The sequence below is a fragment of the Acomys minous genome, assembly GCF_964271855.1.
Source record: "Acomys minous genome assembly, chromosome: 10".
NCBI classification, from domain to species: domain Eukaryota; kingdom Metazoa; phylum Chordata; class Mammalia; order Rodentia; family Muridae; genus Acomys; species Acomys minous.
In genome coordinates this window covers 113634374-113778552 of record NC_140491.1, presented here as the reverse complement: position 1 = coordinate 113778552, position 144179 = coordinate 113634374, and the positions used below count along the sequence as shown (strand labels likewise).

At 40.7% G+C, this 144179-nt stretch overlaps 2 long non-coding RNA genes across 2 annotated transcripts; one reads left to right on the top strand and one right to left on the bottom strand.

The window, feature by feature from the left end:
- The first annotated feature begins 84474 nt into the window (after positions 1 to 84474).
- LOC311606256 lies at positions 84475 to 142750 on the top strand. The gene is made up of 3 exons (XR_014782274.1): positions 84475 to 84862; positions 104484 to 104589; positions 142616 to 142750. It is a non-coding gene; the product is annotated as an uncharacterized lncRNA (long non-coding RNA).
- On the bottom strand, positions 104584 to 142807 carry LOC311606255. Its single transcript, XR_014782273.1, has 4 exons — positions 142743 to 142807; positions 115970 to 116065; positions 107139 to 108356; positions 104584 to 105022 (listed from the first exon to the last, which is right to left on the bottom strand). It is a non-coding gene; the product is annotated as an uncharacterized lncRNA (long non-coding RNA).
- Between the last annotated feature and the right edge of the window lie 1372 nt (positions 142808 to 144179).

Below are 144179 nucleotides of genomic sequence, written 5' to 3'. Positions count from 1 at the left end.
CTCTATTACCGGGCCAGGTTTAGGAAACACTATCTTTTCCATCCATCTCCTTGCCATGAGGCACAGTGACATTAAACATTCAACGTCTGCAGATGGTTGGTTGTGGCAGAAGGAGACCATAACCTCAGGCTTACCCACTCCACACCTATGAGAACTTCCTCCAATATTTCCTATAGACCTCTTATATCCCTGTTTATCAAAAAGCAAAATAAGATCACTAAAAATATATTTCAAAAAAAAAAAAAAAAAACGATTGCGGGACACATTGCTACCATCCACTTGGTTCAAGGGCTGAATACTTTCAGGCTTCTGACATTGCGATCTCCCCCAAAATGCCAGCTGAGTTAGTGTCACCACAAAACTCCACAGCTAAGGTAGAAATATTAGCAAAGCATTCCAGAATTGCCTAAATAGGTTGATGTGAACAGTGTAACCTCCCCCACCACTGGATCTTATTTGCTCTTGTAACAGAAAAACCACAGCAGTCAGATAAGGGCACTATGAGGCACAGGAGAACAGACTATTACATTACACCCTGTAACTACCTGTAAGGTCAGTATCTAATTATGCCACTTCAAAGATAAGACATTGAGACCGAGTGACTGCATACACCTGTATCCCCAGCACTCAGACACGCAGCAAGTTTGAGGCCGGCAACATGAAAAACATGAAAACCCATCTCAAAAAAAAAAAAAATCCAAAAACCAAAAACAAAAGGAGGAAGTGGGTGGGGAAGAATTGTTGTACTAAAATTTAAATGATTTCCTCAAGTTGAGTCCTCAAAATTTAAGTAATTTTACCTGGCTAGGAACAGTCAGTCAGATGGTCTTCTACTAATAATATTTTAAGCTTAGTTTTAAATCATAAGATGAAAATGTCAATTAAGAGTTGGTGATTACACTTTCTCTGGATGAACTAATCCTTGTGAACATTTTTGTTTGGTTTTGAAAATGGGGTATGTGTCTGTAGCCCTCCTGCTGCCCTCTTACTCATGTGGCTGGGCTGCCCTCAAACCCCCAGCTATCCTGCTTTTGCTTCTAGAATGCTGAGATTATAGGTGTGCGCCACCGCACCTGGCTACGGGGATGTTAGGTCATCTTGCACCCGTTCTCATGGATGTCTTACAAGCTGTATTGGCCTCATCACTTTTCTGGAATAGTCAGTTCCCTCATAAGGTAAGAGGTGGCCAAGACTAACTTGGCACCTTTGTGAGTCAATCGATAGACAGTGCTACATTTCTGTCCCGTGTTGTGTTCCATCTGAAGACCCATTTCATGGCCCTGCCATGTATTGCATATGATCAGACCTGCCTGGAAACTACTACAAAACTGAGACCACACAGCCAAAACCAAAGGCTGGTCTATGCAGACCACACTGGAATTCATGGGTGCATTAGGAAACAACATAATCGTGGCAAACCTCCCACGAGACCTCCTTGTGCATCCTCCTGTCTTTATCCACACAGTTCATGTTTACTGAGTTGCAGTAAAGGATGCTTGGACTATTTTTATTCCGATTTGGGCCGAAACACCAGCCAAGCAGAAGGAACCAGCCATGACCAGAATGCAATGGCCCTGGTTATCTTCCAGCTCACTCTAAATGACTTGCACAGTGCTGCCAGATGGTGTTTTCCCTCACCCCTTGCCTTGTACTTATTTAATTATTTTTAACATAGCGTTTGTTCTGCTGTCTTGATGCCTAACAGGCAGATACAGTTAAGCGTTGGTTTCTTCTACTAACACTGAGCAGTGCATTTAGAAAGTTCTCCGGCTCCTACTTCTCCAGCCAGTGAGGACACAGGACAATGATGACAGACATTTGTCACCATTATGCCTCAGATGTGGGTCCCATAAAGTGCTCCAATAATGAGCCAATGAACCCCCATGCATTCTCCACTTAATCATTCAAGTCACAAATAAGGAGGCTGATGACTTCAGAGATTAAGAAATCTACCCTGGGCTAAAGAGCTCTGAGAGATTTGAGAGGTAGAGGCAAAGAAGCTGAGAGAAGCCACTGTTGTTTATCATTATGCAATGGTCGTGTGGTGGAAGTTATACGTTCAATAAGCAGGGTTCATAAAGTACAAAGAGACCCACAGAGTGAGTGGCTAATCTCCTGAAAAGAGATCCGGTAGATGTATAGACATTAGGAGTGGTAAGACACCTGGTAGATATGGAAAGATCTACCCTCTCCCCCTGTGAGATACAGGAAGCTCAGAGACTTCCTGAACCCTCTGGTTCAGCCACCTTGATCACGCCTCGCCCTTCCTGGGGAAGTCTGCATCCTATACTCAGGACATGTGTAGGTATAAAAGCCAGCCCCATGCATTTCAACAGTGTGAGGAAAAATGTCCTATTTTTTGTTTTGTTTTTCCAAAATAATGTTTTATTGAATATTTGGGAATCTCATGCACTCCTATCACCCCTGATTACCACTCCTCCCAGGTCCACCCTCCAACCATTGTGACTCTGCCCCAAATACACACACACACAAATACATCAACTACAGTGCAGAAGTACAGCTCTTCACAGTTGATGACTTCCTGCAGGGGGATGGGAGGGGATTTGGTTGCCTTTGGGAGGCTGGGCCACTGGGAGTCTAACCACAGTCCAGTTGTACTTGAATAATACTCTTACTGGGTGGGTCGAGACTTTAAAAACATTTTTAGCTCAATTTTACTCTTTCTTTCCTTGATACTGTTTTTGTCTTCTGTCTCCAATTCCATCCTCACATTCAGAGACCTGAGGACAGCCAAGCTGTCTTCAGTGTCTTTCAGTGAAAATAAACTCATGGCTGGTACCTTAGGGAGTTTTTGAGTGTTGAGAGTCCACACACATAGATGCACTGGATAATATGTTTTTGATACTAGCCATGTAGCCTCCACATGATTAGAGGAGTGAAGGTGATTGAAGACAACTACCCAACCACCTACCAAATCTTCCTTGGACTGAACTAATCAAGTTATTGATGGGGAAAAAAAGGACATCTGCTTTCAGTATAAGACAGGACAATAATCAACAGGCCCGTGTAATCTCACAAATGAAGGCCCCTAAAAGCCACCACATCTGCAAAGTCTACAGTGATCCATCTTCATTGCATTTCACTCTTTCTAACTGCAGTGTTTTTTTTTTACCTTACGGAAAAGTAACAAACCCTAAACCATATTAAGATAATTTTCATTTAAAAAATAGGATTTTGGAACCAAGAAAAATTTGTAGACCTCAAGGAACAAAGCAATCCTAGTGGAAATGAAGAATATGTGTTCATATTTGGGGACATTAAAACTTCCTGGTGCTCTAGGCTTCCACATCTAGCAGCTCACGCCTGCCTGTAACTCCAGCTCCAATAGATCTGACATCCCCTCTGCCCTGTGAGAGCATGCACATTTTTCGCATACACTAATCCACACGCACACATACACATGTAAATAAACATAATAAGATAATGTTTAAAAATAGTCACAAATCATAGATATACTTGAGCAATAAGAATAAAAGAAATTCTTACTTGACACTGGCATGATTTGTTTCCTTTAAACACAAATCTTTCACACATGTTAAATCATGCCAATTCTTCTTCAGAGAAAGAGCCCCATTTAGCTTAATTTTCCTTCTACTGCCAACTTAAATAACAAAGTGATTTCAGAAGGCAACAATTTAAGTGACTCCTGCACAACGCAGGCTCCTTTAAAGGTGCATGCTGTAACAAAATCGTTGTATGTTGCCTGACTAAAGGGAATGTCAGTAAAACCCTGTTTGGGTCCTAGGTGCTCCTAGGAAGAAGAAAAGCTAAGTGCGGACTGCCTGCAGCGCTCCACGGGGGGCCCTCGTAAGAACTGAGCAGGCCTCCTGCGCTTCAGCCACATCTGTCCGCAGTTCCTGCTACCTCTGCTCATGGCAAGGGCGGTGGCAGTCACTCTCGGGCTCTCTTCACCTCTGGGCACCAACAAGAAGTTAGCTTCAATAATTTATGACAGAATATGGTGTTTAAAGATGTTTACTTCAAGTTTGACAAATACAAACAGCCAAAACTCTATGAATGTAATGTTTATATCACTCATGATTGTGTCATGGTTCTTCCTGCTGTGTGTAGTTTATTTTGTTCATGTGTAATGATATAAGTGTATATGCTAAAAAAGAAACATAATAAAATATTTTTTTAAAAAAAGAATAAAAATAAAAATCAGGAAAAAAATAATTCACGAAGACATAAGACAGGCTGCAGTTTCTCACTACCCCTATTATGAGGGTAGATGATGCTGAAAATCTGAAATTTTTCAGCTCCAAACTTATTTTTGTACTTTTTTGCTCATTTTGTTTATTATTTTCAACTTTCATTTTATTATTTTAAGACTGTATTACAGTTCTCTTTCCTCCCTTAAAATCTCCCATATACCCTTTTTTGTTAAAAATTTTTTTTATTTTCTTACATATACATTTATATTATTACACATATATATATATATATATAATAAACTACCTACAGCAAGAAGAATCATGACACAATCAGGAATTACATAAATGTTACATTCATAGTGTTTTGGCAGCCTTGAAGAAAACATCTTTCCTATCTTGGTGTGTTCAAAATTCTGAATGTAAATCAATATCTATCATATCTTGTCATTATCAACTTAAAACATCTATCTAGACCTAAAAACATCTTAATACCTCAACAACTCAGCTTAATTGTAAAACTAAACTATCTGGTCTTCAACCCCATCAGAGATTTGAGAAGGAATAAAATTAGTTTCCTGAGTGGACAGGAAGTACAGGTTAGCAGCTTCCAAAATAAGAACATGACAGAGACAGTTTGCTGCCTGAACAGTCACCCAAAACTCTCTATAATGTTGGAGCATCATTTTCAGCCTTCTGGGCCAATATGTCATAATTTTAATAAAGGGCCTATGCTGGTCATTGGGCAGGTACGATATCTCATTCTCACCTATAGGTAGGTTAGTAGTTGAGATGCATATCAAAATAGCAGATTAATAAAAGAAAAACAAACAAATGTACTATTCTAAGTTTTACATGACGTGGATATTTTTATAAAAAATTAAGACACTCCCCCAAAAAGCCAAAGATGCCTTTATATTTTAATGCTTTATTTTGATGAAGAGTAGACAGTCATTTGGAAACATCATTGGACAAGCAGTGTGATCTGATGATGATGGAGATGAGCCAGGAGGGCCATTGACTAGCACAACCTGTATGTTCAGACTCATTCTCAGTCCATATGTTTTTAGAAAAAAGGACATTTCATCTGGGAATAGGAAAGGTAGGTGAATGTGCCCTTCCTGCCTTTGGTTTTTTTAAGATGCTTAAGTCTCATATTTGAGGTTGTTTGTCCTGAACTCCACCATTACTGGAATCAAATCTGATAAGGTGAAACCTCAAATTCCATTTCTCAGATTCAATGTTTAAAAGAGAGATATAAAATTTAAGAGTATACCAATACACATTTCCAGAGCTTAGTGTAGTGTAATCACATTTACTAAGTGATACTATAGGTGCAAAACACAAGTTCTTTTCTAAGTACAAGTATGAAGAAAAATTCGGGAAAGCCAGTGCAAGGTCAGCAGAAATAATCCTATGTAAAATCTGTTACCTCACTCACCTACATCATCCTGACCACTCCACTGCCATCCCTCTGGGGGAAGTTCTGATCAGAAAAATGCCCAGCATAACCATGGAAGAGTCCAACAGACCCTCCCTCATACTCTAATGTAGTCTGAGGCTCACTTTGGGTTAATTTAATATATAAAATCTTACCTTTGGAAATTCTGGGAGTTAGTACTAAATTCACTCTCAAGCAATTTACTGACCCCACCTGTTAGATCTAAACTAATAGAAAAAAATATTTTCTCCTTACTTTCTATGACATAAAGTGAGAAAAAAGAAGGAGGAGGAGGAGGAAGAGGAGGAGGAGGAGGAGGAGGAGGAGGAGGAGGAGGAAGAAGAAGAAGAAGAAGAAGAAGAAGAAGAAGAAGAAGAAGAAGAAGAAGAAGAAGAAGAAGAAATCTTCCATCCCACAGGCAACTTATGATATATTTGAAGCCAGATTTTAAAAGTATGTTAATAATTATACCCATCTTTGATGATGTTTTGTAATTTGGAGAGTTTGCCAATTCATAGCTGAATCTGTTGCTACCACCATCTATTTTAAGTCCAAAGCACCATCTTTTCCTAATCTAGCTTTTTAATCATTCAGGATGTAAAAATAGATTTTATTTAAACAAAAATATCTATGGCTAGCATCTTTTCCACAATTGTGTCTAAGATAAAATACTTTAAACCCTGTAAGAGCTGTGCCATGGGATGGAGACACCTTATTCCAAACAGACTACACTCAGATCACAGCATGAAGGCTTTCAGAAGAACAGAAAACAATCTTGGTTTCACACAGTCATATCTGAAGAGTCCTATACAAATTACAGAGGTCATCGCACCTGGAACAGTGACATGTTCCCATGGTAACTGATCTACTTTACAAAGAAACAGGAATGTTAAGGGAGGGGAAAATAAAATAAAAACTGGAAGTAATTACTCTGAAAATATGACAACAGCAGACAAAAACCTTCACGACACATCAAGAGTGTGCAGCCACATAGAAGGTATATATGAGCTGGAGAGATGGCTCAGTGGTTAAGAGCACTGTCTGCTCTTTCAAAGGACTGAGGTTCAATTCCCAGCACCCACATGGCAGCTCACAACTGTCTGTAATTCCAGTTCCAATGGCTCTGACACCCTCACACCAATGCACATAAAATAAAAAAAAAAAAGAATAAGGTATGTGATAAAATAATTGAGAAAGAACAATGGATGGAGGGAGAGAATGGAGGAAAGGCAGCAAAAAAGAGAGGAAGACATCCAAGGAAGCAAAGCTCACTCCCATCACATCCACCATCAGGAATGTAACAGAGAGAAACGTCAGGGATTGCTTCACCGCTGTCTCTCAGACATGATGGCCAACTGTGAATGCCAAAGAAGGAAATGTCCCTGGTTAAAACTGTCCATTGCGTGGTGGAGCATTTTCTGGGTATATTCCAAGGAGTGGATTAGCTGGGTCTTGAGGAAATCTTATTCCCAATTTTCTGAGAAAGCACCAGATAGATTTCCAAAGTGGTTTTGCAAGTTTGCATTCCCACCAGCAATGAAGGAATATTCCTCTTTCTCCACAGCCTTGCCAGCATGTGGTATCACTTGAATTTTTGATCTTAGCCATTCTAATGGGTGTAAGATGGAATCTCAGAGTCATTTTGGTTTGCATTTCTCTGATGACTAAAGACATTGAGCATTTCTTTAAGTGATTCTCAGCCATTCAATATTCCTCTGTTGAGAATTCCCTGTTTAGTTCTGAGCCCCATTTCTCAATTGGGTTATTTGGTTTGGTGGTGTTTCATTTCTTGAGTTCTTTATATATGCTCAACCATGTTCATAACAGTCTTATTATAATAGCCAGAACCTGGAAACATTCTAAATGCCCCTCAGTTGAAGAATGGATAAAGAAACTGTAGTACATTTACACTATGGAATACAACTTAGTTATTAAAAAACAAGGAAATCCTGAAATTTATGGACAAATTGATGGGACTAGAAATGATCATAATGAGTGAGTTAACCCAGAAGCAGAAAGACTCACATGGTATATACTCACTTATAATTGGGCACTAGCCCAAAAGGCACGTCCCACTCAAGTCTTCACTTACCAGGAGATTGGGATAGATGTGAAGACATCCTACTGAGACTCTAGGTAAGAGAAATATAGGAGATGGGGAAATAGAAAGACCCAAAGGGTCCTAGAAAAGTACAAGAAGAACATTGTGATGGGTGGATCGGGGCCCAGGGTGTCTGCTCAAACTACTGCACTAACCAAGGACAATAGGATAGTAAACATCGAACCCCTACTCTGATCTAGCCATTGGACAGGACATTCTCCACAGTTATGTGGAGAGTGGGGACTGACTTCAACATGAACTCTGGTGCTCCATATTTGACCACATCCCCTTGGTGGGGAGGCCTGGTGGCACTCAAAGAAAGAATGAGCAGGCTACCAAGATGAGACTTGATAGCCTATGACCATATAGTGGGGGAGGAGGTCCCCCTTGGTCATAGATCTGGGGGGGTAAATAGGGTGAAAGTGGGAAGAAGGGAGGAATGGGAAGGTACAAGTGATGGGATGGCAGTTGAGTTGTAATCTGAATAAATTAATAAAATTAAAATAAAAAAACACTCTCCACTGAATGTGTTCACAAAGGTCCTCCCTGATTCTAGCTTACACTGATAAAAAGTGTTCGTCCTAAAGGTGAATTATTGCAGAAGTTTGAGTTTAATTCATTTAGTCAGCTTTGCATTTTGAGAACAGAAAAACCTATCATTCATTCCCTGGTGACGTTTTCCCACTCTCATCAATGTCAAAAGTAACTGTCCAGTAAATGAAAACCAGGGTTTTGAAGCACTCATAGACAGTCACTAGCACAGTTCTAGGTGTTTCCTGTTAGAGCCTCTGATGTGCGCCTTAACTATTACACTTTCTCATCAGAGTTTTGACCTATTCCCAAGTCTACAATAGCAATTTACAACGAACTTGATCATCTTCACCAAAATTTGTTCACTACACTTGATTGTCGCCAAATTATCACCAAGAAATAATGTCTACTTTATAATATCCAAGTCTCAGATGGGAATAAATTCATAATTCAGGCTGTATCTCAGAGAACTTTGCCTTGTAACCCATCGCCTAGTGACACATCTGGAATTCCCATGCTGGTAAAATGGGAAAGAACCTCTGGGCTCAGGCCCTCGTGTGTGTACACACAGGCTTCATTCGGCTCACTGAGTCTACACTGAGGCCTAGCACTTCAGAGGCCCCACACTGAGTGTACTGTTGGCTGTTGGTGGGGTCACCCCACTTTAAGTAGCAAAGCTTTGGAGAATGACCATCTTTTGTTAAATGTTTTCCACTTTCTTTCTGATGTGTGAGTGATTCCTTTTACACTTTTTACATGGAGGCTAATGAAGGCTTCCAGCCCTTTCTGCCACTTGATAGCTAAAAAAGGACAGCACAAACAGAATTCTCTTAGACATTAGTAAGGACTGCTCCCTTACAAAAACATCTGTCTGCTTGCTTTCCTGTCTGCTTTTGGTAGCAATGCATAGCTTTAATTGTCTGGAGTTTAGTTCTTATGACAAATGTTACTGTATTTATAAAACACACTGATATAAAAACATAAAAACGTAGTCATAGATTCAAAACACAGTCCTGGGCAGCAATGATGTTTTTGGCAACACATAGAGAAACAGGAAATTGTAATGAGTTTCTTTTAGTCCCCAACAAAGAAACCACAAACTACATTTCAGACTCTTATTAGAACAACAGAATCAACATTCTCCATACAGACCAGCTACACAGACACTGTTAAAATGTGGCCATGAATTGCAAAGCAGGACAGGTGAATAGCACAATGGTCCAAGCAGGACTCCGCAGGAAACCAATGAACCTCCAGGGGGGGGTCACTGATGGCTTCCAGTACACTAAAAGTCAAGCAGATAGATGCAGCAGTGGTCCCTCCTGCCTGCAAGCTCTAATTTTACACTCACTATGATGCAAAGAAGAAAAATCCTCATCACCAATTTCTGAAGCTCTGCAGTCATTCTTTACAACCCTGACGCATCAGAAAATAAATAACCCTATGTATGTGGTTCTTCAGCTGTTGGTAAGAATCAGATAAATAGGAATTGACATGTCTGGGTTCTTTCTCCTCCCTCTTTGTCCACAAGCTTTTAGGGAAAAATAACCCCATTCTATTCACCTTGTTAACGTCATACCTTTTTTTTCATGAACTATAGTTAATCAGTGATAATTTTGTAGAACAAAGACAATAAAATATCAGTGTACTTTTTTCTAGCTTTCCTTTTGCTCATTTAGAGCTCAGGCTAACATACAGGTCTGGCTGGGCGGTGGTGGCGCACTCGGAGGCAGAGGCAGGCAGATCACTGTGAGTTTGAGGCCAGCCTGGTCTACAAAGTGAGTCCAGGACAGCCAAAGCTACACACAGGAACCCTGTCTAGAAAAATAAAAACAAACAAACAAACAAACAAAAACCATACAGGTCTGGCAGCAGTTAGAAATTGCAAGTGGTTTTTAAGTCCAGCCACTTCAAGTGCAGACATACTTGTATAAAAATCAAAAAGAAACAACAGTCACTGGGGGCTAAGGGAGTAGAGCAGAGATATCAGCTAGAAGTTCTGAAATCTTAGTTACACTGAACAATTTTTGGAGTTTATCTGTATAGTCATAGTGACTATGTTACTCTTAATATGTAATATATATCAAAATTGTTGAGTGGGCTCTTAGATGTCTTTGATAAAAACACCAATTAAACGTGTGAAGTGATATATTAGTCTGCTTGGTTTAGTCACTGCACAATGCATAAATAAATAAAAGCATCACATTTCAACTGTATATACGGACAAGTTAATAGGTAAGTCACTGAGATGTATTTAATCCTTTTCAAAATATCAGTTCAGATACATTGAACTCAGCAAATACTACAACAAATTATTATAAATTAGAAGTAAAATATGAATAGCTTTAATATATTACAAAATTGTGTGTGTGTGTGTGTGTGTGTGTGTGTGTGTGTGTGTGTGTGTGAATGACTAGATCACAATGGCTTAGAATCAGAGTGTCTCATTCAAGCAGTTATTAGGGAAGTCACAATCCCCCAACCGAGACAAGCATCACAGTTTCAACTTGATGTTGAAAGCTAAATTAGTTTCTTTTATTTTCTTTGGAGCCAAAGGTAAAAGCAGAAATCTCTAATCCATAAGGTTAAACAACCTCTGCCTCAATATGCCAACTACACAATTGGGAGGAAGGTGTTTTTTCACATTTATTCACAGTATTTTATGTTCTCACACCCTTATGGGAAAACCACACCCTAATCAGTAAAGCACTTTGCTACATTCAAAATGGAACTGTGAATTTTTAACAGCTTAGAGCATAGCCTATGCAGGACAACACTTTCAGTTTTGCCTGACGCATTTGCACTTACAGAACTCTGACCATATACTGAAAGCATTCTCAAGAATAATGGTGTTTCACATATTTTCCTATCATGTAAATAACAAGGAATGTGTTTACTGAATTTTGTGCCCCTTTTATGCATGAAGTGAGTCAATTTTCATGAATTATAAGGTGTATACATGTGTGTGTGTGTGTGTGTGTGTTTATATAATCACATGTCATATATAAATATAAAAAATCCACTGACTAGTCCACAGTGACATCTTATTCTTCCCCATTAGTGCACACTGTTACTAGACACTACTTTTATAACTGCCTCACACCTCAGTGTTTCCTTGGCAGGTTCCTCTTTCTCTATCCAGGAGATTGCAGCCGGGTCCAGATCCCACTCAAAGGAGAGAAGGGCCTGAAGAATGGGCTTTGTTCTGGCTGTTCAGTGTTTAGAAGAAGGCCTTTGTAATTTGGTATTCTGTGAATATGTTTTCATTTTTTTTTTTGAAATTTTACATCTTGCCACTTACCCAGTTTCTTCTTTATCTGCAGTTTTATTATCTCAGCCCCTGTGATCATTTCTCTTGTCTATATGTTCTTTATCCTTAGCTTAATATCACTGTCTGTAACACACACACACACACACACACACACACACACGCGTGCATCCACTGTGGCATCCCTAGATGCAAGGAAAATGATCCTTCTGCTTCCTATACACCTATATATGCCTTTTCCACTTTATTGGACAATTAGCCTCACTTCTCAATGCCAGGGAATACTCAACAGAAACCAACTTGGACAGCATCTTAGCAACTCTTGTGCCCCTGGGCATCCTGGACCACTGCCTCCTGATCTGTATGCTGTTCAGCTGTGGGTCTGAGCTGCCCCTCAACACTATCTTGTTCTGCTGCATGAAAAGCTCAAATCTTCTTATATCCCTCTCCTCATTCTCTTCAACTCTCAGACAATGGGATTTTCTATTAAATGAGCAAGCGTGGCTCTTGGAGGGAGAAAATCGGGTGTGTGTTCTCCTTCTTCTGTCCACTATAATACAAAGCCTTACTCCTCCTCCCGGGAGAGCAGGAGGCTGGCTGGCAGTCAGTTTGACAGAAGGAGGGCAGTGCAGCGGAAAATTGGATAACAGGATAAAAATCTATGGGGCCACAGGAATCCCATCAAAACTGGCTCCTCCTGTCAGAACCAAGACAGGAGACAAGGACGAATATAGAATGTTATTTATATTTAAATATTTCTAATGATATCATAATTACTCTGCTGCTTCTGCTAGGCAGCCATTTTCCTGTGAGCCACAATTCTGCAAACCAAATGTTGTATGTTGGAGAAAATCTACATAAGAATCAGACAGCTTCAATCAGACATCTGGAAACCCCTATAAACTCCTCAAATAGCTATTTCTAAAGGACAGGGCATAACAGCTTTTTTTTCCCAGAGACATTTTCCTTAGAGCACAATAGTCAAGTTAAGAACTGCAGGGTTACTCCCGAATCTTAAGGATGAGGAAACCAACCTATCAAGCAGGTAGCTAAAATATAGAGTCCACTTCAAATTAAATTTGGCCCTTTGAAAAATACCCTATTTACTTTTTCACAATACATTATACTGGGTTATTCTACACTCCAAATTACTTACTGACTGATTCTTTTTATGTACTAAACTTAATGCTAACTTCCCCCCAAAATGGCATTTAAATTGCTTGAGGATAAAAACTTTCTTATTTATGAACGTGGACCAAAGTTTTGAGATAAATAATCTAAATCAATATTATAATCAATGTATTATAATTAATTCTGCAATTGAAACCTGGCATTACAGAGTATTTTCTTCAGAGAGTATGCTGTGAGTAATGTCAGCAACTTTACCATAGTAAAAGACAGAAATGGATAGTCTGAGAATGTATAGTGTTAATCAAGATGATACAATCTAAGAAAGCCAAAATAAATTGTGTGTTCTTTCTTATACGTGTAATCTAGCCAATAACTGATGTATATATGTGGACAAGTGTGCACACAGGTACAGTGGAAGGTGAAAAAAAGCAAGAGAGGCTAAATATTAGGGGATGAGGAAGGACTGGATGCAGGTGATAGATGTGTTATGAAAGGGGATTTAAAGATAAAGGGAGTTGTTCCTCTAGTTCTCAATCTCATGGATTTTTTTTTTTTTTTTAGTTTTGGTGATAGAAAACTGCATGAAATATAGTCAATAGTAAAATCCAACGTAAAGCCACACAGTTTCCATTCCAAGTGAGTATTCTGCCTACAAGCTCGCTGAGATCTGTACACTATAGGTATGGTTAATTTTGGTGTGAGATTTTTGCAAGGTTTTTGAAATAAAGATTATATACATATTTCTAAAAGAAAAAATATCTAGTTATAAAGTATGTTTTATCTTGCACTTCCTTGGATTTTAATCCTATTGTTCCTGAGGATTTACTGGCTATTTTTCTTTAGCATGCACATGTTCTTATTTATAGAGGAATGGCTACACACAAACCTGCACATCAGAAAATAAAAGAGAACGCTATCAAGAGAGGATTGACCTAAGACCATTAATTCACATAAGGGTCAATACAGTCATTGCTTACAGTATTCAAGACATTATGACAACAGTTCAGGTAAAAAAAAAACCTCACACCTACAGGCACTTCACAACAATACGACACTCAAAACTTATGCTTGAGCACATGCACAGAGGGCAAAACAAATGAGGATTCTCCGCTGTCAAAACACCTTTGGCTCACAGGGCTTCTGGCCATCTGAACCCATTTTATGGTACAAATTTAATCTCCTGTCGCTGCCAGCTTTGCTCCAGCTACCTGGCTCAGGAGCCTCGCTCTTGCTCACACGTGCCATTCTCTCTCCCTCCTGCTCACTATCTGCCTGAAAAGCTTCTAGCCTGTCCCTGTTTTATCCAAAGCCTAACCCAGCAACATCCCGCGGAAGCATCACCTCTCCTTGGAGCTTTTGTTTCTATGTTTTATTTTCTTAAAACAAAACAAAACAACAACAAAACCACAAAATCTGAAACAAGGTCTCATATAGCTGGGCCTAGTACAATTATGAAGCCAAGGGTGACCTTGAAATACTAATCCTCCTGTCTCTACCCCCTAAGTGCTCAGATTAGAAGGGAGCTACCACAGAGCCCAGTTCATGGGGTGCAAAGGATTGAACCCACTACGTCATGAATGCTAAGCATGTACTTTCCTGCCTCCTTCTCCTCCACCCTTGAAACCTTTTGCAGACAAAAATCAATGGATTAGTTATTTTGTATGAGGCAATATCCTAAATTATTAACCATATGACCTTTCTTCATTTTTATAAAATCAGTAATAGGTTATAATGAAGAAAAAGCCTAGAGCAATTAAAAACAAAAGATGTCATATACTTTCAAAATAGCGGAGTCCAGATTCCAGCCTCTTCTGGGTGAACTGAAAGTCTATTCACACTCTTACTCATCATTTTTATTTTGCTAACCTTCGCCCACTGAATCCAGTCTAATCTAGAAGCTGCTGTATAATTTTTGTGTGTGTTCTGGTGTTTATGTGCACTAGTCTAGATGCTCCCATTGGACTAGAACTATGTGGGCTTTTATTGCTCTTGGTCCCAATCGGATACCGACATACATGAGCAGTCCACAACAGTTTAACAAAACCAGAAAGAAGTTAAGACCGAGAAGAGACCTGATACCCTATGAGCATATACAGGGGGAGGAGGTCCCCCTCAGGAACAGTCATAAGGGAAGGGAGTAAGGGGGAAATGGGAGGGAGGGAGGAATGGGAAGATACAAGGGATGGGATAACCATTGAGATGTAACAAGAATAAATTAGTAATAATAATAATAAAAAGATTCTTGGGTTCCTGTTAGCTCCCAGCCGAAGGCATCCACAGTTCTATGAACTCTGTGCAGCTATTTTCCTTTCGTGCACTGTAAAAGAGTTCACAAAAGGCATTTGAGTTTTCACTCATTAAGTCTCGGTTATATGAATATCACTTTCCCAGGCAAATGAAAACAATTAAAGTGGTCTAAACACAACTCCTCCTTCTGATGACTGCATTGGCTTGTTTTGGAGAGGTTTCAGATACATGAAATCACATGTAACACTAACCATATGTTATACAAATATGCAAAACCACAAGTTTGTGTGGAAAATATATTTTGTGCAATTTCTAGCACATGTTAAGAGCTTAATAAATAAAAATATTCCAAAGATCTAATGGAGCTCATGACAATAATAACATTGTATGGCATCCTAGAAATTTCCTACAAGTAAAGCTCAGCTACTCTTGCCATGCATTTCAAACTAATATTAATGTGAGATAGATATGTTAATTGTCTTGAACGTAGTGGTCATTTCACTATGAATATGTATATAAAATCACATTGTACAGCATGAACAAAAATAACCCTTACAGTCAGTCATTGCCTCTCAGCACCAAACTGGGGATTTGTGATGGCCTATTACTACAGTTTCAATCTCCTACTAAAAGCGTCTTCAGTAAATGATCATTGTGTATCTATCCTCTGCACTCTGGAGATTGCACACTAGCAAAGGCCAGGTTGAGAAGGAACTACAGAACTAGATACTGGATTTTTCTTTAGTTTGTATCTCTATGTGTCTGCGGACATTATTACCATCGTCTGTATCATCACCTGTGCACGCAGCACACAGGACAGCTTGGGTTCAGTTCCCTACTCGCACCTTAGGTGACACAGGATCTCTCATTCATTGCTGCCTATGCCAGGGGGCTGCCCCACAAGCTTCTGGAATTCTCCGGGCTCCGATTCACATCTAGCTGTGGAAGTGGTGAAATGACAGGGCCACGTTACCTCGTCTGGCTTTCTGTGGGTGCTGGAGAACTGAACTCAGGTCTCATGCTATGCAGGAAGCACATGGCCCACTTAGACCTCTCACAAGCTTTTTTGGTTTTTTCTTAAGGTGGGCTCTTCTGAAAAACACCAGGTGGAACCAAGTGTCTGGAGTGAGGTCCCTTCATCCACTCTTTTTTCTTTTGGGGGGGGAACTAAAGGATTTTTGAACATATCTAGCTTAGATCAATTCTGGCTATCATTTGTATTTTGCTACTAATATAAATATATAAATGCTCTCTGTCGTGTTTGTTTTTCGTACATGATTTTGGACACATTAGCCTAGGGTTAAGTAAATTAAGTGAGAGATATCCCCCATAGTTCCAGTATCAAAACAAAGTGCGACTCCTTGATTCTGTGACTCATTTAATAGATCACAATCAGACATCAACTAAAGGCTTGTAATTTAAATTATGAGCAGAGGGGTTCAGGGCTGTAGCTAATTCATTACCCACACAGCTCTAGTTGGAGTAGCAATTTAGAGTCATGTGTGTCACATTAATTGTAATCTTGTTTCCAAATGACAAGATAAATATCTTGAGAAACATAATATATTATGGTCATAGGTCAAGCCAAATGAATGTCTAAAACAGATTAGCACTAAATGTATGCAATATGTCCCATTTATAAAGATATAAAAGGGTAAATTGTATTAACATTTAGCAGACTGTTCATTGTACACCATCAATGTTTAGCTTTAAGCAAATTAATACTCTACTTAGTTAGAGCATTCTCTGAAAATACCGCACACAGAGAAACAAACAAAAAAAAATTCTCTGACTCAAAACCTTATACTTGAGCTTAAATAGACAATAATAAATTTTACCCTTCCCACTAAGAATGTGCTGCATTGATTCACATGCATGTAAAATATATGTGCTTGGCTGACAGTGGCTCAACTGAAAGAAAACAGTACAATTAACAAAATATAAATTATCACAATGCAGGTCCTACCAATGTATGCTAGCTAGTCTCTGCTGTTACATCTCTCTCTCTCTCTCTCTCTCTCTCTCTCTCTCTCTCTCTCTCTCTCTCTCTCTCTCTCTCTCTCTGATCTGGGACTTTATCAAAACTCTTCTGTAGCCCTAGAACAGAAAATTAAGTTGCCCCTAAACACGTGGTCCCTACATAAGTACAGGATAAGGATTCAGGCTGTCCTCATAACTGAAGTTCATATCTGAGCTAAAGTGAGCTGATGTGCAGTGTGCATGTCTGCAGGCTCTGAGATGGTGGGGGAAATGTCAACCAACCCTTTGTTTCACCCTGTCTCCATATCATTGTATGCTGCTACTTTCTCAGGCCGGAATTCTCACTTCGTATTTACTGGATGGATTTTCTGTTTTAGGTTTTTATTCATTCCTCTGACAAAAAGAAAAAAGAAAAAAAAAAAAAAACAGAAGCAAAGGTTTACTGTGGCTCACAGTTTAAGGAGAGCCCATCAAGGTGGGGCACACATGGCCGCAGGAACAGGAAACAGAAGACCACATTGCATCCACAGGCAGGAAGCAGATGACAATAAATGTTTGTGCCTACTCGCTCTTTCCTTTTTATCCAGTCCATGAATTCATCTCATGGAACTGTTTCACTCACATTTTGGAAGAGTTCTCCCACATTAATTAATCTAATCTAAAACCACTCACAGAGATGCCCGAAAGTTTATCTTCATAGTGATTATAAATCCCATCAATTAGACAAAAAGAGTAATCATCAAAAAGCGTGTTGACGATCCTCTTGGTGCACAGCAATGGGCAGTGAGGAAAGATTTCGTTCCATTTAATTTTATTCCAACTCGCAAAAATGGGTTGCTGAGCTCTCACATGAGGGCTTTGCGTGACTGTTTACATTTTCATTGATGTTTTCATGTCTTCTTGTAGTTCGACAGCTTGTTCTGATCCAGACTTAACCACTCAAGGCCCAAAGCTGCACCAATATTCCCTGAAGAAAATGGGGCATCCTCAGGGTTTCTTTGTAGTCAGTGGGGAATGTCACAGAGTAGCACTTCTCTGAAGATGGAACCTGTGTTTTGCTAAGTGAAGTTTGTGTGAAGAGGAACTGATTAGGGCAGCCAAGGGGGTTTCTTAGGGTCTATGTAACCAGAGACTCTTTTTTAAAATAGCTTTTTGGGTTAACAAAAGAGAAACTTTGCAGATGAACAAGAAATTTTTTTTTGTATAATATATTTTATTAATTTATTCATATTACATCTCAATGGTTATCCCATCCCTTGTATCCTCACATTCCTCCCTCCCTCCCATTTTCCCCTTACTCTCCTCCCCTATGACTATGACTGAGGGGAACCTCCTCCCCCTGTATATGCTCATAGGGTATCAAATCTCTTCTTGGTAGCCTGCTATCCTTCCTCTGAGTGCCACCAGGTCTCCCCATCCAGGGGACGTGGTCAAATATGGGACATCAAAGTTCTCAAGAAACTCTTTACTGGGACATTCTCATAAGCTTCTGAGGGCTGTGTATGATGAGCATCCTCTACCCACTATTTTACTGGGACATATGCACTACAAAGCTGCAGTGTTCTGGAGAGCTGAGCCAGAGTCAGGACCAGCTTTGACCTCATCTGGATGGCACTGGCACAGAGGAGGAAATCCGTTTACTGAAGACATTTTCTACTCTGTGTAAGGTATATATTGGGAGTTGTGTCCCACATGGCTAAGGATGCTCACTGCACTTGAGTGGCAGCTAGGAACTAGGATCAGGCAATCTGATGTTCATGACAGTAACAAAGAATGGCTGAGAGACACTGAGATTTTACAGCTTGGTCCTTCCTGGGCAAACATTGCTGTAGTTCTAGTGGGAAAACTGTCAACATTCCGGGCAATTCAGAATGGATCCCTAAGTCAGTCTGTTCCACTGAGGATCAAAACAACTTTTGTGACTTTGCTGGAAGCTCATTTAGGAGAAGCTATGCCAACAATTGTAATTTACACAGGATCGAACGTTCTCAAGGCAAGAGCAGCCTTAGAATCTCCCTGCCAGGATCCAGTGAGCTATCACCTGGCAGATACATTAGAGAATTTCAATCCCAATTATCTTCTCTGAAGCTACACAAAATTAACACTCTTCTGCCTCGATTTCTTTATCTACATGCACAGGTATCCAAGACCAGGTGGAGGTGATTATCATAATGAATACCAGGGGCCACCCGATAACCAGAGCAGCATGACCCCTGCCTACCTATGGTGGTGGCTAGAATTAGTCACCCAAGGCTGTCATAACAAAGTGCCACAGGCTGAGCAGCCTAATAACAGAAATTTATTTTTCCATAATCCTAGAGACCAGAAGCCAAAGATCACATTCTTGGCACATCTGGTTTCTCTCGAGGCCTCTCACACTCTGGCTGGCAGATGGCTGTCTTCTTGCTGTGTCTTAATGTGGTCTTTTTTCCTACATGCATACATCTCAGACTTCTCTCTCTCTCTCTCTCTCTCTCTCTCTCTCTCTCTCTCTCTCTCTCTCTCTCTCTCTCTCTCTCTCCTTAGTGGGAAGTTGGCCTTACCGGATTAAGACCCAGACTTGATAATGTTTAACTTTAAGTGTACATCAAAGGACCTGTCTTCAAATGTAGTCACACTAGCCTTAGGCCCTCAACATATGCATTTGGTGATACCACAAGTTGATAATAGACACTAATTGTTCCTATGAGGACTTGTTAAGTGTTGAGAACAATGGATAGTGTGAAGTACCACTCTGCAAATATTTGTTAATGGGTTTTGAAAACTAATCTTACAAAATCTTTGAAGGCTAGGGAGATGTCTCTGTGGGTAAGCCCATGTAAAGATCTGAGTCTACAAAAGTTGTCCTCAAATTACTACATGCATGCTGTGGTATGCACACATACATACAAATACAAACATATATACACACACAAACACACACACATAAAAACAACAATAATAAATAAAATAATTTTTTAAAAAATTAGACAGAGACTCACTATGTAACCCTGGCTGTCAATAAACCCACACTCTTCCACTCTCCCAGTAGAGGGATGGGATAAGTTATCCTTACTTAGTTTACTCTGGATTAAATTAATGGACTTCCTCTTTCTGACAAGCAGGAATCAGGCCCTAGAATTTATTATTTCTGCACAACAATTTATCTTAAAACTTAGGGAATGACTATTCAAGTCAACTTAAATGGACCGAGAGATGCCTAGATGCCTAGATGAGTACAGCACACTACAGCATATCCAGAGAGCATTAGATCATGAGGACTCTGGTCTAATCAATGATGTATGCAGTTGATAGATAATGGATAGACTATGGGCAAGTGTAGGAACCGCAAGGCGGGAGGCTGCCTAAGGAAGTCAGTCACTGGGAGTACGTGTCTTAGAAAGGTGTATCCTGGCCTGGCTCCTCCTGTCTTCAGTCTGCTTCCAGGTCACCCTAAGCCACAGCCACTGCCTCACCACACCCTCCTCACTGTGATAGATAGAAATCTAGGAAACCATGAGCTGAGACAGATATCCCACATCCACTGTTCTCTCAGGTCATGCAGTAAAGCCTGCCAAGCATACCCAGTACTTAAAAATACATTGAATGTTGTTGTTTAATACATGGTCTAGGTCTTTGATCCAGGCATATCCAGAGGCAGATAGAGGGAGGAGCTGTGTTATACCCCCCCCCCCACTGCCCAATCTCATAAACAACATCTTAAAATCAGAATGGGTAGTTGAATCAGCATAAATTAAGATATCAATAATGGGCACATGGAAACACTCTGCAAAGCTCTGAGTCTAAAAAAAAAAAAAAATACCTGGCCTATAGATGGAGTATGGCATAGCCTTTTTGGAATATTCTGGCATAATCCCTCATAGGTGGCAAGACAACAATGGGAGAATTGACTGAGCTGATAATACACTTCCAAGATGACAAGTTGTTAGTCTTTGGAGACAGCCTCGTTTGCTCACTATGTGTACTTCCTCAAAGTGCTGATCAAACGCCCTTAAAATCTGGCAACTGACTTCCTTGAGAGGAAGTGATCTAAGAGAAATGAAGGCAGAAGTGACAACGTCTCTTATGAGCTGGACTCAGAAGACACCAGTCATGACTGCTACATTCTGGTGGTGGAGCAGATCAGCTCTGTTGGAGGGCTCTCCAAAAGGAGACTGCAAACAAACACAGCAAACATCACAGGAGCTATCAATTGAGCAGCTACCATATCTGACCAGTCAGATATTCCTGGCAGGACTGGAAGGCATGTGGGGTGATTTAACAACATGCTAACAACAAAATATTGCTGAGAGCTCAGCACAAATATTAAGTTGGGACAGCAGCAGTGATCACATCTCAGACACATAAAGGCATTTGGGTGATCTGAGCTGCCCTTCACTTTGTTTTGCAATTTAAAAAATTCTTTTCATTCCCCGCTGTTCCTTTCAATTTCTTAGTTCTGGGGTGATACCCCTTATTCTTTCACTAGTTGTTTGTTTGTTTTGTTTTGTGGTTAGACCCTTAGCTTCCATTGTTTGAAGCCAAGAGCTTTAAATGATACGGTCCTTAACCTTTCCCATCTTTCCTTTGCTATAATTCATTTCCCTTCTTCTCCTAGACTGCCTGCCCCAGGACCAAGCTATGCCCTGTGGAAAGCCTTCCTTGACCCCTCTATGTAGGGCAGACGTCACACTCAGTGTTTCAGCTGTTTCTCATTCTCATCTCTGCTAATAAAATATTATCCAACAATTACTTACCCATCATTACAGCACAATTTTGCTTCCGACAATAAGAATAAAACTGCAGACACCATGAAAGATTTGTTCATCTCTTAAATTCCCAGGATTAGGTCTTCTCAGGAGTCAATAAAAATAAAACATTTTTTGTTTTGTTTTGTTTTTAAGTTTTCATATTTTTGACACCCTTTAATACCAGCTTTAGCCAGAAGAATGTGTCTTCATCGTCCATGTTTTATGCTTCCCTATGTATTTTTGCTGGGAATTTTAAACCGACATTTTTCAAAGATCTTGGATGTTGTTACCCTTGGACAAAATGGATTTCCTCTAGATATATTCTTCTTTCAGTGACTTCTTTCCCAATGGAATAACTGAAATATAATTAGAAGTTTGCTTTATTAGCATCACATTGTAAGAAGGGAGTCGTTGTTTGATTTGACTGTTCAGGACCATCCGCTGAAGAGGCATGTCTGAGAATTGAGTAATGGGGCCTCAAGCCAGCTTTCCCTCTGTAAATGTGACCTCCCTCCACCAATTGGCTCATTTGCTTTTTTGGTATGCTGTCCTTTCCAAATCCACATGTGATGATCTGAGGACAACTTGCTTTAAAGATAATTCATCACTGATCAGATTTGAAGATTATAGAGGTAAGAGAAAGAAGCCAGCATTTAAAAAAAAAAAAAAAGACTCCAAGGCTTGAGTTTTAAAAAATCAAGTGCTTAAAAGAAAAACAAGACCTGTATCACCATCATGAGATGTTATTAAGTTCACACATCTCTATAATATTTCAATTAATTATTTAATCTCAAAGCTGAACATAAAAGAAATTCAGAGGCAACCTCCTGAACCCCACCTTTCCTGAGTGAAACAAAAAAAAAATTCATGGAACTGTACACAGGGTGAGGGGGTTGCTTGGATTTCTCCTTTAGCCATATTTAGCAAAGCTAAAGCTGGAAGGACTAGGACAGAATGGGAGGCGGGCACAGGAACCTCGGACCAGCACAGCTCTGGCTTCAACGGCTAGGTCTGCTGCCCCTGCCATCCACAGCCAATGCACATCACTGACCCTCTTCAGAGCATTCCTTGAGTCTTTTGTCCTGCTTCGTCTGGCACACACAACAGAGAGTACCATGACTTCCACAGCTACTGTGACTGCACTGTTTCCTACTAGGCCACTGTCCCATTAGACATGTGTTATGGCAGGAGGCTTTCCAGGTAGTCCAATGACCCGTCCTTCATGATGTCCCATCCTGTAATTTAAGAGTCAACACCTGCTTCTACCCAGTTCATGGGCTCCTTTAGATAAAAATCATTTAAAACCATTTTAACCAATTTGATGCTCGGGGCAGGGAGAAATGTAGTAGCGGAGAGATTCTATTCTCTCCTAGAGACTCCTGATACAGCACATTTACTTGTGTAAAACTTACATGGGGAAAACAACCGAATCACAGAATATCATGACACTTACTACCCCGCATCTCCATGGGCATGATAGTGATGATGACCTTCAAACTCTCTTTCTTTCTAAACTATGAAAATCTACTCCAGAAGGGATTCACTAACTGGAAAAGCAGGAAGAAAGAATTTTCCATTCCCTTTCTTCTGGAGCTATGCAAAGGTTATACAAGCCCATAGCTGTTAAGATATTGGGAAGAGAAAGGAAGAAAGAAAGAAAGAAAGAAAGAAAGAAAGAAAGAAAGAAAGAAAGAAAGAAGAGTGGAAGTGATCTGAAAGGCACAATACAGTAGACAACCAAGCCAGTTACCATAGACTGAACAGCGAGCCAAGTGGCTCAAGCAGCAGCACTTCTCAGATGCAGCCTGTGTGTACAGGAGAGACTCGGAACTCAGGCATTTAGAGGCATGTATCTGAGACCTTATCCTGGCCCATCTCTGCACACATAGCAATTGGTTCTGTCTGCATGGGCCCCTGACTCAATGTCAGCTCTGAGAAGCAAGAATTTTCTCTAACCTTGAAGGGCAGAGTGTTTCTCTCCTGTTAGTTGAGCTGCACAACCACTAAACAGCCTGCTTTAAAGTGGAATCAGCAGAGAGGAAGTAAAACTAGCAATAAATCCTGGGCCTGTGAGAGACAGAGCTCTCCACGAAACACTCAACTTCCCTTTGGGCTGAGTTATTTTGGAGGGTGATTTTTGTTACTTTCCACCAAGAGGTTTTTATGATGCACGCTAACTGGTTGTTTACTAGAAGGCTTAATCAGTGTGGTAGTGCGTAGAAGGGAAGCACATTTGGTTTAAACCCATGCCTACTGTCACCACCCTAATAACAGGAAGTAGAGTTTAATTGGAAATAGGCGGCATAGCTCTAAGAATAATCACCCAAGGCTAACTGCCTGAGTGGCTTGGATGTCAGATAAATTGGCTCCCTTGTTATAAAGTGCATCTCTCCTGATTAGTACTTGATGAAACAACAACAACAAAAATAACCTCTTCAAGCTGAAATACCAACAGCCTTCTGGGTTCCACTTTCTTCCACAAGATAATGAGCATAGCACATTGCCTAGCATGTTTTAATTGGATGAATATTTGGTACACAATGGTTTTTCTATCACCTCCTGAGCTAAAGGTTCCATTACCACATGAAGAGTTTTCCTGTTTTTTCCATTCCTACATAGAGAGACAGTTGCTACACCTTGACAGTTTATGTATTTAAGTTTTCTTTTAATGCATCCATTTGCATTCATATAGCAAGGGTTGAAAGGCTCTCTGCTTTTAACCATAATTTCTTCTTTCCAAAATAAAATGTTTAAGAGTTAAAACTGAAGTGGATTTTTGTTGCACCATCAAGATCTAAGCTGTTTGGTCTGTGGAACAATAAAATAAAAGAAAGAACCAGAAGGCATGATCCTGGCCCTGCAAATTTTGAACAATAGCTCAAGTTAACAAAATCCTGGAGTCAGTTATGCAGCAAACTATAAATCAATAGAAAAAGAATCATAAGCGGGAAGAACATAATTGATTGAGAGGGTCTTAGAAACCATGATTTGACTCATCAGACAGAAATAGGCCAATCAAAGAAAGGTGTGTCAAACTCACATAGCCACATGATACTCTAAAATGAATAAATTGTATTTATTCATTTGTTCTAAGCTTCTTAAAATGTTTCCACTTTTGTGATCTCTTTTTGTCTGAGAAACATTTACCTGAGCCTGGGCATATACAATAGGCAAACAATCAAACATTTACTGATATTAGATCATGGGAAGATATAGCAGAGAATAGTTTCTGTAAATATAAAATTTCATAACTTACCACACCCAGAAGTAAATTAACATACTGATGAATTAGATATCCTTGTTCACTTTTACGTAAAAGAAATATTGGCTGACTACGTGACATTTCAGGACACAGAGCATCTTCGATGTGTCTCAGAGTTACTATTTTGATCTGATAATCATTAATACTGAGAAAATCACTTTGCAAAAATACATATTAAAATATGGCAGAAGTATGTCAAAGGCGCTTCTGGAAACTTAGGATGTACAGCATCTCTACACATCTCCTGGTTACATGTGTTTAATTCTCTACTCTTTGGCTCCTTGGCTCCTTGGCTCCTTGTGATACCTGTGGATCGATCACTGGTTCTCAAGCTCCTGGTGCTGCAGCTCTTTACTAGCTCTAGATCACTGGTTTCAACCTTCTAATTCTTTAGTCCGGTTCCTCGTGTTGTGGTGCTACCAACCATAAAATCATTTCTGCTGCTACTTCACAACTCTAATTTTATTACTGTCATGAGTCTGTCATGTGTCTGTATTTTCTGATGGTCTTAAATGACCCCTGTGAAAATTTGATGCCAAGTGATCAGGACACACATTTTGAGAATCACTGCTTTAGATTCTATGGGCTGGCTCAATGCATGATTCTAGCCAAATTGATGAGACACAGAAGATCACAAAAAGAGTTCAAAACTTCTGCTAAACTTTCCTTATTGATATACCATGACAGCAACCTGACACTGGGCATTAGAGAAAATCTTAACCTTTTATGGCATAGGTCAGTTTGCATCAGATTTCTCAGTACCTCACATCAACACCAGAGCTCCAAGAATTCCAATAACACCAAGGACAGAAAAATCAGGAAAGGAAAGTTCTTGTCACGTAGAATGATTGAGCAATCCAAGGTCAGGTCTCCAGGCTGGATGGTGCACAAGTTCATGGCCTGCAGACCAGCTGGGCATCAGAACACAAACTCTTCAGATCAGATAGAAGCCTCTCCTGCCAGCCTCAGCAGAATTATCTTATAATTCAGGATTATAGAAAACACTACAAACAAAAGCAGAATTATAATGTTCATGGAAAGCAAAAGGAGAAGAAATATTTGTGTCAGGCACATGGCTGACCACTAGTGAAAGTAATTGAATTTAATTCTTAAATTTCCATATGTGGAATCTGGACAGAAAATGGCAGAACACAAAACTTGGTTAACAGAGAATCAGATGGATCCTTGCTAACAATGAGAGCAAATGAAAACAAAATCAAAATTAGCAAGTGTTTTAAACGATTTCAAAAGGTGTAAAGTTTACAAGAATCCCCACTTTTTTTTTTAAAGATTGTAAGGTCTTTTCTCTGTAATGAAAGCAAGAAATTGCAAAGGTTTTACCTTTACAAGCTTCCAAAGTAGGCATGAGAGATGTCAGAAATCTCAAATATAATGGCTTTTGTTTATAAACATAAGTTCTAGCGTAGTTCCTTCCTCAGCCTTGCTATGTACTTACATAGTTGTTAAAATGTGCCCTAGGCCAGCAGGCAAATGCAAGCAAAGAGATGTAGGCAGTCTCCACAAGCTTACAAAGGTCTGGTCTACACTAACACATCTAGAAATCTTATCTCCTAAGCTCTATTGCCACATCTAGGTAGGCATATTTCTACTGTTGTCATGATAAGTGAGCTGAGGGAAGGTAAATTTTCAATATTTTTCATAGACTGGAGGTTTCTATGTTTTAAGAAGAACTTGATAGAACGTGTCACGTGGTCCCTTGCTTTAATCTATGTGTGTGTAAAGAACAGGCTGGAAGCTTATGGCACCAGTCACAAGGATGGCAACTATCTCACCCTTCTGTGTCTGTAGTCTACTAAACCTTCCCAGATGTCACAATCAACACGCATGCTTGTTAAATTGGAGAAACTCTCAAACCACAGCAAACAGATGCTAAAACAGAAGGAAATTTTCTTTTGGGGCTGAAAGAAAGAAATTTCCAATTAAGAAATGCCTGGGCTCACTCATCTCCTGTCTAGTTGATTGAACTTTGAGATTTCCTTATGTCACACCTCAGAATTTTTAAAAAACCTATTTCTTTTTAACTATTTTTTTTATATACATACAAGCATTAATGTAAAATAAGCTCACTTTGTGTCCTTTTAAAATTACTTTGGCACTTTCAAAAAATGTAAAGGAATGTTTTCACGTAGCGGTTGTAGTTACTACTTTTTTTTTTCCTTTATTAATTTATTCTTGTTACATCTCAATGGTTATCCCATCCCTTGTATCCTCCCATTCTTCCCTCCCTCCCATTTTCCCCTTATTCCCCTCCCCTATGACTGTTCCTGAGGGGGATTACCTCCCCCTCTATATGATCATAGGGTATCAAGTCTCTTCTTGGTAACCTGCTGTCCTTCCTCTGAGTGCCACCAGGTCTCCCCCTCCAGGGGACATGGTCAAAGGTGAAGCACCAGAGTATGTGAGAAAGTAATATCCCACTCTCCACTCTACTGTGGAGAGTGTTCTGTCCATTGGCTAGATCTGGGTAGGGGTTTAAGGTTTACCGCCTGTATTGTCCTTGGCTGGTGCCTTAGTTTGAGCGGGACCCCTGGGCCCAAATCTGCCTATCATAATGTTCTACTTGTAGGCTTCTAGGACCCTCTGGATCCTTCTACTTTGCCATTCTCCCATGCTTCTCTCATCTAGAGTCCCACTAGAATGTCCTCCCCTCTGTCTCAGTTTCCTGGTAAGTGAAGGCTTTCGTGGGACATGCCCCTTGGGCTAATATGCAGATATAAGTGAGTATATACCATTTGAGTCTTTCTGCTTCCCTCAATAGAAGAATGGATAAAGAAACTGTGATACATATACACTATGGAATACTATTCAGCTATTAAAAACAAGGAATTCCCGAAATTTGTGGACAAATGGATTGAGCCAGAAATGATCATAATGAGTGAGTTAACCCAGAAGCAGAAAGACTCAAATGTAGTTACTACTTTTATCTTTATCCATCTGGTGTCAACTTTGCCTCTTAGCTTTCTCTCCATCAGTTGTCAACTTATACAGTACCTATCATCTGGCCAACTCGCCAGTGCACCACCATCCATCTATTCAGATACAATCACTACAAAATGCAAAGTAGATATAACCTTTGTGCAAGTACAGAACAGGTGTCACAACTTCAGTATCTGCCCTCCACCTGTGATCAAGTGCAATCCGAATCAGCTGAACTCTGTGGCGTCTTTCTAGGAAGATAGGACCATCTACCTGGCAGCAGATTCTGTGATAATTGTCCTCACTATTCCCCAAATGTTCCTTACATGCCTCACCACTCTACAAAGCTTTACATGCTGTTTATTCTCCCCAAATTACCACTAGCTAGAGGAGACACAGAGCAGGCTTTATCAGAGGCCAAAGTAACTGGTCCATGTGGACTCAAAAGCTAGCACACATCTCTCTATCTTAAGTTACTACTTTTGTTCTCTAAAGGCCCACAGCCATTTTTCACATAGACTATTTATTTCCTTAGATCAGGTTTAGAGACTTCTATTAGCTCCATGTCTCCATATGCACACGACTTCCTCCATAATCACCCTCCTGCAGCAAAGTGGCAAGTTATCCAAACAATGACTCAGCCCTTCCACCCAACGCTCCCTGTTTACATGTGAGCTGCTTCATTCTATGAGTTTTGATGAACGTACATGCCATGGCTCTATCATAGCATGATGCAGTGTCGTTCCCCTGCCTTCAAATTTCTTGTGCTCACCACTCTCTTTTGTTTATTTCTCCTTGTAGTCATTAATCACTGGTATTTTTGTTGTCTATGATTATGCCGTTTCCATATTGTTCTACAACTGTGTGGCACTCCAAAGAAGACAAAGTCCTAGATGATACCTAACTCGTCACACTGGTATATTCCAGTGAACCCTGGTTGATTTATCCACTCACTTGCTAAGTATCCTGATCGCTTCCAAGTTGGGTCAATAATGGATAATGCAGGTATCAGTTTTCATATGCAGATTCTTGTGTGGACACAAATTATAACTCATTTGGATAAATACCAAGGAACATGATTATTGGGTTTTATAATGAGAGTACAGTTCATTTTTTCAAAAACTGTTGAACTCTTTCACAAAATGCTGGCCCACTCCTGTTCCTCACTTCTCCCTAGCATTTACTGTCAGTGTTTTGGTTGCTGACCATCCTAACAAATGTGCCAATATCACCTCATTGTTTTAACTTCCAGTCATTCGTGGTGTGGTAGTCAACATCTTTTATGGGAGAAAAGAAAGGCATGACTTGACCGCCAGTCTACATATTGTGCTTCTAAATAAGAAGCCTGGCACACCATGTTCCTGAAATCACAACACTGAATTCTCAAGTAGCATGAGTAGCTGGCAGCTAGCTTGCAGACGAGTCTGCACTCTCCATCTTGCCTTTAAGGTGCCTTTTTGTAACTACATGGAGACTGTTATAATACAAGTGCTCACATCCAGGGTAATGTCATAACCAATCACAATGGATAGGCTTCTGCTATATAAGTGGTAGATCACATGCTAAATAAAGTGCATGTTATTTCCTGAAATTGTCTCCAGTGTTCTCTCTCTCTCTCTCTCTCTCTCTCTCTCTCTCTCTCTCTCTCTCTCTCTCTCTCTCTCTCTCTCTTCACCCTTTACAGACTCATGGGCATTGTGTCACAATGACAATCTTTCTATACACTCTTTTGCTATCTTTCTATACTATTCAGGAAGGTCTGTTCAGGCATCTTCCACATTCTTAACCATCTTATTCTTTTGCCTATCTTCAGATTTTATACATTCTTTATATCCTGCAGATAATGGTTCGTTATCTGACTGAGGCTGGTTGGAAGTTTTCTCTCAACCTGCCCTTGTGTTCTCATTGATTCTTAATTCAAAGATCATAGAGATTCTCTTCACCTTCACCCATCCACTCTCTCAATTCTTCTTTTGCGAATGGTGACTTTGGTGTTGCACCCAAAGGTCCTCCCCACAATCAAGATCTGTTAGCTGATCTCCTAACCTATTTTCTAGGACTTTCCTAGTTTTGTGGTGTACATTCACACCAGTGATCCATTTTGAGCTAATTTCTGTGAATGGTTTAAGGTTTGTATTAAGATTGCTTCTTATTTTCTGTTTGGCACCCGAAGCTATTTTTTTTTCTAGTAGCTGGGATTCTACCAATGCTGAACTCTCAAAATTCCTGATTTTTTTTCAATGTGAAATATCTTTCCTATCTTTGTCTCATGAAGTCATCTCTACTTTTCAAGAGGACATTGCTATAATAACCAAATTCACTGGTTACATCATACGTAAATATTTAAGAAGCCACAGCTGCTTGTCCTTTACTAGAGCATAATAGCGCGCATCTCAGGAAATGAGTGGTCAACACCCTGAATACCATCAAGGGTGAAAAAATAAGTCATTATGCTTGCCATATTTCTGGGTTGTATGTTGTATTTTTCCACTTCTAATCTGTCTTTCTCTTTTTTCAATGTTTTGTGAAAGGTGAGCATCAAAAAAAGGCTTACTGATTAAATTATGCCTGAAGAATTTCATAAAAGGGATTTGTTGTGTCACATATGGTTTGCAGGCTTTACATTTAAAATATATTTGTCAATATATACTCTATGAAAAGTTCAAATGCTTGCTCTCCTGTCTTTCTTTGCACTTCTTTAGGAATGCATGGTACACAAATAGGTCAGGGGAAAAAGCTCTTTTTGGTAACCATTTCCAACCACTTCCAACATGAAGAGGCCATGTGAAGAACAACTATTTCATTTCCAATACTACTAAAATTAAAGGGAGCAATTGCTAGGATTTGTAAGATGAAACAAAACCATTTCTTGTTTAAAGGTTTATTTAAAGGTGTGTGTGCGTGCGCGCGAGCATGCACACATGTCCCATGTGTCTGTGTGCAGCTATGTGGGGAAGCCAGATGAGGGTATCATATCCTTTGGAGCTGGAATTGCAGCTATTTCTGAGCGGCCTGGAATGGCTACCTGGATCTGAGCTCCAGTTATGATTGAATAAGTGCTCTTGGCTGCCTGTGGAGATAGATACCTGACCAACCCTAGAAAAGCTTCTTAAGAAATTAATTATAACCCCTATTATTGATGAAGACATAAAATCATGAGAAAAGATAAAATATAAGGAGAAAGTAAGAAATGGCTATTGGGATATAATTGAACCCTGAGAAGTGTAAAGAGGATGTTAAACTAAAAAGACCATGTAATTGGAGAACTGAGTGTTAGACCATGGACTTCATTTCTAGAAATTCCCAGTGACATCCGGGCCCATTAGTTTTGAATAAACAAAGTTCCACTGATGTTCCTCAGAGTCTTGAGTTTTAAGCTTCAATAAAAATATACCTTAATTGATTTTTGAAGATTTAGGAATATTTTTTTCAGACACTAACTTCAAATGCAACAAGGAGTAAGCATCATCATCCATTTGTTCCAGCACCAACTGCTCAGGCTCCCAGCAATGGTATCCAGTGGTTTTTATAAATACGTATAAGGCACTTCCTTTGCCCTTGATGCTAGTTAGGTGTTTTCTTACCATCTATAAAGGGAAGTACACAAAGTTATGGATCCTCAAATGGGTTTTTACAGAAGACTGAAAATGCAATGACCATCAGTGTGACTTCTCTTTCCTGTCAATGGTCTTCTTTGTCTAATCTTCTAACACATAAGTGTTTCCCAATGAAGAAAAGAAGAGTAACATACAAACACCAGCACATTGTTTCTTCTGACAAGTAAGACTGGTCTATCTTGAGATTTGGTACCAATATAAATGACTAACTAATACACATGATCTCAACCTCATTACAGAGTGGGGCTCCAGTTACACTTTTGTCCCCTTTAAAATTCTATTTAATTCCAAGTCTAGTACAAATATTTTTGCTATTCAATAATGCCTTTTTTTGTTTTACCTAGAAAAAAAAAAGAAATGATGATCCCATAGTTCTTGCTAAGAAAATGCTTAAGAGCAAAACTGCCATTTCTTTGTTATGTTCACCCATTGCTCTCTGTTTAAAAAAAAAAAAGTCTGCAGGCTAACTGTTTCCATTACAAGCCAAAAAAATACGATCACATCTGAAACTTCTGCCCAGACCTCCATTTGAGTCTGCTTTTCAAGAGTAAGATTACATTTTCATACCATCGAAGCAATAAATTTCTCCTCCAAATGACTTTGTATTCCAACAGCCATGGGGATGTTGTAGTTAGTAGGAAACCACAATGGCTGCTGATTCGGGGAGGGGACAACAGATTCAGAACTCTCGCTGCTTTTACATGAAATGAAGTCTTTTCCGTATCCTTTTATTCTCTGTGAACAAAGAGCCTTGATCTTTTTAATAGCAGTGACAAGAAACAATGAGACTGGTGAGGAGCCTCCAAAGACATGAGCAGAGCAGAGGACAGGGCTACTCACGGTGGAACTGAAGAAACAGTACAAGCAGTCAAGAATGCTGTAAGAACCATTCGCCACAGATGAGTGGAGAGTCAGGTCTGATTTTCACATGAACTCTGGTGCCCCATATTTGACCACGTCCCCTGGATGGGGAGGCCTGGAGGCACTCAGAGGAAAGATAGCAGGCTACCAAGAAGAGACTTGATAACCTATGAGCATATACAGGGGGAGGAGGTCCCCCTCAGTCACAGTCATAGGGGAGAGGAGTAAGGGGAAAATGGGAGGGAGGGAGGAATGGGAGGATACAAGAGATGGGATAACAATTTAGATATAATATGAATAAATTAATAAAATAATTTTTAAAAAGAACCATTGGGAGTGACGCAGCACTGTTTTCAACAGGCCCCTCAGGAACTCCTGCACAGAATGGTGTCCACACAGCTGTGGGTTACTGGAAAGAAACCTGAAATGAACAAGGGGCCCTCTGTAGGGTCACGTGCTGTTTAAACAACATTTACTAAAAACCTCCCGGTAGTGAAGCAACCTGGTGCGGAACAATACGTCACCATACTTTGAGGCTGATGTAAACTATCGGGAGCTTGTTCTCTTCTCTGCATAGTGAGAAAATAATTTTACAGTGATCTTCTAAGACTAAGAAGTGTGGCTCATTTATCTGGCTTGTAAAGCTATTGAGATCTTAACCTTACTAAGCAGATTTTTGCTTGAATTATACCCAAAATATATTTTTAAATGAATGTAAAGAGTCTCTGAATTGTTTTTGAAAACATCATGGGAATTATCAAATACAATTATAAGTCACAAGAAACATTATATTTTGTAATGATAGTTTGAGTAAATAAGATTCCATTTCTCTCTGTATCATCCATCTCTCTGTCTCTCTCTGTCTCTCTCTGTCTCTCTCTGTCTCTCTCTGTCTCTCTCTGTCTCTCTGTCTCTGTCTCTGTCTGTCTGTCTGTCTGTCTCTCTCTCTCTCTCTCTCTCTCTCTCTCTCTCTCTCTCTCTCTCTCTCTCTCTCTCTCTCACACACACACACACACACACACACACACACACACACATTACATATGTAGATGTATCATCCCCAAATTATTTTAATATTGATAATAGTAGATTTAAAATATATTATTTATCAGTAAAACTAAATCATTATATAAAACACCATGATTAAAGATAAATGCAACCTTACACTGTCATTTTGCAATAGAGGAGCCTGTTTAGTTTTTATTTTTCCTTTTGAATTTCAAGAAGGCCAGTATTTAGAAAAGTGTTGTAATAAAATAAGGATTAATAGTTATAGGGCAGCCTAGAAATAGTTGATGAGTATTGCTCCTTCAACAAGCCAGCACTTAGTACACACCTGTTGTGGACAACAGGCTGAGACTTCCAATGATTCCAGTGATTTAAGAGCTCCTTGTTTGAGGGGTGTGACTATACAGGCATGGAAGGAAGAGGCATGAGGACTGTAAATTCCACACCCGCCCACGCTACAGGGCAAGAAACAAACAAGTACCAGGCATCTGTCTACCCTGAGACGGCAACGCTCCTGTGACTACTTGAGAGGAAATGGAAAGTGCCTGTATGTTTCCACAAGTTTAAAAAAAAAAAAAGAAAAAAGAACACCCTTAAAAAACAGAATCTATAATCCCAGCACTCGGGAGGCAGAGGCAGGTGGATCTCTGTGAGTTCGGGGCCAGCCTGGTCTACAAAGCTAGTCTAGGACAGCCAAGGCTACACAGAGAAACCCTGTCTCAAAAAAACAAAAAAACAAAAAACAATGTCAAAACAACAACAACAACAACAACAACAAAAAACACCAGAATCTGTCCAGGATTTAAAAATAATAAAATCCTTGAACGATTTCATTCTCTATCCGATGTAGAGCTAGACAGCCACACACCTTGGGCTTGGCCTCCATGCAAACAGCAGCCCCTCCTATTTTCATGTGCTCCTTTGACGGTTTGTGTACGGATTCACAGGACTGTTGCAGGAATATCTGCTCCGCACTTCACCAGTCTTAGTACTTTACAACAGCTCAGAAAGGCTGAGTTATGATATTATACTAGAGGGTGCTGCCAGGTTTATATTATTCATGTTTTTTATGTGCATAAGTGTTTTGCATGTATGTATATTCACTACTTACATGTTTGGTACTCATGAGGGCCAGCAGAGAATATTGGATTCCCTGGACATGGAGTTACAGAAGGTTGGTAGCCATACGTATGTGCTGAGAATCAAACCTGAGTCCTCTGGAAGAGCAGTCGGTGCTCTTAAGCACTGAGGCATCACTCTAGCACCTGGGTCTCTACATTTTAAATTCACTATTATTCACATTCTTGTAGATGTGTAGGAAATAAATATAAAGATACATAATGTGTCCAGAGAAGATACACACTCACGGTGTCCAACGTGTAACATTTGGGTTTGAGGTGATGAAATCAGTTGGTTCTTTAAAACCAGAACTTAGTTTAGAATAAATAAATGTAGAATATAATGATTATTCAATACTAAGCTGCAACTTTTCTTTCAAGAAATTTTAATGGGGCTGGAGTGGTGACTCACATTTGGAGTGTATACTATTCTTGAAGAGGACCAACCTTTTGACACACCCATATCAGGTGGCCCAGGACTAGCTGTAATTCAAGCTGCAAAGGAGTTGACACCCCTGATCTCTGTAAGCACTTCCACTCACTGCACATACCCTACACAGACACAGACATATACACATAATTTAAAATAATAAAACAAGCCATTTAAAAACTATTTCTCTTGCAATTAATTCCCTTATCCCATATATAACTTGTTTTTAGATTCACGATTTAGAATTATAAATAAGAATAATATTTTAAAGCTATATATAATTACAAGAATAGAGATATAGGCTAAATATAATCTTTTCACATATTTGTCTATAAGGCACATTAACTCACAAAAGAAGACACTAATGGAGCCAGGGAGAAGGGTCTGTCATTAAGTGCTTGCCACACAAGTATGATCCCTGTTCAGAGCCCAAGAACTCATGTAGACAGCCAGGCATGGTGATGCATATACAACCCTAAAGGGGAGGGGTAGAGGCAAGAGGATTCCTGAAGCTCACTGGCTGGTTTTGTCAAGTAGGTGACCTCTGGGCTCTGTGACAGACTTTGTCTCAAAAACTAAGGTGGCAAGTGGTACGGAAAGACACTTGATGTCTACCTCTGACCTCCAAATAGAGGAGCATATGTGTGCCCCTGCGTGCACACACTCACACACACACACACACACACACACACACCACCACCACCACCACCACTACCAAGAAAAAGGAAGATGTTGATAAACTGACCACATTAAAACTGAGCCACATCATAAAGAGAATAGAAAATATCCTCTCAGCCTCAGCAGCCATTTTCCAATAATTTTCTACAGAGCAAGTTCCAGGACAGCCAAAGCTGCTACACAGAGAAATCCTGTCTTGAAAAACAAACAAACAGAAAAAGAAAGAAAGAAAGAAAGAAACAAAAAAGTATTTTCTAAAAGGACAAGCACAAAGGGAAAGAGGAGAGGTGCCTGATGTACATTCTCTCAGTCTTTAGGGAAGTTCCTGTGACCACATGTATGCAAATGTACAGGACATGTGATATGGTAGGCATCAGGCAAATGGGTACTGTTAAAAACGGAATGGCTCATAACCGTTACCATGGAGAAACTGATAGAGTCCACAACATCACTGAGCATAGCGTGGGCATCATTGTAAACAAGCAAGTTAAGGCTAAGATCATTAGCAAGAGACTTAATGTGTGCACTGAGCCTATTAGACACTCTTAGGAGCAGAGAGAGCCTCCTGGAGCACATGAAGGAAAACAACCAGGAAAAAGAAGCCAAAGAGAAGTATGTGGGTTGAACTAAAGCTCCAGCCCACTGCACCCGGAGAAGCACAGTTAGTGAGAACTGAGGGAAGGTCTGGGAGCTGCTGGAACCCACCCCCTGTGATTTCATGGATTATTGTACAAGAACGCATTTACAACAGTAAAAGTGTTTCCTTTAAAGAGAAAGAAAAGAGCAAAGCCAACCTCAAAGCAATGAACATTTATAACATATTTACTAGAGACATGGGTAAATCATAAAAATGGATAATGGAAACCAATAGAATATAAAAAAATATTTTACACACAAAAAATACATCTGGCCAGTAACTGAACTGAATTGATAAATCTCTTAAAAAATGGCATCATATTGTGATTGGGATATCATCTATATGTTACTGGAATTACAGAAATCTAGGAATACAAATGAGCTCCTTTTACATGTTTGTGAAATTGAAACCACTTTTGAAAATAATTTCTTAGGTTATAAACGTGAAGGAGTCACTTGGTTGCACAGCCTGTGGCTGAGCACTCTCCTTCTGTCTGCACACAGGTGAGCATTTGTATACACCAAGAACACACACGGACACACGGACACACACACACACACACACACACACACACACACACACACACACACACGGTGAGCCTTTTCATCACAGTCTAAAATGAAGAGCACACTGAACATTGCAAATGCCCGCTAACTGAAAACCACCAAACACACACAGTACACATCCAGCAATGAGATGGAGCAGAAGGAAACCCACTGTCCACTTTTGAAAGATAAATGTGTATTTCTGTTTGAAATGAGAGAGAACATACATGGTGCAAATTTTTTTCTTGGGCCTTGGAGGTGGGGAAGCGCCTCAAACCTATTGATAGTCTAAGGTATTACTGTTCTGAAAGAGCACAGACTTGGACATCTCAAGTGTTGTGTGTAGGTCATGCAGAAATTGCACAATGAATGCAGAATTTATGCCAGGCATTGAGGGAGAACAGACTGGCTGATCTGAACTTGAGTCATGAGGTAAACTCAACTGGATGAGGCTGGTAGTGAGAGGAAGGAAGGTAAAAGGTTTCTCGCCATGCTCCTTGCATCACTGTAAAATCCGGTGCTGGCTTGGACACAGAACCCTTAACCAGCATTCTATTTAGCTGGTGCCCACAGGGGCTATGGGAAAGGGTATTTAGATATTGTTCCAACTAGAAATGCAGATGTACTTTCATACATTCATATATATGTACCTAATTATATATAATCCACTAATCCATATCTAATCACTGTAACTCATAACAAGAAAACATTTTACAGAAGCCTTTTGGCTATTAGATGACAGGGAAATTATTAAATATAGTTGGTTTGGTTTTTTTGTCTCTTTTTGGAGTATAATCATTGCATGATACAAAGTTATAACTTCAGAACTGTATTTGGACTTTTTCAGTTCAAAACTGATGATAGAGTATAAATGACCTTCCTTTGGACAGCACAGAAGTGAGCCATGCCTTGGTAGACCCTTGAAACAATTTAGAATGGTGATTCTGCAAATTACAATCACCTGGAGGACTCCCAGGCCTCATTGCAGAGCTCTTGAAATGACAAGGTCCAGAGATGAGACACAGGCGGGGGCAGGTCTCTGTGTGCTTCAAGTGGCTTCTGCATACAGACAAGTTTGGGAACCAGCGGTCTAGAACAGGAACACAAAAGTGAACTGAAACTGCTCACTGTGTGCCAGGGCTGCTCTAACTTAGAGGCCACAAATATCAGGTGTGCAAGAAATAGCTTCAGTCCTCGGCAGAAGTTAGTAATCTCCTCGGTTCCATAGCATGGGAGAAATTTTTTTCTGGGCCCACCCAGGTCTTGTCTCTCTTCTCCCCTGTACCATTTCCTAAATGCAGCTGGCACAGCCCATCCAGTGAGAGTCATGAAGCGTCAGGGGAGAAGAGAGCTTAGCAGGGACCAACAGCCATAGGCTCTCTCCACCTGGGATCAACCCATGTTGCCTGTGCTGCCTCCCTGAACACTTGGCTTCTCTGTCGGTTTCTGAGGTCCCTATTACATCTACCTCACCCCATCCCCACGGGTGTCTGTGGTCCCTAGGCTTTCTGTTCACATCCTCACTGCTCGTAGCATCCCGGGCAGCAACAGACTTTCCGCTACTTGTTATTTTGCATGAACTTCAAGGGGTGGAGGAGACTTGAAATAACAGTATAAAAAGGAATTGTCGAGAATGAGAAGGTACCACTTGATAATGTATCAAAACACGCACTGTAACACCTCTTCAGATTACACGGCTGACCATGAAAAGGAATTTTCATGTTGGTTAAAGTGTTTGGCATGTACTTTTAGCATTCTCTTAATTAATTTCATGAGCTCTTCTTAAGCTGCTTGTCCATTTTGTGAAAGTATTTGTTCTTATTTAAAAACACATAATCTGCCAACTTTCCTAAAACTGAACACAGAAAGCTGCAATGAGGCGGCATGGAAGATGGTCCTCTCCTTGGAGACCATGCAGCATTCACGCAGAAAAGCAGTTGAACCAGGCACGACTCAAGTACGGCTTGGAGGACAGCAGTGTACATTCTCTCGTGAGTTATCAAACCATTCAAGAATGGGTCAGTGTACTGGGGATATGGTTCTGTCAGTACAGAACACAACTGTTACTTTAGAAAAGTTTTCCTACATCTGAAAGTTCATGAGTGAACTACCTCGGTGAACTAATATTCAAGGAACAGCATGTGGCGTGTGTACGTTGAAGCATTCACCAGGCTGAACGCTTTCAGATAAAAATAACTCAATTCCAGCACGCTCAGTCATTTTGGGATTCAGCAGCCTGCTGGTGGACTGTTATCCGAACAACAGCTCAGTACTTCACATGGTCTAACAGAACAAGTACAGGCTCTGAACACAATTGTGCACTTTGAGTGAGGTGACATCGTGTGTGGATGATGCCACAAATGGGCAATAAATGAGAACATGAATATGAAAATATGCACATTTATTGTCTTTACCGGGGAAAGAATGGTATTCTGCCCTGACTCATTAACTTCCTACTGTTTCACTTTATTTATTTATTCGATATTTTAAAAAGCATTTGGCCATGGTAGAATTACTGTCCTGCTAGTCACCATGTAGTCCAGGTTAGTATTCTGTCTGTGGCTGAATGCTTTCTGCCTCAGCCTCCCCATTACTTAGTTGGACCAGCTTCTATACGGCAACGGACATATTGTACCATGATGATTTTCTTGTTTGCAGTAAACAGGTGACATTTGACATACTGTAACATGAGAGAGTTCTTCCAGACCAAGTGGAAACATCACTGGGCTCTGAGGAGGAAGACAGTCCAAAGACACACTCATCTACTTTGATAAGAATCAGAAGAGGGGGGATTTTCTAAATAAAACAAAAAAAAATGCCCAAATACAGATCCTTTTCCTTCTCCCGGCTGCAAAGTCTATCGGGTGTTAAACTGTTGGTCCTCAGGTGCACTTGGGGACTACTTAAAAAGGCAAGAGTTCCCAGAGATAGTTTTACCTTAGAAAATATTGTGCAAGTAAGATCTTATAAAGAATTAGTGTGAGAGGCAGAGCTAAGGAATGGGCCATAAAAGAGATGACTCAATGTCTGTAAGAAGATGTGATGTCTCACCGAGAGCTTTATGGGGTACATGGTTTTGAGGAGATGGGAATTAAAGTACAATTCCAATAGGCTGAGTGTGATAAGATTTTCCTGAGGGTAATTAGGCCAAGAGCCAAGGCAAGAGATCATGGTGGGAGAAGGCTAGGTCATGCATGAAGCAGAGAGACATTACCACAGAGAGAGAAACTGACAGGCAGCCTGTGAACTGAGCTAAGCAAACTGATGACTTGTTTGGCCTGCCCAATGTTTAGCTTTCTAACTGCAGAAACAGCTTTATTTGAATTAGCAGCCAGTACTTAAACATTGGGAGGCTGCCCGCACAATTTCTAAAGGGTTGGCTTCCCTTGAAAAATCCAAAGTTCTGATCATAATGCTGGGCTCATAGTCCCATGTCAGCAATCGCTGGTGATCATTAGAAGCAGACCACCAGGACAGGGCACAAGCTCTGTCAACAACATGGTACCCAGCTCTTCGTTTTGCCTCTGTGAATGTCAGTTGCCATGTATCACTATGGCTACACTGAATATATTACTGTTGTTGTGTTCTAGTGCAGAATCATGTTTTTTAAAATACCACAGTTCACATACTTCTCAGTTATCTGCTCTCTGTATATATTTGAGATTTTGTTTTGTTTTGTTTGTTTTTTGGGTTTTTTGTTTTTGTTTTGTTTTGTTTTTGTTTTTGTTTTTTGAGACAGGGTTTCTTTGTGTAGCCGTGGCCATCCTGGACTCACTTTGTAGACCAGGCTGGCCTCGAACTCACAGTCATCCGCCTGCCTCTGCCTCCCGAGTGCTGGGACTAAAGGCGTGGGCCACCACAGCCAGCCATATTTGAGATTTTGATCTCCATCTTCCATAAGGAAAGATCATAGAACACTCAACCTCAGCTGGGATTCATTTGTTCATCAGATGGTGGACAATCACAGAGCTTTGGAGTATTAGGGACCTCAGCAGCTGGCTAGAGATGTGCTTGTAAAAACCTAACACAGTAAAGGGAAGTAAAATTAATCAAAGGAGAAGGGAGATGTAGAAAAAGCAACTGGAAATTCCCTCACTATTCAAGTAAGAGGAAGAGGGTGGCAGCTAAGCTGGCGTAATGGGAATAGAGAGAATCCTACCCATGATGCTACATGAGCAGAAGCTTCTAGAGCTCAAAGGATGGAAAGCCAAGTGACTGAAATGACTAAAACCTTAAAGCATGGCAATCCGTTCCCTTAGAAGAAACGGAAGCAACTAAAGTCTGGGAGAAGTGCCGATTTTCTTAGGAAGGTGTTACATTAAAAATGTATCGGTTAGGCCTAAGTTTGCTAGTAAAAGACACGGAGTCTGAAGCATACTTCAAGGCTGCCAGCACAACAGTGGGCAGAATCTAAACTAGTACAACTCTTCTCCTAAACTATGGTGAGAAAATTACTGTAAACTGATATATAACACATATACCCCAAGCATTTGCCACTAAGATGCTCCTCCAGCCAGTCTCCCCTTCTTCCTCCTACACAGTCAACCATCTCTCTCCTCCCAACTGACAATCCACCTTGCTCTCCTCCAGGAGGTCTGGCCTTCCACTCCCTGTCCTTCTGCCCAGCTGAGTGGCTAAACAGCGCTTTATTGACAGTTGTTACATCCACTCAGCATTTTATCCCTTTCCTTGGGGCATCTCACTTCCTTAACACAGGCATGGAGAAATCCATCAAGAGGCAAAGGTATTCCTATAGGTCAGTACAGCCTGGGCTAAAAGGTAAGTGCATAGGCTGTGGGAGTAGGCAGAGCTAAGATCACTCATGTACCTAGTAGGAGAACAGTAGGTCCTACTTCCCTTGAGAAAAATGCATGGTGAGTGTTCAATACAAAATAAAAAGGCTTATTAGAAACACATAAAAATTCATGGAAACCACAGGTGGAGAAAATAACAATGAAATAGATTGCAAAAAAAAATCCAACATGAGTCAAAAGTAATTAGAAACTGAGTAACAATTGGCCTTTTGGTGGTTCTAGGTTCAAAAGAGTATAGCAGGCATTGAATTCAGAACTGAGGACTGAGGTGGCTTAGTGGTTAAGATCACTGGCTGTTCTTCTAGAGGTCCAGAGTTCAATTCCCAGCAACCACGTCCTGGGCCATAACCACCAATTGGATGTGATCCCCTCTTCTGGCACGCAGGAATATATGTATATGATGTGCATGTGGGACTGTATGTGCACTCATATACATAAATAAATAAATCTTTTAAAGAACTGAGGACTAATGGACCCAGAGACGCCATATACCTGCTCTAAACCCCCTGGTGGTCTCCCCCTACGGTAGCCTGTGGCCTCCATTCCAGTATAAGTGTTGACACCCTTACCTCTGGTGAGACTGACAGACCTCAAGACAAGTCACTCCAGGTAAAACTTGCCAAATTAGAGAGGTATCAGTGTCTTAATGAACACTCTAAATGAATACACACAATATATTTTCTAGTCCTGTCTAAAGTTAAAAACGATGGTGTGTAAATATCTTGTATAGTAGCAGGTTAATTAATTTAGAAATACAGCATACTTCTGACATTATTAAATTTGACATTTGTATTTTGGTGTCTCAAAAAAAAATCCCACAATACTCAGATAAGAGAGAATATTAGCTGGTGAGTGATGCCACATGTCAGGATTTATATAGAAATATGTCTCTCTTAGGTTAAAGAAAAACTCACTTCAATCTTAACCTCCTTCCCCAACATGTTCAACCTCAGAGCTGGAACTAGAAGAGGCTAAAGAGAGCAGAGGCTGCTGGGAAGATTACAGCGCCCCCTTCAGGGGAAACTTAGAACAAGAGGAACACTTAGTGCACAAGCAAGTAACTGCAGGTGATGCAGCACTCTGGTCCAGCCACAGTGAAGTCATCCACTTGGCCATGCAGAGCACTTTCTTAAAAGTTGAAAAAGATCATTAAAAGGTACCGACTTGCACAAATACTCTGCAGTGATTTAGAAATTGAGAATCTCTCATATGTCAAGAGTCTGGGTTGGTTACTGGGCTATATTTTCTACTGCACTTATCTATCTATCTATCTACTTTTATCTGGGTGTGTAGCTCTGTGTGTGCACGTGCTCATACCAGTGCCAAGGTATATGTCTGGAGATCAGAGGACAGCTTGCGGCAGTGGGTTCTCTCTGTCCACCATGTGAGTCGCAGGAATCAAACCCAGCCTTAGCCACGGAAGCATCTACCCACTGAGACATCTTATCAGGCCGTGGCTAGGTTTTCATAGAACCCTTTCTTAGGGGGAAAAAAAGGACTGATCGTTCAACAGAGAAATGAACATTTGCGTGTGATGACTTTTTAGCCTATCACTCCTGTACTTTTGTCATTTTAATAAGTGTTTCTGTACCGAATCACCTGAGTCCCCAGTTTATTTAACACATAAAAAATTAGGTGACTAATCTGAACTAACTTATGAAGTTTAGAAAACTTTTCATCTTTGAACATTTTTGCCTTCTCCACTCCACAATAAATACTATATTAATACCCTGTTCTTCTTCTTTGCAATCCCTCTGGGGACCAGGAGGGGATGAGGGAGGGAGATACAATCTGGATGTGAAGAATTTAAACTGCAGAACAAGCAGGTAACTTATATTGCTAATCCCACCACACGGGAAAAGCTCTGAGACTGGCTGAGACATGAATGCCTAGGCATAGACAATGCTTCTTGTTAGCTACAGAATCCCTGTGAATTATTATTAGGCACCATTCTTCATATGGCATGAATGCAGCTTTACAGATGTCTTTTTCCTGCTCATACAAAGAACATAGAACCAGCCTTAATTGTTCTGTACATAACACACACCTTATACATTTATAATTTTAATACTGTGTAACACTTATGAGAAATTATATGTTTTCAGAACAAAAGAACTGGACACAGACATTGGGTCAGACTCGACAGGATTCATTCTTCTCAGCATGATGGACACTGACATCCTGCATCCTTCATGTTCCAGCACCGAGTGCTTCAGTTGCTGTTCCTCATCAGAACAAGACAGCTCCCTAGACAGATTTGAAGAAAGCTTCCAATCCCAATTGGTCCAGCATTTCAGACTGTCCCATACAGGACACTAAATAAGCCTGGAACTTCTCAACATTTAGAAACTGGACCACAAATGCTATTCCTAGCTTGTTTAGCCATTTCCCCAATTTTATTTGAGCCCCTACAAATGTATTATTCATCCTAAATCCAGCCAAAAGATACCTTAAGAGAATGACACCCCATTTCCTTTAAGGGGGTTCAGGTAGGTTTTCGGTTGCTTTCTTGGCCTATAGAGGGTTATTTTCAATGGGAGTTGGTTATAAGCTATTATTGGTCTTATTTAGAGTGAAAATAAGGTTGAACACAGTGATGTCTCCCTTTTCCTTTTTCCTTTATCTTCTTTTCTTAGGTTTGGAAATAGGGGTTGAAAAGAAAGAAGGGGGAATATAGAAATACATAGGGAAGGTAGAACAAAAAGTGGATTAGTGAATCTACTCCTCAGTTTAATGCCTCAATTGTTACTCAGAAGATTATTTTTAATTCACTGGCATAGAATTTTGTATATAGATGCAAACTAAGTTTAATTTTAGATATAGTGGTATAGAATTCAAAATTAAGATTATTCTTCACACACTATATATATATATATATATTCTAATATGCAGTATTGTACCCACATAACTCAATTATAATACAAGGTTTACTTCTAATACTTTGAAAGTGCTATTGTAGGCTATTTAGTGTAATTAAGTAATACAAGTTAATTGTTAGTTGATCAAATCATGGTCATATCAATTACTAGTCAATTTCTTATCAAAAGAATATACATCTTAGATGCAAGAGATAGATATGATTCTATAGAAAGATAAAATAAAGAATCATTAGAATAATAAAAACATTTTTAAATGCCATATTCTGTAGGTCTCTGAGGTTTTTGAAGACCTTATTTAATTGTTTTATCTCATATAGCTATAGAATCATATCTATCTATTAGACCTAGAATATATATTCTTGTGATAAAATTAGACTAGTTTTTGACATGAGCATGATTTGTATCAATATACAAAATTCATTACCATTGAGTTAAAAAATAACCTTATTTGTGAGTAACAGCTAAGGCCTTGAGATAAGGAGTAGTTTCAATCATCTACCTTTTGTTCTATCCTCCCTCTATATTTCTATATCTCCCTTTCTTTCTTTTCAGCTCCTATCTCCTTTCCTACAAAAGAAAGATAAAGGAAAAGAGATACTTCCCTGAGTCAAACATAGTTTCCTCTCTGTAAAAGACCAATAATACTTATAATCAACTCCCAATGAAAATAAGCATCTGTAGACCAAAAGAGTAAACAGAAACCTATCCAACCCCCCCTTAGAGGAAATGGGACATCATTCTCTTAAGGTTTCTTCAGGCTGATTTAGGACGATTCTTTGACAACAAACAAGTTAACTCCTGGCAACATCCAGCCTGCCTCAAAGAAGAAGATGAGCATCAAAGAACCTCCTTATGGAGTTGGCTTCAAATGTGGCAAACCAGCCACTGGGCAAAATGCCCTTGTGTCTGCCATAAACAGAATTCTGCCTAAAAATGGGCAAGTTTAGATGCAGGCAGAGTCGACAGCCAAACTCAGCCAAGACAGGGTAAGCAAGTCCTCAATAGTTCTGCCTCTCAAATATGTCTGTCAGATATATTGGGCCAGAAGTCTAAAGATGATGCTCCAACATTATAGAGAGTGTTGGGTGACTGTTCAGGCAGTAAACTGTCTCAGTCATTTCTTTCATTTTGGAAGCTGCTAACCTGCACTCTGACTTCACTTGGGTATTTAAGCTTTATCTCTTCTCAAGTCTCTTATGGGCTTGAAGACCAGATAGTTTAGTCTCTCAATTAAGCTTAGTAGGTTAGGGGTTAAGATGTTTTTAGATCAATATAGATGTTTTAAGTTAATAGAGATAAGATATGATAGATATTGATTTACATTCAGAATTTTAGACCCAACAAGATAGGAAAGATGTTTACTTCAAGTTTGCCAAATACAAATAGCCAAATCACTATGAATATAACATTTATATAACTCCTGATCGTCTCGTGGTTCTTCCTGTTGAATGTAGTTTATTTTACTCATGAATAATAATACAAATGTGTATGTTAAAAAAGAAACATAATAAAAATATTTTTAAAAAGAAAAAAAGAAAGATAAGGTAAAATAGTTAGATAAGGTCTTCAAAAACCTTACCAACATACAGAATATAACATTTAAAAATGTTTTATTATTTTAAAGATTCACTGACAATGAGACAGTTAACTCCTGGCAATACCCAGCCTACCTCTAAAAGGATGAGGAACATCAAAAAACCTCATGGAGATGGCTTCAATGTGACAAACAAGCCACTGGACAAAATGTCATCATTTCTACCACAGACAGAATTCTGCCTGAAGAGGGACAAGTTTGGATGCAGGCAGAGTTTATGGTCAAACCCTGTCAAGACAGGGAAGCAAGTCCTCAATAGTTCCTGGCTCACAAACACGTCTGTCAGATATACTGGGCCAGAAGGTTGGAGAAGATGCTCTAATGTGATAGAGTTTTGGGTGACTGTTCAGGCAGTAAACTGTCTCAGTCATCTTCTCATTTGGGAAGCTGCTAACCTGTACTTCCTGTTTACTCAGGTAATTCATTTTATTTCTTCTCAGGTCTCTGATGGAGTTGAAGACCAGATAATTTAGCTTTACAATTAAGCTTAGTTGTTTAAGGGTTAAAATGTTTTTATGTCTAGATAGATGTTTTAAGTTGATAATGATGAGATATGATAGATATTGATTTACATTCAGAATTTTAGATGTACCAAGAGAGGAAAGATGTTCTCTTCAAGGCAGCCAAATACAAATAACCAAAACACTAAGAATGTAACATTTATATAATTCCTGATTATTTCATGGTTCTTCTTTCTGTAGGTAGTTTATTTTACATATGCATAATAATGTAAATGTATATGTAAAAATTTAATAAAATAAAAAAGATGTTTTTAGGTCTAGATAGGTGTTTTAAGTTGATAGAGATGAGATATGATAGATATTGATTTACATTCAGAATTTAGCCTCTCCAAGATAGGAAAGATGTTTTCTTCAAGGTTGCCAAATATAAATAGCCAAAACACTATGAATGTAATATTTATATAATTCCTGATCACTTCATGGTTCTTCTTGCTGTATATAGTTTAGTTTATTTATGTTTAATAATATAAATATATGTAAAAAAGAAATATAATAAAAATAAATTAATAAAAAGAACAATAAACAAAATAAATCCCTCTAAGTTGTATGTAAAAATCTCTCTATTTATATGTAATAAAAGCACCCGTGATGCTTTCACAGGTGACCTCGCTTCTTCTTAATTTTCCCCAGCACTGAGTTTCAGAATAAGTGAAGCCATCAACATGAAACTTACCATTATAATAACGACTGGTCTGGCAAGATATTCCCACAGTAGTGGCATGCATGGTATAGAAATTAAAAACCACTTGCTAGTTGGATTTAAGTCCCGCTCCACAAGATGGAACTTAGGTCTGTCACCACTATCGGAGTCAAGAACCTGTAGCTGGATGGGACATATGCTCTAGGGGAGAGCCTACTATTATATTCTGCTTATTGGATATGCTTTAAACAGACTCCTAATGACTTATCACTATATCCATGAATTAATGCAGTTCTCTCAACTCAGCAGAGAAGTATCTTTTTGGAGTAGATGGTAATTAACAACACAGCACCCATAGCTAGTCAATTTACAGAGAATAAGAGAGAGCATCATGCTCTGCCCCAAAGGGACATCCAGGTCACACCCTCCTTCTAAGGATCATCATAGAAGAGGAGGAAGAAAGATTGTAAGAGCCAGAGTCAGTGGGTGATCACAATGACCAGTGTTTTCTGGATGTAACAGGGTAGTTATGGATGTGACCTCACAGCTGCTGTGAGGGTACTGCACAGGACCGATGTGAGATCAAGTCAGACAAAGTCCTAGCATGGATGGCAGAGTTGGGCATGAAGTCCCACCCCTAGCTGAAGAGCTACTAGTAACTGACCGCTGCTAAAAGAACAGTTTATATTCTCTTGAGAGTGTGGCCTGGGAGTGATGAGACACGCCTTTAATTCCACAACTCGCTAGGCAGAGGCTGGTGGATCACTGTGAATTCAAGGCAGCTTGGTTTACAAAGTGAGTCCAGGCCAGCCAAGGATACACAGAGAAACCCTGTCTCAAAAAGCAAAAAACAAAACAAAACAAAAGAGTGTTGCCCTGGATGCTAGAGATATTGCTTGGTGGTTAGAAGCACACGTTCTTACAGTAGCACTGTGTTTGATTCCCAGTACCCACATGGTGGCTCACAATCATTTGTAATTCCAGTCCCAGTGTGTCTCATAACCTCTTCCGACCTCTACAGGCACCAGGCATGCACAGAGTGCATACACATGTATGTAGGCTAAACACTCAGACACATAAAGTAAAATAAATAATCCCCTCCACCAAGATGAAATATTGCCACTGGTAAGTCAATAATATGCCAGGGATCCATAACCATCAGTATCTGGATGCATTAGTATCCATCAGTATCAAATTGAATTCGATAGCTTGTTTTTAAAAACATGGAGACAATTTTCTAAGGTATCATCTCATTAGCATGAGGCTAGAGACCAACTCTCAAGAACAACACATATACATAAATTAACTAGCCAGGTAAACCACAGAGGAGCCTTTGTGGGCTTCGTACTTAGGCTCTGGGGGGCCTTTCCTCTCCTGCCAGTTCCTCAGCAGAACCAGCCCCAAGCTAGGTTGCAATGTTTGTCAAAACCCTCTCATTTAAACAAGAGATAATGGAGAAAACACTGCAATCTCACAAATAAGAAGGCTTAGCTTGGCTTCCTGGGCTCACTGTGGCCTCGCCACTCCCTAGCTGAGGCAGACTATATTGTAGACCCAGTGTTTGATTCCTAGCTGAAGTAACACCAGGTTTAAAAAATGTATTGTTCAAAAAAATAATTGTTCAAACATAATTCCCCCCCCCAAAGATACATCTATTGTTCTTCTCTGGGTAAATTCTGGTCACCTGGAGATTCTGAAAAACAACTTGTAATAAGGGAGAGAAAGATGCTTCCTTCAGCAGTACCTTAATTTTATCATTTTAAACATCAGTGATTTGAAATGTATCTTGAATGACTTGGCCTGGCTTAAACTATGATGTATTTCTGTAAGGTAAAGGTCCTTTTTGACTTACACTCTGAAAATGTTCACAATTCTCTAAGCTCCAGATTGGCATCATTCAGTTTTAGAGCCAGAAGTCTGTTCTGCTGGCTGGATATGACTGTGAGCAAGGAAATATGTTTGAAACAAAAACTACTTAATGGACTCAGGATGGGCAGGATCCCCTTGGAGACAAGGCGTACCGAATTGATTTGGGGCAGTTAGAATCTACCAGTAAGAGGCATATTCAGAGTATTAAGACTTCACAAGGAGACATTATTTTTGACAAATGTATGGCATGTACCTGTCACGCTCTCTAATGATTCCCTCTTGAATACAGTTTTCACAATAAAATTGGGTAATCAGAATTATTCTTAGTGTCTTTGCCTGGGCCCCATAGTACATACCTGAACTCTTGGAGTAGCATTGGAAAATAGTAATCTTATTAAATATTCCCTTTATGATAGTCTTTAAATGTAAAATCCTAGTCACACAAAATTGTTTGGAAGCTCCGAGCTTTCTCTTGCATTTGCAGCTTATTCTATTCATCACCTCACTTCAGTGAGGTTCTGGATGACTTGTTTCTAGGTAGCATTTGTGTAAGCGTGGTTTAATCATACTAATGACTGCTGGCCCGGCATACCCATCCCCGTGGCCATGTAACTTTTATAAAGTTAAATCCCTTTTAAAGTGTGCTAACCCTGAGAAGGCATGTGCTGTTCACATGGGAGTTTTTGACATGTTAAAGATTATTTCTTCTTTGTTATTATTATCATCTTCTTCTCAGAAGATGGCAAACAGTGCATGCATAGCATATTGCTAAGAGAAGAAATCTCTAGAAAGTGCTTAATGATCCAACTGAAAAATGTTCTAACAATATGGTCGTCCCTGATTTTTCTATTTACTACAGGGGTTAAATCCCTGACAAACCCAGGACACTGAGCAGATTGAATCACTTTTTTTCACAATTTGAATCTTGAATGAATTCCAAAGCTCTTAGAGTCAAGCTGGTTTTCCATTTATTTAATATTTTAAGTTAAACCATTTTCTTTGAAAGTTGGCCCATAGTACTTGTACATTATGGAACTTGGGAAACCACATTCTTTATCAAATAAGTATTTAGGCACTGGAACTACACCAATATTTTGTTTTTGTTTTTGTTTTTCAAGACAAGGTTTCTTTGTGTAGCTTTGACTGTCCTGGACTCACTTTATAGACCAGGCTTGCTCAAATCCTCAGAGATTCACCAGCCTCTGCCTCCCCGAGGGCTGGTATTACAGGTGTGTCCCACCCCAACCAGAAACTGATCATTTTAATCGATATTGCCATAGATGTGAGAGCAGGAACTGTGTCTTCTGTATGTTGGCACTCCCTGAAAGAGATACAGTTCCAATATTTCAGAAATTAAACATGATTGAGATGTTTTGCTCAGTAAGGGTTATAATGGCGCAAAAGTAGAAGGCTGTCAACCCTGGATATACTAAGGGTGTTTTGGGAATAGTTTTCAATGAAATATGCTATAATTGCATTTCACACCAAACAATTTTAAGCTAAAATTTCCAACAATTAAAAAATCAAGGGGAAGCTATGCAGGGGATTTTAAAAGATAGTTTATGTTCTATAAAATCAAAAAGCAAGCCATGAATGGTGGCTTACAAAAACAACAATAAAACTTAGAAAGCTGAGGTAGGAGGACTGTCATGAGTTCAAGGCTATCCTAGACTGTGCTGGTGGGCTCTTGTCTCCAGAATACAAAGAAATGATAACACACATAACAAAAACAACAAAAGCCTTGTCCACCTAGCACACCAGCTATAGTGAAAATTGATTTTAATATATCTAAAATGACTTCCCTCTTCTCACTGACCTAAATGGGTAGTTTCTTGGAAGAGAGAACTATATTGCCAATTCTGGATGCAGAAGAAGTAAGTGGTAGCAAGGATGCTCAGATGTATCACCGCTAGAGGAGAAGAAACTCCTTATGTTCATCATGGAACATCAAAGCCCCTTTAGTTGAGCCGTCCCCGTTCCATGATATTTGCCGGGAACACTGTCATAATCACTGAAGTCAATGAACATTCCAGAAATGGAATTGTGAGGTGAAGTGAGCCCAGATTTTGCCCTCACTATTGGGGGGTAAGTCATAGATGAGCTGACATTCATTCACAATGAATATGAGCTATTTGGGGCAGGGGAAGAAATACATCATAAGGATCATTTGTAGTAACATTTGCTTCGGAATTTGAGCTTTTTAAACAATTCAAAATTGGCACCTGTGTTGTACAAAATGCACAGCTACCTAAGAAAGTCTAATTTTATTGAGGGGGGTAGACAATAAAAAACTTCTGTTTTCCCAGTTGCACTGTTTGAAAGTCAATCTGTGTGCCAGAAGGTTGTTCAGGATTATGAAACTTAATGCTTTTTATCACAAGCAAATATAAACACTGTCAAGGAAGGCACAAGGCAGGAGGCAGGGGGACCATATGTTTCTAATGCTCTTGGTGTCACAACAGCATCGCTCTCCAGGAAGGAGCCGCGGGTTGTGCTGAACTGTTTTGCCAGCCAGCTTCTAAAAGTTGGTTGGAAGAAAGTGCCGCATACTCCATGTACCATGCAATGGATGAAAATAGATTTCCCCAGACCAAACTTATTACATTCATGAGTTATTTTATAGGCCATAATACTTTATAATATTTCTGATTTTTATTGCTCTTAGGTTAGTAGCAAAGGTAAAAATGAGATAAGAGAGAATAAAGGTTTACTTTTCTGGAAAATTTTTTAACAAGCTGTAGAAACTCCTTTTACTTAAACTGGTTTTTTTGGCTACATAAACAAAGCAGGGTATTTTCCCTTCCCAGGGATTGAGATTTCTCTCTCCTTTCTTCTGGTAAGAGTCTTTAAACAATCACAGTTTCTCTCTCCCCACACTTCTCCCTGTCTCTGACACAGAAGAGTTGCAACTGAGAAAGTCACCACAAAGCTAAGGTAACCTAAGCTCTTAGCTCTGACATGCTCCAGGCTTGCCCTTGACATTTGGGGCCACACTGTGTATACAACTACATGCTGCACAGCCATTTGGTTTGTTGTTTGGACAATAGTCCTTCTCAAATTGGTCTTTCTTTTTTCATTTTTGTATTAAATAATTTTTAATACACATTTTTATTATTACACATACATAGAGTAAACTACCTACAGCAAGAAGAACCATGAAACAATCAAGAATTTATATATATATTCACATATATATACACATATAGTGTGTCTGTGTGTGTGTGTGTGTGTGTGTGTGTGTGTGTGTGTGTGTGTTACATTCATGGTGTTTTGGCTGTTTGTCTTTGGCAGCCTTGAAGAAAACATTTTTTCTATCTTGGTGAGTCTAAAATTCTGAGTTAAATCAATATCTTTCATATCTCATCATTATCAACTTAAAACATTTATCTAGTCCTAAAAACACCTTAACCTCTAAACAACTAAGCTTAATTGTAAAACTAATGAATCTACTTTGCAACTTAAGGCCTTAATTGTCACTCACAGGTTATTTTTAATTCACTGGTATAGAATTTTGTATATAGATGCAAAATAAGTTTAATTTTATACACATTGGTATAGAATTCAAATTTAAGATTTTATATATATTTATTTATTTATATATATATTTATTTATATAATATTTATATATATTTCTACTCTAACATGCAGTACTATACCCATACAACTCAATTATAATACAAGGTTTTCTTCCAATACTTTGAAAGTGCTATTGCAAGCTATTTAGGATAAGTAAGTTATACAAGTTCATTGTTAGTTTATCAAATCATGGTCATATCAATTACTAGTCTATTTTTAATCACAAGAATATACATTTTAGGTGCAACAGATAGATATGAATCTATAGAAAGTTAAGATAAAATAGTTAGAGAAGGTCTTCAAAAACCTCAGAGACATGCAGAATGTGGCATTTAAAGATGCTTTTATTATTTCAGAGATTCATTTACAATGAGACAGGTTAACTCCTGGCAATACCCAGTCTACGTTTGATGATGAGCATCAAAGAACCTCCTTATGGAGGTGACTTCAAATGTGGCAAACAGGCCACTGGGCAAAATGTCCTCATTTCTACCACAGACAGAATTCTGCCTAAAAATGGGCATCAAACCATCTCTGTCATCTTTTCATTTGGGAAGCTTCTAACATGGACTCCCTGTGTACTCAGTAATTAATTTTATTCCTTCTCAAGTCTCTGATGGAGTTGAAGACCAGATAGTTTAGTCAAACTGGTCTTTCAAAAGGCCTCTTAAACCACTAACAAGGGATGAACAACAAGATGGAACAATTCTTCTCTAGTTTCTGGTAGAATTATTTGGCCTTACCAGAATTTTCTTCTGAATTATTTTCTATTCTGATGGCCTATAATGTACTTCCTATATATAATGTACTTCCTATATATGTATATTCTCTCTCTCTCTCTCTCTCTCTCTCTCTCTCTCTCTCTCTCTGTGTGTGTGTGTGTGTGTGTGTGTGCGTGCGTGTGTGTGTGCGTGTTTGTGTGTGTCTGTCTGTCTGTCTCTCTGTAGTTCTCTGACTTGGTCTCTCTTTGTGTCTGTCTACCTCTGACCCTCTCTCTCTTTGCAACTATCAATCACTGTGTGTCTCTGTCTCTCCCTAACCCCTCCCTCCCTACTGGAAGTTTATTGTGTATTTGATAGTCCCTTAACTAAGTACATAATGTGTTCTTTCAGGAACTAAATGAATATCCTGACACAGAACAGTCTAAAGAATTTTCAAATCTCAATGAAACATATAATAGGAATCCTTGGTCCAAAATGCAAGCTACACATACCACTTCCACTAAAAAAAATCTCTAGAATATAAAGCATTCCCTTGTCTTGCCCAGTTTCTCTCCCAGAATGCTCTTTACTGGGTAGGAATTTAAGCTGTGCTCCCTTAGGCTGCTGTGGCCTGGCCTCAAAAAGTGATCAGTGAGTTCACTATATGACAACATACCATGCTCTGGTTAAGGGCAGCACATTGAAGCAGACTTCGTTCCTTCCTGTGAGGCCTACCCAAATGCAGGTGAAATGCATTAAATTGAACCTTCCTTTTGGCGTGAATTGACAGCTTCTCTAACCTGTGCAATGTTGTAGGGTTTTTTTGTTTGTTTGTTTGTTTGTTTGTTTATGGGTTTTTTCCCTTCATCAAAGACACCACAGGATCAGCAGGATGTGAAGATACAGCCTATGGACCAAATCTCTACTAGTTGTCTTGAGGAGACCTGCAGGATCTTACTGGATCACACAGGCGAGATACCCACACCCTAATTACCTGCCTATAAGTTCAACTGGAACACAACCAGAAGAAGAGAGCTATAGGCTACAGAAGGAGACTCAGTGCCAGCCCATGACCTAGGGCTCTTCACACACTCCTGAGAAACCCAGCAGGCTCTAGGAAGAACCTGCCAATGCCAGGGCCAACCAGATGGCTGAAGAACACAATAAACAAAAACTAGTGTATTATGGCAACAAGCTCTGGATATACTAACATGGCCAAAACATAGGGAAAAACTGTAAAATTATGCTTATGAAGATGGTAGAGGCATTTAAAAAGGAAACAAAGAAATCCCTCAAAAAATACAGGAAAATACAATCAAACAAATAGAAGGCTTTAAAGAGGAAAGAACCAAATCATTTAAAGAAATACAGGAAAAACACAATCAGACAGGTGAAGAAATAAATAAAACAGAAGAAGACCTGAAAGTGGAAGTAGAATCGATAAAGAAAACAAAAACCAACAAAATCCTGGAGATGAAAGACTTAAGGAAGAGAACAGGAACCACAGATGTAAGCATCAACAAAAGAATACAAGTGATGGAGGAAAGACTCTCAGGCATAGAAGATACAATTGAAGAAATCAATATATCTGTCAAAGAAAATATTAAATTTCTGACAGAAAGCATTCAAGAAATCAAGGACACCATGGAAACATGAAACAAAAGAATAATAGGAATAGAAGAAAGAGAAAAGTCTTGGCTCCAAGTATCAGAAAATATTTTTAAGAAAATCATAGAACATTTCTCTAACCTAAAGAATGAAATGCCTTTAAACATACAAGAGGCTTACAGAACACCAAATAGACTAGACCAGAAAAGAAATTCCTCTTGCCACATAATAATCAAAACACTAAACCTACAGAAGAAATAAAAAATATTAAAAAGTGGCAAGGGAAAAAGGCCAAGTAACATATAAAGGCAGACTCATCAGAATTGCACCTGACTTCTCAACAGAGACCATGAAAGCCAGAAAGGCCTAGAAATATGTCATGCAGATCCTAAAAGACCACACATGTCAGCCCAGACTACTATACCCAGCAAAGCTTTCAATCATCACAGATAAAGAAAAGAAGATATTCTATTTACAAAACCAAATTTAAACAATATTTATGCACAAAAACCATACTTATAGAAGATATTAAAAGGAAAACTCCAACATAAGGTCAACTATACCTAAGAAAACACAGGATGCAGATAACTTCACAGCAGTAAAACCAAAAGAAGACAAGCACACAAATGCACTCCCATGACCAACATCATAATAAAAGCAACTAACAATCAGTGGTCAACAATATCTCCCAATATTAATGGACTCAACACTTCAATAAAAAGACAAAGATTAACAGAATGGATTAATAAATAGGATCCAACATTCTGCTGCATACAAGAAGCACACTGCAGGCACAAAGATAGGCATTATCTGATAGTAAAGGACTGGAAAATGATTTTCTAAGAAAACAGACCCAAGTCCTCCTAATATCTAATAGACTTTCAACCAAAACTAATTAAAAGAGATGAGGAAGGACACTTCATTCTGATCAAAGGAAAAATCTAACAAAAGGACATCTCAATCCTAAGGAACTATGCCCCCAAATACAAGGGCATGCACATTTGTGAAACAAACATTATTATGCTTAAATTACACATTGATCCACTCTCACCAATGTATACATCATCAAGATAGAAAGCAAATAGACAACTATTTAAACACATGTCATGAATCAAAATGACGTAGATGCCTACAGAAATTTTTACCTAAACACAAAAGAATATGCATTCTTCTCAGCACCACAGAGAACTTTCTCTAAAATTGACCATATAGTTATCACAAAGCAAATCTCGACTGATACAAAAAAATTTCATTAACCCATTGTACTTTATCAGATCACCATGGATTAAAGCTGGACTTCAACAATAGCAGAAATAACAAAAAGCCTACACACTCATGGAAATTGAATAACTCCCTACTTAAGGACCACTGGGTCAGGGAAGAAATAAGAAAGAAATTAAAGAATTCCTAAAAGTCAATGAAAATGAAGGCACATCATACCTAAACTTAAAGGAAACAATGAAAGAAGTGTTGAGGGGAAAGTTCATGGCATTGAGTACCTATATAAGGAAATTAGAGAGATCCCATACTAGCAACTTAACAGCTCGCCTGAAAGCTTTAGAAAAAAAGAATCAAACACACCCAAGAGGAGTATACAGCAGGAAATAATCAACTCAGAACAGAAATCAATAGAAACAAAAAGAACAATACAGAGAATTAATAAAACCAAGAGCTGGTTCTTTTAGAAAATCAATAAGATAGACAAACCCTTAGCAAAGCTAACTAAAAGGCAGAGATACAGTATCCAAATTAACAAAGACATAACAATAGACACAGAATCTGAAGAATCATCAGGTCTTACTTCAAAAGCCTGTGCTCCACAAAATTGAAAAATCCAAATGAAATGGACAATTTTCTTGATAGAGTTCACATACCAAAGTTAAATCAGTATCAGGTAAACAAGTTAAATAAGAAAAAAGAAGCAGTCATTAAAAGTCTTCCATCAAAAAAAATATATATAATAATAAGCCCAGGAGCAGATGGTTTCAATGCAGAATTCTACCAGATTTTCAAAGAAGAGCTAATATCAATATTTCTCAAACTGTTCCACAAAATAGAAACAGAAGTACCATTACTAAACCCATTCTATGAACCCACAGTCACTCTGATAAGTCAACCACACAAAATCATCCCCCCCCAAAAAAAGAATTTCAGACCAATTCTCTTATGAACACTGATACAAAAGTACTCAGCAAAATACCCGCAAACTGAATCCAAGAACACATCAAAAATATCAACCATCGTGATCAAGTAGGAGTCTTCCTAGGCTTGGAAAGGTTCAATATAGAAAATTCCACCACCTTAACATACCATGTCATCAAAAAATTAAATATCAACAACCAAATAATCCAATTTTAAAATGGGGTACCGAGCTAAACAGAGAATTCTCAACTGAGGAATCACAAATGGGCTAGCCAAGAAGCATTTAAAGAAATGCTCAACATATTAGTCATCAGAGAAATACAAATCTAAAGAACTCTGAGATTTCATCTTACACCCATCACAATGGCTAAGATCAAAAATTCAAGTCACAGCACATAATGGCAAGGATGTTGAGAAAGGGGGACACTCTTCCATTGCTGGTGGGAGTGCAAATTTGTACAACCACTTTGGAAATCAACCAGGAAGTTGCTTAGAAAATTGGGAATAGTAATACCTCAAAACCCAGCTATACCACTTCTGGGCATATACCCAAAAGATGCTTCATCATACAACAAGGACATTTGCTCTACTGTGTTCATAGCAGCTTTATTCATAATAGCCAGAAACTGGAAACAACCCAGATGCCCCTCAATTGAAGAATGGATAAAGAAATTATGGTACATTTACACAATGGAATAGTACTCGGCTATTAAAAACAAGGACATCATAAAATTTGCAGGCAAATGGATGGAACTGGAAGCGTACACCCTGAGTGAGGCAACCCAGATCCAGAAGGACAGGTATGGTATATACTCACTTATAAGTGGATATTAGCCATATAGAACGGGACAGCCACACTACAATTCACAGAGCAAAAGAAGCTAAATAACAAGGAGGGCCCAAGGGAGGATGCATGACTCTCACTGAGAAGGGGAAATAGAGTACAGGAACAGCTTGAAGAGAAGGAACAGGATAGGAGAAGGAGTGCAGAGGGAAATAGAGGTGGGGAGAGTGGAGGGGATGGACAGGAGGACAGAGGGCTTGCAGCAAGAAGAAAAATGTGGCCTGGGCCATCTCTGAGACAGGCTGGAGACGGATGACAGGGCAGGCTGGCTCGTGGGAGGATATGGGGGTGACTCTAGCTGAGACCTCTACTAGCTGCAGAGATGGAGAATGAAAAGGCCACGCTCTAGCCAGACAGAACTCTTAGTAGAGGCGTGGGAACACCACCACACCCACAAAAACTTAAAAACTTCGACCCAAAACTTACCCTGACTACAAGGTGTGCAAAAATAAAGAAAGAGCAGAGATCAAGGGAATGTCGGACTAATGCCTGGCCACACCAAGAGAGCCAACCTCTGGCACTATTAATAACACTCTGCTATACTTGAAGATGGGAGCCTAGCATAGCTGTCCTCTGAGAGCCCCCCCAACAATAGATTAAAACAGATGCTGAGACTTACAGGCAAACATTGGGCAGAACATGGAGAGCCTTGTGGAAGAGTGGGAGGAAAGACAGAAGGACCCAATGGGAACAGTAGTACATTTACACAATGGAATAGTACTCGGCTATTAAAAACAAGGACATCATAAAATTTGCAAGAAGACCAACAGAGCCATCTAACTGGGGCCCAGGGGGGATTGCAGAGGCTGAAACACCAACTAAGGACCATGTATGGACTATACCTAGGCCCCCTATACATATGTACCCAATGGGCAGCTTGATTTTCATGCAGATCCTCTAAGGGGAGCGGGGGCTGTCTCTGACAAGGACTTTCTTGAATGCTTTTCAATCACTTCCTCCTGGCAAGGCTCCCTTGCCAGGCCACTCTGGTGGAGGATGCACTCAGTCCTGATTCCACTTGAAGTGCTGGGATGGTTAGATGGGGAGGGAGGTCCTCTTTTCTGAAGGGGAGGATAGGGGGGATACTGTGGAAAGGGGGGGTGGGACCAAGAGGAGAGAAGGGAAGGGGCCATGATTGGGATGTGAAGTGAACAAATATATTTTTAAAAAAGAATTATCTAGTCATCTTATTTTCACAATAGCCTTGAAATGCATTAAGTTCAATTTCAATTTTCTTGAAATGGACATGTATCTTAATGTATAGTAACATGTTTTAGGTAAATTTTGTTTATTCTTTGACACTAATCAATACAGAATGTAATCATGTTATTAAAAATTGGACTATAAGGGGAAATTAACATATCAATTATAATTTTACCATACTGATACAGCTGCAGTGTTTTCCTTTTAATTTAATTAGATATTAATAATATGCAATCACACTATAATTGGTTTGTTTAAAATATAGAAGAAGAGACTCCATACATAATTTCATTATTTTGTTAAGTCAGAGATATGGACTAGAGTTCTTTCAAAGTTTTCATCCAGTAAGAACTAAAGTTACAGCTGCTTAATTTGAAAGAAATCAAACAGGAAAAAATTTAAATCTTCTAAAACTCACAGAAACATTTTCTCCCTGCTTCTACCATTGAATTGCATAGACTATATTAAAATAGTCTTAAAATTTAGAATCTATCTAAATTTTTGTATCAAAAAAATCTCTAAATGTCTTTAGGTATTTGGGAATATATGTAAATTGCTATAAAAAATATAAACCATATTAAATATGGCGACCTGAAAATTTATACATACAACAATTTATAACCTACATCTGGTATTAAAATTAACTCATAGTTTAGGGCTGTGGATATAGTTCAGTGGTTGACTGTTTGCCTAGCATGTACAAAGTCCTGGGTTCCATCCTTAGCACTGCAAAGGAACAAATGTATATGGTGATGGGAACATTATTTGATGTCTGATAGCCATTCTGTTTTATGTGATTTGATTTCTTTATTTATTTACTTTACATCCAGATCATAGACCCCTCCCTCTTCTCCCAGTCCCACTCTCCCACCCTCTTCACTATCTCCCCTCCCCTGCTCGTCAGAAAAGCTCACCAGAGTGCATCAAGTCACCTGAGGACTGAACACATCCTCTTCCCCTGTGGCCTGGCAAGGCAGCCCTGCTAGGAAGAAGTGATCAAAAAGCAGGCAACAGAGTCCCTGTCAGAGACAGCCCCTGCTCCCCTTACTAGGGGACCCACATGAAGATAGATCCGTCATTTGGCTACATATGTGTTGGGGCCCTAGATCCAGTCCATACATGGTCCTTGGTTGATGCTTCAGTCTCTATAAGGGCCCCTGGGCCTTGGTTAGTAGGCTCTGTTGGTCTTCTTGAGGAGGCCCTGTCACCTCCCTTTTATCCTTCCCCTGACTCTTCCACAACTCTCTCTGTGCCCTGCCCAATCGTTGGCTATGAGTTTTAGCTTCTGTTTTGATCTGCTGCTAGGTGGAGCATCTCAGGGGACAGCTATGCTAAGGTCCTATCTGCAAGCATAGCAGAATATCATTAATGGTGTCAGAGGTTGGCTTTTTCCCATGAGGTGGGTCTCAGGTTGGGCCAGGCATTTGGATATTCCCTCAATTTCTGCTCTATTTTTATTCCTGCATATCTTGTAGGCAGGGTATATTTTGGATCGAAGTTTTTGTGCATGGGTTGTTCTCCTCCTGGCTCCACTAGGAGTCCTGTCTAGTTAGAGGGTGGACATATATATATGCCAAGTTGTTTGATTTTACCATTAAAGACTCAGGAGCCAGATGTTGGGGTGAAAACTTGTTAACTCAGAGAGACAGAGAAAACACCCAGCTGACCTTCCTCTTCAGCTCATGTCCTACAAGGTAAAGGCCCTTTTCACCCAACTCACATCCCAGAAGGAAAAAGCCAAAGGCTAAAGAGCCTGCTTGCTCAGCTGACAGGCCAGGAGGAAAAGGCCTGCTAGCTCACCTGATAGCCAAGGAGGAAAAAGCCAAAAATGGAAAGCAAAAGAGCTAAAGAGCTCCTTCTTCTTCTCCAAGCTGTCTTAAATGCCTTCTCTCCAACTCCCTCCTATCTACTTAATCCTTGTCACTGTTTTTTTTTCTCCACCTCTTGGCCTAGGGTTAACTTTATTAAATCTTATATACAGAAAGCTCTTGGATTAAAGATGTGTGCTAGGGCTGAGCTACACCAAACAAACAGGTTTTTTACAGTTCACAATCCCAGGGTTCACAACAGGATCAAATATCCTGCATCATGGCCTCTGGAGTCTTCATGGCCCCTGCTACTAGGATTCTCAGCTAGAGTCACCTCCATATCCTCCATGGAGCCTGGCCTGTGTGGGTCTCCAGCTTCTCACAGAGATGCCCCTCCCACGGTTTCTCTTCTTTTTCTGCAAGCCCTCTGTCCTCCTGTCCCTGCTCTCCCCAGGTCTGCTCTCTACCCTCATTTCTCCCAGGGCTCCTTCTCCTACCCTGTTGCCTCTCTTAAACCACGTCTGCTGTCATCTTAATAAGCAATAATAGTTTAGAGTTTCTATCCTTATTAAGATTTATATGGTCAGGCTAGAAAATTACATTGGTCAGACTGCAATATCTAGGAGTCCTTTTAGAACCCATCATCAATGGGGTTTCCTTTTGTATGTTGGTTTGGTGTTTGTTTGTTTGTTTGTTTGCCTGTTTGTTTGTTTTGAGACAAAGTCTCACTCTGTAGTTGTAACTGGCCTGAATGTTGCCCTGTAGAGCAGGCTGACTTTGAACTTAGAGCAGTTCTCCTGTCTCTTTGTCCTGAGTGCTGGAATCACAGGCCTAATGTGGATTTGTTAGTCATCCCAAAATATCTCTAGACTTTGATGTGTTCTTTCCTGGTAAAATCTAGGGCAGACTCTATGTATTACATTGAAATACCCAAGCCAAGTTCCCTAAATTAACTGTAAAACATTGAAGAAAATCACAATACAGTCCATTTCTGCTATATTCCTTATCAGTATCTTAATCAAAATATGCCTTTTAATGTTTGTTATGCAAATTTTGACCTCAGCTTACTCTGAGCTGTCTCACAGTAGTATGAAGTTCATATTGATCAATACAAACTCTCATATAGTCTTTTTTAGAGACCAGTATTTGAGAAGACAGGCCAAGTTCAATATGTGAGCACTGTCAAAACAATTAATGAGATTCATTAATACCTAAAACATGAAGTTGTTACCTGGGAAACCAGGGTTTTCTTTTTGAGTTCCCAGTCTTATTAGTAAAATAATTCAAAGTCAGACAGAGAAGAGAGCTCAAGGACAACTTAATTGGAGTTTGGAATCTGCAAATCTTGGCAGCTTCTTTAAGGAAGGAGATGGATAAGAAAAGAGAGAAGACCACAAAAGCCATCATGTTCAGCAGTGGGGGTCAGCAAACAGTTAAATGGCAGATCATGGTGGGGCTTAAGGGAGAGAGTGAAAAAGCCCATAGGATCAGAAAAGTGGATTTAGGTTTTAGGACAGTGTCTGAAGAAGAAGAAAAGGAAGGAGGGAAGGAAAGAAGGAAAGAAGGAAGGAAGGATGGAAGGAAGGGAATAGGAGGGAGAAAGGGAGGGGAAGGAGAAGGAGAGGGAGAGCAGAAGGAGAGAAATATATATATTTAAATTTTATATATATATGAGAGAGAGAAACAGAGAGAGAGAGAGAGACAGACAGACAGACAGACAGACAGACAGACAGACAGACAGACAGACAAAGAGACAAAGAGACAGACAGAGACAGAGACAGAGACAGAAAGAGGGGAGTCATTTTTTGAGTTAAAATTCAGAAAAAGAAGATGGACTTACAGCCAGGAAACTGAAAGGCCCAGTTGGATTAAAGGAAAATAACATTGTTTGTAATGCTCCAGCCTTTGGAGCAGATCAGAGTGCCATGTCTCCACCTAGGGCCAGAGGCGCTGCAGGCTTTTGTCTAAGGTCTACAGAGGAGAATGTTTGGTGTTTTCCATTCTAGAGGAAGTGGGAGGTAGAGTTAAAAGATGACGATGAAAGAAGGGGTTCTCTTTCAATTTCCTCCAAGACTACAAATCCTCATGTATTTATCTAACATCCACCCTCAAGAGTTGAGATGCTAAGATCTTGGAAGAGACGGATTGAAGTTGTATGATAGAACACATTTGTACTAAGAATACCCAGAAATTCACTTCTAAAGCTTGTCAGTGTCCAGACTGGACTTTTGATCACATCCTCACACACAGCTTCAATAGAGGGATGCTCACTTAGGAGAAAACTGAGATGGGAAGAAACCACATCTTCTGTCTGGCAATCCTGAGCTCTGACCAGGATAAACCAAGGACATTTTTGGCTCTAGCCAAAGACATGGATGAAACTAATGCCTTGAGAGTCCTTGCCTAGTACATTACTATTTTCTGTTCTCACAGTTTTAGGTTTGTGTCTCAATAATTAGCAGGGAGATTTCAGTGTTCATGTAGCCTTTTCAAATACCCCATCACAGAAACAGGACAGTGCAGAGGAATTTTAATCCAGCAACATGGCTTCTCTGGCAATGCATTACATCCAAAGACCTAGGTCTGTGTTATCTGACTGGAATACAGACACACCCTTAGTACACACCTTAAATCCCTCTGGCTGGAATATAAACATCATACATCTTTTAATCCCACTGGCAGGGATATAGTATACACCTTTAATCCCAAACAATGACATCTAATTGAGGGGCAAAGTGTTAAATCAGAGAAATATCTGAAAGAATGATTCAGACACAACTCTCACAAGAACAGAAAGGAAAGAGAAGCTACTTATGCACGGTGCAGAGAAAGAAAGGAAGTTTGTGGAGACAGTACAGTAGTTCCAGAGTACAGTTGAGTTCATGCAGTTTAGTTCATGGAGTTAAGATACAGTTTTTCCAAGCAAATCAATTCAGTGAGAAAGCCAAGAGAAGCCAATTTGAATCAGTCAGCTCTGGAGAGGAGTTTGAGCCAGAACAGCTGAGTTGAACTAGCCAATGAGAGTTCAGAAAGAACTAGAAAGGGTGAGCTTATTCAGCACTAAGTCTCAGAGGCTGAAGTCATTCTAGGGCTAAGTTAGCAGACAGAGGCTGGAACCTGAAGCCTTCAAGGTCTGGGTTTGCAGAAAATTAGATTGTACAGAGGCTAGAAGCTTCCAGGCCTAGGGATAGTTAGGTAGAAATTCTCTGGGCTCAGTCCAAGTCCTGTATTTGTAAAGCTTGAGTAATGCTGCCATTTCATCCCTCATCTTAGGAAATAAAAACATCATTTACATGACAGCAAAGAGTTTCTTAAAACTCAGCCCATTTTCATCTCTACAAATAATTATTTAAATCTATTTTTTTCATAATATTAAAGTTATTGATCTTCTAAATTACATACATTAAATTTACAATTCTGTTTTAAAAAAATATATATATACACACATGCCTTAATTTCTTCACAAATATATACAACATGTCTTTGTGTCCATGTTAATTTAGTTACTCATATTCAAGGCCTGTTGGACATTATAAACATTTTCTTTGTTTTGATTCCTTTAGATTCTGATTAATCAATTTTTCAAATGCTCTTGAAAATGAAAACAGAATAACAAACTCATCCCTGAACCTTAACAATAATTTAATAAAGCTTTTGGTGACAGTTTGTTTGCCAGAGACCTCATGTCAAGCTGTTTTGCAAAGGCCCTCTGAATAAGTCAACAGCATGGGAACCTCAAAACAAATGATCCTCAGGAAATGAAAATACAAACCACATGTCAGCCCTTTAAAGGCAGGGTGTGTCCTACAGCAAGGCACATTGCTTACAAAAGTAAAGCAATGCATAGAAATTTAAAGCAGAAGATGAGCATGGGATAAGCATGTGCAGATGATGTGTCTGAGCTCCCAGGACTGTGCTGGGTCCTTACAGGGGCCACACGAGGCACTTGTCCTTGAGGACAACCAGAAGCCACTTAATTGCAAGGGGAAAAAATTATTTGATAAGCCAGAAAAAAATTATCTCATTGACTATTGAAAATTACATCTTATTTTCTCTGGTCTAAGTAATAGTTTATCTTGCTATTGAATTACTAAGAGATGTGATGAAAATAATAAGCCTGTAGTTTATTAGGAAATTTCAACTTCTCGGCTGTCAATATCCCAAGCATGGCATGTCCGACTACAAAAGACTCCAAGCAATCCGTGTCCACAGTGACCATGTTTTCACTATATCCTATGAGCCATCCCAAGCTAACACGTGAACGAGCGAGGCAGCTCTTCTACGTTGTCACTCACAGCAAAGGGTTTCAGGACTTGTCCTTTATCTTATCCCCATCACAGTGTGCTCAGACATCTTCTTGGCCATCTGGTTTTCAAAAGAGCTAAGAGAGGAGGAGGCAGTAAAACACACCGAAGAGAAATAAGGACATTTCTACCCACCAGTTCCTCACTCAAGGTTCAAGAACCGGAACCCACTAAGGTCTCAGCCAGACACAGTGAAGGAGAACCAGAAGTGTCCTAAGATCCCGGGATGACTCGAAGCACTGCGTCAACATTCTTCTTTCTCTTTGCAGATCCCATGACGTCCGAACAAAAGAAACAGTTGTATTATGATGTTACATCTCTGATAATTTCATCTCCTTCCTTAAAGAATCAGGTATCAGGCACCTTGTCTAGATACATTTGCGTAAGTAATCTTTTATGTATGTTTTAGAGTTAGAGGCTAGTCCTTTTGGAGTTAGGATCTTTGTTGCCTAGGAGCCAGAGATGTCATTTGGAGATAAAAGTCATTTCACTTTTCCATTGAAATCAACAGCTTGTCCATGTCTCTATGTGAAGAAAAATATTCACACTAAATGTTAGATAAAATAAGTACAAACCTTGCAACTAGCACATTCTAAACCAAGGTGATAGAGAAATACATACATATAAAATGTCATACTATATCCCACAATCAACTGCCTACAGAGAAATTATGGAGTTAAAATCTTTTGTTTTCTAGGTACTGCAAAGTATCTTTAACTGAAGAAAAGGTGAAGGTTAAAGTTTAGTTTTCTAGTATACTGTCCCCTTTACATTATAACACAGTAAACTGTGACTTAAAAAAATAACATGTCTATAATGGCATGCTTTATTTTTTAAAGATTTATTTAGTTATTATTTATACTCTATTCTGCCTGCATTTGCACCTGCATGCCAGAAGAGGGCACCATACCTCATTATAGATGGTCGTCAGCCACCATGTGGTTGATGGGAATTGAACTCAGAACCTTTGGAAGAACAGCCAGTGCTCTCTTAACCTCTGAGCCACCTCTCCAGCCCAGTTAAAACAGCATGTTTTAACTCCCTAGCTGTTTCTACATATATTTTCATTTTAACTATGACAGTTGCATGTAGCTTTTTATATTTGGTCATAGTACATAAGTTATACCTGTGTATAGTCTGCAAAACAGTTGCCAACCTTTCCCAGCTTCGCCAACCATAAAGTACACCTAGTCTCACTAATGGGTCCTTAGGATGTGGAGTAGAAATAACTGATAGATGACAGGGGAGTCTGATTGGATGGTCAGTGCATAGTCAGAATCCTGGGTTGGCCTTCTGTGTGCTCATCAGGAGGTAGGGTCCAAGAGGGATAGTCCCCCACCCCTGGCCTCATAGCTTATCTTTTTGGAGTGGGGGCTTGTTTGGGCATTTGGTTTGCTTTCAGGCAGGGTCTCTCTATGCAGCCCAGGCTGCTCTTAAGGCCTGTAGTACTAATCCTATATGAGTTTCTGGGAATGGGATTGTTTTTAATACTGTGTGCATGTATGTGTGTGCATCTGTGTGTGCACACGTGCACATGGGTATGCTTGCATTTGTTGGTCTCTGGAGGCCAGAGTGCTAAGATTCTTCACACATACAATCGTACCCTGAAAAAAAATTCTTCTGTTTATATTTTGAAAAAGGTCTGACTCTGTAGTCAAACTACTGAGAAATTCACCATATAACCCAGGCCACCTCAAGTCTGTGGCAACCCTCCAACATCACCTCCCAAGCAATAATAACATTACAATTGTTCCTAGAAATTGTACTTAATTAAAATGTATATTTATAATTTCTATTAAATACAAAATAAAGGTATGCGTTTCTGCAATATTTTGGAAACTTTACTTGTTTTTCATAACCTTTAAAAGGCATCTTATAGTTGTATAATGAAAAGTATAAATGAGCCGGTGTCCTTTTTGCCTGTTTATTCACTGACACAAGGTCATCACATTCTGCCACCAGACTGACTTGAAACTTTCAGTCTGACTCAGCCTCCCTAGTGCTGGAATTACAGGAATGAGCCACTAGGCTTCGTAAGATTTTCAAGATACTTAATAGAGAAGAGACTATTGCATTATAATTCAAAACAATAATTCATAACAATTTATGCTAAATGACACCAGCATACTATTCACAAAAAGCTACTTTCGGTGGACTGCAAATCATTACTATTTTCAACTTTGAGCCAGGACCTGTAGGGTCTACTAAACAAGACAGATAAGACTATGCACAGCACTGTACCAACAATCATGGAGTAACAATGTTTACATTCTTGTGACACTCAGTGATGGGATATCTTCTGGGTAGTACACCCTCAGGTGCTTTGATCATTAAGTAGACATCATGGAGTGGATTTACACTAACCAGCATAATTAGGAACAATCATTCAATGTGGCCTTGATGCAATTAAGAGAAATTGTAAACACGAGATGTATGCCTGGACTCCGGTATGTGTAACATGTCATATTTCTCTGCAGTGCACATAGTTTTTCCCCTTTTTTAAAAATTTTAATTTACTATAATTTATTCAGATTACATCCTGATTCTTATCCCCTCACTTGTATCTTCCCGTTCCCACCCTCCTTCCCACTTCTTCCCTCTTCACCTCCCCTAGACCTCTGACAGAAGGGGACCTCCTGCCCCACTGTGTGGCTTCCCCTTCCTTTGAGTGCCACCAGGCCTCCTGGCCAAGGGGAAGTGATCAAATCATGGACACAAGAGTTCATGTCAGAGGCAGTCCCCACTCTCCACACACTATGAATAATGAGCTGTCCATTGGCTAGAGCTGAGTAGGGGGTATAGGTTTAGTGCACGCACTGTCCTTGGTTGGTACAGCAGTTTGTATAGGTCCCCTGGGTCCAGAGCCACCAGCCTTGATGGTCTTCTTGTGGGGTACCTGAACCCATTGGGTCCTTCCATGCCCCTACTCTTCCATGCCACTCTCAGTGACCTGCCCCCACTCTCAGTGACCTGCCTAGAGACCAACAGCAAGTCTCAGTATCGGTCCTGATCCTCTCCTGGGAGAAGTCTCTCAGAGCACATCTATGTTGAGCTAATATCCACTTTATAAGTGAGTATATACCATGCATGTCTTTCTGGGTCTGGGTTACCTCACTCAGGATGATCATTTCTAGTTCCATCCGTTTGCCTGCAAATTTCAGGATTTCCTTTTATAAGTAGAAAAAGCGCATTATATAACAACAAAAATATAATATACAAATTTGTATGCTATTAATAATCACTTATTCTTATCCAAATTTGTGTGCTGTGCTACATGTAATTTCACACTTGAGTCATGTGTTGCACCACAATAATAAAATGACCATGGAGTCACTACATAATAGTAAAGTAAAGTAATTTTCAGCTCCACTAAAATCCTGTAGGACCATTTTTGTTTAAACTTAAATGTTGGTGAGGTCTGGTGATATTTATAGAGTGTAAAAATACATGACATCCAAATATGTACTTCAATTGGAAGTTGTATATACTGACATCTACAGGAGCCATACAATAAACATATTCCTCAATGTTCCAGGCACAGCACAATCATTTAAAAACAGATTAGTTCTAAGGCAAATGTAACTGTTGCCATGGGACACTGCAATGTAGAACAGTATCCAGGGATAATAGAAACAGACCCCTCCCACTCCATCCGTGTTCGTAGACCTTCCCTTTTTCCTTCCTTTGTTCCCCGAGTAAGATCCAGGATCTCTGTTATGCTGTCTGACAGTTCAGGGATAATAGAAACAGACCCCTCCCACTCCATCCGTGTTTGTAGACCTTCCCTTTTTCCTTCCTTTGTTCCCCGAGTAAGATCCAGGATCTCTGTTATGCTGTCTGACAGTTCAGCAAACTGAGCAAACCATTTGGTCTTCATCTCTCTCCTTCATTTATAATCTAGAACCCAGGTAAAATGCCCGTTGACTTACATGTTTTCCCACTAGTAAAGGTGTGATGGTGATAAAAGTGAAGTTGGATAACTTTTCACTGAAGATTGGAAACCATATTTCTCCAACCAAACAGTATTTAACAGTGTGACATAGTAAATGCTACGTACTTATGGATTTGCCACATGCCACCATTTGATAAGGGAACACGTACACCTAAATGGTCCTTTGTCTAACCATGCACCGGGCTGCAAACCTCCCAGGTACCAAGATGACTATCCCTGCTTCTTTGATGCATTAAGCTTGGAGATGCCTAGCGTTGCCAGGAGACTATTGTGATGCTTAATCTTGGTTATCAAATTGACTGGACTGAGAGATGCCTAGATTAGTAAAGTACTAAGTGAGTCTGTGAGGAGCTTCAAACACAAGACTGCCATGTGGAGCAGCAATCGAGGGGGAAACGCTCGGCCTGAATGTTTGCAGCACCATCTCATGGGCTGCATAGAACGGATGAGACGAAGCTGAGACAAGGAAGTAAGCCAGTGCATGAAAGTTCCCTTCTTCTTAAGCAAGTACATGCACTGCTGTACCTATCACTCTTGCCGATGGCCACCAGTTTTCATGTTCTTTGGCCTCTCAGTGGATGCAGAATCATCCAGGGATTTTTTTCCAGGCCTTCAGCTTACAACCAGGGCTGCAACATTGCTTCCCTCCAGCTTCTGCTACTAAGCAGCTGCCAGGTTCCTAGCTCACCAGCATACAGAGGAGCATACAGCCTTCAATATACCAGACAATATAATGTATACTGAGTTCACTTATACAATTACATACACACATACATCGATCACACATACATATGGGGTATATTCATAAAGGTGCATGCATTTTTTTTATTTCTATTCCCCCTAAAGAACCCTAATAAAGCTGTGTTTGTGACTTGAGCTGATAACATTCTTGTCACCATGAGATGCAGCTACAGGCCCATTCACTTCACCCCTAGGCCATCTTCACTTGGTCCAGTCACCATCTGAAGTGACCACTTTCAGTGCAAGATTCACTGGGACTACCTTGTTAGTAATCTGTAAAAATAATTTCCAACACTTTCCTCTTCATGCTTAATGACACTAACAGCTCTTATTCTATATCTTCCCAAATGTATTCTCCATGTGTAAATAAAAGACAACCTCTGTGAACACATTTTAACTTTGTCAGTAGTTCTAGCCTTGAACAGCCAAATGGCTAGGGGACCATGAAGTATTCCTTTGCCATATTGCAAATGTGTCTGCCCAAATCATGAAGAGTCACATTCGCACAGTGCTGGTAGCTTTTTCTGGAGTCTAGCCTGAGTCAACGTCAAAAGCAAGATCCTAAAGCATCATTTGCCTTCACCCTCTTCCCTCCCACAACAACAAAGGCTAACATGGCACCGTTTCCTACCATCACTTCCTTGACTGTTACCTGGAGTCCATAGTTAACACTAGAAGAAAAGGATCCTGGGGCATGATTAAGTGCCTAATGACTCAAATAGAAAAAGGAAATCATGCTGAAAGTCTAACCCTTAAGATATGGAGCGAGGTATACAGAAAACTGCGAAGACAACAACTTGGCCAGGCTCACATCCTGTTGTGTCTGATAAACTCAACTCAAGCCTCCTCCTGGTTGACACGTGCAAGTGGACACCCTGATCGGCATTTCCTCTTCTCTGTAACTGTGTCATAGACACACGGGTTTCATAATGATTAGTATGTGGGCGGAGTTTCCAACTTCCTGAGTCTTCCAAAGTGAAGCATGAAGTACCACAGAAACCCTTCGGTCCAGCGTAGCCCGTTCCCTGTGGCATTTAAATGTTGTCAACTCCTTATAGTTTCACATCCCACATCACACCCCAATAAAGGACCCAAGAACGCAGAGCAGTCAGTAAGAACCATCCAATCACCGACCACATTCTAAAACTGATGTGTCCACAGCTCCCCTCTCCTCTAGCGAGAGCATTTTCATTCTCTCGTCCCCCCGCCATGACTTACTCAAAAAGCAGCCACAGCAATGCTTGATTATAAAACTCAGATTGCTCTTAAAAATGTTTTAGCCATTGTTTGCATTGGAAACTCATTTTCTTAATTGGGACAGTGTCGGGGACTCTCTGCACTCTCATGCTGTCCCGATTGCTGCTGCTCCTTCCTTCCTCCTCCTCCTCCTCTGCCACATGGTTTATCCAGCCAGTGCCCACCACCCCAGTAGGTATTGTATATACAACCTTTTATTTATTTCTCAAAACATCCTGATAGGATGTTATTCTCCATCCATGGTAAGGCTGAGATGAATTAGACTTTGGGGCACTAAGTAAAACAAACTGTGAAACATCCGGTCTCTATTTTTATGTAGCAGCCAACGCATTGTCTTTAATTAAGTGACACAAACTGGTCAGCCTGCACTGAAGCTAGCTTATGAGTTTTCAGCTTTCTAATGGTAGAAAAGTAACAGACGTTCAACAGACATCCTACTACAAGTTTTGAGTTTTGAGTTTTGCCCTTTTCTGGCTAGCAATATGGAGTATGACGTGCTGTCATGGTGCTGGCCACAGCTCTGGGTTTAGCTTCTAGTCCCTCGGCAATGCTGCAATTCTCCAGGTGACTAGCTGCAAAGTGCTGCAGTCTAAATGCAGTCACCTTAATGTGATTCTTTTCAACTCAAAATGAGCTTGTCAGAATATATCCCACTTGAAGCATTTGTATTACATAAAAATGTGCATATTAAAGTGCTATGTAATTATATATTATTATTTATGTAACATAAACAATAATATGTGATATAAAAAATTTGGCTACAAATCATATACATAACACAAATATATTTCATTAGAAAGTTATATAACTGTAATCATCAGACTTTCAGCTGTTTTTAAAAATGCTTTGCATGAAATATTTAAAGGGAAAATATTTGCTTAGCTCACTGTTTCACAGTTTTCAGCACATAGCTAGTTGCCCGCATAACTCTAATAAATTGTCATAATAGTTGAAGGATGAAATGAAAAAAGCTTTTTCTCCCTCATGAATAACAGAGACCAGAGATGGGAAGAGGACTCTGGGAAGAGGTCATAACCTTCAAAAGCTCACTTCCTACTTCCTCCAAGTAAGCCCCACCCCATGATGTTTCCACCATGTCCCAAAATATCTTCCCTGGCTGGAAGCCAAGAATATAGTTGCAGCCTGTCGTGAGCATTTCATATACAAACCATATGAGTATCATAATTGAGTATGTGTGTGTGTATGTATATATATATATATGTATATATATATGTGTATATATATATATATATATATATATATATATATATGCAATCCAGACACAATACTATAGTACCTGCTTTCTGAATAATACACGTATTTGTAATGACTTGAGATTCAAACTGATTTTTATGAGTGTAATTGTAACTGCTAATTACAAATAAATTACTTTAATCACAAATTCTATATTCAAAACAAACTTGGCCCCAAAGCCATAGAGTATATCCAATTGTGACTCTAATGATAACAGTCAGTTTAAGGCTTCTCTACAGTCAGTCTAATGGCAACCTTGACTGTTAGCTACTGAATAAGAATTATGACTGTTCATTTCTGTCAACAGCGCGTGTGGAAATCCTTTGTAAAACCAGCCTGTCTTGTTTACAATGAATACTCTTAAAACATTACTTACAAATTAGTCATTTGTTGTAAATAAAGTAGCAAAGCTTTAATATCATGAAAACACAGTGGTAAAACAAATACATATTTTATTTATTTCCTCTAGAGAGTTAATGGTAAACTAGACACCACCCAGTGAAGTAGCGTGTGTCCCTGATGATTGGCTGCTGTCTGTGCTATCTTAGGTATTAAATATTTTATACTAACCCAAGTTAAATAAATGTATATAATCCAAATTATTCTGTATTCACATGATATTAAAGTGAAAATTATAATACTCTAATAAGTAACCTTCACACTCCTAATTTTATGCATTATAAACATTAGCCTATAAATAGAAGCATATAGTTTCTTCATGGACCATTTAATTCGTTTTCAAAGCAAATGAGCCTAACTTAATAATTTGCCTGGATAAGCTTGCTTATGCCGATTAAAAGCAGTGTTAGTGTTAAGAGTGTAGGGAGGTTTAATCATCCTCCCTTGGGTCCTTCTTGTTACTTATCTTTTTTAGGTCTGGGAACTGTAGTATGCTTATCCTGTACTATATGGCTAAAACCCGCTTATAGGTGAGGACATACCATGTGTGTCAGGGTCATGGAGACGGAAAAGGACATCCTCTAACTAGACAGGAAGGGAGGGGAACACCAACCCACTCATAAAAACTTCAACCCAAAGTTTATCCTGCCTATAAGATGTGCGGGAATGAAGATAGAGCAGGGATTGGTAGAATTATCCAACCAATGCCTGGTCCAACCTGAGACCCACCCCACTGGAGAGAGCCAACCTCTGGCACTGCTAATAATACTCTGATATGCTCACCGTCAAGAGCTTAGCATAGCTGTCCTCTGAGAGGCTACACATAGCAGAGAATCCGGACAGATGCAGAGATCCATAGCCAAACATTGGGTGAAGGTAGGGAGTCTTATGGAAAAGTGTGAGGAAGGAGAAAAGGACCTGGAGGTGACAGGAGCTCCACAAGAAGGCCAACAGAAGCCAACAAATCAGCATCAGAGAAGCTGTGGAGAATGAGCATTTCCTCTTCCCCTGTGGCATGGCGAGGCAGCCCTGCTGTGGGGGGATGATAAAAAATCAGGCAACCACTCCACAAAGACAGCCCCCTACTCCCCTTACTAGGAGACCCACAAGAAGCCTGAGGGGCCCATCTGCTACCCAGGCCACAGGGGAAGAGGAAGTGCTCAGCCCTGATAGGACTTGATGAGCTGGGGTGGGTGGGTAGGTAGGGGGCTCCCCTATCCTGAGGAATAGGGAGGGGGAGGGGAGAAGAAGGAGAGAGGGGAGGACTGGGAAGAGAGGAAGGAGAGGAATATAAAGTGAATAAATTAATTAATTTAAAAAAAAAACAGAATATAGCTCAGGGAGAACCCTCCCCGCAACTCTTGTCCTACTAGAAGCCAACTGCAGTAGCCAGGTCTGCACCTGCCCATGCTCCATCTCTCCAGTTCACTCCAGAATCCATTTCCAGGCTGCAATCCCAGAGACTGGCAGGCATCCGGGAGCAGCAGACTTGAGCCAAGCTAACTGTCCTCTGAGATGCTCCTACCAGCAGTTGATCAAAACAGATGCTGAGATTGATAACCAAGCATTAGATGGAGATCTGGGAATCTTGTAGAAGAATTGGGGAAGGATAGAAGGACCCAAAGGAGAAAGTAACTCCACAAGAAGATCAACAGTGTCAACTAACCTAGGCCCATGTGGTTCACTGAGACTGAGCCACTGACCTAAGTGCATGCGTGGACTAGCCCTAGGCATCCTACACTTATGGAGCTGCTGGACATCTCAGTCTTAATGTAGGTCCCCTAGCAACTGGAGAAGAAGCTGTTACTGACATGGACACAGTTGCCTGCTATTGGTTCACTTTCTTCTAGCTGTGTAGCCTCATCTGGCCTCAGTGGGAGAGACACAGTTAGTCCTGATGTGACATAAAGTAGCAAGGTGGAATGGCACATGGTGGTAAGGAAGGGGGCTCCCTTCTCTGAGAAGAAGAGGAGCAGGGAATGGAGGAAAAGGGTGAGAGGGTGCTGCAATTGGTATGTAATATGAATAAAAAATAAATTAAAGAAAAAGAAAAGAGTGTAGCTCAGGGGTCAGCACTTGCCCAGCATTCACAAGACACTGGGTTCAGCCCAGCATCCCAACAATATAAAACATACAGGTTGAAATATGGCAATAAACTAGTAAACATTGTTCTTAAAATGTACGTAGTCTATGAGCTTAAAATGTACATAGTCTATTTGATGAGGACTTGTTACACAAGATGAGGCCCAGAGTTCAGATCCCTAATTGCACATATTTGTTGACCCAGCATTGGAGGATAAGGGGAGACAGGTGGATTTCTGGAGCTAGCTGGCCAGTTACCCTAGTCAAATAAATGTGCTCCTGTAGGAAACCCTATTAAAAAACAAGACAGATAAATGCTCAAGAGTGGTATAGCTAGATCTTGAGGTAGATCAATCCCCAAATTTCTGAAGAACTACTAAATTGATTTCCACAGTGACTGTACACATTTCAGTCTCACCAGCAATGAATGAGTGTTCCATCTATTTTCCTCTTGGGCATATACCCAAAGGATGCTATCCCGAGGACACTTGCACAACCATGTTCACCATTGCCCTATTCACAATAAATTGAAACTGGAAACAGCCTAGATGTCCCTCAACAAAAGAATGGATAAAGAAAATGTGGTAAAGATCTTCTTCCAGACTGGAGTCTGTCATTTTGCTCTGTTGACAGTGTCCTTTGCCTTACAGAAACTTTTCAGTTTCATGAGATTCCGTTAATTAATCATTGATCTTAAAGCCTGAGCTGTTGGTGTTCTGTTCAGGAAGTTGTCTCCTGTGCCAATGTGTTCCAGGCTCTTCCCCCACTTTTTCTTCTAAGAGATTTAGTGTGTCTGTTATGTTGAGGTTTTTAATGCATTTGGACTTTAGTTTTGTGCAGGGTGATAAATAAGGGTATATTTGCATTTTTCTACATGTAGACATCCAGTTAGACCAGCACCATTTGTGGGGGATGCTATCTTTTTTCCCTTGTATGGTTTTGACTACTTTGTCAAAGTATCAATAGGTGTGTGGGTTTATTTCTGAGTCTTCAATACAATTCCATTGATCCACCTGTCTGTTTCTAATCCAATGTCATGCATAGGGCTAATATCTAAAATATATAAACAACTCATGAAATTAAACACCACCAAGTCAAATAATCCAATTTTTAAAATGGGGTACAGAACTAAACAGAGACTTCTCAACAAAGGACTATTGAATGGCCGAGAAACACTTAAAGAAATGCTCAGCATCCTTAGTCATCAGGGAAATGCAAATCAAAACAACTCTGAGATTCCACCTTATACCTGTCAGAATGGCTAATATCAAAAACTCAAGTGACAGCACATGCTGGCGAGGATGTGGAGAAAGGGGAACACTCCTTCATTGCTGGTGGGAGTGCTAACTTGTACAACCACTTTGGAAATCAATCTATCACTTTCTCAGAAAATTGGGAATAGTGCTACTTCAAAACCCAGCTATCCCACTCTTGGGTATATACCCAAAAGATGCTCCACCATACCACAAGGACAGTTGCCCATAGCAATTCTATTCATAATAACTAGAATCTGGAAACCTAGATGTCCTTCAACTGAAGAATGGATAAAGAAACTGTGGTCCATTTACATACATACTACTCAGATATTAAAAACAAGGCAAATCTCGAAATTTGTAGGGAAATGGATGGAACTAGAAATGATCATCCTGAGTGAGGTAACCCAAACCCAGAAAGACATGCATGGTATATACTCACTTTTAAGTGGATATTAGCCACATAATAAAGGATAGCCACATTACAATAGACAGACCTAAAGAAACTAAATAACGAGGAGGACCCTAGGGAGAATGCTTAATTCTTATTCAGAAGGGCAAATAGAATAGACATTGAAAGCAGTTGAAGAGAAGGAAGAGGACAGAAGCCTACCATAAACGTCCTCTGAAAGACTCCAATGCAGATGCTGAGACTCACAGCCAAACTTTGGGGTGGACTGCAAGGAGTCTTATGGGAGAGTTGGAGGACAGAAGGACCTGAAGGAGACAGGAGCTCCACAAGGAAACAGATGCAGCCTATAAATCTTGGCCAAGGGGAGCGGGGTCGGGGGATGGGGGGAGTGTACTGCAGAGCCTGATGCACCAACCAAGGACTGTGCATGGTGAGGACCTAGAGCCCCTGCTCAGATCTAGTCAAAAGGCACCATAGCCTCTCGGTGGGTCCCATAATATGAGGAGTAGGCACCCCCTCTGACCTGGACTCTGATGACACCTGTTGATCACTTCCTCCTGATGTCTTAGTCAATGTCCTATTTCTATGAAGAGACACCATGACCACAGCAACTTTTATGACAGAGAGCATTTGATTAGTCATGGCGTACATTTCAGAGGTTTAGTCCATTATCAGCATGGCAAGAAGCACGACAGCATGCAGGCAGATGTGGTGCTGGTGAAGCTAAGGGTTCTACATCTGGATCTACGGGGAGCATAGAGAAGAGAGAGACACCCAACATGTACCCTAATAACAGACCTCCTCTGACGAGGCCACACCTCCTTCCTTGTCAAGTTGCACCACTCCCTAAGGATCAAGCATTCAAGTATGTGAGCCTATGGGGGCCTGTTCCCATTCAATGCTCCCAAGTATATACTCACTTACATGTGGATATTAGCCATTAAATAAGTGATCGCCAACCTACAATCTGTAGACCATGAGAGGTCAGGTATAGAGGAAAGGACTAGGGGTACCACATGGGTGTCTCTGGATGTGTGTGTGGGGGGGGACACTAGAATAGATTTTATGGGTGGACTGGGGTTGGGAAATGAGAACAAAAGGATTAGGTGGGGAGGGGGAGGGGTATAGGGTTAAGGAAGGGGATGCAGGGAGAGACACAGCCGAAAGTGAGGGGCATCTGAGCAGTGGTATGGAAACCTAGTGTGGTGGAAACTCCATAAAATACGTGAAGATGATCCTAATGAGGTCTCCTAATACTAGTGGAGACAGAGTCCCAACCGGCCATCACTTGTTATCTAATGAGGCTTCCAGTCCTGGGACTGAGTTGCATTCAGTTGAGTTGTTGGGCAGCCAAGAGGAATAGGTTGCTCCCTGCAAACTGACAGCAGGGCCCCATCACTGAGGATAATACCCACACAACTCATTGAACATGGAGTCCTCAAGCTGCTATGTACGTGAAGCCTTCACTCCTGTGCTCTAGCATTTCTCGTGCAAGAAAACAAAAGAGAAACACAGATACCAACACAGCCACAAAGCGTTTGACATACAATTTTTTTTCCTGCCTGCAAAATATGCTAGGGCAATGGTGGCACAGAACCCATGGGAGCAGGCAACCAGTGTCTGATTTGATTTATAACCCACTCCATAAAATGGAACACTTAACTGGCACTGCTTGGGTGACTCAGAATCAGAGACTACATAGCCCAGAGACCAAACACTGCTGTTCTTTACAAAAAAAAAGTAGCAATAAAATAACTCCTAATGATACTCTGTTATACTCATAGATCAATGCCTTATTCAGTCATCATCAGAGAAGATTCTTCCTGCAGCAGATGGGAGCCAATGCAGTCACCCACCCAGATAGTACGCATAGAGAGATAGAGAGTTTTTGGAACTCGGATCTCTAAATGGGATGGCTCCATTAGATGTTCCCCTCAGAGCTCAGGGAATGCCTCTGAGGAAGAAATGGAAAGAGTGTACGAGCCATAAGGGATGGAGGACATCAAGAGAGTGGATGCCTCTGACTGAACTAAGCAAGGCTCACATGATGTCACAGAGACTGAAGCAGCAAGCACAGGGCTGACATGAGTCTGCACTGGGTTCTCTGTGTATATATTATAGCTTTTAGCTTAGTGTTTTTATGGGGCCTCTGAATGCATAAACTAGTGGGGCTTTGACTCTTGTGTCTGCTCTTGGAGCTCTTTTCCTTTGTTGGGATGCCTTGTCCAGCCTCAGTGTGATTGCTTTTGTCGTATATTATTACATTTTGTGTCATGTTTGGTTGTTCTCTCTTAGAAGCCTATTATTTTCCAATGAGAGACAGAAAGGGAGAGGACTCAAAGGGTGGGGAGGTGGGATGAGCTAGGAGGAGTAGAGTGAGGAAAAACTGTAATCAGGATATATTATATGAGAAAAGAATATATTTTCAATAAAAGAAAAGACAAAGAAGGTGGAGACCAACAGGGAAGCACCCAGTGTTGACCTCTGGCTTCCAAATGCACCCTCATGTACACACACACACACACAAACATACATGTGCACACACACACACAAGTGAATAGTCTAATGAAATGTTATATTGAAATAGTGAAGACTGGAAGAATTTTTTAAAGTACATTTTGTTGTCAATATAAATCTATAATCCCATCACCCAGGGGCTGAAGAGAAGTGTCACCATGAGTTGCAGGCCATACTGGGTTATGCAGCAAGTCTCTCTCATTTAAGAAAGAAAAGAAGAAAGAGAGGAAGGAAGAAAGGAAGGAAAAAAATAACATTTTATGGATTTAAATAAGGTTTAATCAGTCATGTACTAGCACATCTGTGTTTGAAAAAACTGTTTCTATTTTCTGCAACAAATGATAAAGATATATAAAATTGACAACTTGAAGCAGCCACTACACAAGCTGCCTCCTGGATACTCCTCTCTAAGCTGAGATCATAACTTGCCAACAATGAGCTCTTGTTGTTGTTGTTGTTGTTGTTGTTGTTGTTGTTGTTGTTGTTGTTTGCATCACTCCTCTATAGTCCGGTATGTTCTAGCAGTGATTTCTAACAGCAATGTCATTGGTTTTTGTTTTTGTTTTTTGTTTTTTGTTTTTTTGCATGGCTTTTGGCAGAGCAGCAGTTTCCCTGAGCCAATCAACAAGTGAAATAATGCAGAGAGTCTGAGGCAAGAAAACTGAAGAACTTGGTGAGGCGGAGGGTCATGACAAGTGATGGGTGGGGTGGGTGCAGGACACAAAGCCAGTTGTGGAGGCAACTTAGCAGTAGGTGAGAAAAAATATGTCTATAACACAAGGCTGGGCATGGGAAGATATACAGTTTACTAATAGGTGTGAATGTAGCTTAAGTGCTCGAAGAAAAAGGTGTAAAGTAGAGTGGAAGATAAACTAGTCACATGCTCACAGCTGTGGTTCCTGAGACTCTCACCAAGAAGACTTAAAAAAAAAAAAGAAAAGAAAACCCCAAAATGGAAAAAAACCCACAACAATCATAAGTAATAAAGACCTAAGGTGTCGAGACCTAGAGGCCTCATTGGGTTATAGCCAAGGACAACTTGAAATTCAAGTTAAAGAGTTTTGATATCTTAGAATTCTGCTGTGTTTGACTTAGAATTGAGTCAGGAAAGGGACAGTATTCCTTTCATTTCCAAGGGCTGGACAGTATGTCGAAGTGGGATGATAAGGCGTAGTTTGTCACTGGAAAGCAGTGTGGGGTGCAGGGGGAAACAGATGGCGAATACTTCAAATGTTTGAGGACTCTCTTTTCCCTAGTTCAGAACTTCCCCGCATATTTCGTTATCGATTACGTTCTTCTGTAGTTGCTTTTGTTTTAGCTGGAGAACAGCTTGCTGTCCTCTGTTGGACACGTCCATCTTTAGTTCTGCTTCTTCGCTGTAGATGTTGGAATAACAATAAAATCCACTCATCACAAATGACTTCTGATGACACGCAAAGCCACACAATGGGTTTAATTAATGATCTGCAAATGAGTCCCTCAGATGAAACGCTTGCCTCCTCAGAAGCCCTCAGCGATAACCCGGTAACCCTGAGCCCTTTGTGCCTGCACACTCAGCACAGCTTCCGCGTTTCCTGACAGCTGCAAGGCTGGGAGAACACTCGTTGCTTTTCTTCTCCAGAACCCATCCATCCTGTTTCCCGACCATCAGCTTCTCTTTCTGTAGAGATCAGAGTTATCGCTCCTTCCCATTAGTTGTCTGGAGACCCTGAGGAAACTCCAGAATATTCTGAAACACAACTGGTCTGCTGAGGGTCTCTCCATCTCATGCACCATAAAGAAAAAAATTAAGAGGAAGACCAGTATTGAGTGGAAATTGAGGCTTTAAAATTCCCAGATGATTTCGCTCTCTTCAGAATAAAAATCCAAATTTCCCCACAAGGCTGTGATCTGGCCTTTGCCAACATTGTTCAGGCTTCCAGCCTCTAAGACAGTAAGTAGGACAGCAATGCAGAACGGGCCGTCTCTGGGGCCTGCTGCCCTGATAGTCTCTCGACAGACTGCACTGTAGCGAACACCTCACGGGTCTGCCACTCAGGGCCTGCTCCCCAGGACCCTCTTCCACATTCTGTGCTTCCCCTCCCTCTCAGCAGGGTGGGTAAGAGCACGAGGTGACTGCTTTGCCTGTTTCCCATCTATCTATTGTGTGAGTGTAACCCCACCATTGCATTTTCATTTTTTGCATATATATATGTAAATATATACTGATATATATGTATATATATATGTATGTATGTATGTATTACACTGTAACTAGGAGTGCAGGACTTCTGGAACCTTTTATTATTAGATCCGAAGCCTTAGCAACTAGGCTAACATACTATTTAATGAATAGTTCCTCAATGAAAAAATTAAATATGTGCATACAGGCTCAGGTGAAACATTCGTATTCGAGCTCTGATTCAGTTTTGCCAAGGCCATCTCCATGTATCTGAACACTTCAATCTGAGTCTCTTTGTTTCCTTGTCTGAACTGCTATGGCTGCTGTGTTTTGTGGGTATTTGCTGTTTGCTTATTTTTGTATGTTCTTTTGGATCTGTTTAGGGATTTGTGTTGTTCCTGTCTTGTGAATTTTCAAACCTTGTCTATACTTTTCATGCTTTTATCTTGGCATTTTGAAACATTATACAGATATGAGTAATTAATTAAAAAGTAGGCTAATGGCAACACCTTGGTTTTTTAATGTAATGACCCATGGACTTAAATGTCTGTGCTTTTAAAGCTAAGTATTTGTTAACTTCTTTCCCTCAACAGGAAATGTCCAAATCCTTTTTCTTCTGAAATAATGACACAGAGACAAATAACACGGTCAAGGAAAAAAACCTTTTAAGTGTTTATACATAACTTCACTAACTGGCACTTGTTTCAGCTATAAAATATGAAATATGGCTATCCATAGAGTAGGTTTACATATCTTAGTGGATGGCCCTTTGTAGAGGAATGTCTTGAGTGGATGTAACAACTGTCAATAAAGCACTGTTTAGCCAATCAGCTGGGCAGAAAGAAGTGGAAGGCAGGACTTCCTAGAGAGGGAGCAGAGCTGAGAGTTGACAGTTGACAGTTACAGTTGAAAGTTGATGCAGAGAGGGAGGAGAGAAGTGGCCTGAGGAAGATCAGATTGGCAAGTGCTTGGGGTACATGTGGGTTATGAGGACTAGAGTAGTTTATTTTAGCATATCATTTTGAAAGTAGCAGTTTAGAGTCTGCCCAGCGTAGAGCTTGCAGCTTTGGATTATGTTTCATTCTCTTTGTGTCAATTAATGGCTTCCTAGGCCGGACAGATACATTTTAGTGTAACAGCCCTTCACTATCCAAAAGCACAAGGCAAAGTCTATGTACAGAGTACACTGCAAGGCAAAAACGGCACAGCAACCAAATGCAAACAAGCATTGAGGCACGAAAAACAAAATAATGTGGTGTCTTTGTGGTGTGTGTGTGTGAGTGTGTGTGTGTGTGTGACATCTTTGTGGTGTGAGTGTGAGAGAGAGAGAGAGAGAGAGAGAGAGAGAGAGAGAGAGAGAGAGAGAAAGAGAGAGAGAGAGAGAGAGAGAGAGAGAGAGAGAGACAGACAGACAGACAGACAGACAGACAGACAGACAGACAGACAATCTTTGTGGTATGTGTGTGTATGTGTGTGAGTGTGTGTGTGACATCTTTGTGGTGTGTATGTGTGTGAGTGCGTGTGACATCTTTGTGGTGTGTGTGTGTGTGTGTGAGAGAGAGAGAGAGAGAGAGAGAGAGAGAGAGAGAGACAGACAGACAGACAGACAGACAGACAGACAGACAGACAGACAGACAATCTTTGTGGTATGTGTGTGTAAGTGTGTGAGTGTGTGTGTGACATCTTTATGGTGTGTGTGAGTGTGTGTGTGACATCTTTGTGGTGTGTGTATGTGTGTGTGTGACATCTTTGTGGGGTGTGTGTGAGACATCTTTGAGGTGTGTGTATGTGCGTGTGTGTGTGAGAGAGAGAGAGAGAGACAGAGAGAGAGAGAGACAGACAGACAGACAGACAGACAGAAGACAGACAATCTTTGTGGTGTGTGTGAGACTGTGAGTGCATGTAACAGAAGTAGCCTGGAAAATTGACTTTTTAGAAGTCCTCTCATCCTAAGCCCACAGAAAGAGCAGTTTGGCTTCACCTTTACTAGACTGAAAACAGATGTTCAGGTGCTCTCTTATGCCATTCATTAAATTTAAAAAGTGGTTTTGTAAATGTTTTAATTATGTATGACTGGATTTGAATTTGATCATTTATTCATTGCAGAGTATATTCCCATGTTTTACTGGATGGAAACCAAATGAATATAAATGATTCTTTCATAATTAGTTTTAGGGTTGTGTGTGTGTGTGTGAGAGAGAGAGAGAGAGAGAGAGAGAGAGAGAAGGTTTTGCTGTGCATCCCAGACAGGCCTTGAACTTACAATGTAGCCCAGACTGGCCTTGAATTCCCTGCAGTGCTCCTACTCTGGCACACTCAATCCTGGGGATTACAGGTATGTGCCATATGCTCACTGACAAATGATTATTCAACTCACACTTAAAACATGGCATAGTCAATATAAGTAGTACAAAAACAATGTAGTGCCTGGAGTAGAGTGTGAATAGGAAGTCCATATGTGTTACATTTCTTTTCTACTTTCTCACAGAGCACAGTGACTCTAGCACCCAGTGCTGATGTCACTCCTTGACCAGATCACCTATGAGTCTCTCTGCTCAGGTCTCACATCTTCTTTCCTTTTGTATTTGCTGGGTTTACACAGAGATATGATGTAGTTGCCTGGGTAGAGTTTAAACACTTTACCTTTAGACATTTTTCTGTTTTATTCCATTTATTGGTTTAAATCTTTGCAAATTTAGACACTATAGAAAACTATTATTTGCCTCATAATGGCCTCCTCAGTGTGTTTCACAGTCTTTTGTGGAAAATAATGACATAATGATAGTGTTCACAGACCTATATTTTATCCTTGATAAACTAGCAATTATATGATTAAAGCATTTTTTAGAAACCCACATTAAGTATATGATACTCTAGAAATCAGTCCATCATGTAATTACACAGTCAGAAGAGAAATAATTTACATGACTAAAAACCAGCTGAAACAGTATCTGTGACCAGTATGTGACTTTTTAAGTGGATAAAGAATTAAGAAATATCAAATGGTTCTATATGTAATGTACTTTTAATGTTAGGGCTATAACTTCTGTATTTTTTTAAATTAGGTTTCAATTTTTTTCTGTCATTAGTAACAGGAAGCTATATCAAACTCTGCTGGAAACATGCTAGATACATTAGGACAAAACACATAAATCTGATGATTTCTCCGACAAAAAAAAAAAAAAGCCAAGCACTTACAAAGAGCAGACGATGCCTGGGTGTTTAAGCGTCTATGACACACAGCATCTTTGTAGTGAGTTTCCTTCATTCTAAGCAGATCTGAGGGCTAGAACTTAATGGTTTTCCTAAAAGTAAAATGATAGATCAGAACACCAACACTATGGTCAGTAGGGGGAGACTTAAATACATCCCTGCACATCATTTTATGTTTGTATTAGAAAACAGAATGTCCAATCAGGAAATAGTTTGAGGATCCATCTTCAAGACCAAAATACACTATCATATTCACTTCATTTGTTTGTTCAACTCTTTAAAGCCAGTTAACCTGCTTTCCACACTGTTCTTTGAGGAATCGGCTAGAAGAATTCAGAAGTCTGATCTTAGAATTCATCCTTAAAGGGAATAACTCCACCAAGTGCCATGGACCAGTATGATCTGAAAAGGAAGCTTAGCCTAAGTAAGAACCGTGTGCCCCTCCATGCATGTTATGCTATCATGTGTGGGTTTTTGAAGCGTGAAATATCTATAGACTCAGACTGGGTTGCAGTTATAAAACCTACATCTCTTTAAACAGGGACCACAGCAAAGCCTCCGTGCAAAAGGACACTTCCTGTTCTTTCAGAGGATCCAAGTTTGATTCCCAGCACCCCAGTCAGGCCACTCATAACCACCTGTCACTGCAGTTACAGAGAATCAGATGTCATTTCCTGGCTTCTGCAGGGCTCACCCACACCTGTGCATACACCCACACAAACATGAACAGTTTTTATGTTTTAAGAACACACTGGAAACCTATAAGAAGGGTCACTCTTTGCCCAGGATTGGGAAGGATGTCTATGAATTAGACCCTGGGCTAGGGAAGTGAAAGAGACTTTTACAGAGATCCCTATGCTTTCCGGTTGTTGTGCCATTCACATACTATGATACTCAGATACTACGTCATCTTTAAAACATTCAAGAAGAGCATGATATTGAGTAAATGTCCTTAGCCCTGAAGATCTTTAAGAATGAAAGTTACACCCAGGTTCAAACCTCTAGTACCCACCAAACAATGAGAAGAGCGGAAGCTAGTAGACTTGCATGCCTCTTGTGACAGGATTATTCTGTTACTACCATGATCCCTCCAACGTCACCGGCATCTATGCTAAAGCAAAACACACTTTATATTACAGTGACTGGAACACAACAGAACCAAGGCAGCACAGGACCCTCAGGTAGCCATGCCCGGTGATAGTAAGAATAACAGTAACTACATCCCACTCCTTCTGAGAGATGCAGAAAGAAAGCCAGTCATCATACATTCAAAGTCAACCTTAGCCTTAGTAATGACCCCTGAGACAGACGTCTTCAAAAGTCCCACCATTCAATCACTACAAGGAGCTGAGAATGAAATAAAAGGAACATAGAGTACACTCACTCATACCATAACAACCAAGCCGACATGAATAAAGGGACTTGTCATCATCTAATTCTTATTTTGACTGAAGAATCATCAGTTTGTCATTGAGAAAACAATACAGAAACTGGTGATCTGTCAACCCTTATATAAAGAATTGATGGGAAGGGGATGCTCTGAGACGCTTGACAAGCTCACAGACTATCATCCCACATAGAACAGCAGCAAGTGGCAGGTAGGCAGGGACATCATATACTTCCGCATCAATTAAGAAAGGCCTGCTAGGTGTGGTGGCTCATGCCTTTAATGCCAGCACTCAGGAGGCAGAGGCAGGTGGATCCCTGTGAGTTCGAGGCCAGCCTGGTCTACGATGAGAGTCCAGGACAGCCAAGGCTACACAGAGAAACCCTGTCTCAAAAAACAAGAGAGAGAGAGAGAGAGACAGAGAGAGAGAGAGAGAGAGAGAGAGAGAGAGAGAGAGAGAGGGAGGGAGGGAGGGAGGGAGGGAGAGAGGGAGGGAGGGGGGGAGGGAGGGAGGGAGAGAGGCCTACTTGAAGGTGAGCAGGGTACCATTTCAGGTCTTGTGGGCTTGAGTCACTGTTATACACCAGAGAGTTGGGTTTCTCCTCACCCAAACAGTAAAGGCTTCTATGGCTGTGCTGCAAATTCCACACCAGAGGTAAGGCAAATTCTACACTAAGGAAGGAGTCCAAACAAATATGTTTGTAAGCTTTTGTATGGAAGGGTGTTATTATTTGCTTCTTTATTTTTGTCCTTAATAAAAAAATTTAAAGGTCAAGAATGTTAAAAGAAAGAACTACAGCATTCTGAAAGATAATACATAGATGTTTATCACAACGTTAGAGCATCCATCTTAGAATGTATTAACATGATCTCCCAGAATTTTGATCTCAGTCAGTTGACTTCCAAGAAGACCTGGGCTGATATCAGCAGTTTACATTTGGAATAACTGAATGAAAAGCACTGATTTCTTTAGGTTACTTTATCCAGCTATATATTTCCCTTCCTTCTAAACATGATGGAGACAATATGTTTGCCTATCAATAAAACACACTATGAGAAAAAGCGAAGACCTGACAGGAACTACAAAGCACTCTGTACCTTTGCCTATTCAAGTGGGGGAACAAGGGAATCTTCTCTGATTTGATTTTCCTCACATGTTGGTTATGCAGGACAAATTTCAACACACATCAGCACTGGGGCCTTCCTTCAAAGTGAAGATTGGTGGCCTCAAAAGTCACTTATTTCCTATGTAACAAAACTCCATTTCTTCCATACTGTATATCACAATGATGCAACTTTAATTGTTTTACCATCTATATAAGCATTGTGCATTTATTGTTACTCCCAATAGCTAACTTAAGAACACCACAGCATTAAACTCCATTTGAGATCATTTTTACCAGATATTTGTATTAAAGTGATCTGAATAAAATGTTCATTGCCAGCCTTAAAATAATGAAGAGTGCTCATGTGAAAATATAAAATAGACATACATAAGTATGTGTGTATCTTGATGGATAAATTTTTTAAACATCATTAGTTTTCTCTCTATTTTTTGAGATTTTTAATGTATACAAACTAACTCTGAAACCTCAAATAATTTGTCTAACCTGTCTCTCAGTCTACTTGCTATAAAGAGGGATGGACCAAGTAGAACAGGATGGAACCTCTTAGAACAGATAGAAATGACCAATAGGTTATCACAGGCTTAGTGTTAGTGCATTGCTTACTGCAAGCCACTTCAGATAAGCTGTCCAATTCCCTAACTTATTCTTAAAGTCTGAAAAATTCAGAGTGCATCCCAGATTCTTTCATAAGCCTTAATTTGCCTTGTCTAAAGATATGAACTTTGAGCGACCCCTTTGTTCACATTCACTTTGGTCACCAAAACATCTGATCCATGCTAACCAGCCTCAGAACCATTTATAATAATAATAATAATAATAATAATAATAATAATAATAATAATAATAATAATCTTATTCCAAATTCTCCCCATGTGACCTCATTGCTTCAGACATTTTAAGAAGAAAAAATGGTAATTCTTACAATCTCTTTTATATACTAAACATTACTTTGGGCTGTAGAGTAAAAGGTATAATCTTTGCCTATCCATGGGAAAGAAAGATAAAGCTTAACCAATGTTATTACAGAAAAAAATTTAAATATAGCTGTAAGGAATAATCTCAATGAGGAAAAAGAAAAAAAAACACAAGCTGTGGGTCTGTAACTTTAAGGGGGAAAATCTAATAATAATGCTGAGGGGAAGTCTAAGGGAGGGATCAGTGCCCTGAATAAACTAGTAGAAACTGTAAGGTACCATATTGTGTACACAGAAAGGGAGGTAGGGGGGAACATGGAGCCTTGATGGGGATGAAGGCCAGAGAGTGAGACTGATGCCCCAGCAGGGGATCAGGACATGAGTGGCAGGAGGCTGGGAGAGCAAGCCAAGCTCCCAGCCAAGTAGGAGAGACTGGCAAAGTATAAGCATGGCCACCTGGTGAATCTTGAGAAAGGAAGGGTCATATGATAGCCTCTGCCTGGGAAAACAGTTTGAAGGGGTTATGGCCTTTTGAGTGAAAATGGGCCCCTAGGCTCACCTGGACTGGCACCATTAGGAGGTGTGGCCTTGCTGGAGCAGGTGCCGCCTTGTTGGAGGACATCTATCTCTGTCACTCCCTAGTGTCTGAAGTGTAGAACTCTGAGCTACCTCACCTGCATGTCCGCCTGCATGCTGCCATAGCAATACTGGACTAAACCCCTGAAACTGTAAGCCAGCCCCAATTAAACGTTTTTCTTTGTAAGACTTGCCATGGTCATGACGTCTCTTCACAGCAATGGAAGCCATTGAAGACAGGGGATCAGAGAGATTGCTCACAAGCCCATTAGGAGGCTGCCTGACTTCCACGGGGCAAGGACTGGATCAATGAGCAGGGCTGCTGAGCCAGAGGTTTTACAGTTGCTGGAGAAACAGCTCGGAGCTCATAAAATGCACCTCTCCCCCTGTTGTTGCCCAGCACATCATTCACATAAAGGCATTTTCCTTTTGGAATATTCTAAAGATTCCCAGCAAAGGTTAATGGTGGGTAAAATAGTGGATTCCACACATACTTAAGTTCATGGGGAAACAGTCAAAATGGCAATTCCTGAAATAATTCGTATTATTTCTCCCTCCAGGTCAAACTCTTTGTTTGGTATTGATTTAAGACAACATTAGAAATTCTTCCATTGAAACATTTTCCCCACTTCAGATGGGATGAATGTAGATGGCCAATTCACTATGAATGTAACATGCATAGAACTCATTATTCTCATGATTGTCACATGGTTCTCCCTGCTGTATGTAGTTTGTTTTATACATGTGTAATAAAATAAAAGTATTTTTAAAAAAGAAGAAAAAAAAGAAACACTCTTCCCCCCTAGGAAAATGGTACAGGTAAACACCATTTATAAGAAATTAGATTTAAAAGTGGAAAAACTGCCGGGGAATCGTGGTGAACACCTTTAATCCCAGCACTTGGGAGGCAGAGGCAGGCAGATTGCTGTGAGTTCCAGGCCAGCCTGGTCTACAAAGTGAGTTCAGGATAGTCAAGGCTACACAGATAAACCCTGTCTCAAAAAACAAACAAACAGAAGTGGCAAAGGTATGTTACTCAAGCTAAAAAAAAAGAAAGAAAGAAAGAAAGAAAGAAAGAAAGAAAGAAAATACATGCATGAACGTCAGAGGGTCATAGAAAACACATCCAATAATAATTCTAACATCACCCAAGTCCTTGCCTTTAGAATCTGCTGGACTGAGCCACTGTCTTGGGGATATGGCTCCCATGCTTAGACCACTAAGCAACTGTGGGTTTCTGTCTTAGGGCCAAGGCACCGCCTCATAACATCACAGCATCTGAGCCAATGCATATGTGTGCACATACAGGCCCAGATACCAACAACCCTGGGATAGGCTGAGTCCATACATCTTACAGAACTATGCATACAAGCAAAAGGAACCCCTCCCTGCCACAAACAGGCACACAAGACATCCGTTAGCATTTTTCTAAGATTGATCTTTCCTAAAAGAAAAAAATAATTAAAGCACTGGCATCCCGACTCTCCCTGAGTAAAAGTGAGACATTAATTTCAATCGTGCACATTGAGAAGTTATTGCCCGGCAGGGATCTCCAATTACATAATGCAGAGCCAGAGCTCTGCCGTGTCACTTGGCTGCCAGTATCCATGGGTGAGCTGGGTAACACTCCTCTGTCATGTAGCTCATGTGAGAAGAGAATTCTGCTGTTCCAAGAAATGGCACTCGTCTTGGAGACCGTCCCAGTTACACAAAAGAGCATAATTTCCCCATTATCCCCGGGCATACTGTCTGAAATGATAGTGTGTGATAGCTTTACATGTAAATTATAGCTGCAATGCTACCAACAAAGGGCACACCAACTGCTCTTGGGTGGTGGCAGCAGAGAGGAACAAAATCAATTTGTTCTTTAATTTTTATGAAATGATAGCTAAGCTCTCCTATGATAATCAACAGACACTTGAGGGTTAGATGGTAGATAAGGTAATTGCATGGTGATTATCTCTAGAGCAGGGAGAGAGCTAAAAAGATGTGTAGAAATGATGCAGGCTCAGTAACTACCTTGTCACAGACTATTCCATTATTTGGATTTTTAAGGACTTTACAGTTTGAACCTATCATTTATCTGTTTTTCCTCAAGGACTATATATACCATTTGCAAATAGTATACATACACCCCACATAGCTGCATACTGTCATGCTCGCAAAAGAGAGAGAAAGTATAAGGTACATGTATTTCCCTATCTGGTGGCAAATCTCCATATGTAATATGAACTGTGTGGCCAACTCAGGGTTAAGCTGCAAGAAAATATCATGAGCTTTTCTCCTAAAAGTTCACAAGTCTTTTGATAAGAGTCAAAAACATGCCTTTTCCACACTGATTGTCATTATCATTGGAAAGATTTCTCCAAAGTTGATTAAGTTCAACTATATTTTAAACCGAAGAAAACGGAAACTAGAAAACAAAGGCAGAATGGTTGTAATTTCTCAAGCATTTACTTTATTCAGGTGTTACTCCCACCCAACCCTTATTGAGAATGTAGTCAAATTACCTTTATTATAAGCAAGAAAACTGGGCCTCCTGGAACAAGTCCTACGTTTAAAGAGATTCATTCTTCTTGCCTCCTTCCCGACCTCACAGTGTAGTAAGTGTTCATAAGGCAGTGACAGGACAGTTCAGACTGATTCAGAGTACTGTGATGGGGGAGCCCAGGGAGCCCACACCAGGTTAGGGGATGGAGTGTGTGTGCAGGGAGCGGGGTTGATTGCCAGTCTAGAACATACTTTTAGTCTAAGGGAGATTGTAAGTATATCTGGAACTCTAGCCAGAAAATTTTACCTACACCAGCTCTCCAGCCCAGAGTCTACAGACAACTTCTGAGTTATAGTTTTGCCATTTAGGCTTTTCTACTTTACCGCAGGGCTAGCGTGACACACGCTTAGTAGAACTTAGCCTTCAGATTTTGAAAGTGGATCTCTTCAGATGGTGTGATATGCTATTCCAGCCCAGTGTTGGGCAATAGATGCGCTGAGCTGCACCTCCAAGCAAAACTTGAGTTCACGAGGATAATAACTCTACAGAGTCCTGAGCCAGTCAGCAAGAGTGCTCAGTCATTCCGTTGTATCAGATAACCATCCAGTCTAAGACATTTTTCAGCTTACAGTGGTTTTATGAGGCTATTGCTCCGTTCTAAATTGGTAACTGATAGTATTTCTTAGACTAAAATCAAGTTAATCCTCTAAATGTGTCAGATCACCACTTTTATGCTTAAAACTTTCTAGCACAGCTGTGTTGGCTAGTTTTATGTCATGTCAACTTGACACAAGGTAGAATCACTTTGGGCAAAGGAGCCTCAGTTGAGAAGATGTCTCCACCAGGCTGACCTGTGAGAAAGTCTTTGGTGCTTGATTAATGGTTAATATGGGAGGGCACAGCTCACCGTGGGTAGTGCCAGCCCTGGCCTGGTGGTCCTGGGTGCTACAATCAAACAAGCTGAACAAGCCACGATGATCAAGCCAGAAAGCAGCACTCCTGCACGGCCTCTGCATCAGCTCCTGCCTCCAGATTCCTGCCCTGCTTGAGTTTTTGCCTTGACTCCCTTCCGGGATGAACTGTACTATGGAACTGTACACTGAAATAAACTCCTTCATCCCTGAGCTGAGTTGGTCATGGTGTTTTTTTTTTTTTAATAGCCACAGAAACCTGAGACAGCAACCTAGGTCAAAGAGTGAAAGCCCGAGCATGTACAGCACCACATGAAGCCTGCACAATGCCATACTTGTCTGTTGCCTTCCTACTATCTCCCCATCACGAGATGAACAGCCTGCATCTGTAACTGCAGGAACCGTCACGGGAAAGCAGTCTACAAAGGGAACACACGCAGAAACCCCGAACCCTATGAGCAGCCGAGAAGGAAAGGAGGAAACCAAACTACCTGGTATATTGTGCAGTAGTTGCCTCACAGCTCAAGTTCTCGGTAAGGATCACCTTATTCAAGATGGCTGGTTAGAGCTGCCGTGGGCGGAGGTAATCAGGAGTAGTCTCTTGTTACCTCAGTATGGATAGAGGAACCCAGCCTACTGGAAGGAAGGAAGTGGCAGACTGTAACCTTTCACAAGCACAGAATTCCAGACACCAACCCTGGACTAACATTTTTGAGTGTAATCATTTTGGAAGAGTTCATCTATATCTGAATAAGACGGTGACGGTGTAACAGAATACAGAGAATCGACAAAAAGGGCTCTTATTAATCCAATAGTCGTACTTTGATCAATTCTAAACATTACTTAAGGACTGAATAATGTTGGTTACTAAATATTTGGCAAATTCTAGAGTCTTGACACTTTTATATATGGAGACAGCACTTTCTCTTTTTAAATATTTATTTCCAAACATTTCTAGGATGCAGAATGATAATTTAATACATGTGTAATGATCGACCCAAGTGCCTTGGGAGCCCATTAGCCAACCTCCCGCTATCCCGCCTCCCCCTTCCCGCCCTTCCCGGCTTCTATTAATCACTACTAAACACTTTGAATGAATTTTTAAACATCCACATAGGAGAGAATCTGTAGCTGTCTTTCTGTGTCTGATTTGTTTAATTTACCATAATGTGTGCTGGCTCCACTCAGTTTGCTGCAAATGACAGTATGACGTCACATTGCTACTCTTCTATCACTTCTCATCTTCCTCCTCCTCCTCCTCTTCCTCCTCCTCTTTTTTCTTTGTTTTTTTTTCCATTTGAGACAGGGCCTTACCTATGTCATCTACACTGGGTGCAGAATGTCCATCTCCCTGCACCTGCCTCCTGGGTTATAGATATGCACTGTTATGTAATTTGTTAATGGTCACTAACTATTTCACTGTGTTGGGTTTTTTCTTCTTTCTTTTCATGCTGTACATTCATACAGGTAGATTCCGCATCTTAATTAGCCAGTCAATAGCACAGCAATAGGCATAAGCACGCAGGTGCTCCTCTAACATGTTGATGTCACTTCCATTGGCTATGTACCCAGGAAGAGGAGCAGGATCACGTGATGGCGGAGTGGTCAAAGTAGCCTGACATTGTTCTCTAAGGTGGGTGTTCTGTCTCGTATGTCCCACTAGCAGGTGTGTAAGACTTCTCTCGATCTACAGTGTGGCCAGCATTTGCTATTTTTAATCACTTTAATAACAATGCTTTAAAATACTATCTAATCATGGTTTTGGTTTTAATTTTCTTAAAATGTCTAATTAATAGTCTTTCCCCATATTAAATTGTATTATTTAGGAGTTTGTAATTGGCTTTTTAAAAGCTATGGACATTTGGGATATTAGCTGCCTAAAATGCTTGTGAAGTTTTTCCATTGTGAAAATTGTCTTTTTGCTGTTTCTTTCACTGAATCAACGCACTCCCGTTTGATTTGTGTTTCCTACCCTTTGGGGTCTTAGAAAACTCTGATTCCTATAATGGTACCTGGAATTACTCTACATTCTTTATCTTACCAGTTTCATAGTTTAAAGTCTCGGTTTTGGATATATGTATTTATTTTGAGTTGATTTTTACAAGGTGAGAGATGGGAGTAAAGCATTAACCATCTGCTGGTGTGTATGGATAACAAGTTCACCCAGCACCACCTACTAAGGAAGCTACGTCCTCATGCTCTGCCTGTCTTTCCAGTATGTTGTCTGTCATCTTTGGCAAAAATAACTCATTAGTAAATGTGCAGGGCTATTTCTGGACATTCTATCTTGTCACAGTGGTATGTGTCTGTTTTTAATGCCCGTACCATTAAGTTTTGATAGCTTTGCCTTTGTAGTCTATTTTGAAAGGTCATCAAAAGTAAAAGTCAAAAAGGCCAAGTTTTCTCCAGAGTAATACTTCTTAAAACAAAGATTTCTCTGCAATAATGGAGATTTGGTATTTATAAGGAAGTAACAATGAGCTGGGCGTGGTGGCTCACGCCTGTAATCCCAGCACTTGGGAGGCAGAGGCAGGCAGGTCTTTCTGAGTTTGAGACTAGCCTGGTCTATAAAGTGAGTTCAGGACAGCAAGTGCTACACAGAGAAACCCTGTATTGAAAAACAATTTTTTAAAAAAAGGAAAAATTAAGAATGAAAGTTTTCTACCCCCTAGAAAATCACAACAAATGTGATGTTATTTTCATTTTTATACATTTTAAGTCTCTGTCTCTGTCTGTCTCTGTCTGTCGGTCTGTTTGTCTGACTTCCCCCCTTCTCTCTCTCTCTCTCTCTGTATATGTGTGTGTGTGTGTGTGTGTGTGTGTGTGTGTGTGTTGTGAGCAATAAATATACAGGCCAACATACAACATTTTAGAAGAGCTATAAGATTATAAAACAAAGCTGCAAGGTGATCCGTTTCCATGACCTTACTAAGCAGGCAGTACGAGAGTAAGTAACACGAAAGGTTTAGCAACATGGGATGGCTGAGGGGGTGGTGGCGGATTCTTCTTATTTAGGCCAGAATTTAGAGGAGAATAGAGGCTGGGCTGTAGCAGGAACTCAAGGGAGAACATTTTATGTGGTAACAAGATTTTAATGCTGGAAAGATTTTGCACTTCCTCTTTGAAAATAGCGATGTCATGGTAAAAGGTGCCTAATAAAAAAACACATGTACTGCCCAAATAGGAGTGGTCAGCTCTTTCATATCTTGTAAGACCTTGTAAGGAGTTCAGGCTTTTACTTATTTGAAACAAGAACTATTTTTAAAGGCTTTCAGGAAGGTATGATTTAACTTACTTTACACACTTAGGGGTACACTGATGCTCAGCATGATGGGTGGCCATGGGCTTTACACACTTAGGGGCACATTGATACTCAGTATGATGGGTGGCTATGGTTTTTACACACTTAGGGGTACACTGATGTTCAGCATGATGGGTGGCCGTGGGCTTTACACACTTAGGGGCACACTGATGCTCAGTATGATGGGTGGCTATGGGCTTTACACACTTAGGGGCACACTGATGCTCAGTATGATGGGTGGCTATGAGCTTTACACAGTTAGGGGCACATTGATGCTCAGTATGATGGGTGGCCATGGGCTTTACACACTTAGGGGCACACTGATGCTCAGTATGACGGGTGGCCATGGGCTTTACACACTTAGGGGCACACTGATGCTCAGTATGATGGGTGGCTATGAGCTTTACACATTTAGGGGCACACTGATGCTCAGTATGACAGGAGGCCATGGGCTTTACACACTTAGGGGCACACTGATGCTCAGTATGATGGATGGCTATGGGCTTTACACACTTAGGGGCACACTGATGCTCAGTATGATGGGTGGCTATGGGCTTTACACACTTAGGGGCACACTGATGCTCAGTATGACGGGTAGCTATGGGCTTTACACACTTAGGGGCACACTGATGCTCAGTATGACAGGTGGTCATGGGCTTTACACATTTAGGGGCACACTGATGCTCAGTATGATGGGTGGCAATGGGCTTTACACACTTAGGGGCACACTGATGCTCAGTATGACGGGTGGCCATGGGCTTTACACACTTAGGGGCACACTGATGCTCAGTATGATGGGTGGCTATGGGCTTTACACACTTAGGGGCACACTGATGCTCAGTATGACAGGTGGCCATGGGCTTTACACACTTAGGGGCACACTGATGCTCAGTATGACGGGTGGCCATGGGCTTTACACACTTAGGGGCACACTGATGCTCAGTATGATGGGTGGCTATGGGCTTTACACACTTAGGGGCACACTGATGCTCAGTATGATGGGTGGCCATGGGCTTTACACACTTAGGGGCACACTGATGCTCAGTATAATGGGTGGCTATGGTAGGGTAGAGACAAAAGCAAAGAGGGAAAAGAGCAGATTGTTGTAATAATTTCAGTGGATGAGGACTGTTCTCTTCATTGACTAGGGTCACAGAAAAGAGAAGAGGCCAATGAAATGGACTGAAGGTATCACTTGTCATTTAGAGAATTTCATTTAGCTTTTAGGTCATGATGGAGAAGGGAGAACTTCAAAATGTCAAATTTAAGCAAGTATGTGGTTGGTGATGCCATACCCTAAAAGGGTGAAGAAGAAGAGCCGTTTTCAGAGGGGAAGTCAGAGTCCTTCGGATGTGTAACTTGGAGGGTGACTATGAGTCACCAGAGACTTCATGAGACTAATGAGAGAAAATTAATTCACAACCCACAAAAGAGGCTCCAGAGGGCAGCACAGGGAAAGGGAAGTTTCTAGATACTCTGGGTTGAAGAGGTGAATGTCAGAGTCTAGGGTGATTGAGAAGTCCATGCTGGGCTGTAGCACACAGTGTCTCAGCTCCCATCCTCAGTATCATAATCCAAGCACGGTAGCGCACTTAGAAAACAGGTCAAGGCCATCGCTGGCTAAGGAGCCAGGGGCTCTGCTTTCCCTCTCAGCAGAGCCCTGATCATCATATGTATCTCAGGAGGGGAAAAATCTTGAGAAATGAGGGAGCACAGTTCTTGGGACCCATACAGGGTGGAAATGATACTGTCTGTAACAACCAGACAGCAAAATCACATGATCTAGAACTCTGAGGCCCTTTTGAGTTCTCTCTCTCCTCCGTCATGACCTATAAGCCATCTTTCTGTGCATAACAGGAACTAGGAACTGCTATAGGCTAACACTTCCCTGGTGCCACCTGGCATTTTGAAATTAAGATCTGAAACGATCACATTGCTTTTCAACAACTACATCTCAGAACGAGACTAACAAGTATCTACATGAATTTTTTTAAAAAATACCCAATAAGGTAAAATTTACAATGTCTGACTGAATTTATAAGACAAATGAAGAAAAAGGAAAGTGTGACTCATTTAAAGAAAAATGAAATAAAATGAATTGACTGAAAGCAGTCAGGAAATGATAGTGACGTCAGAGCTAGCACACAAGGGTAATTTCCACATGCTAAAGTCCTGAGGCAGAGATGTGAAAGATGGCTGAGATTTTCATGTACAACCAGTTAGGTGAATAATGTATTAGATATTGAAGAAAAAAGATTTAATAGACTGGAATGCATATCAAAAGAGCTATCAAAATAAAACACTGAAGAGAAGATACTTGGAAAATAAATAGCACTTCACTGAGAATATTCTAAAGTTGACATGGAAATGCAAAGGTTTAAAATAATCTAAACAGCTTATAAAAAGTAAAGAACAGTGCTACCTCATTTCAAAATAAATATCACTAAAGAGATGAGTTTGGGCATGAGAATAAAAAATGGATCATTAGAACAGCACCCAGGGATTACATGTCCACCTACACACACATGTCCACCTACACACACATGTCCACCTACACACACATATCCACCTATGCATACATATCCACCTATGCATACATGTCCACCTACACACACATGTCCACCTACACACACATATCCACCTATGCATACATATCCACCTATGCATACATGTCCACCTACACACACATGTCCACCTATGCACACATGTCCACCTATGCATACATGTCCACCTACACACACATGTCCACCTACACACACATGTCCACCTACACACACATGTCCACCTACACACACATATCCACCTATGCATACATATCCACCTATGCATACATGTCCACCTACACACACATGTCCACCTACACACACATATCCACCTACGCATACATGTCCACCTATGCACACATGTCCACCTCTGCACACATGTCCACCTATGCATACATGTCCACCTACACACACATGTCCACCTACACACACATGTCCACCTATGCATACATATCCACCTATGCATACATGTCCACCTACACACACATGTCCACCTATGCATACATATCCACCTACACACACATGTCCATCTATGCATACATGTCCACCTACACACACATGTCCACCTATGCATACATGTCCACCTACACACACATGTCCACCTATGCATACATGTCCACCTACACACACATGTCCACCTACACACACATGTCCACCTACACACACATGTCCACCTACACACACATATCCACCTATGCATACATATCCACCTACACACACATGTCCACCTATGCATACATATCCACCTATGCATACATGTCCACCTACACACACATGTCCACCTAGGCATACATGTCCACCTACACACATATGTCCACCTATGCATACATATCCACCTATACATATATGTCCACCTACACACACATATCCACCTAGGCATACATGTCCACCTACGCACACATGTCCACCTACACATGCATGTCCACCTACCCATATATAGACAATGGTTGTTTCCGTCAATGTGAAGATACAGTTCAATTGAGAAAGGACACTGTCAAAAAATGATGTCTCAGATTTTCAAATTCTAACACTAAGGGGAAAATTGCCCAACTCAAAAATGACAGAATATTTGAATAAACATGCCTCTTAAAATAAATACAGACAACATTTACAACGTCATTTGTTACTAATATATTCAAGTTAGAACCACTGAATATAACAACGCACATGTATTTTTATAATTAAAATAATGACCAAGAGTTTGCACGGTGGGTAACGAAGACCTTTTATATACAACTGGCAGGAATGAAAATGGTACAGCCACACTAGAAAAAGAAAACTGTTAGGGAAATTACTAGAAATTAAAACCTAAGGAGTTAAGGCTGTTATGTGATCTACCCCTCCCTAGGTAGTTATATAGGACAGATCAAAACATACAGCCATAGAAAGCTTTGTACTTCAGTGGCCATATTAGCTGTATATATTACGGTCTCAAACTACAAACAGCACAAACGCCCCTCACCTGGCGAGGAGATACTTGAGGCCTAGTGAAGTCCTGCCACACAGAAATCCCTGGGATGACAAATGCAGCAGCACAAAGACTCTCAAAAGTATTTGGCTGTGTTTAAAAAAAAAATTCAGGCAAAATGTGTTATTCATGAGGGAGTGGAAAGAATGTGGAAATGGCAGAAAATATGAGGAGACTTTTAGTGTTCATTATTTTCATTTTTCTCCTTGAGGTGATGTCTCGCTTATGAGCATACATGCCGAGGCAAACCAAATGTACGCCTTAAAGATGCACGATGATGCAGTACATGTCCGTCACTCTTTACTCAACTTTGTTAGAAAGGAAAGCAGGCTGAGAAGTAGGATGAGGCGAACGAAGTCAGCACATTCGTTGTGAGGAGCTAGGAAATATGCATGGTCCTTCGGCCAGCATTATAAGTTGGGTGCTTTGAACTCTGGAATGACTGAAGTCAACGGGGAAGGCTATCATGAAGAGAGAGAAGTATCTAGGGTGGACCCGACATCAACCTCAAAACAAGCTTTAAAATGAAGATAGTTCTGATAAACAGTGTGGTGTCTAAGCTTTAATTAAACCTAAAGTCAACTCTGAAGCCCTTGATGACCAGTTACATAAAGCAGAATCCACCCAGATCATGTAAGGTCATTTGTAACTGATTTTTTACATTTGTTCCTAGCCCTGACTACACTGTTGCTGATTCTAACTTACAAGTGCTGTCTTTTCCCCCATGTTAACGTTTATAAAAATCCCATTCAAATGGTCTGTCACAGTGCAAAGATGTCTTTTTTTCCGAAGCTATAATACTTGCCAACTTACCTGGCATTAAACTGGCAGTATCGTGCATGCAACGTATCAACTGAGCACAGAACACAAAATAGCGACAGAAAGGCGGATGCAAACCCTTTCCTCTGAAGAGGTGTTTATGAGGCATACATCAGCATATCCTAAGTTAGACATACTAAAGCTTAGAATTAAGGGCTTTTTTTTTTTTTCTTCAGGCTGAAAGTAAAGCATTTCAAGTGACTGAGTTAATTTTCTGACTATTTCAAATACTTTTCTCTGTTTATTTATGGTTTGCCTTTGTAGACCCACAGGCAAGGAGCCTTGTAAATATTACAGAATCCTTGCAGGTTAAATCTTCGTATTTATAATGCAAGATAACATTTTACTGGAAAGATTGTGCATGTCTTTTCCCTTCCTCAGCCTACCCGCTCTGCCCTCTGCCCTCTGCCAAATGCTTGCACAGGTATGACCAAGGCTCTTGCTCCGCCTCCAGGCCCAGCCGTGCTGCTGCAGTAGACGGCCCCCCAAAGCCCACTGCGACGTCTCAGGGTTCCCACACCTCCTATGACTTAGTATGTCCAACATTTGGCACTGCCTGCACAGTCTGTTTTCTCCCAATAGTTTCCCCCCTGCTTCCTTCCTTCCTTCCTTCCTTTTTTCCTTCCTTTCCTTTTTTTGGATATGACAGAAATACAGGATAGGAAACTGACTGTCTCCTTCTGTTGGCTGACTGTGCATCTTCTGGTACAGGTGTGAATTTGCACGTTTTTATTTTCCACCAACTTCTTTCTCAAACTGCTTCCTGCATAGTCTTATCACCACCCATGTTTTTAGCTTCAGCTTCTTAAACTATTTGTATTTATATGAAATAAAGACAGCTCTGGGAGCAGCCCACACTGTCTACCTCCCTAGCTCCGTTGATTGGCTGGTCTCTGTTGGACCTGCATGGCTAGAGTCATCTTATGCTTAGAAGGCATGTTTGTTCAATAATAAACAAATACACTGACATAGTATAAACCTTCCAAACAAAGTCATGATGTGATCATCTGTTCCAGTTTGTTAACAAATTTATTTGAGGAGCACTCTTAATAAAAAAAAAAAAACATACATTGGCTTGTGGTCGTCAGTCATGGGTCAATGTAGAAAAGCTGGTGGAAATCATCTTTGAGAGAGAAATCTCAGCAAAGATGAACTCACTTGGTCTGGAACCAGGGCCACAACATCATCTCATATTAATGTCCTGGACAGCTCAAAGTAAACCAAAGTAAGTTAAAGTAAAATGTGCGACCAAAATCACCGAAGTATGCTTTAAAGCCTAGCGAAATTCTGTCCCTAATGTGTGTGTCCCTTCACTATTGAAGAGGAAACCAACTTAAAATGCTGGCCCTTGAGTTACAGACTTTCTGGGCAAGGCCCAAGGTTTACCTATAGTTAGGTTCATTTTACTGGCTGGGGAACAACCCAAAGGGGCTAGAAATGCTTTGTCCATGTAGATGACTGTTGTGGAAGAATGTGTCATCTTTTTTCAAAGCACCAGAATTATTCACTCACTGAGTTCTTCATCTAGATCAGTTTATAATTAATAAAACATCTATCATCCATAGCTGTGCATTATATAACCATTAAGCTTAGCCTTCACGAAGAAACTGCCTTTTAAAAAACGTAAAGAATGCTTGCTTTGCACTTTGTACACAAAATGCTAACACATAGCTGTAGTGATCAGAAATTGTTCGTAAGCCTCAGTTTTTAAGTTTCTATTGAGAGAGCTCGTGCTTGCACTCAGTAAAGAAAAGGGTATGTCTAGGGTAGACAGAGAGAGAAAAATGCAAAGGAGACTGGGATTCAGTGATGGTAGAGAAATGAAAGCTTTTCCGAGCAGCTGTTATTGTGTTAGATAATGAATGTATCGCTCATACAACCCAAAGGCAAAAGGTTTCTTACAGAAAGTAGATTTCAAGCTATACATTTTTAAATGTTTAGTTTTAAAGGATCAAGTATAAAGGATGTTTCCAGTACCATACGTGAATATTTTTCTTAACCTTTGAGTTCAGTGATGGTTGCCATAAGCAAAAGTGCTTAGTGGGCACTCTCGGTGAAACTGCCCTCCTTCCCTCATGCTACAATTCTCTTGGCACCTTCTTGTATTTACCAAATGGCAGATACCATCAGTACACATGCCCGGCTTAAAGAGAAACCCATTCTCTTCAGCATTGGACAAAGCCTCACTTGAGAGGAACCCACATTCGTGGTGTTTTTCATGTGGATAGAATATGACAAATCTCAAGGGACTGACTACAAGTACAAGGTTGGTAGGTCGATGATTATAAAAAGCATTACCTTAGGCCACTGTCCATCAGCGAGCCTCCTCGCACACTGTCAGACACTGTTAGCACAGGACAAGGAAGGACCTGCTGCAGACTTTATTTAAATTACTGAGCAATTCTCTAGCTGAGTCCCAAGGAGCACAGGATGAAAAGTCATTGTAGTTGCTCGATGGAATTTTCCTAACACTAATTTTCTCTACTAATAAGATTGAGGTACATGATTTGTGTTTAAAGTCTGAAGATATTGTAAAAGAGTAAACATATTAGATTTTGCTATTAAGCAAAACACTGGGGGTACTGGAGCAAAACCCTACACTCTACAACATTTTTAATTAATTTACTTTTTAAAAAGCATGTCTCCTCAAGAGTTGAGGTCTAATATCTATACTGGCTTTTGGGAGGCACACTCAAGTCACAACCGCAAATTCATAATGAAAGCAAGTTTCGCCTCTGCTTAACAGGCACAAACTTTCCCCTCGAGTCTTAATAGACTAGATTTTCAGTATGCTGACATGATTCCAGAACTCTAATTTGGAACCATTACTGGTAACACATGCATAACAAATACAGCCCTTCTGCGGGCACTGGAGTTAAAGAAAAGCACCAGCCAGTGGAAGGGCCACCGTGCTCTGAGGGTACCTGCTCCCCAAGTTCTATTGAAAGCAAATTAAAGGACAATCAAAAGGGGGATTTCTCTACTCACATTTCTGAAGCTCCCCAGTTCACATAATGAAAAGACGTCTCCCCTAAACACATGACTGTCAAAGCCCAGCATTTGCCATGAAAAGAAACAATTACCTACCATTGCCATTTGGTGCTGCTTGATAAGTAGCACAGAGGCATGTTAGCAATGCAAAAAATTTTTGTTGCTTTAATGTGTAACTCCCTCCCATTTCTCTTGTGCATATTATGTACATGTCTCAGAAAATGATAAGGCTTGGATTTATAGTTATTTTGATGGGGCAAATTATTTTAAGAGAGCAACCCTAAATCTCAGAAAATGAACTCAGGATTCTATTTTGAACAATTCCAGGGCTCAGACAACCTTTTTCTCTTCTTGAAAAAATAACGTTAAACTAATTTTATAAAATCCGAGATGGATCATGACAGATGTGGCCGTAGTGTTCTTTCCAAGTTACGCCATTGATGTTCTTCTTTAAAATAGTAATCCTATAACATCTACACTGCAGCAAAACCACTGTATCTTCCCAACTCAAAATCAGCCTGAAATAGTTAGCACATATTTAGGAAACATAAAGGTAGAGTAGCTTTTTAAATTATTCTATTTGAAGTTTAAATGTCTGCCTAAAAATCCTCCTCCTCCTCCTCCAGCATCAATGAACAAGAGCTGGGATAATGTATAACCAAGACTGATGACTGTGAAAATACAAGTAATCAAAAACTATGATAAAAGGGGAAGTTTCTTAGCATGAAATATGTGTTTTCTGCTTATGAGCTATATTCTTAATTATTCAAACCATTTATTCAAACCTCTTTCTTCCCACATGTCTAAGACAGTGACACTTTGCTGTCAGAAGTTTCTGGAGCCCAGTACCATTGACTCAATGTTATCTTCCTCTCAGGCCATTCCCTGACTCAAGAAGCTCATGGGTAGAATCACCTTGGTAGTCTGAAATGCCCCAGAAAAAGCAGGTGATAACCACAGGACCCCTGGCATAACAGTAAGAATCAAATACAACAGTAAAAAACAAGTATCTATTTTTTCCAGGGAATGCACAGAGACTACACATGATAAACAGACAAGAACTGAACACACTGCCAGGAACCTGTGCTTTAGCATGCCAGAGATTCACATGGAATTCCAGATAAACAGTCATAGCGAACCAAAGCACAAGATATGAGGGCTGAACAACATTAAGTCACAGAACAGTGGGGATGGAGAAGTGTCCAACTGAAGTTGCGATGCAGTTGTGCATCAACCAGACCTATTATATCCACTCCTGCTCCATGCATCTTCCTTTCTAACTTTGGAGATACCCAAGTAATTAAGGGCCATCACATCCTCCCAAATGAGCACGTCACTGGTAGACAAATGTCATTGGTTTCTCTTCCTTCCTTTCTTTCTCTTCCTTTCTTTTTCTCTCTTTCTTTAGTTATTGTCTTTTGTTTTGCTTTGGGTTTGTTGTTGTTGTTGTTCATTTGCTACCAAAAGCTATGCCAAAGATACCTGTTTAATATCCTTTTCTCACCTGTCAACTCTAGAGCAACATATAGAAGTCCCTACGCTCTTGCATTTTAGTGAAGTGGGCACTCAACACCTTAATGGGCAACAGGATGTTAGAGTTTTAGGAAGCTGAATGAGAGCAGGGTAAGTTATGGGAAATGTGTTACTTTAGACGGCGGGGTAAGGAAGTTGTGTTTGACAAGATATCTAATCAGAAACCTGAAAAAAAAAGTCAGAAGTGAGCCATAAGGACTTTTAGAGGGTTAACAATACAGTTTTATGGAGCGGGCACATGTAGGGTGGTTAATGATGGGCAGGCGTGCCAGGATGACTGATGTGCCATGAGGCAGCAGCTGAAGATGTCCATCAGATGTTGGCCAGGGGCCAGGTGATGCAGCTTTGGAGATGCCTTAGGAAATGCTACAGCAACATTCGCAGATATCGCTAGGTCAGTCTCTCAAAGGCACTCTCGCTCTTTGACACTCAGTCTATGAAAACAAGCTGAGTGTCTATGCCCGGGATGGGAGAGAGGATGCTTGAGCAGCCGCAAGGCTGTCTGCTAGCCGCTCATGTTTGCCTTTGAAAATAAATTAATAAAAAATGACTGAAAAAAAGAAATTCCAAACTAAAAATATTGCATGCCTCCCCAAAAAAGAAAAAAAAATCTACTCATAGTTTGGAGTGGTTTGAAGAGAATAATTGTTATAAAGTCTGTATGAATGCAAATATTCCCTAGAGTTGGCCGTGTTTGTCAAGCTATTCGGTCCACAGGCAGGAAACAGAACAGTTTCCCAGGCTGAGAAATTCTAGTATAATCTCAAATCCAGTAACCTCTGGAAAAACAATTGCCAGGGCTAGGACAGGAACTTCAGATTAGTTTTGTCAACACTAAGCTATTGGATGGAATATGTCGCCGAATGGCCCAACATGAATCAGTAAGACCGAATTTTCTAGGTTTAGGTTAGATGGAAATTTTGCAAATACTGTGCTCCTCAGATTATAATAGAGTATCTTCTTCATGGATCATGGCCAAAATTATTAAATATATTTATGGGAAAGGTTAGGTAGAAGGAAAGGGAGTGGCAAATGATATAATTATATTATAATATCAAAGCCTAAAATATCAAATATATTTAATATAGTTATTTATATACAATACATATTCAATATACATTAGAAGCCTCACAGTTTATTGCATACATATTAAAAATGTATTTAGTTTATACTCCCATCTCCAAGCACCTTAGTTAACATAGTACCTTGTTTGGGTCAATATACCTCTCACCTGCCGCATCTCACAGCTAGCTACTGCTGTGGCTCTGGCCTCCACCAGCACCACGAACAGCCTGCCACAGCTCACTAAGCTAGGAAAGCAAAATGCCACAACCCTAAGTACGTTCCTACTAATAGGATCTTTGTAAGCCTTCCTGCAAAATCGTTGATTTTCAACTATAGTTGTTATACAGCAATTCAAATCCATAAATATGCCCATGATGAGAAAAAGGAGGAGGAGGAGCAGAAGGAGAAGAAGGAGGAGGAGAAGGCGTTTGTGTTAGTAGTGGCCATGCAACTTGTCACAAAGCTAGCTTCTACATTTTGATTTGACTTTTCATTCTAAGAAGGAAGCAGAAGAGGAAAATAGGAATTGTGTAGAAGAAAAGTCCGGATGGCCCAAGCATCAAGTCAGAGGCAAAGTTAGAAGACTAGCAGCCACAAATACGCACTCCAGTCTAGGTGGCCTCTCACAAGAGAAAAGAAAAAGACTTAGAAAAAGCCACAGAAACTAACTTCTGCCATTGTCTTGTTATTGTGGTTGAAAATAACCATGCCTAGCACCAAACTGCAGTGGACAGTAATTAAGTCAGAAACAAACACCTGGTCAGAGAGCAGAGCTTAAGTGTGTGCGGACGTCAGCCACAGGTGAGACAATACCTTCCCCATAAGCCTCAGGCGCACTTTCAGGAGAAAGCCAGAGGTTGGGAAGGACCAGCCCAAATCAGTCCACAGTCCAGTAAGAGGAGAGATGAGCTCCTGAGCTGCCACCTCTGACTGAGGAACTATTGACAATCAATGGCTTCTGAGGGAGGGGGAGTCAGTTTTCGTTAAGGGTGTGGCCCCTGCTTGGTTGACCACACTGCAGTAGCTGGCCCCACACCCATGAGTATATGGGCTTTAAAAATGAAGCAGCAGACCACTGAGATGTAACAAGAATAAATTAATAAAAAAAGGAAAAAAAAATAAAGTACTTCATAGGACCGCCCGGGGCTCCTCTCTTAAGGTCTCCTCAGCTAAGGAGTCTCCCTGTCACCCGCTTACTGAATCTCACCAGCTGGGCCCAGTGGATCCACCACTTCCTCCACCCACTCTCCCTTCTTGGGATACAGGACGTGAGTGGGGCCTCTTGACAATTTCTCACAGTCGGTGCGCTAGCCTTTAACCTTAACATTCTTCTGTTTGCTCTATGTTGTAAAAGCTCTAGTTACTAACATTAAAAAGAGTTATTCCTTTTAAACCAAAAAAAAAAAAAAAAAAAAGAAGCAACAGGAATTTTCAAAACTTGTGGACAAATGGATTGAACTAGAAACAATCATAATGAGTGAGTTAACCCAGAAGCAGAGAGACTCACATGATATATACTCACTTATATCTGGACACTAGCCCAAGGGGCATGTCCCATGAAAGTCTTCACATACCAGGAAAGTGGGATAGAGGTGAGGACATCCTAATGGGACTCTAGGTGGGAAAAATATAGGAGATAGGGAAATAGAAGGATCCAGAGGGTCCTAGAAACCTACAAGAAGAACACTATGATGAGCGGATCTGGGCCCAGGGGTTCTGCTTGATCTAAGGCACCAACCAAGGACAATACATGCAGTCATCATCAAACCCCTACCCAGATCTAGCCAAGGGACAGCACATTCTCCACAGTTAAGTGGAGACTGGGGACTGACTTTCACATGAACTCTGGTGCCCCATATTTGGCCATGTCCCCTTGATGAGGAGGCCCAATGGCACTCGGAGGAAGGATAACAGACTACCACGAAGAGACTTGATACCCTAGCATCATATTCAGGAGGAGGAGGTCCCCCTCAGTCACAGTCATAGGGAAGGGGAATGGGGTGAAAGTGGGAGGGAGGGAGGAATGGGAGGCTGCACGGGATGGGATAGCAAATGAGAAGTAATATGAATTATTTTATTTTTCAATAAAAATTTTTAAAAATCAAGCAACAACAAAAGGGACTTGAAGCTGGAAGTGGTGGTGGAGTGTTGTAGAGTGGATTTGAGAGAAGTTAGGGGGAAGAATCAGGGATAAATACGGTTAAAGTACATTGTATGTATGAAACTCTCAAAATAACAAAATCTTATATTACAAATGAATGGAAATAGCTAGGACCACATTATTTGCCAACATATTTGAAAGTCTTGACTTTGTGTATGTGGTGAGGTAGTACATAAAAAGCCAGTTTCTCTTTTGACTTTCTGCACCTCAGGCTTGAAGATGCAATTTAAAAATGAAACAATAAGAAAGGAAGGCCCTTTGAAAACTAACCAGGCTTTTGAAATTCTGACAACCTTCCTTCAAGGCACAGACACTTCCTCCAGTCTAGACAAAAGAACCTGCTTCTGTCTCACATAGGACACTTGGGAACCCTAGGATCTGTCTCAAGACACTCCCACCCTCAATGATGCCACAGGCCAGGCCTGCATGTCCTTCCACACCCTACAGACACACACCCCGCAGCCAAAGCACTTCCTGTCATGAACCAATGCCTTCCACCAGATTCCACCTGAAGATACCTTCCGTCCTGTTTTCTCTCTCACATACCTTGTGAAGGCTCATCCTCATGATACTGGCGGTGGCTTTGGGTGTTGGCCGAAGACAGCACAGCAGCAGTTAGGAAGGTGGTTTCCTGTAAAGCAGGCAATTAAACACATCTCCGTTCAGGTCACCAAAGACTCAAACCGAGAAGTCAGCAGCAGGGCAAGGCCGGGCTGACGAACTTTTCCACTAATCTCCACACCCAGTGGAACATCTGAGTGTGTTTCCTCATACTTACTTTTCAAAAACTAGTTTCCAACTTAAAACTCTTCTCTGGCAGCCTCCTCTCTGTAAACTATCCAAGCATTTTTATGTGCGCCCCCTCACAGCAAGATGGACACCTTCATGACAGGATGGTTTTAACTATGAAAGATAACTTTTTTTTTTTTTTTGACCTGGAGACTTCAAAAATACCCAGGAAAAGGTGAGAACATTCTTTGGTTCTTACTTGGGTTTGCTAATTCAATGAAGGGAGGGGTGCCATGTATCTTATTCAGATGAGAAAAGTATGCCAAGCTTAATGGGTTAGGAGGCGCCATTCAGTTCCAAAATTCTAAGTGCCAATCTCAATGACGGGATTTGGGGCACTAAGATTTAGGTTCTCAGTCCTTCCTTGAATCACACTGAAAATCTAAACCAGTGGCCTTCTGCTTCAGCATCCTGCCTAGTAAGCCTGGTACTCCTGAGAAAATGTGAGCAGATCCAGTCTAACATGTGAATTTAGGTTTGTCAAAACTGGAGCCTTAAAGCAAGTATATCACAGGGAATTCATTTGAAACTCAGAAGAGTGTTTGTACCCCTCATTAATACATCCTGTCTGGTCAAACTAGATGAAGATGCACTTACTCCCACTTCAGCTTTCTATATTATCAATTGGCACATAAGGTTCCAGAACACAGAGTTGCAAACAAGCATTTGAAGGAAACCCCAGTTCACTAGAGGCTGCTTGCAGCCACTTCATCTGGCTTGATCTTGTGGGCACATTTTTTAGTGTATCTATAGTCTTACTCTCATGGAATTGCTGAGTTTGATTAGTATCAGCTCAAACCTGCTCTAGGAGACATCTTTAGTGTCTTAGGAAGAAATAAACGAAAATAGCACTGAATCTGCCCTCCCGCCTGGCACAAACTCCACACCTCTATGTGGGTCCCTCTGTCTTCTTCAAGATTTCTTTGTAACAACAGCTTTGGTTACTTATATTCATTTTTTAATTGAAGTAAAAACCCTCACTTGCTTTATTGTAAACTGGATCATTTCATCTGGGAGCAGGAGTGCCGTTTTTAAAAGCTTAGTACGTTAGTACTTTACCTGCAGCTATATCTGTCTTCTGAACTTTTCCTGTGGAGATGCACACAACTCCCTACTCAAAACAGATACAGCTGCCAAGGACAGACCAAAGTCGGCTAGGCAAACTAGTGCATGTGTTGGACTTGCCTACAGAAGACATGCCAGTTTATTCACAGGAGCATGGGTGACCCTGAAGCACCCCCAACTACACCAAAACTCCACCTTCTGGCCTAGAAACTGCACAAGGCTAAGTGTTCCTCCACTTTTATTTATACCCCACCCTCTTTATACGCCAGTGCTTGCTTGCTTGCTTGCAGTTATGCTAGCCCATTTAATGAAAACCTTTACATCATTTCTGTTTAGATGGATTCTTACTAAATTGAATTATAAATTTAACACACAAAACATAAACAGAGAAAGGGTTGTGATTCAGTTTGACTATAAAACTTTGACCCAAATTATTCTAATTTTGTTTGTTTGTTTCAGACAAGGAAAGGTTTAGTTCTCAAATAAGGAAAAAAAAAATCCCTTTTCCCAGCTTGGTGGCTGCAGAAGATGGCTTGAAAAAAAATGTGGAACAATATCAACACTGCAGTTAGAAAAGATTGAGTATGTAATTAATAAATGCGCGCACACACACACGCACACACACACACACACACACACACACACACACACACACACAGTGGCTTATTTCTATCCCAGCTCACAGCTACTCAGTTTTAGGGTGGAAGCATAGTGTAAACGCACGTCCCTCCGAATGTCTCTCTATATCATTGGCCTGAGTGAACGGGAAGCCAAGCTCTTCTGCCCTCTTGCTTGCTACCCCTGCTGGCCCGATCAGACCCAATTAGTGTAGAATATTAGGTAAGGCACAGAGTGGGTGGCTTGCCAATCACGTTTCCTGTGGAAATAGTACATGTTGCCACTTCTTAGCACTTCTGACTCCTGTGAGGAATGAAGCAGTGCCATTGGCTGAACACTATTAGACTACGGAGACCTAGTCCCTCACCAGTTTAGACCCCACCGTCCAAAGAGCGGCAGGTAGAATTGTTGCACTAGCCACTGCTAATAACACGCGTGAGCTGGAGGCTCTGGCCAGTGAGTAAGCCTTCACAGGGCTTTGTGTTTTTTTCTTTAATTCATCAGGCCATATGCTACCAGGCTTTCATGCAAATAGACAAAATTACAAATAATAAAAAAGGAACCAACTGTTTCAGCGGTCGGCCGTTTTCTCTCTTCATTGCTGTCCATGTGAGGGGCCAGTTAATGAAAAGGAGAGTCTTGGAGTCCCAGTGACACCCACCTAAAGGGCTAGATGCTTCAGAAGCCAAGCCTCATTCGCACCATGTTAAACCTCTGCCCTGGACTGCAACCGTGCCAAGTAGCTATTTGGCTGGGAAGCAGGGCTCTGGCTCTCCAGCTGGCCTGGACACTGGGCACGAGGCTCAAACGTTCCCTGCAGCTGAGGCCCATTGTCCGCTGACATGAGAGAGATAAGAGGTTAAGGCTCCTTTAAGCAGGGTTAAGTTGAGACTCACAGGTTTATCAGATTTGTGCACTTCAAATAATCACCTTTAGAAACAGAAAGTATTAATCGATGCAATTTCCAGTTCTAAAACTTTAAGAAAATCAGCAATTATGGGCTGTTTAGAAATCTCTAACCCTTTAACAGCAAAAGCTGCAGGAAAATTACTCCAAGCAGACTCGAAAGCCCTCCCTGAAATACTTGCATTTAAAACTAAAATGTTGTTAAACTTTTGAATAATTTCTGCCATCTCTCTCCTTATTACCAAGTCTCCCAGTCTGTACAAATGCCGAGTTTCACACCCTTGATAGGATTCACACATTTGTTTCCCATTTTAAAGCAGTAAAACCTCCAACCAGAAAACCGAAGCAGAACAACTGAATTCATATCTACGTGTGTTTATTTAAAACAGAGCCATCCTAGAGACGTTATGCTAGCGTTCATTTTCACCTCCGTCGGCTCATTTTGAGACAATAATTTACACCTTTTAAAAGATGACTCAAAACCAGTTGTAGTCAATTAGTGTGCAACATGTTGCAGTTTGAGAATTGTCAAAATAAAGGTATCACAGAAATACATTCAGATGCATGGGGGTCTCCTGCAGCAGAGAGAGGGTGTGAGGAAGGCACTGGCAGTGTGCTGTCTGTGCTCTCCCCCATGCCCCCAAACCTTAGTGCCTTACTGGGTTCGGTCTGTTCTACAGGCTGATTCTAATCTAAGCAGGAAGCACACCTGGGCTTTGCTCTGACAGTTACTAAATCCACCAGGAGCATATCGTCATGGTGATTAGAACCGAGCCCCTGCCAGAGCCTCATCTTAGTACATAGAGGAAGTTCCCGTTGCCCAGGGAAAACTAATTCACGTTGTAGATAAAATAGGGACAGGATATATTTCTAAGAAACTATCCAAGAGACTCCCAGAATTGGAGTAATGCCCTCCAGTGTTACTAACACTCAGGCTTTTGTTTTCCAAATCAATCGAAAAATTTTTTTCTAATGTGAAAGTGCCTGCCTGGCTGGGAAATGGGGTTCCTTCCTCAATGATGCCTACTGCCTAACGTCTCCTACGGATCGGTCCACCTTTCCAGTTTAACGCTCAGAAAAATAGAATGTAAATTAATTATAATGTAAATGGATGTGAAAGCCAAAAGTGTAGTTGACAAACATAAGACCAAAATTTCAGACATTTTTATGTTCCGGAAAACCACGTAAGTGAGGTGTGGGAGAACAAAGAGGCCATGGTCTCCTGCGGCACTGGGGGTGCTGCAAGTCTTTTGACACCCAGAACTTATACTTTGCATTCAAAGCAGTAGATATCCCTCTGTTGTAGGAGAATATGTGCCCTTCATAGGCAAGTTTATTTCCATGGTGTAAACTGGATACTACTGTCTGCTCAACTACAATGTGGTTTATCAAAGTGTTTAAAAGCTAAACACATAAACAGCATATTAGCAAAACCATAATCTTCATCAGGTGGAGTACTAAAGCCACATATAAATAAAGTGTGGACATGCTGGTACACACCGCGCCGAGGCTTGTCACGCTAGTCAGCTCTTATATTTTTATTTAGCATTAGCAATGCTCTGGCATGGGCTGTTGGCTTTGAGATAGGCTCTCAAGTCTCTCTCTCTCTCTCGGACCTTCAACCTGTGATCACGACTCCTCCACTTCCTGAGTATTGAGACTATTGGTCTTGTGCCAACACACTCAGGCTCAGCGTTTCTCGGGACAGAACCCACACTTTTCTATCAGTTAGAAAGGCACTCTACCAGCTGGACTACAGCTCCAGCTCTAGAATTATTACATTTCCATTTACATTAATTTTCGACAGATACATACTAACATTAAAATTATATAGATTAATAGGGCAATGTAACTTTTTGATCTATTTATGTATTATAAAGTCCTTGAATCTGGCTAAATGTTCCTCTTCAGTTACTTGTCATTGATTTACAGTGTTGACTTTCAAAGCAAACAGGTCGTTTTTAATCTAGAGTCAGCTATTGCTTCCCATTCCTACCTAACTGCAGTTCAGCACATGCCATGCTGATCCACCCTGCAATCCACTCCAGACTGCTCCTTCTAGCCTCTGCTAACAGCAGTCTAGCCTCTGCTAACACCATTCTAGCCTCTGCTAGCACCATTCTAGCCTCTGCTAACAGCATTCTAGCCTCTGCTAACAGCATTCTAGCCTCTGCTAACAGCATTCTAGCCTCTGCTAACACCATTCTAGCCTCTGCTAACACCATTCTAGCCTCTGCTAACACCATTCTAGCCTCTGATAGCACCATTCTAGCCTCTGCTAACACCATTCTAGCCTCTGCTAACACCATTCTAGCCTCTGCTAACAGCATTCTAGCCTCTGCTAGCACCATTCTAGCCTCTGCTAGCACCATTCTAGCCTCTGCTAACAGCATTCTAGCCTCTGCTAACACCATTCCACTCTCAGTTTCTGTGATTGGCTTTAGTATATTTCCCATCTTACTGAGATGAGGTGGAGCCTGTGTCGCTAGTCCTGGTGTACTTCACTTTATATAATGACTCTGTCCCCATCTGTGTTCTGGCACCTGATGGAATTTCATCTCTTTTAATGACCGAATAGTATTCCATTGTGTGTAAGTACCACATTGTCTCTGTCCATCCACCAGTTGATGGACACAACTGATTGTGTTGCTTCTGTCTTGACTACTGTAAGTAGAACTGCCATGGACCGTGGGTTGCAGACAGGTTTCCTTTAGCGGAGTACCTAAGATGGAATTGTTGGATCATGTCCTATGTCTACTTTTAATAGTCTGAGGACCCTCCGTACTGTTTGTCTATCAATTACATTACATGGAGAGTGAATACAACCAATGAACTCCTAGTAGCTATCTCAAAGTGTAAAGACTCTACTCTGGAGATAAATGGACACATCCATCCATCCACCTGACCAATATAACCTGATTTCCCATCATGTGGCAGGCTTGCACAGATAGATCCCCTAGCATTCACTGGTTAGCCAACCTTGATGATTAGTGAGCTCCAGATTCACACACACACACACACACACACACACACACACACACACACACACACACACCACCTTTTTTTTTTCATAAGAAAAATAAAGAGGGGGAGTAGTGAGATGGCTCAGCAGGTAAGACCCCTTCCTGCCAAGCCTGACACTAAGTTTTATTCTTGGAATCCAAAGGGTAAAAGAAGGGAACTGATTCCTCATAATTGTCCTCTGGCCTCTACACATACCCTGTGGCACATGCACGTGCGCGCGCGCGCGCACACACACACACACACACACACACACACACACACACACACACAGAGGGAGGATGAGAGGGAGGGAGGGAGAGGGAGAGAATTTTAAAATATAGTTTGGAAAGTGATCGAGGAACACATTCAACATCTCTGACATCTACCTAGAACACATATGCAGGCATACATGTTCATGTACAGCAGTGCTCACACGTGGACACATGAGTGATTGTCCACACATACAAACAGAGAACAACTGCCTGAGAAGACAAGAGATACCTAAAGCCAATACCATTCTTGTGAAAAGCACAGACTCGTTCACTTATGAAATACTCCTCCAGTCTTCTCACAGCCAAATCAAGCCCTTAGGAGCCACTCAATGCTGTTGCCTCGTTTTCTGTGATGGATCTGAAGTTTGAATGGCTTACCTGTTGTGCCTCAGCTTGCTAGATAGGCAGCTTTCACAACTGAAAAGTAGAAAACACTGTGTATAGCAATTTGCTTTTTTTAGCCCGTGTAAGTGGGAGCTGCATCTACATGCCATGAGGAAGTCTTTCAATCCACTCCAATTGGGAAGAATCTATGTAAATAATGGCCTATTTAATGAGATTTCCCATAGCTCTACATGGCACTGGATAACTTGCTTCAACTTCCCATCCTCAAAATATAATTTTGCCTTACCAGATTCATTTGAGAAATTTATATTCCTGGGGTACTACATCTACATGTATATGTATAGAAAACATTGGTAACAATGCTTTGAACATTAAAAGATGGACCACCATGACATAAATCTATACAACTAGATTCTGTATTTAATTAGCCACACTTGAGGAATAGAAATCACAAAATACCTATAAAGCAGTTGTGACCGTTTGTTTACATTGTCCAATGTGTTCCTCTAACAAATTATAATGGTGTGAGTAGAAAAGACAGTACAACCCTTTTAGGGGTAGAAAATGTATTTGGAAAGTGTAAGTGACCTTGTCTCAGGTGACACAGAGACAACTGAAGCCCATGCTTCTCATTCTAAGCCTCTGGGGGGTTCTATAAAAACATCTCTATCCTCACAAACATGTGTTCTGGAGTCATCAGGTACTTAAGCTACTGCCACGGTCCAGGGAAATTTTGAAGAAAGAGATTGAGAGACCCATCCAGTGCTCTTTGGGAATTCTTCACATAACTGTAAATATGACTGTGTGCATACACACACACACACACACACACACACACACAGAAATGGAGAACTTTACTGGAATGAAAGAACCATGCCCCCGTGTCCCTGTGCAGCTGGTCTTTCTCCACAGTGTCTCGTTCACACATGTTTCCCTCTCAAAATGTTGCATTAGTGTCCTCTCAGCCACTTCAGCCCCCAGTGTTGGAGCACGGGCTGGCTGGCTTACCTTCCTCCTTCCTAAGGACACTCCAAAGAAGCCCATGTGAGTAGCCTCAACAGAACAGTTCGCTTCTAGCATAAACCTAGATGCAATGTGTTTAAAGTGGTACAGGCAGTCAGGGACAACAGGGGATAGGAAGATGCCCTGGGCAATGGAACTGCTTCATTAACCAGAAAATGTGTCCTACTGTGGTCGAGAAATTATATGTGGGTTCAGCTCGAGCCCCTAATACAAACATCTTTACCTTGGGATCGCCAATGGCTTGCTCCAGACTGGTATGCAAAGCTTCCCTCTAGTCTGTTGAATCAGATGGTTCAGAAGCACTTGATGGCCATGACTTCTAGAAGAAGCGTGGATAATTAATTAGACCAACAGGCCCCATTCTTTTTACACTCAGCTGCACCACACTGAGCTAACAGGCAGAGGCCGCGTGAGGCGCCACACTGTTCCCACTGCTAAGCCTGTACGCAGGCCCACTTCCACTCCCACACGCTTGTCCTCTGTGGGCTTGCCTCCAATGACCAGTCACTGGCCCGCCATTCCATCAGCCCTTAGGTTTTTGTTTGTTTTCCCTTAACTGGGAAAGCTATTTCTGGCCATTCTCCCTGGTGGTGCTCTGGTGTGCTGGGAAAGGAGCAAGAGAGAAAAGAAAACAGTAGGAGGAAGGGAGACAAGATGCCAAGCTGACACTTCCTGCTCAGGGTGCTCAGTATGTGCAGGAGAAAGTAAGGTGTTTGACTGAAGGTGCAATAGTAATTTTCACTCTGTCCTGTGTTTTCAGAACTGCTGGTGATTGGTTCTGATGAACTGGCCATAAGATATCTTCCCCTTTAAGGGAGAAAAAAAAAACATTTTTCCTTGATCTCTGCTTTCTTATTAATTAATCTATGCATTCTCCTTTTGATACATTGAGAAAAGACCAAGCTTAGACCTTCTGCTGCCAGCAGAGATTAGTCATGGCGTGCGCAGTGCAACCTTCACTATAGAAATAAGGGTTGAAAGGAGTTATTTACTTTAAGTGATTTTTAAGCATGAAAACTGCAGAACGATGAACTATATTTGGGACAAACTCCCTGGAGAGCGTGTTTTCAGAGGTTTGATGTTACCGACTTCTGGGAGAAATCATACAGTGCTGTGGCAATTTGCAACTTAAATATGTTATTTGGCACTTGGATTCATATATGTAATACAAAGACCCTTTTCCTACACACTAAAAATATAAATAAAAGAAAAATTTATCCCTTTAATCTTTTATATTTACTCATTTCCAGGACAGCTAATAACTCACTGTATGAGAGACCATTTCTGTCGCCATGTAGAAAAGGTTCACCTGAAATTATGGTCTGTCTAAATTACACTAAAATAATCAGTTTTGAAAATGACATTCTACCAAGTAGAACTTAGCATTTCATTGTGTGGACTTTACTTCCAGCCAGCTAATGCCTCTTTTAAATTTCTACACTGTCCCACTTACTTCTTGATGCTTCTTTACAAATATAAGGCTTATTTACAAATACCCGTAGAAAAGCACCAGCCTTGTGCTGCTGAGCATAGAACAACATCACTGAACTTATCTGAGGATTTTTCTCTGATCTTTTTAAGGCAACTGCCCAAGACACGGCTCTAGGGTCTGTCTTGCCGATTAACGTTGTCATTTATTAGAAAGCCGCGGGCTTCACCCTGTCAGGTCAGGTTTTTGTACAGCTAAGTCATGTGTGGAAAGCACACTGAATGCCACCCTAACAGATGTCCAGAAAACCTAAAATATCGAGGCCAGCCTCTAAAGCATCCGGGAATGAAATCACTTGCTGAGGCAATCTTACTGGCCAACTGAGGAATGCAAGCTTCCTGCGGTTGCCACAAAGCTGACTGAGTTTGTCAGAACTGGACTCCCAATGTATCCGTATCACTGGATGTATGGAAGAATTCCTACACCAGAACGGCTGGCTTCCTAAGACCGCAGAAAGTACTTGACGCAGTGACATAAAAAGACTCATTTGAGGTCTCCACTCACTCAAGATTGCCCTTCTTGGCTTATAAAGCATAATGGTACAGTCAGCAAACTGCAGAGGCCATCAGCACGAGACAGGGAAAAGGAAAAGATTATGAAGCAAGGACAGCACCAGAGGCAGGCTTCATTTTCCACTTTTTACTAGGGCCAGGCCTTGCTTTATAAAGAGAAAACTCTGAGTAGATTAAGATGTAAACATTTTCCCCAAACTAACATCCTTGAATTCTGAAGCAAGATTACCTGTCCAGATCATCTGAAACGCTCCCTTTTCCCCCTCAGATCCATGTTCCCCTAAATTAGACGTGCTTGGGAAAACCAAGTGTACGTAATAATGTTCTATGGACATTCGTTACTATTTTTAAATGTAAAAAAACAAAAAAACAAAACAAACAAACAAAAAAAAACAAAGCCCTGATTCTTCATTTAAAGATCACCTGGAAAAATGTCGGCCTCCTCATGCCTGGGATAAGAAATTCTAGTCTCCAGCTGCTGTGTCATCACCACAACCATTTGCTCGTTCTAGGCTGGACTGTGTGTGTTCTCTGTCCCCCACACCTTGACTTTGCTTCTGTCACAGTCTACCAGTCCCCACCCCCACCCTGCCTGAGACACATCAGCCTGCTTCTTTCTGCCCCTGATGTTGTTTTAAAGAAACATTCCCAGTTAGATTCCTCAAGCGTTGTATTCTGAGTCAGACTTGTAGGTTCTATCCAATTCTAACTTGCCTAGATGTACCTTCCTTACCCTTTTAATAAAAGTTGGTGGTTCTCATTTGCTTGCGTTGTCCATTGTACTTTACTTCGAGTCACTCAAATACCTATTATAACACGTTTGCTGCTCAGCAAAGCAGGGCGGGTTAGAAACCATTCATACATACTAAGCTTCTACATGGCGCTCAGGTTCCTCAAGCAGGCCCAGCATGCTGTGGCGCCCACTTGCTGCAACCTCATTCAGCCCAGGCACCATGCATGGTTTTCTTAAGTTTCTATTGCCAATGAGCCTCAGACTGCTGAGTATACCCACAACACTCAATAAATGCTCACTGAATAACTGACTGGATGAATAAACACATTATCAACATACCCCGGCATTTAGAAATTTTAAAACAGACTAGCTTTAGACCACCATACTTAGTTTTTATTTTAACTAAAATTGAGTTGAAAACAGATATCATGTTGTGTTCTCTCTCCTGAAAGAATTATATGTGCCCTTTGCATCCACAGAAAATAGGCACTGAATGTAAATAGTAAATAAAACTCAATAAGTGAAAGATTTGATTGACTAAGTCACTAGAAAAAGAGGTGTCAAAGGTAGAGCGTGTACACGAGGTACTAGAAAAAAAGAGCTGTTTATCAAACTGGCCAAAATTTTACATAGAAAGCCTCAAATCCAGTAATGGGAGACCGAAAGGACAGGAATATTCAAATGAGCAAGCAGGAAAAATGGCCTTTTGTAGACACAGACACAGCCTAATGAGAAAAGTGCTTTAGTTAGTTGAAATGCCAAGCCAGTGGTGGATATGCTTGGGAATAAAACCAAGCATTAGCGTGGGGTAGGCAGATGGCACATCTCCCCTTAATTCAAAGCTTCACTTTGGTAAATAACAATGGAAATTGAACAACTGGCACATTCCAAACTTCGCAGGCTATATTAAGAGTTCTTAAAAAAAAAAAAAAAAAAAAAAAAAAAAAAAAAAAAAAGAACCTTCTCAGTCGCTTCTGCCTTTGGAACACATAAATACACACTAGCTTCTTGCTGGGCTATTGGCTTGTGTTCTCACCTGTGTGTGCTACAGGTCTGTTCCCATGCCTGTAGCCAGAAGCAGAGACCTCATCTGTATGTGTGTTAAGTGGAGAGTCGCACTTATTAAATAAGGAAACAGCTTATTATATCTTGGATGGCATATAACCCTGGTTCCTGATTACGGCCCTAGAGTTGGGGATTGAAGAGCAGGGTAGGAGCAGGAAACGGACGTCGAGGTGTAACACACGAATGGCTTCTCAGACCAGAGATGCAGAGCCACAGATTTCTTTCTTTCCGATGGCTCCCGTGCTTTGTTCTATTATAGCTCCTGAAGCTAAACCAGCCCTGAGTTCTGCCCTTGGCTGCATCATTAAGACACTGTCATAGACATAGGTGAAAACTGTGCTGTTCCTGGGCTTTTCATAACCATTTCACCAAGTACTGAATCTGACAGAAGATCACTAATAAGTAAGCTGGATTCAAACACTTTATCAACAGATGCAATAAGCTTTTTGCCTTTGACTATTTTTTATTTGTCAGGAATATTTACAGAGTCATACACATAGGAGTGATACAAATAACTATATGGTTTGAAATATACTGTTATAATGAGATGATGTTAGGCTCATGAATTAATCTATTAACTACCTACCCATTATATAATTACTGAAAGAATTATGCTTTGATTCTGTCGAAAGCAGGAATTCTTTCAGGAACTAAAAAAGCTTCTTATATGTAGAGTACTTAAAACAGAATGAAATTAGCAATCTGTAACTTAAAATTATACATAACATTTAGCTTCATTTAAAATTACAGCAGTAGAAGGAACAGATTTTCATGGCATTTCCATTATGCAGAGAGGTAAACAACAAATAAATATGCCACACATGAATATGAAAATTCACAGCACGGTAATTGCTGTACTCCGTCGGCGTGTGCAATATTAAATCCTCAAATAAACACTTATTTAACCTCATTCTCACACATGCCTATTGCTTTTATCAGAAGCAGAACCACCTGAAACACTCAAACAAACACAGCATCCCCCCACCCCCACCTCCGGCATCCCGCCCCCTCCCAGCCCCGATGAGGTTCAAAGTTGATAGGAATCACTGCCTTTTCTCCAGAACTTTCAGGGGATTTCTCCACCAGCTCTTAGAAATACTGAAGTGCCAGAATTTCTAAGAACCAGGGGACAGAAATGTGGAAGTCAGTTTGGGGAAAAAAAAATGCATCTCTCCTGTGATTGTTTTTCCTGTCACATCATCCTTAATTCCTCTGAGGATTGCTAAAAGCTTTAGGCAGATCATCTTCCTCACAGCCACACCAGGAACCTCCGCCTTCCTGAGGAGACCACACCCAGCTCTTTTTCTCTAGCACTCCTTTTGTGCTGAAAATTGTTAAACCTTGTTTTCTGCAGAGAGCAGACCTTCTTTTTGTACACTCTTAATAACATCTAACGCCTGCCTGTCTCATGCTCTGGGCCCAAGCTTGCCCTCAATTTAACCCTAAGCAATGGTTTTCTGTCTTACTCATAGCCTTGAACTGACTCATTTATGAAGAGGCCTCTGCTAACCCCGGAGGGTTTTAACAGGCAAGGGTTAAAAGGTCGACTGCCGTGTCATTTCAGTCTTCATGAGTAGGAAACTGGCAGAATTCAGTTACGTGAAGGTAACATGAAGAAGATGTTTTATCATTCTCCACAGTATGACCAACGGTTCAGAGGCCATGCATGGTTTGTGTCCTTGTGGAACCATGTCTTCCAGCTGGGGACATCAGCAGCTTTATCAACCCTCAGAACCAGAACATAAATTGATTAAATTCTAATTAAAATAAAAGACAAAGAAGTATGAAGTCCATCCAAATAAATACCTTTAAAATGTGCCAATTTCCACTGTCCTGGTGATGAAATTAATACATCTTTGCTGATCTAAACTTAAATTTGCCTCGATGGGTAAATTTGAGCCTGAGGCTCTCATGCCATTATCGGAGGCTCTGTCAGTGAGTGCTTTAACCTAATTACATTTGATGCAGCAAATCAAGAAAACCACTGCTGGTTATGACCTCTGCCAAGAGCACTCACGATCTAGACAAATGGAGCTTAAGATGTTATTAGTTGTTCATCGCAAAGTTCCAGATACAGCCCGCCAGGAGGCCGCTGCCTGATGTGGGCATGCACCCTCCAGATGGCATTCTGCATTGGCTTGTGGCAAGGCTCTCAGGGATGCTGGCACATTTTCTCCGTCAAAATGAAAGTTTTCCAATTACAAGGAGATAATGTGAGGAGATGCAAACTTAATCTCTTGAACAAAAGGTTGCAAGCTGTGTAATAGCCATTTCAGGGGAGAGATTTCACTATAGTTCAATTGATTTAAACGTCGCAGATCGCAGAAATGGGCTTTCTCTCCTAATAAAACTGAGGACCCAGCTGCAGTGGATTCTCCTCCATGGAGCAGGGTGCCAATGGCCTCATCATTTCAGGCATTGCTTCTCTTAACTCAGGGCTCCTCTGTTGAATGCAAGTTAGTGATTATTTCTGTCCTCCCTCATGTGTGGATGAATAACACGAAGGCATTTCCCTTCAGTTAAACAGCAAACGTCTTCAATGAAGGCTTCCAGGTGTAACGGTACAACACTGCTACTACATAGCAGATCCTAGAATCTCATCAGGGCATATTAAGTGTTAAGAAGGCCTTACTATTATCAAAACCCCTCAGAAAATTTAGCAAAAATGTTAGACTTCTTCTTTTTTTTTTTCCTTTCTTCTAAGTCATGCAATCCTGATGCAAATGGGGTGATATGCCTCAACATTTGCCCCCAACTGACTCATCGAAGCTCGAAATCGTGACCTTGCTTGTAAGAATACCTCTCAGGAAGACACTGAGGACTGACACGAACATGCTGTCACAAATCAGGAAAGGATCAAATACCCATTCCCGCAAACTGAATAGGAATAGCGACACTGCCAACCAGGAAATGAAGGTGTGCCACATCAGCACGTAACACTTGGGGAGTGTGGTGTGGGGTGGGAGGAGGAGGGGACCAAGAGCGCTGCCCTGGTGCTAAATGCATTGAGCTCGTTTTCAAGAGTTTAAATGTTAAACTTATCATGTAGCTCTACGAGCAAAGACGTGGCAACATCACCGGCTTCCTTTCTTCTGTGACTGAAGAAGGATTTACCGATAGAAACTTTCAAAGCACAGATATCCCCATATAGTCCCATAGAGGAAACATCCACTCCCAAAAAGTAAGGCAATTCACACTCAGAAATGTACATCTATAATAAATTCTAAGATATTAAAAAAAATACATTTTATACATCGAGACGATGATGGATGATATATGCTTGTATAAAGCTTCGAACTGCAGCTCCATGGTAAGTGGCTGCCTTCTGTCATTTTAGAAAATAGCCAGGGAACTGCCATTTCTTCATGAAAATCAGTCAACTAAATAAAGCAGGATTATAAATTCTAAGTAGTCTCAACTGCAGCATTGCAGGGTCTGTAAATCAGTCAAGAATATAAGCCAGTCTTTCAAGTCACTCAGCAAAGTGAGCAGATTCCTGCTGAAGACTTAATGCATGCAAGCAATGAGCGTTTCTAAAAAAGTCTCACCGTCAACATGAAGTGGTCCACAGCAGCTGCTATGAGGCTCAACATCAGTGTTATGTTGGCTCAACTACTAAGCAGCAATAACCACGATGTCCCTTAGGAGGCATTTAAGGGCCTGAGTGTATAGCAATTTAAAAACTAAGCTGGAAATCAAGGCTAATACCTAGTCTGTTTACAAAATATTTCTCCCTGTGTGCTTGTACCACCATCTAGTGGCTATGTAACTCGCAATCTGATCATTAATAGGAAAGTAACCTAGAAAAAGAGTAAAGAAGGAAGGAAGAAAGAGGGATTATAGGAAAAAAAGAAAAAGAAAACAGGAGAGAATTTTTTTTAACAGGGAGAGAAAAAAAAGTAAAAAATAAAAACTACAGGTAATATAATTTCCAGATCTTGAAATCTAATTCATAAAATTCTTGGGGTCTTACCAATTAAAATTAAGACATCATTTGTTTTGTGAATATATCTAGATATGAAAATTCCAAAATTGACATAGAAAATGCCTGATTTTTAAAAATACAGCTGAATTTCTAAGGACTTATCCCACAACATAAAACCTACAGAAATGTTTGTCTACGTGTCTACAGATATGAATATACAATCATATGATTGTTTGAAAAGTCTCAATATTGATAAGTACAACTCTTTACAGAAGGTATAGTACACCAGTAGAGTACAGCAGGAGGTCAGTCTTTTTTTTTTCCTTCCCTGAGACAGGGCTTCTCTGTGTAGCCCTGGCTGTCTTGGACTCTCTTTCTAGACCAGGCTGGCCTCAAACTCAGAGATCTGCCTGGCTCTGCCTCCCTGAGTGCTGGGATTATGGGAGTGTGCCACTGCGACCGGCTATAAAGTCAGTCTTTATGGTTATTACAGAACCATCTCTATTGTAGTTAATGGAGAAAAAGCAACTATATGGAACTATATGTTTCATGCTTTATCGCTTCTCTAAAACATATACAATTTACATGTGTAGAGTGACAGGAAAGAGTCCTTATAGGACAGAAAATGAGTTGGAAGCCAAGGATGAAAGCGTAAATCACATGAATCTAGTATGTATTCAAAACTAAATGTGTTTTAAATCTAGAACATTTACATGATAAAAAGAAACTGCCACCTGTGGGGTGTTAGTCAATAAGACCTCCCCGGCAACTTCCCATAGGAAGAAACATTTGAAACAGGTTACGTAAGTGTACATTTATTACAAAATAACAAAGATTGATGCTTCACCTTTTTCTATAGAAAAGGAAGTCCAGGGGCTGGGAAAGATGGCTGACAGTTAAGAGCACTTGCTGTCCTCACAGAAGATTGGCATTCAGTTCCTAGCACCCACATAGCAAGCAGCACCTCACAGCCATCAGTAACTCCAGGCCCAGGGGCCAGATCCCCTCTTCAGGCACCTGGCATGCATGTGGGGCATGTACATACATGTAGGCAAAACTCTCATACACGTAAGTAAAACAAATAACTTAAAAAAAAAAGACATTCAGTAGTCCAAAGGGGAAAGACTATTTGTAAATGCCATAAAAACCAAGCAATGAAAATATGAAACTATGTAACCGTCAGCTTTGATGTGCTGTACTGAGCCAGGCAGGGGCACGTTCTTGTGAGGAGATTCAAGATGTTCATGACTTTCAGTACCTGGCTCAAATGTTTAGGAGAGCAAAGGGAAGTACATTGGGACAGCTCTAGTTAGCAAGCAGATAACCAAAATAGAACTGGACTCAGAGAGTTAAAAAGAGGCCATGGAGTAGGGGGAACACTAACACACACAAAATAAATAAATCAAAATAAAAATGCTAATAATTAGAAAGGGTGTGATCTGTTATGAGACAGAAGCAGCAGAGAGAGTATGGAAGGAGGTATTCAATGGTGCAGGAACCTGATCAAAATGGACGGAGTTTGTCTTCCACAAAGGACTCTAGCTCACATCTTCCAAAGGCCTCTGCGTCACAGCTACAGCCAACTGTAGGCACCGACAAGACGAGAGCCACTGAAGGCCGTTGTGCATGTTTCACTCATGAAATAGAAATGCTTCATCACAAATACTATTTTTTTGTTTAGGACTTAGGAGCTCCTTGTCATCATCATAATCGCGGAAGCTTTATGGCATGAACTTTGTGAAAAGTCCCAGAGAAGACTTTGAGCAATGGGAACACTGGCACGAAGGGCTGGAGAGAAGAAAATGAACAGCTCACCAGTTACCTCACGCGACTGCGGGAAGCCGAAGCGGTGGGACTAGAGAGAGTTCCCAGAACACCTGAGCGCCTGCTAACCCGTTCGTCATTATTATGATGCTATCACTTCAAGAACATGGCACAGACGGAGTCACTCAGTGAGCAGCCTTGGGGTTTGCTCTTTTCACTCACAGTGGAAGGCTATGGAGAGATAGGCAGTTCTAGCCAGGTGGCTACAGGACGCCCCTTCCTCAACTCCTGAAGAAAGGAAAAATGCCTAGCGTGTCTGGATTTTATTTACTAAGCTGGTTAAGAAGAGACTTGTTGGATATTTGGCATCAGAGTTAAAGGGATCCATCGTTAGCACAGGCTACGAACCTAATATTCGGAATATTGAAAACTAACTTCGAGTCATCGAAGCCCTTAGGATGTATCAGAGTGCGTGGGTTCTCTTTGGGCAGAGCGGAAAGGGAGGGCACGCGAGCAGGACAGCAGGCGAGTCTTTGCTGCAGGAGGACGGTCCAGCTGCACAGCTACACGCAGCACTCCATTGGTACTCATTAGCAGAAGAGCTGGCACATTTCTGCATCAACTTTATACACCATGCTCAACAGGATTTTTGTTTTCAATGAAACCTTTCACTTTCAAGATCTTTTAATCCACTTGCATGCAATTGTAAGAAAAAAGATTCTGTAAATACCTCACCCACTTTCTCTTAAAACAACAACAACAACAACAAAATCTTAACAAAATTGTAGTGCAGCCTCAGCACCAGGAAGCTGGCAGAGGACGGGATACAGATAGATGCTCAGCTCTCACCCATCCCACCTCCTAGGTGATACCCACTGACCACGAATTGCTCACCACTATAATTTTAGAACTTCAAGAATGTCATACAAGCAGAGTGATTCAGACATAACCTTGGGGTTTACTTGCCTTCACTCACAGCTTCCTTCCAGGGAAAGATACTTGGCTTGTTGCCCGTGCCGATAGTTCCTCCCTTCTCCCTGTGACGTGGTGAAGCCTCTCCATCACATGAGCCACACGTTGTAACATGGTTTGCCTAACCACTTACACATTGCGGCGTATCTAAGGTTGCTTTTACCATGAGGAAGATGTGGTGACTTTGGAAAGGTTTTTGAAGGAAGATAATTCCTCCCGTTGCCATGCTATACAGTAGCTGGGTAGCTTTTATTTCTGTTTTTTTGGAGCCTTTTCAGATTGGCCTCTTTCGCTTAGCAACGGGTGTTTAAGTTCCCTCCACGCTCCACGCTGTCCACACTTCATAGCCCATTTCTTTTTAGGGATGAATGATACTTTATTGTCTGCATAAACCAGTTCACTCACCCTTTCTCATACTGAATGCCAGTTGCTTCCAAGGTTTGGCAATTATGAGAGAAGTTTTATAAACACTCGTGTGTACATTTCTGTGTGGAAGTAAGTTTTCATCTTCTTTGAGTAAATACCAAGGAGTGCGATCGCGAGAACATACGATAAGTGCGGGCTGCGTCTTTAAAGCGTCTGCCAGACTGCTTGCCAGAGCAGCGGAACCAGCTTACAACGGATGACTCCGTTTCTCTGAATCCTTGCCATCATTGGTGTTGTCTGTTGTTTGTTTGTTTTTCTAATAGGTATGTAGTAATATTTGGGATCTTAATTTGCATTTTCTAAGTTGCTCTACTACTTGGGATGCTTTGTCTCTTCTGTCCATTTTCTTACAATCTATTTTATGAAGTTTTGATACTCAGCCTACGAGTGCGAGGGTAACAGGCGTATGTCACATTCCCAGCTTTGCGGTTTTCTTTAAAATATTGACTTAGGGTTCTTCATATGTAGTTATATGAAGAACACATAATTATCAGATATGTTTGTAACTGCTTTTTCCCAGTCTGTAGATTATCTACAGCTTATACATTCTTATCCTTCAGCTTAATATAATAGACCACATTTTTCACTCTCCGTATCAGAGGGAGACTTGATAAATTCTTTTGTTTAGTATTTTATTATCATTTTTGAGGCTTTTATCTGTATGGAATAGTTGTACATTTTTGTTATATCTTTGGTTTTTGTTATCAGGTTTATATTGACTTAAGGTAATTTTTCATCTCTCCTCTAAGATACACTGACTCGCCCGCCCTAGAAGCCATCAACTGCCAATAGCTCCTCAGCTAGGAGTTGGGTTCATAACGCCCGCCACTCACCATATTTGGATACCTGATCTTATACAGGCAGCCACAGATGCTGTGATCATGTCATGGCCAGAGGATACCGCTTTGGAGTGGCCCCCAGACTTATGGCTCTTACAATCTTTCTGCCTTCTCTTCTGAAATGGCTCTCAGACCTTGCAGGGAATTGGTGATAAACTAGATGTTCCACTTATGGCTGATCATTTCACTGACACTTATTCCCTGCACTTTGGCCAGTGGTGAGTCTCTGAGTTAACCACCATTTACTGCACAAAGAGATGTCTCTGCTGAGCTCTGAGACCTGCGCTAAGCTATGTGTATAGAGATACAAATTTTGAAACAGTTCAATACTGTGTCCATTTAGCAAAACAGTAATGGTAGGTTCCCCCCGACTCTATAAACTCTCCAGCCATGGGTCACTGGCCTTTAAATCCAATCAGGGAAGAATTGGTTACTCTCATAACACCAATGGCACTATTGCACCCATGGGCATATCCGTAGTTATTGTTGTAGTTCAGAGCATCACGAGCTGGGTAAGAGCCCTGATTTCTTTCCCAGCTCAGCATCCTTCTGCCGCTATGGAAGAGAGCAGGAAAGAAGCATCTAAGTCAGCACCTACTCTCGTTCTCCATATTCTCTGACCTAAGTGTGTGGTGTCACCAGGAAAAGAGTCTTACCGGAAATAACCGCCTTTATTTCTCAAACACCCCTGACTAACAACCTGAGGAGAGATAGCCACACCGAGCACTGGCAATCTATGCCTTCTGCAAGGAGCACTGTCCAATGTTCAAGAAAAAATGCAGCTGATCTCTTTTATGAATTTTTTTTGGTAAGTCTTTCCCATCTTTCAAGGTTCAGCTTAGGGGTCTGCTTCCTCTACTGAGATTTTAATGCCTCTTATTAGAAGAAGCAGGTTTACATGTGTTTTTTTCAAACATCGTTAATGTTAGTTACCATTCCCTCCACCCCCACCTTTGATGAACCCTCCCATCTGCTCCCCACTCAAACCTCCCTACTGAGACCCCTACTTTCTCCTTCATGTCACTTGTGTCCTACCATCCTCACCATAAGGCCTTTCTTCCCTTTCTCTGCCAATGGCTCCTTTCTAGCTTCCTGAAATAGAAAAATAAAAATTGTAGAAATGTAACCAGGCAATGTAACCAGGCAAAGAGAACATTTTGAAGAAAAGATACTGTCTTTGTGGGTGCTAGAGATAAACACTCACAAATATTAGGCTTCATGCTTGTGCAGCACGTACATTACCAACACAGTTATCTGTAACCCCGGTGCTGGGGTAGGGAGTGGCACAGAGACAGGCTGAATCCGGGAGTTCATTGGTCATCCAGCCTAGCTGAATCAATGGACTCCAGGCTCAGCCAGAGACTGCATTGTATACACACCTGCCTGTCTACATGTGCATCATACATGAACATGCATACAACACACACACACACACACACACACACACACACACACACACACACACACACCCCACACACACACACACCACACACCAACCCTAAGAGAGGTTTAGAGCTCTAGCAAATAGCTTGGAAATGTATTCACAATAAGAACATGGAAAAGAAAGGTCAAAAGAAAATAAGCAAATTTTAGAAGGACAAAGTTGGAAAGGAAAGGAATTGCAATTAGTATTCTATGTTGCTTTGCTTTAAAAGATTTTTTAAGGTATCATAATAATGCAACATTGAGTGTATTTCTCTCGCCAAATGTGACATGATTTGAGGGGAACACGATAAGGAGAAATAGGAGAAAAGAGGGTGGGGCACAACAGAGGCCTGGGAAATGTATCACAAGCTTGGCAGTTCTAGATTACTCTAACCAAACAATGGTGTTAATCTAGAACCTAACTTAAAAATACAAGTAATGAGGATTACAATTCATTCTGGAGATATTTGGCCAATAAAGAGCAATGCTGCTCAAAATACAAGAGTCTCCTGCTTCCTCACAAGCTAAGGGAACCAAAAGACCCTCCCCAGTCATGAATCTAACATGTACACTTGCAGGTATTTGTCTGCACACACAGGTAGCTATTAAAGGGCAGGAAAAAACGCAACAGTAAGAAGCTATGATGGCTGAATTTATGCAGCAATAAGGTTAGATTACTCTTCCCAGAAAGTCAATCACATGAGAGCTTAGATGCTCTGTGAAGACATTTTTTTTTTGATGGGTTTAACATTTAAATCTGGAGATTCTGAGTAATGCAGATAGATTACCCTGCATCGTAAGCCTCTCTCATCAGCTCAACGCAGTAAGACACAACAGACTGATGTGTCCCCGAGGGAGAAGTAATTATGCTTCCAAACTCAAGCCATAACTCTTCTCTGGGTGTCCAGCCCGCCAGTATGTACCCCAGTTTGGATGTGCCAGCTCCATAATCACACAAGACAATGACTTAAAATTAAATTGTAAGACACACACCATGGGTGTGGAAAGAAGAGGAAACAGAGACAGGGTGGTGTTCAATTTCTCTTCCACACTTGTAAGGAAATACAGAGATTGGACTGGGACTTTAAAAGTAAAGTAAGGAAAATGCTGATCAGATGGCCTTAGGAAATTGAAAAGTCACCTGTCAAGGTGATTCTCATGAGCACAGGTGCATAAGGGTTAATTTACAAGGCATGTTTGTTGAAAGATTTAAATTTCAATTCAATCACGAGAGATGCTACACTGCTAAAATTTTTCACAATAATCTAGTGGTAAATCTTTTAATTGAATCAAAGGCCAAAAATAAAATGTTAAGAAGAAGCTCCAGCTATAGAAAACAGTGAGACCAACCTACTTTCATATACTGGAAAACACAGCTTCAGATCCCTACTGTTTTGAATTTGCTGCCTTGTCTTGGATTCCTTATTTCATTCCTCTAATCTTGTCTTCCTACACCTATCTCAGTGGGGACAATTGTGCCTCTCATACAACCATGGGGATAATTAAATAAGATGTTTATATAAAATCCACATCACACAGGACAAGAAGCCAGTAAAGGGTAACGTGTACTAGTTGCTTCCAGGGAGCACTTTAAAGGACATCAGGTTTTAAAGTGACTCCTCCTGACAGAGTGAGTTTAATATCTCTCTTCCTGTCTCAGAGAAGGGAAGGGGAGGAAGGAGGAAGAAAGACAAGATGCTGATCTCTGAGAAACAAAGCACTCACCGTAGAGGGTGAGAATGTAGCTGGAGGGTTCTTGTTAGTGCAAATGTCATCTTCAGGCAGACAATAAGGGGGCTGGAAATGTATATTTGTTCTCTACTGAATTGGTAATGGGGTAAGTGTGTAAGATTTTAATACCTGACACCAGAATTTCTCTGAGGAAGAGAATTATCTTCATTAAGGAGCACACTTTGCTCACTTTCCCCATCATGGTGCAGAGCATAGAGGTTGGTGACAAACATGGCATCATAAAGACAAAGAGCTGCTTTCCACAAGGGAGGGATTTCTTGTCTGCCTGCTTTCTTTTCTTTTCTTTTTCTTCTTCTTCCTTTCTTTCTTTCTTTCTTTGCTTCTTTCTTTCTTTCTTTCTTTCTTTCTTTCTAACTTAAGGATAAAAGAGGCAAAAATGACTAAAGGTAGAAGAAAGAGAGGAAGAAGAGAAAGAAAACAGAAAAACAAAAGCGACCTGGAAAGAGGGCAGCTGAAGAGCCAGCAAACCCTTGGGTTTCAAGGCGATGAAGGAACAGGATGCTGCTGTTCTGAAACTTCATCTCGGGTGAGCAAATCTGTGCATGTGGAAGGGCTCTGCTACTTACACATGGACTTTCTTTCAAGGGGTGGGAGGGTGTACCCCTGTCTGTCCTGGAACTGACTCTGTAGACCAGGCTGACCCAGAACTCAGAGATCCGCTTGCCTCTGCCTCCTGAGTGCTGGGATTAAAGGTGTGCACCACCACGCCCAGATAGGATCATATAGTTTAAGTCCCTAGGATAGAGGTGTCATCTACAAGTCCCAAGGAATCTACAAGTTTTAGTGCACGTTGTCATCAATCTTATTTCTTCTTAAAACATACATTCCCCAGCATCATTTTAAGCACATCTGCCAAATACACTTATCGTTGCCATCAGAGGCACAGCCACCATCTCCTTCCACTTCCTACTTCTTAATTAAAGTATATGCAACATTTGGATCACGCCTCCTTCTTCCAGGAAGTCACCTTTGAGTATCCCAGCCCAAAGCTACTCTTCCAACCTCAAATGTCAATGTTTCAGATGCACATATATCATTAATTTGATGGCATTTTTCATCTTCTCATATGAATCTATTTTACCGAATGTGTTATGTGACAATTTTACACATGTAAACAATCTGTTCTGCTGGCCCTCTCCTAGCACCCTCATCCCTATCCCATCCCTGTCACCCACAGCCACCCTGCCCCCGACCAATCCCTTTCCCAGATTCATCACTCCTGGTTTTGTTTTATGCTCCATTTAGAACCTACCAGAACCCAGTAGAGTCACAGACCTAAAAGCAATGGCTTCCCCTCCTTGAACCTGAGTAGCAAACGGTTCAGCAGTGAGGGAAAGGCCCTCTGAGCTTCTCTTTCATGCATATCTGAATGTTTTACACAGAGCCAGGGCAGGCATCTACAGAAAAGGGCTGTGACATAATATATGCAACTTTTGATCCCCCCAAAAAAGAGTCTAAACTTTTTCAGGGAAGGGAATAATTAATTCAGTAATTTACTAGTTAATGGAAACAAACAAACAACGGTATTGCTGTTTGATGTAGTAGAGATAAGTAGCAAGGAATGTGACTAGGGGTTTCACTTTTCTATATTAAAAGCAGAGAAATTTTTACTGAAAATCATAAAGTATGGTTATTTTTTTCGAAATCATATACTAATTGTGAGCCATAGTATATAATAAATACTATCTTAATTTCATTATACACTACAAACAATTTAACAATAGAGGACTAATGGTAGCCTCCACCAGTGAGTACAACTGCCTATTGTGCCTATTTATCAGACTATGACTGCCTCCTCCAAAGGATTCCTTGTGTTCCCATTTTCCTGGAAACAGTGTATTTTTAAAAGGGTTCTCCAATTAACATCAGCCTACCCTTTAACTCCATAAAATAAATCAATGATCATGTTAATTTCTACAAACAGTAAGTGCATTGGAGCCAAAAAAGCATCCCTACAAAAGATCCACTCACTTTCTGATTCCAATGATTTCTGGTCAAGAAACCAGAGTTTCCATTGCTCATGTATTTCCTACAAGACACTCTTCTGTTTTCATTGATTCGTGTATCGACGGTGACATTAACCATCAATAGAACAGGACACTAGGAGAAAAATACTCTTGGCCAAGTCCATCAAAAATTACTGCAGATTATCACTACAAAAATTCAAAAAGGATGAGCCAGGAGGATTTAAACCTTGGTGTTTTGTGAAATAACTCTTACTGACTGTCTAAGCCACAGAAGGAATCCATTTGTGAGGCTGTCACTATAATATAGGTGCACTAACTACAGCTCGGTCCCTACTAAATGAAAATGGCGATTCTCCATAGTTGGTCACGAAGCAAACCTCAACAGATACAAGAAGATTGAAATAATACCTTGTATCTTATCAGATCACCATGGTCTAAGGCTGGACTTCAACAACAACAGAAATAACAAAAAGCATACTAACACGTGGAAACTAAACAACTTTCTACTTAATGACACATGGGTCATGGAAGAAATAAGGGAAGAAATTAAAGACTTCCTGAAACTCAATGAAAATGATGGAACAACATATTCAAATTTGTGGGACACACTGAAAGCAGTGCTAAGAGGAAAATTCATAGCACTAAATGCCTTTAAAAAGAAAATGGAATCATCCCACATAAACAACTTAACAACACATCTGGAAGCTCTCGAAAAAAAAGAAGCAGAAATACCCAAGAGGAGTAGACGCCTAGAAATAATCAAACTCAGGGCTGAAATCAACAAATTAGAAACAAAGAGAACAATCCAAAGAATCAACAAAACCAAGAGCTGCTTCTTTGAGAAAATTAACAAGATAGACAAACCGTTAGCCAACCTAACGAAAAGACAGAGAAACACTATCCAAATTAACAAAATCAGAAATGAAAAGGGAGACATAACAACAGATACTGAAGAAATACAAAGAATCGTAAGAACCTACTTTAAAGGCATTTATGCCACAAAATTCGAAAATTTAAGGGAAATGGACAAATTTCTCGACCGATTCCATTTGCCAAAATTGAACCAAGACCAGATAAACAAATTAAATAGCCCTATTTCGCCTATAGAAATAGAAGCAACCATTGATAGTCTCCCAACCAAAAAAAGCCCAGGGCCAGATGGCTTCAGCGCAGAATTCTACCAGTCCTTCAAAGAGGAGTTAATACCGATACTAGTCAAGCTATTCCGAAAGATAGAAATGGACGGAACATTACCAAATTCCTTCTATGAGGCCACAATTACATTGATACCTAAACCTCACAAAGACCCAACAAAAAAAGAGAATTTCAGACCAATTTCTCTTATGAACATTGATGCAAAAATACTCAACAAAATACTCGCAAAGCGATTACAACAGCATATCAAAGACATTATCCACCATGACCAGGTAGGATTCATTCCAGGCATGCAGGGATGGTTTAACATACGGAAATCCATCAATGTAATCCATCATATAAACAAACTGAAAGAGAAAAACCACATGATCATCTCTCTTGATGCAGAAAAAGCATTTGACAAAATCCAACACCCATTTATGTTTAAAGTTCTGGAGAGATCGGGAATACAAGGCACTTATCTAAACATAATAAAGGCTATTTACAGCAAACCAACAGCCAACATTAAATTAAATGGAGAGATACTCAAGGAAATCCCTCTAAAATCGGGAACCAGACAAGGCTGCCCTCTGTCCCCATATCTCTTCAATATAGTTCTTGAAGTTCTAGCCAGAGCAATAAGACATCAAAAGGAGATCATGGGGATCCAAATGGGAAAGGAAGAAGTCAAATTATCCCTATTTGCAGATGATATGATAGTGTACATAAGCGATCCCCAAAATTCCACCAGAGAACTCCTGCAGCTGATAAACACCTTCAGCAAATTGGCAGGATACAAAATAAACTCGAAAAAGTCAGTAGCCTTTCTGTATACAAATGACAAACAGGCAGAGGAAGAAATTAGGAAAACTACTCCCTTCACGATAGCCACAAACAATATAAAATATCTAGGAATAACTTTAACCAAGCAAGTGAAGGACTTATTTGAAAAAAACTTCAAACCTTTGAAGAAAGAGATTGAAAATGACATCAGAAGATGGAGGGATTTACCTTGTTCATGGATCGGGAGAATTAACATAGTAAAAATGGCCATCTTACCAAAAGCAATTTACAAATTCAATGCAATCCCTATCAAAATACCTACAAAATATTTTGAAGATATTGAAAGATTAATTCTCAAATTCATATGGAGAAATAAAAAACCCAGAATAGCAAAAACAATCCTATACAATAAAAGATCCTCCGGAGGAATCTCCATACCTGATCTCAAGCTGTACTACAGAGCAACAGTAATTAAAACAGCATGGTACTGGCAAAGTAATAGGCTGGTGGATCAATGGAATCGAATTGAAGACCCGGAGATGAACCCACACACATTTGCTCACTTGATTTTTGACAAAGAAGCCAAATCTATTCAATGGAAAAATGATAGCATCTTCAACAAATGGTGCTGGTCTAACTGGATGTCTACATGTAGAAAAATGCAATTAGACCCTTATTTGTCACCATGCACAAAACTCAAGTCCAAGTGGATTAAAGACCTCAACTTAAAACCAGAGACATTAACTCAGTTAGAGGAAAAAGTGGGGAAGAGCCTGGGACACATAGGCGCAGGAAACAACTTCCTGAACAGTACACCCACAGCCCAGGCCTTAATGTCAACAATTAATAAATGGGACCTTATGAGGCTGAGAAGCTTCTGTAAGGCAGCAGACACTGTCAAGAGAACAAAGCGACAGCCTACAGACTGGGAAAAAATCTTCACCAACCCTTCATCTGACAAAGGTTTAATATCCAAAATATATAAAGAACTCAAGAAATTAAACACCACAAAACCAAACAACCCAATCGCAAAATGGGGCTTAGAACTAAATAGAGAATTCTCAACAGAGGAATATCAAATGGCTGAGAAACACTTAAAGAAATGCTCATCCTCGTTAGGCATCAGAGAAATGCAAATCAAAACGACACTGAGATTCCATCTTACACCCATCAGAATGGCTAAGATCAAAAACTCAAATGACACCACATGTTGGCGAGGATGTGGAGAGAGAGGAACACTCCTTCACTGCTGGTGGGAATGCAAACTAGTACAACCACTTTGGAAAGCTATCTGGCGTTTTCTCAGAAAAATGGGAATAGGGCTTCCTCAAGACCCAGCTATCCCACTCCTTGGAATATACCCAGAAAATGCTCGAACACACAACAGGGACATATGCTCAACCATGTTCATAGCTGCTTTATACACAATAGCCAGAACATGGAAACAGCCTAAGTGTCCCTCAGTAGAAGAATGGACTAAGAAACTATGGTACATTTACACTATGGAGTATTACTCAGCTATTAAAAACGAGGAATTCCCGAAATTTGTGGACAAATGGATTGACCTAGAAATTATCATAATGAGTGAGTTCACCCAGAAGCAAAAAGAGACAAACGGTATATACTCACTTATATCAAAACACTAGTCCAAGGGATACGTCCCATGAAAAACCTTACTTACCAAGAAAGTGGGTCAGAGGAGAGGACATCCTATTGAGACTTTAGGCGAGAGTAGCATGGAAGAATGGGGAAATAACAGGACCCACAGGGTCCTGGAAACCTACAAGAAGAACTTTATGACAGGCAGATCTGGGTCCTGGGGTCCTCCTCAAACTAAGGCACCAGCCAAGGAGAAATAGGCAGTAAACTTCGAACCCCTACCAAGACCTAGCCGACGAACACGATATTCTCCACTGTTGAGTGGAGAGTGAGATCTGATTCTCACGTGAACTCTGGTGCCCCTTTTCTGACCATGTCCCCTGGATGGGGAGGCCTGGTGGCACTCAGAAGAAGGATAGCAAGTTACCAAGAAGAGACTCAGTAATCTTAGAGCATACATAGGGGGAAGAAGTCTCCCTCAATCACAGACATAGGGGAGGGGAGAAGGGGGGAAGTGGGAGGGAGGGAGGAATGGGAGGAAACAGGGGAAGGGCTAACAATCAAGATGTAATATGAATAAATTAATAAAAAAAAAAGCTTAAAAAAAATAAAATAAAAGTTGACAAGTTGTTCTAAAAAAAAAAAAAAAAAAAAAAAAAGAAAATGGCGATTCTCTTCTTTTTGTATCCTGATCATAAAATACAAAGAGTAAAAATAAGCCACCAATGGTGGGGAAAACCCCCGAGGGTGGTTCTGGTCTGGTACCCTGGAAGGAAAGACTCTAACTAAAGTTGAGTAGCCTTGTACTGCAGAAAAATGACCTGTCTCTATGTGAGCCAACTGTTTTGAGTGTTGGTGACTATGGAAATCGTAATGGGTGCTTATGAAAAGTGGGCTACTGTGGTAGGAAAGACAGCTCAGGGCATAGGAAATACCATACAAGAGGGTGGATCTGAATGTGACTCCTCAGAACTCATGTAAAAGAAGGATGGACAGTCTGAGCATATGTAACCTCAGAATTCCTACGGGAGATGGGAAAGAGGGGCAGGAGAATCCTTGGAAACGCATGGGCCAGTTCGTCTGGTGCGCATGCATCAGAAGAGTAAGGAAGAGACCATTTTCAACCAGGTGGAAAGTGAAGACTGACACCTGGGGCCATCCCCTGCTTCCACATGCATGTCATCGCATGTGCACACCTGTATTCACACAGACAAATGTGTGTATATGCAGGCATAACCACATACAAGAAGTGGACTACTGAACCATTTTGTAATGCTGTTATAGTGTATTTTAGAGTTAGGGCCCAGAGAGTCATATATTAGCTAGCAATTCAAATGATGAGTTGTTGGGTCATGTTCTAAGAAACACTTCCTTGGTCTTTTATGAGTGTAGGGTCCGTTGTCTCTGCAGTGAAAAGTAGAAAAGATGCTGATGAGCTTTTCTCCATGGGACCTGAGCTAACCTGGCTCAATGGCATGTAAGCATCAGAAACTGCCTAGGTTAGGGACTTACAATTTAAGTATCCCAACACGGCGTGTTACACCTGATACTTACCATGGTATTAGGAAAGGTTAATATTTTGCTTCTATGTGATTAAACTTAAAATGAACAAGACGACAAATCACTTCAGTGCTGTATTTTCAGCATGGCGTGAATGATGCCCCTAAGTTCCTCTTTAAATAGTCAGAATTTGGTCAAATGTGTCTGGGTCGGTTGCTGCAGACATGGGATCCTTATAGTAGTAATTGTTCGGTTCCGATGCAGTCGCATCTAGGTGATTCCAACTGGTTGCACCTTCCAGGCCCAGCACTGGCAGTGCAAACCGTGTCCTTACTGCGAGAACACCCATGAAAAGCCTGGTTACCAGAATGCTTTAACAAGGCTTTTGGTTGGCCCTGCAGTTACGGTCCAGGTCTTAAACTAATTTTGTCACTTTAGTTCTATAACTTACAGTGTCAAATCTTTCTGCATTGGGACTTTGAAAGGACCCAAAGCAAACACACCTGTAGATGGCAAGACACAATGGTGCGAGTTCTCCCTGTCTCTGTTTCTTGCTAGCTTCACAGCGGCCTCCATGGTCTTATTATTCAGAATAACATTGAGGATCATCCCATCTCAATGTCCCTTAGTTCACTAAATACCAAGTCTCTACATTCTGTTCCTGCAAGCATCCCTCCGTGCCTTCCACCTTCTCAGGCTTGGCACATCTCTGAATTAAAATGCCTTCCATATTTCGGACAGGTCACAAAGCCTTTGATTCTGCACATTTCCCTGTGGGAACACACTGGCTAACTGACATATGTGAAAATCCAGGAAATGGCCATGTTCCTTCATGTCCCTTGTGCTCTAGGATGGAAATCAATAACCCCTTGTCCACTAAGACCATATATATCCTTAAGAAGAAAGAAAGAAAGAAAGAAAGAAAGAAAGAAAGAAAGAAAGAAAGAAAGAAAGAAAGAGAGGAAGAAAGGCGAATGCCTACTGGTAATTATTCCTCAGAGATCACAATTATCTCTTTTACAGACAGCATACATAGAATGAATCATTGTTTTAATGAATTTCAGCACATTCAGAACAATAATCCAGATAAGAAGAGGAGCTTTGTTAGTTAGAAATGTGGCCAATGACTCATCGCAATGAGCATTTGTAAATTAAGATGTGTGGACAAAGGGGTATGCTGTGGGACATACTACAGCTTACATGGCAAGATTTTTTAAAAAATCTATCTTATTTTATTTTATTTTGCAGAGGGGAAGTTACAAGGGCAGAAGGCAGATACAAAAGGACAGAGAGATGAGTGGGACAGGGGAGTATGCTGTGAAAACCAAAAATTTAAAAAGGAAGAAATGTGGCCAGGGAGGTGGGTCATTCAGTAAAATGCTGGACGAGCATGCATGCAAACAAGTATGATCCGTAAAAACCACAGAGAGGAGGCAGGCATGGTGAAGGGTGCTTTTTATTCCAGGCCATGGAGAAACTCTGTCTCAAAATGCTAGAACTCAGAAGGCAGAGGTGGGCACTTATGAGTGTGAGGTCAGCCTGCTCTACTTAGAGTTCTAGGCTAGCCAAGGTTAGAAAGAGAGACATCCCTATCTCAAAAAGAAAAAATATACAAACAAACAAACAAAAACAAACAAACCAAACATTCTAAGGTACATGGTAGCTGAGAAGCAACAGCCAACTTTGACTCTTCCCTAGGGAAAAAACTTAAAAGATTTTTGCGCAAAAATGTTTCATACCCCATTCAGCAGCAGGAACACATGAAGTGTACACACACACACACACACACACACACACACACACACACAGAGGCCATTTACATACTTAAACATACATTTTCAAAAAGGAACAGCTGTCTTTTCTTCTCACACCAATTCACCCAAATTATTTTTGAAACCTAGGAAATTAGTAATACTTATTAAATGATTTTCATAAATTGCAGTACTGTTGTAAATGGTAGACCTCAAAATAGAGCACAATTATGCAAAATATAAAATAATGATCATAAGCAAGGATCTTGTTGCCTTATTTTTCTGTTGCTAGTTCCAAGAACAAAATTCATAGGTTTGGCCATTATTACTATAGGTACAGTACCAAGTAGGAATGGTAAGGTTAAAAGCTGGTGGCAAAGAAAAAGCTGCTCATGGCACAGAAGTCTGTTCTCAAAAGAGTGATGGGGGCAGATGATGCTCAACATTCGATATATACTTACATTAAGATATCCCTGTGTAACTCAATTACCATGCACAATAAATTTATACAACCCATTTAAAAAAGAGAGAGAATTAACATCTGGAAAAAAGGTCACATGTGCTTAGGACTTAACGTTGATTTGATTTGTTACATGTGATCTCTGAGACTCAGACGGAGACGTGCTGGAAGAACAGCATGCAGGCTTTTCATGATCGGGCAACCCTCTACCTGCCTGCATATTGCACTTCTTCAAAGGTCCTTCTGTGTCTGAAACCCATTGGCCAAATAAACAGAAGGCACCAGCTTCAGACTCAGCTAAGCCTGAGGCTAGACCAACGGAAGAAAGCAGGTGGGGTAGACAGCCGGAGGAGGAGGAGATTCTGCGGAAAATACAGACTGCAGGGAACTGTTTGCAATCGGTTATGTTTTGTACAACCATTATCTCATTCAACTCTACAGGGCAGGTACTGTTGGTGCTTGCATTTTACAAATACAAATTTAAACTACAGAGCTAAGCAAGGCAGCCATGGCTAAAGAGCTGGTGCGGCTGACAAGCTCATGGTGATAACCAGCACAGTGAATGCCAATCCCCCTGTCAGAAATTCCACCTAAGCAAATATGGTCTGTTTGTGATAAACCAAAACCCAGTTCTTACAGGGTTCGAGATAACTATAAAAAAAAAAAATTATTCCTCGCCATTGAGCATAAAATTGAAGAACGAGTCCAGGCAAGGGGGTTATTTGTAAAAAGCACTGCATGATATAAAATACTGGTTCTTAGTGTATAATAGCAGGCTTATTTGTTCAAAACAAAACAACCCCCCCCCAAAAAAGCATATTGTACAGATGATTCAAGGTGGTCTGAACATAAAACCTGCTTAATAAACCTTTTTGTGTTAAACTCGCCAAACCATGTCTTTTACATCTACAGCCTCAAACAATAGTACTAGATGTAGAAACAAGTTTGGTGCAAAACATCTGCTTCTATACGTCCTCTTGATGTCTCACTTTAACACATGAATTGATGCTTTTGCAAGAACCTATGTCAAGGAAGGCATAGGACTCAGAGCATGTGAAACAGGACCAAGAATTCTAATCCTATCGGGGTCGGATGGAGAGCAGAAAGAAAGACCTCAGAGCATAGCTTCCTGTGCAGGAGCTCCTAGGTGGTCCTCAGGCTTGCTTAAATAGGAGAAAACCAACCAACCAAACTGGAACCCTCAAATTCTCGGCACAAAAACAAAAAAACATCTTTCAAACATACTTCGTCAGAAAGAGTTTATAAAGGGTGTGTCAGTCACCGGTTAGACACATAAAAACGACAATCTTATTTTTTACTCAACATCTATGGTAGACAAACACAAGGGTCTGCAGCAGTCTCAAAAGGATAGTGGTTCCTGGGTTCGTGGAGGATGGAGGCAGAAGTGTTTCAGTGAACAGAGAAAATGCACCAGGCAGCCCTTGTGTTCAGGGAGGAAGGAAGAGGGCAGAGATGGGAGGCAGCAACTGCGACACTGCACACAGTTCTCAGGGCTGGGGGGGGGGGCGGGGAGAGAGGTGGAGAGAGAGAGAGAGAGAGAGAGAGAGAGAGAGAGAGAGAGAGAGAGAGAGAGAGAGAGAGAGGAGAGACAGTCAACGTATCAAGAGTGCAATGGAAAAGATGGCGGCTGGGAAAGCTTCTTTGCTTAAGTAAGAGAAAGCAATTTTGAGGGCCTGAAGTAGAAGAAAGCTATTGGTGCATTTTTTCCCTGACTGGCCCCTAGGACAGTGCTACTGTTATATAGGAACATAGAGAAATCCTTGATACCAAATGCCTAACACGCTCTTGCAGAGTTCCGGGTGTGAATAGTGAAAGACCCCTGGCTCTTATGCTCATACACATTACAAGCGTGGCCAGGAAGATAATTCATATGGCCACCCCAATCACATGAGGGTCTGTGGCTGTATTTTAAATAAGGAAATTGACCTAACTGGGTGAGGTGACAGAAGCAGTTTCCCAGTTAAATATCCTTGATGGTGACAGATCAGTGTCTTCTATCCCTAAACTGCTAAAGCTTGGTTAGCTGAGAAATCTCCACTGCAGTAAGAGTTCTCCCCAGTGTGAAAGGACCTATGCTTGGGCAGATCTTCTGACAAGCACACTAGTTACCAGTGGTGAGTATATAATTAATTATATTGCAGTTTTCTTTTATTTTTCAATCTGAAGGGTAAAATGGCTTTAACCTTTTTCAGGGCTTTAGAAAAATAAACTTGATTTCTTAATTTATTTTTTTTATAAAATATATTTTGGCCACATTTCCGCCTCCTGCAACCCCTCTAGGTCCTCCCCACCGCCTCACTCTCCCAACCTCATGGTCTTTCTCTTTCCACATAAGAAAACAGAAACAAAACCAAAACCAGGCCAATTAGAAACAGCCTCGGCGTCTATCAGCGGATGAATGATGACCCGTGGCAGTCACACAGTGGATTACTCAGCTGTTACCACTAGAGGGTTACTCAGGTGTTAACAAGTTTCTCTTTTCTGTCTCAGGATGTTTGTCCAACCAATGCATTTTCAAGTTCTCACTGTATCTTAAAGCAAGCTTTGAAAAGATTTAGTAAAGAAAACCCTGCAATGTTCAGCACCAATGCTATCTGTTGCTGAACACCCTTAAGTGTCGGTTGCTAACAATACAACCCACTGTAGCAAGGAAATGAAGATCCAAATAATTTTAAGGCCCTGTGCCTACTGAATTGTTTTTACTTTTTATTATTATTATTTTTACTTTTTTATTTTTTTATCCTCTTGACAGTATTATGAGTGATGGACACCAAAGCCGGAGCTCCTAAGCTTACAAAGACTGGAAGCCAGCTTGAGAGCTTGAATAGGGAGTTTGTCTGCCTAAACACTTCTGTCCAAAAGGGAAAACACTGACTTACCTTTATAGCTTGTCAGGAACTCTAAATTCAAAAGACAGGGACCTGCAGCTCTCCAGGCACTCTCAGGACTGCAGCTGCCTAGGGCTGTGCTGTCCAACGCGTTGTTACTCAGTCAGGCCCCAGCTTGGGAAGGAATACAAATTCGCAAGCCTTTCCAACGACGCCGAATTGGTATCTGTTTTAACAAGCCGGCCTAAGTCATGTCCCACAACTTCTGATAATCCCTAGGCACCGAGTACAGGACTTGCCATAGACAAGAGGCACCTGGCCCTGCCCAGCAGAAGCATGGATCACGAGGCAGCTTATCGGACAAGCAGACTTTCCTGTGCAGGCTCCGCAGATCAATGTATGTTTTACAAAGGTCCCCAGAGGATTCCTTCGCAGGTTCATGTCGGAAGCTGAAAGAGGCTGACATTCTCTGTTCTCCTGGAGGATTTCTCCATGAGCAATCAGTTCCTCGGGGGCTTGTTGTATCAGGCAGTAGCCGGAATGCTTTGGGCATCTTTCCCACAGATGTGGGCAGCGAGTTTTGTGAGCTAATGAGTTACACAGTCACTAATACAAATTCAAGTGTGACCAATTCCTGTCACCGCCACATTAAAAAGACTTTGGGCAATGACTGTGTTTTGAAGCTATAAAATCTCTAATGATGAATGAACTTCTAGGAACAATGACAGAAGTAAACAAAGGTTTGTGAGGGTTTGGATTTAGAGCAGGTACAAATCACAGTCAGAAATGCGGGTTTTGTCTGGTCTTGCGCTGAATTCCTTTCCCTCAGATTTAACAAGAATTGACTAAAGAATTTACCTAGGATGATCTATGACTTAGATTTGCCTCAGCAAGGCACCTGCAGCCTACCATGAGGTCAGGTTTCCGTAATATCTCAATGGCTTGAGTTGTGTAAGAATTAACTTCAACTAAGTATATACCTGGTGAGCTAGGGTCAGGAGTTGATGTCAAAGGGTCTTATATACACCTCATAGCCTCGGACACTCCTGGAACTCTACCATCCTAACTCCAACACCCACACGTACAGGCCTGGGAACCCAGGATTAGAAACACCGTTACAGGACAGAGGTGCCGGCCAAGCACAGAGACATAGCTTTAAATTTTTCTAGCTAATTCTGATTCACATGCCCAACATCAACAGATAGTCATTAACCACTTGACAAGTTTATTGTCTATGAAGACTTTTACACACAATCCATGGTTGCTACACTATCATTACTTGAACGAGACACACCATCAAAGTTTCCTTTTATGCATATAAAATGTTATGTGTCGCTTTGATGAATGCAGTATTTGCTACATTCAACTTCTGAATGAAAATCTATCATCTATATGTGAAAGTCAATAGTGATTTCAATTTTGATAACTTCAACTTTTAGTCATATACCATCTTACACTTTAAACACAGCACCAATATTTACATAATCC